Source organism: Gossypium raimondii, chromosome 9, assembly GCF_025698545.1.
Source record: "Gossypium raimondii isolate GPD5lz chromosome 9, ASM2569854v1, whole genome shotgun sequence".
NCBI classification, from domain to species: domain Eukaryota; kingdom Viridiplantae; phylum Streptophyta; class Magnoliopsida; order Malvales; family Malvaceae; genus Gossypium; species Gossypium raimondii.
The window spans coordinates 37,078,807-37,222,985 of NC_068573.1; the positions used below are offsets into that span (position 1 = coordinate 37,078,807).

At 33.0% G+C, this 144,179-nt stretch overlaps 11 protein-coding genes across 18 annotated transcripts in view; 8 read left to right on the plus strand and 3 right to left on the minus strand.

The window, feature by feature from the left end:
* The first annotated feature begins 17,919 nt into the window (after window positions 1–17,919).
* On the plus strand, window positions 17,920–34,726 carry LOC105799411 (xanthine dehydrogenase 1). Of its 6 annotated transcripts, none has more exons than XM_012629957.2 (15): window positions 17,920–17,986; window positions 18,089–18,263; window positions 24,531–24,630; window positions 24,744–24,852; window positions 25,372–26,877; window positions 27,325–27,567; window positions 27,872–28,186; window positions 29,531–29,770; window positions 30,082–30,366; window positions 30,455–30,676; window positions 31,258–31,419; window positions 32,122–32,256; window positions 32,855–33,091; window positions 33,578–33,751; window positions 34,406–34,726. In XM_012629957.2, exons 2-15 carry the CDS (start codon window positions 18,128–18,130, stop codon window positions 34,646–34,648), a joined length of 4,107 nt encoding a protein of 1,368 aa, XP_012485411.1. In that variant the 5' UTR covers window positions 17,920–17,986; window positions 18,089–18,127; the 3' UTR covers window positions 34,649–34,726. The 6 variants fall into 6 exon arrangements, with proteins under 6 accessions (XP_012485411.1, XP_052477481.1, XP_052477482.1 ...); XM_052621521.1 differs by having other exon boundaries at window positions 17,932–18,017; window positions 18,093–18,263; XM_052621522.1 differs by having other exon boundaries at window positions 17,941–17,986; window positions 18,093–18,263.
* Window positions 34,727–35,485: 759 nt separating this feature from the next.
* Window positions 35,486–37,316, plus strand: LOC105799414 (arogenate dehydrogenase 1, chloroplastic). The gene is made up of 7 exons (XM_012629963.2): window positions 35,486–35,848; window positions 35,935–36,103; window positions 36,182–36,337; window positions 36,417–36,499; window positions 36,606–36,675; window positions 36,771–36,845; window positions 36,938–37,316. The coding sequence occupies exons 1-7, from the start codon at window positions 35,676–35,678 to the stop codon at window positions 37,022–37,024; spliced, it is 813 nt and encodes a 270-aa protein (XP_012485417.1). The 5' UTR covers window positions 35,486–35,675; the 3' UTR covers window positions 37,025–37,316.
* Window positions 37,317–43,817: 6,501 nt separating this feature from the next.
* LOC105799413 (AP2-like ethylene-responsive transcription factor PLT2) lies at window positions 43,818–46,588 on the plus strand. Its single transcript, XM_012629962.2, has 9 exons — window positions 43,818–43,989; window positions 44,092–44,467; window positions 44,575–44,657; window positions 44,802–44,810; window positions 44,929–45,017; window positions 45,112–45,185; window positions 45,291–45,341; window positions 45,427–45,503; window positions 45,594–46,588. The coding sequence occupies exons 1-9, from the start codon at window positions 43,854–43,856 to the stop codon at window positions 46,268–46,270; spliced, it is 1,572 nt and encodes a 523-aa protein (XP_012485416.1). The 5' UTR covers window positions 43,818–43,853; the 3' UTR covers window positions 46,271–46,588.
* A 15,415-nt stretch (window positions 46,589–62,003) lies between these two features.
* LOC105799415 (uncharacterized) lies at window positions 62,004–66,379 on the minus strand. Its single transcript, XM_012629964.2, has 4 exons — window positions 65,693–66,379; window positions 63,434–63,717; window positions 62,955–63,182; window positions 62,004–62,879 (listed from the first exon to the last, which is right to left on the minus strand). Exons 1-4 carry the CDS (start codon window positions 66,102–66,104, stop codon window positions 62,370–62,372), a joined length of 1,434 nt encoding a protein of 477 aa, XP_012485418.1. The 5' UTR covers window positions 66,105–66,379; the 3' UTR covers window positions 62,004–62,369.
* A 1,308-nt stretch (window positions 66,380–67,687) lies between these two features.
* LOC105799416 (uncharacterized) lies at window positions 67,688–81,564 on the plus strand. 2 transcript variants are annotated; one of them, XM_012629965.2, is made up of 18 exons: window positions 67,688–67,839; window positions 67,927–68,026; window positions 68,126–68,179; window positions 68,294–68,346; window positions 69,229–69,262; window positions 70,099–70,189; window positions 71,610–71,701; window positions 71,847–71,921; window positions 73,140–73,231; window positions 74,554–74,683; window positions 74,962–75,051; window positions 77,466–77,531; window positions 77,932–78,023; window positions 78,804–78,869; window positions 78,995–79,061; window positions 79,456–79,544; window positions 80,065–80,191; window positions 81,061–81,564. In XM_012629965.2, the coding sequence occupies exons 1-18, from the start codon at window positions 67,781–67,783 to the stop codon at window positions 81,103–81,105; spliced, it is 1,422 nt and encodes a 473-aa protein (XP_012485419.1). In that variant the 5' UTR covers window positions 67,688–67,780; the 3' UTR covers window positions 81,106–81,564. The 2 variants fall into 2 exon arrangements, with proteins under 2 accessions (XP_012485419.1, XP_012485420.1); XM_012629966.2 differs by having other exon boundaries at window positions 68,303–68,346.
* Window positions 81,565–82,389: 825 nt separating this feature from the next.
* Window positions 82,390–87,409, plus strand: LOC105799417 (probable E3 ubiquitin-protein ligase RHC1A). Of its 2 annotated transcripts, XM_012629968.2 has the most exons (3): window positions 82,483–82,556; window positions 83,521–83,609; window positions 86,064–87,409. In XM_012629968.2, the coding sequence occupies exon 3, from the start codon at window positions 86,156–86,158 to the stop codon at window positions 87,089–87,091; it is 936 nt and encodes a 311-aa protein (XP_012485422.1). In that variant the 5' UTR covers window positions 82,483–82,556; window positions 83,521–83,609; window positions 86,064–86,155; the 3' UTR covers window positions 87,092–87,409. The 2 variants fall into 2 exon arrangements, with proteins under 2 accessions (XP_012485421.1, XP_012485422.1); XM_012629967.2 differs by lacking the exon at window positions 83,521–83,609 and having other exon boundaries at window positions 82,390–82,556.
* A 3,462-nt stretch (window positions 87,410–90,871) lies between these two features.
* On the plus strand, window positions 90,872–91,978 carry LOC105799419 (uncharacterized). Its single transcript, XM_012629970.2, has one exon. The coding sequence runs from the start codon at window positions 91,182–91,184 to the stop codon at window positions 91,869–91,871; it is 690 nt and encodes a 229-aa protein (XP_012485424.1). The 5' UTR covers window positions 90,872–91,181; the 3' UTR covers window positions 91,872–91,978.
* LOC128032471 (uncharacterized) lies at window positions 91,937–93,386 on the plus strand. Its single transcript, XM_052620671.1, has 2 exons — window positions 91,937–92,078; window positions 92,553–93,386. The coding sequence occupies exons 1-2, from the start codon at window positions 92,019–92,021 to the stop codon at window positions 92,880–92,882; spliced, it is 390 nt and encodes a 129-aa protein (XP_052476631.1). The 5' UTR covers window positions 91,937–92,018; the 3' UTR covers window positions 92,883–93,386.
* Window positions 93,387–111,399: 18,013 nt separating this feature from the next.
* LOC105799420 (CDPK-related kinase 7) lies at window positions 111,400–118,152 on the plus strand. Its single transcript, XM_012629972.2, has 11 exons — window positions 111,400–112,571; window positions 113,161–113,291; window positions 113,818–113,859; window positions 113,954–114,062; window positions 114,914–114,992; window positions 115,066–115,362; window positions 115,632–115,744; window positions 116,454–116,561; window positions 116,638–116,700; window positions 116,823–116,990; window positions 117,433–118,152. The coding sequence occupies exons 1-11, from the start codon at window positions 112,089–112,091 to the stop codon at window positions 117,568–117,570; spliced, it is 1,731 nt and encodes a 576-aa protein (XP_012485426.1). The 5' UTR covers window positions 111,400–112,088; the 3' UTR covers window positions 117,571–118,152.
* Window positions 118,153–134,995: 16,843 nt separating this feature from the next.
* Window positions 134,996–138,254, minus strand: LOC105799421 (uncharacterized). The gene is made up of 5 exons (XM_012629973.2): window positions 137,390–138,254; window positions 136,364–136,825; window positions 135,678–136,055; window positions 135,531–135,598; window positions 134,996–135,452 (listed from the first exon to the last, which is right to left on the minus strand). The coding sequence occupies exons 1-5, from the start codon at window positions 137,951–137,953 to the stop codon at window positions 135,233–135,235; spliced, it is 1,692 nt and encodes a 563-aa protein (XP_012485427.1). The 5' UTR covers window positions 137,954–138,254; the 3' UTR covers window positions 134,996–135,232.
* A 174-nt stretch (window positions 138,255–138,428) lies between these two features.
* The window catches only part of LOC105799422 (ran-binding protein M homolog), a 7,384-nt gene continuing 1,633 nt past the window's right edge, over window positions 138,429–144,179 (minus strand). The window contains exons 2-10 of the mRNA XM_012629974.2: window positions 143,961–144,107; window positions 143,767–143,859; window positions 142,495–142,540; window positions 142,234–142,310; window positions 141,026–141,188; window positions 140,410–140,478; window positions 139,555–139,614; window positions 139,254–139,340; window positions 138,429–138,911 (exon numbers count right to left, since the gene is read on the minus strand). Of these exons, the coding sequence (XP_012485428.1) occupies window positions 138,648–138,911; window positions 139,254–139,340; window positions 139,555–139,614; window positions 140,410–140,478; window positions 141,026–141,188; window positions 142,234–142,310; window positions 142,495–142,540; window positions 143,767–143,859; window positions 143,961–144,107 (1,006 nt within the window). The 3' untranslated portion in view covers window positions 138,429–138,647. The remainder of the gene's footprint in view (window positions 138,912–139,253; window positions 139,341–139,554; window positions 139,615–140,409; window positions 140,479–141,025; window positions 141,189–142,233; window positions 142,311–142,494; window positions 142,541–143,766; window positions 143,860–143,960; window positions 144,108–144,179) is intronic.

The following is a 144,179-nucleotide window of genomic DNA, read 5'->3' on the forward strand; positions in this document are numbered from 1 at the left end:
TAGCTTTTGTAATGGTATATAATGGAGAAAGCTTAGTAGTGGTACTTTAGTGTAATGACTACATGAATAAATAATATTGTAATTAATAGACGAAGAGCCGAAACTCAATTATAAATTATATGAGCCCTAATTATATATGTTCAATCAATCCCTCCGTTAGCTTGGTACAACCTTGATGGTTTGCATTAATCGATGATATGAAAATAAGAAAGGACAAACTAGAGAAATAGATCGCTTGTATCACTATCCGTAGTGAATGTGATTTCTCACTATAAACAAGAGATGACTCGAGAATTAAACTAATTTCTTCAAATTATTATTTAATTATTTTGTAATTAAATAATTGAAGCTCGAAGTGAAAATTAAATTAATGAAGTCATCATAGTTTCACAAGAGCAAGTTAATTAAATTGATTTACTCATAGAGTCTAGTACGATAAAGTCGACATGACTTTAATAAAATTAAAATTAGGTTGAAAATAATTTAATTAGTTTAATTTGATTAATTAAATGAAAAAAAATATTTTGGGCATAGGAAGTATATTTATTTGGTTGGATAAATTATATGAGTTGGTTTAAAGACTAAATAATACATATAATTGACCCAATAAGTACGAGGCCCAAATAGGCCTGGTGTAAGGGAAGGGGCAACAAACTCTAATCCTAGAAAAGGGTGTTTCCACCATCGCCCTACTAGTACTCTCCTACTGAGATTTGATTTTCCTATTAAAATAATATTATTTTGTTTACAACTTGTTTAACTGAAACTCTTGTTATTTTTTCTATATATAGATAACTAAGGGCTAAGTCAAATATACACTATATATATGTTGATATTCTGTCAAAATATAGTCAATTATTTACCCAAAATAGATTTTATATTTTGATAGAGGTCATCTTCAATTTCTAGCTCTTGAAAGGTTCATTAAAGTTTTCATCAATTTGCGGATAGAACCCTCTAGTAGTTGAGGCCAAGATTAGCAAACCGATTTTCCCAACACAATTTGTAACCCTAGAAAAGCCATGCAAAGACCTACAAATATCATATTTTAGGTTAGGTTAAATAAGTGTTATTAAGGATACAACTTTTATGTTATTTTTTTAGACATTTTCTTTTCAGTTTTATTTGTTTTCCCAGGAGTGGTCGCTTGGAGATTTCATTTTTTGATTTCAACCAACTCTTGAATCGGATAATTGAGGAGAGTGTTTCTTCAATTGAATAAGATTTCTTTACTTTTATTATGTTTTCGTTTATGTTTTGTGTTGATTTGAATTTCACAATGAACTAATCTTTTCAACTGTTTAAGAAATTGTAGGTTAATGGATTAATAATTGAAATAGGTTAAATATGGGTTTAGATCATGACTAGATTAATTATTTAATTTGCTTTTAATAGTTAACCTAAGTGTTAGATAGATTAATGAAAATCCTGGGGAATAGTGCAATGAGAGATGATGTGTTAAACTTAGTGAACTAATTGGATAGTTATTCAACTTACTAATATATACACCAACTTAGGTAGTGGTGATAATGATAGTCAATGGTTTAATTAATTCATACAAGATATAAATAAACTTAGGAACTCTCTAGACACTTTAAACTATACACAAAATCAAGATACTTGTGTCACGGGGCTAGACTTTTCGTCTCGCAATCCATGCGGACTTAGGCACTTTCTTCACTTCAAATACACCTAAGTTAGCCTAACTCTTGTAAAGTGAGAATTCTCGTAAAATTTCTCTAAGGACCAAAATCTATCAAAAGTAATCTTAAAGATAAAAAAGCTCGAAAGAGCAAAATAGCCACAGAAAAACAATGCACACAAGGTATTTAAGTAAATGCTCTCAATTTAGTATTCACTACTAAAGAATCGAACAGAATGGATGATTACAAATGAGGGGGAGGCTCTTTGTTTATAGTTGAGCTCCCCAAAAATCGACAATATAGTTTGAGTTATATCGACGGGTGAGATCGAAGCCTTTTTACAATAAAGGGATTTATATAATCCCCAAGATTACAAAACCAAATCTTATTAGATTACTTCTAAAATTACTTTTCTTGTTTACCAAGGTAGCCCTAATTTACCATAAGTGTTTCGTTGGGCCACAAAGGCTTCAAGTAGATAGACTTTTTCACTTGTTCTTCGAATCGAGCCAGTTCAAATTGGTCAAATGAGCCCCGTTTAATATGTAAACCTCCATGAGACACTCTTTGTACTTTGTTCAGGGGCTTTGAATCGCGGCCCGTGACATTTGCACCTTGATGACCATCTTAGTTATGAAACCTAGATCTATCAATAACTGAAATGAATCATTAAATTCCATCAACTAAAGTTTTCTTAACCAGAACACCTCTCTGAATTCTCTTAATAATTACTTAAGATTTTATTTTTATGTTCCTAGTTAGAGTCAATAGATTATATAAGTTAGACTTCATTTTAGTTGTTTAGTTGGTCTTAGTTAGTTCTTAGATATATTATTTAATTTAGTTTAATTAATTAAGTTGTGTCCATTTTCTCTAATTTATTTGGTTGGTTTTTTATCTCTTAGTAGGTTCAATCTTTAAAATACTTCTTTCAATAGAATTTTTTCGTCAGATATTTGTAAGCGATTAAGAAAAGTGGTACTATTTTAAGCTTTAAAATGATTTATCATACTTGTTACTATTTTCATCACCACTTTTACAACACCACGGTTGTTGCAAATGTGAAGTTATTTTAACATTACATATTTCTTTCTAAAATAATGTACTTAGAAATCTTAACCTAGTATTATCATGTAATCGCATTTATTGTGAAATACCTTAATTTTAATTATCATAATTGAATTAATTTACCTTGATTAAATTTAGAGTAAAAATAAACTTACAATATTATTTAACTAACTAATAAGTTCATTATTTATAAACTATGAGGAGTTATCCTTGTCCATTTATTAGATAAACTTAAAAGTTACATAAGAAATTGAAAACAATAATAGGATGTTGGCGAGTTTAAGAGAAAGAATAGTGCAACCCAACCTCTGCATTATCATTGTTTCATTTGTTCTTTGAAGAACTTTGAAAACTCATAAAACTCAATAAAAAGCAAGAAATATGAAGTTCTATACTTATTACTCAACTTAAAAGTTAGAAATTACCATGAACATTTTTCAAGATATAGTCATATTTACTAATTATATATTTCACATTATCTGCATTTTTCTTGACATTTTCTTCTAAAATGAATAAATAACTTTCCTTTTGAACTTATTGTCTTCATACATTATTTTTATAACAAATTTGAATATATATAATTCTAACTACAACATTTCATTGCAAATATGAAGAGAAATGGCATTACAACAACATTGCAATGTTATTTTTCACTATTGCGACTATTATGTTGTAGATTATGGCTGTTACAGATGTGATGCAGAATCATACTGATGATATAGGTGTTTTACAACATGGTATATCTAAAGTATGTAGTTTCAAATTCACATTTGATACGTTGTTTTTTGTTCTAAATATGCAAATCATGTCAATACTCGATCATGAAAATTGTATTGATGAATATGATTAATGTTACGCCCTACACCATACTCAAAAAACAATCATATATAGAATGCCACATTCTACATTGAACTGACTCAAAAAAATCAAACATTTAAAAGGTAAGCATTTAAATTGAGTTTGAAATATGATATATGAATGTTTGGGTGTTTATAGGTTAACATGAATGAAAATCGGGTTCAAATGATCCTTAGAACAATATTTGAGGCTTAAAATACACAAGTAGTGGACTAGGTACGAATACCTAGGTCCTATGTATAAGAACTTAGGACAATTTTTCAACAATTTAGTTCGATGTTTCCCTTTTTCGATACCCAACAAGGATGTATCGATAGTTGAGAGCATGTATTAATACTTTCAAGTCTATGTACCGATACAAGCCTCCATTGTTTCAAAATTTTGGCTATTGACTTAGAAAGTACCAGAACTTGAGCTCTGGGTATCGATACCCACTATGAGATTCCAATACCTTGGTATGAGATATCGATATCGATACCTGGGCATTTTCACCCATGGGCTGGCCACACGGGCTAAACACACGCCCATGTGCCAGCCCGTGTCAATTTCGTACCCTATTTCCCAAACACACAAAAAAAACCCAATTTTTAGGGTTTGTGAGCATTCTAAAGTCTATAAATATCAATTAGAAGAAGACCTAAGGGGACACACAGAGAAGATTGAAGAAAAGACTCGAAGAATGCCATTAGAATCATCTCAGAAGCGAATCTTCTTCAAGATTGAAGATCTCTATTTAATTTCTTTATATGCTTATTTGGGTTTCTTTATGTATTGTTGTTATCTTAACTTTGAGATGTTTCTATTTAGGATTATAAACTAAATTCCCTAGATACCTAGGGAAGATGAAACCTACGATGAATCTTATTATTTTGATTTATGAATTACATGATAAATACTTGATTCTTGTTCTCAATTATGTATGCTTATTTCATGTTTTAATAATCTAAGGATATTAGTTCATGTTTAATGTGCTTATATCAGTGGAGCAAAAGTCCCTATTTAAGAGTAGATCTAGCATAATTGAGTGGAGTTGCATGCAATCCTAGAAATAGGACGACATAAATTTGTCGGATTAGAGTTAAATCTAATAGGAGAATCCATAGATTGACTTAATGTGACAATAGGGGTTTTAATTAGAAAGAGATTTCAATTAATCAACCTAGAGTCAGTTATTCTTACTCTCGAAAGAGATATTAACATAATCTAGGGATTTCTACGGATCAAGGCACAAGTGAATAAATCATTTAATTCAGATTCATAATAATAAGTGAAGTCTAACTTTTTCCTGGGTATTGTCTCTTTCATTGGTATCTTCGGTTATTTTCCTATTTTATTCTCTGTTGCATTCTTAGTTAAATTAGCTTAGTAATTTTAGATTAAAAACAATTACTCCAATTTGTTGGCTAAATAATAGAAAAACAGTAATTACTAATGCTTCTAGTCCTCATGGATACGGTATTCCCTATTCACCGTAACTATACTATTGTTCGATAGGTGCGCTTGCCTTAGTCGTATTTATAGTTAGTTTAGTGACACTCACATGTTCCAAAACACATACCAAAACATACTAGCATAATTCCAAACTAATACCAATAAATTTGACATACCAATAAGATATAAACAATACCTAAACTAATCTCCTACGTGTAGGTACATGCTCAAAACTAATAAAAAGTTAAAAGTGTCATCATAAAGGTAAAATGTCAACTGAGAACTCTGAAATGCTGTTACCCAATTTCACGAAACACTCTCAATCTTCCTAAACTTGTACACAAAACACAAATCCACATGTTAAGCTTTTCCAATAAAGCTCAATGATGCATATCTAATAAACCTTATGAATAAGCTAAATTTGAAGAATAATAAACATATATCATTTCACAATGTCACATCATCATTAAACATAATAAAAAGGCCATTTAAAACATTATATCATCTAGCATATACATTAAAACCATAACATTTCCACTTTTCACAACAAGCACAATAGCATATTTAGTTACATTGCACCACTTAAACCAACATGAGCATTCACTAATAAATTTCACATATCAAATTCCATTATAATTTCTTATTAGAACATTATCCTTTTTAATAGAGCTTTGAATCGTAAATGGATACACGTATATCAAATCAAATCCTTGAAAAGTAGTGAATAAGTAAAATAGTAAGGTACATAATTTAACGAATCTCTAGTGCGTGTATAACATGACTTAACCAACTGTTCCTCAAGAATGGTGCAAAGCGCTAGAAAATGAATCTCTCATGCACATTAGGCTAACTCATAAATACAAAATTCTTAAAAGAGCTTTATGTATCCTGTGGCATGTCAACTATACCCAAGAACTATCCATTATCATTTAATAGGGCTAGTAACAATTAAAACATATAATTTCAAAATAGTCAACTTCCAAAACATATCAACAAGTCAATAGAAACATCATTTTTCATTTGGCATTTCAAGAAAACATATCAAATATCAAGCATTCACTTATTTAATATTAAATCAACTTGAACTTTACATACATATCATATCACTTGCCAATAAAAAATATGACACTAATACTGTAACATCCCATACTTGACTCGATCGCTAGATTCGGGTACCAGATGCTACAAGAACCCGTTTAATTTCACTATACACCCGTGATAAATTCAATTACATATAATAGCCACCTTAACACATTGGCCTAATTACCACTAACATCAAACACTAAAGAAATTCCATAATGTTTTCTTATTACCTTAGTTTCTATGCTTAGTTTCATTGTTTACATTTAATCCCACAACTATTATGTTTGCCTTAACCCCCAAAACGAAGCCTCTATAGGTGCCACTCTACATATACTTTCAACTTCTTCTATGCTACATTGATCAGACGATAGCTAGCTTGGTCCCTTCATTTACCTCTCTTGTTACGCTTTATCCTGCAATTCAGCAGTAAACTTATAAGTTCTGATGAACTTAGTGAGAATCTGCTAAACAATATTATATAGCCAATTTGCAAGAGAACGATAATAAACAAGTTTTGGGCAAAGATTTCAACTCCCTATTTCATCTTGGTATATTACAGAGCTTGCCCGAGATGTTGCCTCTCTATTTCTCTTATAGTCTCTAACTGTCCCAACTCAATATTTTTATAAGACACAAGTGCATTCCTTCATGATATTGATCACATGATGGGGCGACCTAATTCTGTCATACCCCGACTTTACCTTCTTACTCATTCTTGGTTATTTATGGCGAATTGCTATCTGCTAGGTAGTCAACGGGCTTATTTCACCTATTGCGGACCCTTATTTACGAATCCTTATTGTCCAGGATTCACTGGATCACCTGTTACCACTTGCTACTCTTATAATATATGTCGCCTTTCTGACGGATATGTACTGTTGGCCATAATTTGCATCGTCTTTGGCGAATTCCTTTATTAATCCATAGATCCACACCTTTCAGACGCACCTCGCTTATGCATACATGCAATTTATTATGTTATTCACGTTGTTCTTTAGATCTTAATCCATGACGTACCTCTGATATAGCAAGCTTCCCCATTGGGGTCCCACATCTTACATTCTTAGTAGATCTTCCCGCATTTGCTATTCCGACGGGCCTTCTCAATTTCTTGAATAAATGTCTTGCATTGCAACTCGAGAAAATATTTTTAGACATTTGGGTTTTGAAATTTCAAGGGATCTAAAACCAATAGTGCTTCTTGTTCAATAGTTCTTCTAGACTTTTTAGAAGGCATTTTCAATGATCTTTAAACTAGAAGACTTAATCGAAATCAAACAATATATTTAGATAAACAAAAGAATAATGCAATAAAATAGTTAAGATAGGAATCTTTAACCTCGGTTTGAAAGTTCTTGATTCCTCACGAAAGTGTGTTGTAACTACCTCGTTGGTGTGATACTTTTGTCCCTGCACAATATAAGAAAAAAAAGAAGAAAAAGAAGAGTTTGAGAGGTTTTAGAATTAGAGGGAATTTAGAAATAGGTTAAAAGTGTTTAAGTTTAAAAAATTAGTGTTTTTAAGTCAAAAATCGGGTAAAATAAGGGTTAAAACCACTGGGTTGTGCGATGGTTCGGGTTGACCTTGCAAAAAATTGCATCGATGTCGCAACATAAGGGTTCCATGTCACGACACCTCTAGCAAGATACTGATGTCGCGACACGCCTTGAATTTTTGAATTCTAAGGTAAATTGACTTCTTTGTCGAGACACGGAGGGGTTGTGTCACGTATCAAGCTGAATTGCTCAATTTTATGAACCTATGTTTGGTGTTGCAACACGGAGGTTCCATGTTTGACACCGACTTTGTTTCGGCCCCTCCTCTTAAATTTCAAAGTGCTTGGAATAAATGTTTAAACAATTGTAGTGCCAATATGCTTAGGCCCAACAACATTAAGAAGAAGATAGTCACTGTTGCATTCAACATTAGTCTCAATCTTTTGAGAAACAAAAACAATAAAAGGAAGAACATGCCTTCTAAGAATTCCTTTGTTGTCGTTTCCCAATTCACTGCTTCCCAAACCATCACCACTGTCGTGAACCATTGCCCCATCCATTGAAGTCCTTGTACCCATTATCATACCCCAACAATAGCAACATTGAGCCAATAACCAAAAAGCCGCAATAAAAAATAAATATATATATTCCCTTGTTTTTAAGAATCCTAAAAACTTAAAGAATGAGACTTGTGGCAGTGGTGAGTTGGGAAGTGACAGCCAGGGGTTTTAAAAACAAAAAATAAAAAAAGAGAAAGGGACAACAAAAGTGAGCGCGATCGGAGAAGGTAATTGGAGGCCGAGCAACGGTGCTGGAGCTTAGGCAGCGAAGATGTCGACAATACAAAGGGGAGACTAGAGTTTTCAGTTGACATAAGATTGCTGATAAACCTAATCCATTAGTGATTAACGAAATTTTAATGGCAGCAACTAATTCACGCAATTATTTTAATTAAAGTGACTAAATTGAAAAATAATTTTAGAGAGACTAAAATAGGAAAATCCCTCTTTTTCCTATTTTAGAGTGACATTGAATGTAGTTTACCCTACATTTTTTATAGTAATAGTAGGGATTATCTAAAAATTGAAATTAGGACTAATGTTAATCGGAAGCTTCAACACAACTTTTTTTAGTTTCCACGACTAACTCAATGGATCTTATATTTATATAAATTATCTAAAAATTAAAAACAACTATTTAATTACGTGGTTAATTATATAAAACAAGATCATTTAAAATCAATAAGAATTGTTATCCAATAGGTGATTGGGTGCAATGGTAAGGCACATTACACTCCTAAGGGGAGAATGTAGGTTTGAACTTTGAAGACGATATTATTGGGAGGGTCAGCCACTATCCTTGAACATGGACCGTAAAACGGATATGAAGAATACAAAAAAAAAATCAATAAGAATTACTATCAAAACTTGATTAGAACAATGGTTATAGTTTTTGTTTGGTATCTAGATTACATGTTTTTCTTTCCTAAATTTGTTGAAGGTTCTATTTATTACTTTTTGAATATAATTTTAAAATACATGTTGTTATGAGATAAAAAAAAAGTAAAAGAATAAAAATACAATAGCAAATGAGAATATTTATAACTTTCTTCAAAATTTATATTTATAGACACAAAAGTATACATGATATAAAATTTTACTATAATATATAAAATTTCTTATTCTAATAGACATGCACTTCAATAACAATAAAATAATTATAACCCATACTACTTGTACAGTTAAAAGTTCTACTGTGTACATCATATAATAATCATACATTGTGATATATGCAATTGCACGAACCTAGTGTATTAAGTAGGAACTGTGATTTAAAAATGAATTTCATTTGCCTAAGTAAGATTTTCACAAAACTGCACATAATTTATAAGATTAATCAAAATTAAGGTGGGTGAAAAGGATGAATAAGAAATGGATCAACAGATATCTTTGACCTTCTAGATGCACCTTTTTTAGACAAAGGGACAAACCCTTTTTTAGTTTTCTTTTTTCATTATAGTTTCTCAATGTATATTGGAGATAAAAGTCAGAACCAATGTGAAGGCAACAGGTTTTAGCTTCTAGAATGGAGGAGGTACTATGGAGGCAATCCACGGATGAGGGTTATGATTCCCCATCTACCAAACAGATATTTGGTAGCTAAAGTGCTTAATTATGGCTTTTGGGAGCAATATTCTCTTACATTGGCATAACCTACAACTAAATTTAAATGCATTGGATATATAATTTGCAGACACATTAAGGGTTTTTTTTTTTTCCAAATTCAGCCAAATATATAGGTAACTAAAAAGAGAGAGTTTGAATATTACCAATTATACAAGGAGTGCATGTTTTAGGTTTTGGTCTCACGGGTTTGATATTTATATTAAAGTTGTTTAGATATATACTAGTTTGTAATTGAATAGTTTAATTAAGTATTATGTGGATGTAATAAATAAAATATATGTATTTTAGTGAATTACAATAACATAGTAAAACTCGAACAACAAACGTGACTAGTATGATTCAAACTCAAGTCACACCTATCGTGCCATCACATAAGATTGAAGTGATAATATATATATATATATATATATATATATATTGCAAGGTTATTAAGCTTCTAATGTTTTCACCTATAAAAATTGAGTTATGACAAGAAACTAATCATTTTTGAAGGAAAAATTGTAGTATCAATCCTCAGTCTTTTTATATAATTTTTAATGGTGTTTTGCAAGTTATATTTTTATAATAAGTCCCTCTCAATTGGTTTGTATTCAATAATTCAACTTATAATTTTACATAATAAATCACCGTAAATTGTAAAACCTGTTTAAAAAGCCTTTTAAGTTTATCACTATTTTTACAAATTAAATACACTATTAAAATTAAAATAGATATTTAAAAATATAGATAATGTTACAATAAATTATTTAGCAATCACAATATTTAAATTTAATTAACAATCTACATTCACTAATTAATAATTAAAATTAAGTTAGAAACTACATATAAAAATAGAAATTCACACAACCTACTAGTATTTATATTTTTAAAATAATTTTAAAATATCATTTAATTAAATTCAGTCTAATATCAATTATTATGTTTTAAAAATTAAACTTATATTATTCTGTTTTAATTTCGTAACCAACAGAACGTTACAAAATCTGTAAAAACCCTACTTCTGCTTTTCGTTTCTTTTTCTGTTCCCCCTTCAGGTGTTTGATTATTTGCTTCTTAGAACTTGTGTTGTATTTTATTTTGGGCATTCGTTGATCTTTAAACCCTTAAGAAGAGATGTTACTAGAATCAGACCCCATCTCAATACTTACTGGGATCTTCTCTTTTTCCAGGTTTCCTTTGTTTTCTTGTTAATGTTGGATGACTGTTGATATGAAAATTCCAACATGAGATCTATTAACAATAATTGTAAAATCCTGCTAGTTTAAAAGGAATATAAGAAAGGTGGCAAGACAATGGTAAAGGAAAAGTAGCAATCACCGTGATAAATTGGAAGTCCCTGTATAGTAAATAGGGAAGAAATATGAGAAATCCAGATCAGGTGAGAAAAGGGAATAGACCCAAGGAGATTCCTTAAATATCTTGATGAATATCAAGGTTGGTGTCAATTTAGGATTCGTTTAGGATCTTTTAATATTTTTTAGGTCATTTCAAACTAAATACTAAGATAATATTTAACTATTAAATGCTTTTTTTAGTTGCTTCGTTAAAACACATGATGTTGCTTTTGACTTCAAATAATATGATGATAGCAATAGAAATTTAGTGAGAATTAGGCGGTGAACCTACTTTTCGACAGAAGCTGTGAGGAAATTAATCGTGTAATCAAAAGGTTAAAAAAGAAAGAAGGTGTATATGTTGGAACGAAATCGAAGTTATGCTTAGTGTACGTTTAACAAAATTCTGGGATTCAATTGGGAATATTGGTAACTAAAAGGTAAATGTATAAAGTTTCTTTATATGTCAATGTTCGGTGGTCCTGGTCACCTCCGGCCCCGAGGATAGTGGAAGAGTTACGAACAAGGTTCGACAACGAGATGGGGACCTAGTTGGTGGAGAGGATGTGGTTATAGATTCCGTCGATGTGAGAGAACCTATGTCTTTTAAAAACAAACTCCTTAGTCTAGGCAAACAGAAAAGGACAACGATGAGGGAGTTAAAAGATTAAGATATTAAATTTTTGAATGGTGAAGTACTAACCGGCTTTGTGGAAGGATCCACCAACTGATGGAGGAAAGTATGTCCCTATGGTTGTGATTAAACTCTTTGGGAGAAGAATTGGTTTCAACACACTATTAAATACAACATATGCTCTCTGGAAGTCATCTCAGCCATTTCATTTGACGGGCTAAGAGAATGACTCAAGAGTCAAGAAGATTGTACTAAAGTCTTTTCAACAGGGTCATAGGTAATTTTTGGGCAGTATTTTATGGTCCAACCATGACATATCTTTAAATATTATAGGGTGGATGAGATTGTATGAATTATCTAATGCGATGTACAATAAAAGCATTCTACGAACCATAAGGAACATTATTAAAAATAATTTGAATTGATTATAAAATCAATAGTAGCTCGAATGGCTATACATGTTTATCTGATCCAACAGTAATACAAAATTCATATTGATAATCAATTCCAAAGGATTAAACACAAATCTCATCCAATAATATACAATTAAACCCAAGTGCCTTTGCAAATCAAACTAAAAATAGTTTGTGCTTCTTTTCCATGGAAAGTTCAGTCATCTCTTTTTATTCCTTGCATTAAAAAAAGTAATAAATAAGGTATTAAGATTAAAACATGAAAAAAAGAACAAATAAAATCTCAAACACATTTTCTAAAAGATATATCATATTCATAAAATCATCACATTTTTACTTGAAAAAAAAAATATTCTTCAACCAATATACAAACAAAGTTAAATAAAAACATAATATAACCTACAATGCCAAGCTTTTTTCTTCTCCTCCTTTCTTTTCTCTTTCTCCACTGCTTCTGCTCCCTTGTGCCACTCTCCCCTCAATTCTCTCTCTCAAGGATGACCATGGCAGCATGGTGAGGGCCACGCCCCACCAATCACCTTTTTCCTTTTTTTACTTTTCCTATTCTGTTTTTTTAATTCATTTTATATTTTTATTTTTATTTTTATTATTACAAAATAAAACTAAAAGGCCATCCCTAACAAAAATAGAACATCAAAATGGTAACAACATTAAATTTTGTGTAATGCAAATCTGTTTAAGTATGAGACGATATTTGATTTGCAGAGTCCTTGTAAGAAGGGTGAAGATTTTCTATATTTTAACAAGCCTAAGGAACTGGAGTTCTGCGAGCATCAGCCAGCAAACGAGACGCATGCAATAGACCAGGCTGAAACAAAAATAACAAGAGCTGATAAAGAAACAGGAAAAATGGAGCCAGCAATAGCCAACAGACCAGGAGCCAGAATTGATAGCCATATCACAGAACCCAGCTCAAAGGGCAGCCATCACGAGTAGATCCTTAAAGCGACAAATGTCAGATTTAGCCAACCGATCAACAAATTATTGTCTTCTCTAGGGATGAGCTAGAAGTCAATGTTAATACATGAGCATTGTCTTAGGCAGGCTTAAATCATGCTTTGGATGCCAGCTGATTGCATTGTTGTAGTCGGATTCAATGATTAAGCTAAAATTGTGCTTGTTTGACAAAACACGTTAGCAAATAAGTATATATATATATATAAATAAATAAGTATTTATATAAAATAAAAAATTATATATAAAATATCAGATACGAAAAACCAATAAATAAGATAACGAAAATCATAAATCGAATAAAAGAATCGATTTTTACTATATGTGAGATCTGTTTTACACAGTTTCCTTAAGATATATAGATTCGGCTACTCCTATGGTACTTGGAGAAACATTGGTCAACTATCTCCCAGAATACAACAACAAAATGACCGAAGCAGTAGCACATCTACAATGATCAACGAACAAACATTGCATTCTTCTATCACCGAAACGTTAGAAAATATGGGGAGGAAAAAAGAGAAGAATTTTCCTGAGCAAAATAAACTTGGTGTGAGAGAGTCAAAAAATTTTGAGGACTTTAGACTTTTATAGGCATTCAATATGGATCAATTTTAAAATTTTCCATCAATAAAGATACAAAATCTTCAATGAAAGAGCCATTAAATCAAATTGATTGGAATCAAATAAAATCAAAATAAATATGCTTTTAAAACCAGATTCTATATGTTTGCTGAGAAAAAACAACTTTTGTATTGGGCTAAAAATATTCGCAAGCTACTTTGGGCCCGACCAGTGCGAGGCAAAGTTTCAAATTTAATCATTCATTTATTTTTTAAGTGGGTTCTCATATATATACAAATCTCACATTTGGTATTTAACCAATGTGTGATTTAAGTTTTTCTTTTCCTCACAAGTAACTTACTTTGAATATCAATTTCTCATTTATCACTCAACCATTTTGAGCATATATATGATATATCATTGTAAAGGTTTTATGGAGTAGAATATAAAACTATAATTTTATGATTCAACCCTCCACCTTTATCAATCGAGAATATGTCTAAAAGTTTCCAAAAAATTACAATTTTTCCAACCGATCAACAACTTATTGGCTTCTGAGCTAGAAGTCAATGTTAATACATGAGCATTGTCTTAGGCAGGCTTGAATCATGCTTTGGATGCCAGCTGATTGCATTGTTGTAGTCGGATTCAATGATTAAGCTAAAATTGGGCACCCAACTAGAAGCACAAAAAATCAAACATGCTTCCTTGTTTGCCAAGGATTCAGCTGAGGCAAAATATCCGATATCCCAATGCTCTTTGAAAAAGTAACAAGAGATACACCCTTGTACCTCCCTGATGATTCCTCTAATAACAGCGTCCCCAGACTGGCCACTAATAGCCCCCATCAACGTTAAATTTAAGGCAGCCAGAAGGAGTAGGGCGCCATTGACAATTTGAAATATTCATGTTCGGTTTACATGGAGGACTGAAAGAAGGTGAACACAGGAGGAACTCATAGGTGGAAGCCACGGAGCCTGGCCATTCAGCATAACACCACCCGATTCTTACAACAGTGAGGTCATAGAGCTGATCAAGATCACACAGTTTGCCGTTAAACACAACCTCATTAAGATGCAACCAGATTGTCCAAGCAATAGCAAAGAAAGACATATTCCACACAGGCTCAGACTGGCAATTATTACACGCATGGATCCACATACTAAACAACCAACGAGGATCCTTAGGCAAGACAAGATGGATACCCCGCGCAGCACACCAGTTTTGCCAAACTCTTCAAGTGATCCTACACGAAAAAGAGGTGGTGGACCGATTCCTCCTCATCGAGACAGAGAGCACAGATAGTAGAAGACAAGGAGGTGATGCCTTTTTTCAAAAGTTTAAGCTTAGTAGGAATTCTACCATGGAGCAGCTTCCAAATGAAAATTTCTACTTTTGGGGGGGAGCAACCCTCACCAAAGGTGTCTCCAATATCATCAGTGGGAGCCCCTCTCATAGCCAACATATCACAAAAATATTTGGGATTGTAAAAGCCATTGGCAATAGGTGACCACCTCAAAATGTCAAAGGGGGGCAAGTCCAATATTACAGCTGTTTAAAGTTTGCTGAAAGTCATCCCAGACTTGGAGTTCCCAGTCAAATAGAGGCCTTCGGAGGGGAATAGACCACTGCCAATGGTTGCCACTCGAGATCCAAATTCATGGATATTGCCTTCCTTTTTGCGAGCTAAAGCAAAAATTCTAGGGAAAGCAAGTTTTAGCAGAGTGCTCCCAATCCATATATCAAACCAGAATTCAATAAACTTGCCATCGCCAACATAAAAGTTAATATCCTTAGTAAACGAGTTAGAGGAAGAGGAGAGGGGTTTGATGGTGCTCCTCAAAATCCACGACTTATTAGCCGCATTAGTATTAACAGGAAGCAAAGGAGCCGATTAATTTTCGTATTTGGTTGTGATGACCCTAGTCCAAAGGTGACTCTTCTCAATACTAAATCTCCAAAGCCACTTGTTGAGGAGAGCGCCATTCTTAACCTTCAAGTCAATAATTCCTAGCCCGTCATATAGCTTAGGTAAACATAAGTGATCCTATTTTACCCAATGAATCACCCTTTTGTCCGTAGCCTCTCCAATGAACTCTGCAATAAGATTGTTGAGTTGAGAGTTGACTGAAGTAGGCATTTGAAAGAGAGAAAGATAGAAGATTGGAAGACTGGAAAGAACTGACTTTACGAGTGTCAATCTGCCCCCCGTGGAAAGGAATTTAGATTTCCAATAAGCCAATCTGTTCTGAAACTTTTCAATAATGGGACACCATAAGGAAGCCGAGTTATTCCTACAACCTAGTAGTAAGCTGAGATAATCAGTGGGAAAGGTACCAGGAGTGAAATTAAGATTCGAGGCCCACCTCTGTATGTGAGAATCATCAACGTTGACACCAAAAATTCTAGTCTTCTTTAAATCAAGCTTGAGGCCAGAAACCAACTCAAAGCATACAAGGATTCTTTTAATGCTAGTCACCAAGGATTCTTTTAATGCTAGTCACCTGCAGAACAGAGTCAAGTCATCTGCAAATTGCAGATGAGCGATCTGTAGCCCATCAGTGCCAATCGAGACTCCCTTAAACATCCAAAAGAGACAGCTTTGGAAATAACTACCCAAATATTGGAACATTTTTAAATATTTATTGTATTCTAGATATAATTAACCAAAAATTATATCTTGTGATTATTGATCAAGAATTCGACCACTCATGATAATTTAAGAGATGTTACTTGAATAATTGTAGCTCTTACTTTAATAGTTATATCTATTTAAAATATATTAGTTGAATAGAGATACGAAAGTTGTCTTTTATATTTTGAAGTTATTTAAAATGGTCAAATTTCAATTTATGTCCCTATACTATGCTCAAATTAGATATTTAATTTTTATATTTTAGTTTTAACATAATTTGGTATTCCAATATTTATAATGTAATCAGTTAGCCTAAATACTTTATTCTAATTAAAAACTAAGAATTTTTAACACCATTCTCTTTTAAATTTAGATCCATTACAATGACATTTTTGTCATATGATTAAATAGTGAGTTTTTTTTAATTTTAGAATGTCACATTAATAGATTTAACAAAAGAAATCTAATAATGTTAATATTTAAACTTAAATTTTAAAATTTTAAAATAGAATATAAATTCTTAAAAATAAAAGTATATGAACTAAATTTTAAATATACAAAAAGTATAAAACTTGGAGCATATTGTGTACTTGTATGAAGTCTCCCCGTTAGGGGGACATCATAGTTTTTGCAACTAGTTTAAAGTATATTTTCTTTTCACACAAAAAAAAAACATACAACGGTTTTCCACTCACCTAGTTCTTTTGAGGTTGCCTTCTGTTTTTTTTTTTTTATAAGATAATAGTCAAGTTTTAGTTTTAGCCCCAATATGATGCTACTATAATTTATTATTTATTTTGATTCTTTTACTTTTACAATGCCACTAGTTAGTATAAATAGTTAATATTGTCAATTATTTAAACGTCAATTTTTCTTAATAACACTATAATAAATATTTATTTTATCATAACGAGTTTAAATGAGTTTTTAAGAAAACTCTTAATTGATATTTTCAACATTATTTTATTGTAACATGACCAATCTATTTTTTTCAAAATGTCTTACCAATGAATCTATAGAAGGATTTTAATGACTAGTAAACTTAAATTTTAAATTTCAAAAATAAAGAGATAAAATTCTTGAAAATAAAAATAAAAATTAAATTTTAAATATATAAAATTTATAAATTTATAACATATTTTAACCTTCAAATTTTTATCCTATAAATTGATACAAATCATGAGCCCATCAAAAGAAGCATGGGAGGAAGAATATTTTAAATATAAATAAAGAAATAAAAATTAAGTTAAAAGTTTTTAAATTTTGTTTAGATATTTTTATATGATTTTTGTTAATGTTTGTTAATTGAAATATTTTAAATGTAAATAATAAATATTATATTTTAACACATCCATGGAAATATTTTATATTAAAATTATATTAAAGACAAAAGTTTTTTATATAAATTTATCCATCTTATACTTATATCCAAATAATATTTTTCAATTATTTTATTTAAATATTATATAAAAATAAAAAATATTTATAATAATATTAATCACTCAATCAATCATTTTTGTATATAATAAAAATTACTTTTATATTCTAATATAAGTCTGAAAATCTTACCAGAATAGAACATAAATTGTAAAATGGATGTTAATAATAAAATATACAGGGAGAATCTTCCTCCGATTAAGTTGACGTCAATACACATCTAAAAGGAGTACGTCTCTATCCGGTTAACCGAAGACGTTGTATGTTTTGACAATCAATCATTTCAATTGAACACTTGAACCCGATTAATATTTTTAACTTTCGATCTTAGGCAGGGCTGATTTATTTCTGGTTTCATATCCTTATCAAAATGGGGTCTTTGAAGAAGGAAGAAGAAATGGGGCAGATTGGGGAGGAATCCAAGGAGGCTATCGTATACGTTAATGGAGTCCGCAAAGTGTTGCCTGATGGATTGGCTCACTTGACTCTGCTGGAGTACCTCAGAGGTAATAATATTTTTGTTCCATTTTTTTTGGTTTTCCTTGAAAGTATTATCGGAGAAAAGAATCGGAAAGCTTTTTTTTTTTCCTCTCTTTTTCTTCCTCTCAATCTTGCAAGCTCAGCTCACTTCAAGTTTGGGTTAAAACTTACTTTCAGTTTTTTGTGTTTTTCGTTTGTTGAAGTCCCCCCCCCCCCCGGGGGTTATTTGAGAGTGGGTGGAGCTTATTCAAGCTTACTACTTCTATGTTAGCCTTACTGGAAGCATTATTTATTCTTCTAGTATCTGTAGTGGCGTTCGATTGCGTTATTGCAGTACTGAACTTTGTTTACCTTTTCTGGAGATACTGGAAATAGGAATTGAAGTTTAAAACTTTTGGGTCCAAACGGATAAGTTAGAGATATTGAACTTAGTTTCATTTCATGACGTGTTGTTAGTTTTCAAGAAATCAGAGAAAACTGAAAGAAAAGAAAAAAAAATTAGTTCAGAAAACTATAATTAATTCTATAGTTAGTCATAAGATAGGTAGGGCGTAGGGCTTAGTTCATCGGTCTGCTAGTTTCTTTTATAAGAACTAGATTTCTCTTGGAATCAAGTTCTGGTTTCCAAGTCCATGGATTGAACAAGAATCATAGAAACTTCGATTACATTTTTAGATTTTTCTAATTCGAGCATCTAGGGTAACTTGGATTCACCAGTTAATTAACTAATCAGTCTTTCTCATTACTTTTCAGTCGAAATCATGATTAGGGTCATGAAAATGTTTGAGTGCCTATAAACTGGAGTTAGAGAGAGGGATATTAAAATGAGAATATTCTTTGAATCTTTAGTTACCTGCAAGCTAAAAGAATCTGGTAGGACATTTTTCTTCTTTTTCTTCAACTGTACCTGTTACTCAAGTTGTCTATAAAGTGTTTCACTATGTATACTTTCAATTCATCACCTATTTTTTAGTGAAGATTGTGTCTTGTTCACCATGTTGATACTGTTGGGGTGCTGGAGGGATATTTCATTCTGGAATAACAAAATACATGGAAGACTTATTTATAGGATTAATTGCAAGATTCTTTTACTTATCGTATAAACTGACTTAATAGCTCAAGTTAATCCTACCTTTCCATTATGTTCTGCTTGCTGTGTCAGAAGCTTCTAATATTTTGCAAATTGCCTTCTAACAGATATTATGTTTTCTTTAGGCAGAGAGCGTAGTGTTCTGAATTTTAATGGTTATTTAATTTGAGATATATATGGTTCTCCATTTTTACATTTCAACTTTTACACTTTTTCTAATGGTTAAGTTTGGTTCTTTTGATGGTTATGGGTCTGTTAAAACAGTTTAGTTTAGAACCTTAAATTACTTTGCATAATTCCTTTTCATTGAGGAAGTATATCATCTGAGTTATATCTTTGGTTAGTGGTTACTGCTAAGTTTATGTGTCTTGTAGAGTAATATTTTTCTGAGTTTGTTGGTTCCTGTTGAGGTCTTCACTTTTTTCCCAACTTTGCATTATCCTTTGATTCAGTATGAAGCTGAAGCAGAATTATTTGGTGGAAAATGTATATATATCATTTCCTCTAGAACCTCATATATATATATTGCTAGATTACAGTTTCTTAATAAGGAATCTTGAGTGTATCAGATAGGATTATGTAAATATTTTATTAATTGCTATCCCTAACTTTAAGGCTGTTTTTAAGGGACAGCATCCCTAGAATTAGTTTGTTTCCTAGTATCGAGTTTCCTAAGTTAGGCTCACTATGTATATAAATATTAGTGTAATTCATTGTGAGAAAATATAATAGAAAAAGCCTATTTCTAACATGGTATCAGATTAGCCCGATTTTTGGGAATTTTTTCTTTTGTCTGGCATTTTTTTTAACTCCCGCTCAACCCTCAAGCCTGTATATTTTGTTCAAAAGAAATATGGCTGAAATTGTCCAAACCAATACCAATGGGAATATTTCAGAAGTCTCTATGAACAACTCCAACCCAACAAGTGAGTTGCAGAACATCCAAGTAGCCTACAGGTTAAATGGGAAGAATTACCTGAAGTGGTCTCAGCTGGTTCGCACGTTCTTGAAGGGAAGAGGAAAGCTAAGTCACTTACTTGAAACGGGACCTAAAGAAAGAGATCCTAAGTTTGATGCTTGGGATGAAGAAGACTTTATGGTAATGTCTTGCTTATGGAATTCTATGATGCCAGAAATCAGTGATACATGCATGTTTCTTAACATATCCAAAGATATATGGGAGGCTGTGAAGCAAACTTATTCTAAAGTTCGAGATGCTGCTCAAATCTATGAAATCCAGACTAAGATTTCATCTACCAAGTAAGGAAGTCGGTCAATCACGGAGTATTCCAATCTGTTGCAAAGCTTATGGCAAGAGATGGATCATTACCAGTGCATTCAGATGAAGTGCAGTGCAGATGCAGCCCTCCTGAAAAGGTTCGTTGAAAAGGATCGAATTTATGATTTTCTTGTTGGACTAAATGTTGAGTTTGATGCAGTAAGAGTCCAAATACTTGAAAAAGAGGAGCTATCGTCACTAAATGAGACAATCACGATTGTTCGTGCTGAAGAAGGAAGAAGAGGAGTTATGATTGAGAATAGTCAAGTGGATAGTTCTGTCTTAACTACAAAAGCTGTACATAAGAGGAGATTTGGCCTGGAGCAACCAACTAGCGAAGATAGTAGGCAGACAGAACTTACAAGGCCCATTAAAAGGAAGTCTGTATGGTTCACCTACTATAAAAAATCCCGTCACACTAAAGAAAAATGCTGGAAGCTCCATGGGAAGCCACAGACAATTAAAATTTTTTTTCAGAAACCGGTGGACAACCAAAGGAACAAGGGTGAGCACATATAGAAGGATAGCTGGACATGCTAAGGAACAAAATACGAGGAGGATGATTGGACATGCTACGGAAGTAAATGGCCTATACTATCTTGAAGAATCCAGTGGAGAAGTTAGTGCTCTGAATTCCTCACCATTATCTTTCATATCCAAATCTGTTAAAACCAATAAAGACCAAATTTGGCTCCATCACCTCCGCCTTGGTCATCCATCATTTAGAGTCCTTAAAATTATGTTTCCTTCATTGTTCAAAGAGATAACTGTTTAAAAATTCCATTCTAATGTCTGTGAACTTGCCAAACATAAACGTAACTCTTTTTCGGTAAGCAATAAAAGAACATCTGCTCCTTTTACTTTTATCCATAGTGGTATTTGGGGACCATCCACTATTTCAAACATCTATGGGGCTCGGTGGTTTGTATCCTTTATTGATGATTGTACTCGTGTGTCTTGGATATTTCTTTTAAAACAAAAATTTAATTTAAGGTCTGTCTTTTCAACCTTTTACAACATGATCAAAACACAATTTGGAGCTGAAATAAAAAAGTTTAGGTCAGACAATGCCAAGGACTATTTCAATCAATTTCTCTCCCCATACTTTCAAGAAAAAGGCATTATACATGAGTCATCTTGTGTTAGCACACCCCAACAAAATGGTGTTGCCGAAAGAAAGAATGGTCACATTTTAGCTATTACCAGAGCTTTCTTGTTTCAAAAAAATGTCTCTAAACAATACTGAGGGAGGCTGTTTTAACTGCTACTCGTATGATAAATAGATTGCCTACAAAAGTCCTTGAATCTCAAAGTCCTATGCAAGTTCTAGCAAAATTCTTTCCTGATTTCAATACCTCAAATCTTACTCCCAAAATATTTGGATGTGTTGCCTTTGTACATGTACATTCTCAAATTAGGGGAAAACTCGATCCACGAGTTGTCAAATGTGTCTTTCTCGGTTATTCTTCCACACAAAAAAGGTACAAATCTATCACCCTGCCACCAAAAAATTTTATGTTTCAGCGGATGTTACTTTTGCAGAACAAGAGAATTTCTTTACTCGTCCTTATCTTCAGGGGGAGATCTTATTCACAGAAGATAAGGACAGAGAATTCTTTCTTTTTGATTTTCCAGCTCCTGTCCAGCAGCCAAACACTCAGTCATTGCGTACCAACCAGCCTGCCCAACTTGAACCTATGCAACCCGAAAGAGAGCCTAATACACCCAAATCACAAAAAGGGATTCAGGACACTACTCGTCCTTTACTGGTTTACTCAAAGAAGAAGGCACCGGTGCAAGTTCAATCATCTTCTTTGGATATACAACCTGCTACTCTACAACCTGAGGTAATTGCTGAACCTACTTTGAATACTACTGAAAATTCAGATCAGAGAGACTATGATTTTCCCATTGCTATTAGAAAAGGAACTAGAGCCTGCACAAAACATCCCTTGTACTTAATCATGTCTTACAAAAATTTGTCCCATAACCACAAAGCCTTTCTTACTAGCCTAAATTCTATCTCCATTCCCAAAACTGTATCCGAGGCATTAGATGATGAAAATTGGAAAAATGCCATGAAAATTGAAATGGAAGCCCTTGAAAAAAATAAGACATGGGATTTGGTAAAATTACCGAGAGGAAAGAAACCAGTTGAATGTCGTTGGGTGTACACAGTGAAATATAAGTCAGATGGTTCTTTGGAGAGGTATAAAGCAAGATTGGTTACTAAAGGGTACACTCAAATGTATGGAATAGACTACCTCGAGACATTTGCCCCTGTTGCAAAGATGAACATTGTGAGAGTGTTGTTGTCACTTGCTGCTAACCGAGGCTGGAAATTACAGCAATTTGACATCAAAAATGCCTTTTTACATGGTGATCTTGAGGAGGAAGTCTATATGGATGTTCCACCAGGATTCGGTCCAAATACAGGACAGGTAGTTTGCAGACTAAAAAAGGCTTTGTACGGACTAAAACAGTCCCCGAGAGCTTGGTTTGAAAGATTTACCAAAGTAATGCTCAAGTTGGGGTATAAACAGAGTCAAGGAGATCACACTTTGTTTGTAAAGCACTCATCTTTAGGGGGAATGACCGCTTTATTAGTCTATGTAGATAACATTATAGTGACTGGTGATGATCTGGAAGGAATGGAAAATTTAAAGAAATGCCTAGTAAAAGAATTTGAAGTCAATGAGCTTGGTAAGTTAAAATATTTCCTTGGTATTGAAGTAGCACACTCTCGGGAAGGAATCTTCATATCTCAGCAAAAATACATAATTGATTTGTTGACAGAGACGGGCAAGTTGGGATGTAAACCAGCAGAGACACCCATAGAGGTGAACCACAGACTTGGAGATGCACTAGAAGATGTAGCAATTGATAAAGGTTCATAACAAAGACTTGTGGGGAAATTCATTTACTTGTCACATGCTAGACCGGATATTGCCTATGCAGTTGGTGTTGTAAGTCAGTTCATGCACAACCCCAAAGAATCACATCTTCGAGCTGTGTATCAGATTCTACAGTACTTAAAAGGCACTCCAGGCAAAGGAATCCTATTTAACAAGGGGAGAATTTAACCCTTGAAGCCTATACTGATGCAGATTATGCAGGGTCTATGGTTTATAGAAGATCAACCTCGGGCTATTGCACTTTTCTAGGAGGCAACCTTGTGACTTAGAGGAGGAAAAAACAGAATGTTGTGGCTAGATCTAGTGCAGAAGCTGAATTTAGGGCGATGGCTCTTGGAATTTGTGAATTATTATGGCTGAAAATTATTTTGGAAGATTTGAAGATCAAGTGGGAATGTCCAATGAAGTTGTATTATAATAATAAGTCTGCTATCAATATTGCACATAATCCAGTTCAACATTATCGTACAAAGCACGTTGAGGTTGACAGACATTTTATAAAGGAGAAACTTGACAGTGGCTTAATTTGCACTCCCCAGCTTGAGGGGAGTGTCAGATTACAGTTTCCTAATAAGGAATCTTGAGTGTATGAGATAGGATTTTGTAAATATTTTATTAATTGCTATCCCTAACTTTAAGGCTGTGGACAGCATCCCTAGAATTAATCTCTTTCCTAGTATAGAATTTCCTAAGTTAGGCTCATTATGTATATAAATATTAGTGTAATTCCTTGTGAGAAAATATAATAGAAAAAGCCTATTTCTAACATATATATATATATATATATATTCTGTTTAATTAAACATTTTAATACTTGTAAGGACTAGATTCTGGAGTAGGATGTTCCAGATATCCTTTCTCAATATAAGTTATTAGTTTCTGTTGTGGTTTCTCTTATTCATTTTATTCTCTCCATTCTCTCTTCCTCTTTTATGTGTTTTTACCTTTTAATGTTATAACCAGAAAGTAGAGTAGCAAATACCTAATCAGGTTCTTTTGGTCGGTAAAGACATTGGATTGACTGGAACGAAGCTTGGCTGCGGTGAAGGTGGTTGTGGGGCTTGTACTGTGATGATTTCTCATTACGACAGAAAGACAAAGAAATGCATGTGAGTCTTTCTATCTGCCTTCTTTCTTCCAAATTTTTATGATGATGTAACTAAATGCTTTCCTCCATTTCTCAGAATCTATATAAGATAAATGCTTTGAAAACTTATTTCAGGCATTATGCTGTCAATGCCTGCTTGGCTCCTCTTTATTCTGTAGAAGGAATGCATGTTATTACAGTGGAGGGACTTGGGAACCACAAACGTGGCTTGCACCCCATACAAGTAATATATGTTCCTTCTTCTGTTGGCATGCTCTTAATGGTGCTTACTTTTAATTCTATTTATAGAAATTGGCTTAAATCTTGTGTGGAACTCTATTTTATTTGTATGGCATGTAGATCATGGTTGAAGAGTGAAGGGGTATTTTGATTGCTTGTGGTATATGTGAGAGAATATCTTGTATTCTTCTGTTGTTTTGGGTACACTATACAAATTCTGCATCAAGTTTAACTTTTCTTTTGTAATCAAGATTGCTGATTGCATAACATGAGCTTATGTAATCAAGAAATGCATCTGGTTTCTAATTAGATGTAATATATGGCAATGATGCTTCTAAATTCCATTTTTTCCTAAAACTTAGCTCTATGAAAATATTGTTAATGTCATGGGAAAGATAAGAGGAATTAAAGTACGTCTGGTTCAAATTATTTGAACTTAAGAGATATGCTTCAAAAACCAACTAGAATCCTTAAAGGAAAGAATGTTCAGCTATTTCATTGTGACTTTCATGGATTTCTGCAGGAATCATTGGCACGTTCTCACGGCTCCCAATGTGGATTTTGCACTCCTGGATTTATCATGTCATTGTATGCATTATTGCGGTCTAGTGAAACACCTCCTACTGAAGAGCAAATTGAAGAATCTCTTGCTGGAAACTTGTGTCGTTGCACTGGTTACAGACCGATTGTTGATGCATTTCGGGTTTTTTCCAAAACCAATAATGCATTATATACTGATATATCTTCACTTAGCCTTCAGGAAGGTGAGTTTATTTGCCCTTCAACAGGTAAGCCATGTTCATGTGGGTCAAAAGCTGTACATGATATAGGCACCAATGAACAACCTATTTGTAGTACTAGATATAAACCTATCTCTTACAGTGAGGTAGATGGAAGCGCATATACAGACAAGGAATTTATTTTTCCTCCTGAGCTGTTACGAAGGAAATTAACTCCTTTAAATTTGAGTGGACTGGGAGGGCTTAAATGGTACCGTCCCTTCACGGTGAACGATGTGCTTGAGTTGAAGGAGAAATACCCAAATGCTAAATTGTTAGTAGGTAATACTGAAGTTGGTATTGAGATGAGGCTGAAGAGAATGCCATATCAAGTTTTGGTCTCTGTTGCACATGTTCCTGAACTCAATATTATAAATGTTAAGGATGATGGAATAGAGATAGGTTCTGCAGTAAGACTGACTGAACTCTTAAATTTATTTAGAGAGGTTATAACTCAACGTCCTGCTAATGAAACATCAGCATGCAAAGCCTTCATTGAGCAGTTGAAGTGGTTTGCTGGGACTCAAATAAGAAATGTTGCATCTGTTGGAGGAAATGTGTGTACAGCTAGTCCAATTTCAGACTTAAACCCACTTTGGATTGCCGCTAGAGCAAAATTTCGAATCATTGACTGCAATGGAAATATTAGAACCACTCTGGCAGAAAATTTCTTCCTTGGCTACCGTAAAGTGGATTTGACCAGTAACGAAATATTATTGTCAATATTCTTACCTTGGACTAGGCCCTTTGAATATGTCAAAGAATTTAAACAGGCACATAGAAGGGATGATGATATTGCTATTGTGAATGCTGGAATGCGTGTCTGTCTGCAGGAGAAAAGTGAAGAATGGGTTATTTCAGATGCATCAGTTGCTTATGGCGGGGTGGCACCACTCTCTTTATGTGCAATTAAAACAAAAGAATTTTTAATTGGAAAGAAATGGAACCAGGATGTGCTACAGGGTGCTTTGAATGTCTTACGAACTGATATTGTGCTCAAGGAAGATGCTCCTGGTGGGATGGTGGAGTTTCGAAAATCTTTGACCCTTAGCTTCTTCTTTAAATTTTTCCTTTGGGTTTCACATCAAATTGAGGGAAAGAAATCCATTAAGGAAAGTGTATTATTATCAGATTTGTCAGCTATAAAGTCATTTCACCGCCCACCACTAGTTGCAAGTCAGGACTATGAAATCAGGAAACATGGAACATCTGTAGGTTCACCTGAGGTTCATCTATCATCCAGGCTTCAGGTATGCAAATTCACAAGCTATACTTCTTACTACTGGGTTTGTAGTTTCACGGTTGTTTAAACCAATTTTAAGTGGAGAGTTCAAAATGAAGGGTTCTGTTTATATTTTCTTTTAGAATTATGCTAGTTTCTGATGTTTTGTTACTGATCACATGTGTGTACCCTGCTGTTGATGCTTGCATTCTTAAACCTATGCGTATGAAATTTTTTTCTTGTATTGGATGATGGCTGACAAAATCAAATTTTACTGTTCCAAGCTCTATTTCGTTCCTGTGCTCTCTTTATGTTTTTTGTATTAGGCCACCTGGACACATCATTAGCAACAGATTGCATAGTACTCTCTCCTGCTGTTAACAGATATTGACTAAGTGCTTTTGATTCTTACTTGTCACTGAGTTTTATCTCCAGCATTATCGTCATGACAGTGTTCATGGTATCATGTCATCAGGTTACTGGAGAGGCAGAATATGCTGATGACTCACCAATGCCTCCTAATGGTTTGCATGCAGCATTAGTTTTGAGCAAAAAGCCTCATGCTCGAATATTATCCATAGATGATTCAGGTGCCAAGGCTTCACCCGGATTTGCTGGCATCTTCTTTGCCAAGGATGTTCCTGGTAGTAATAAAATTGGACCAGTTGTCTTGGATGAGGAGCTATTTGCTTCAGAGTTTGTCACTTGTGTGGGGCAGGTAAAAGAGCTTATTGAATACAACTTATTTTGTTTAATAATTCTTCGTGGCAATCCTTCACAAACCTTGAGAGTATAGAGACAGGTTTCCTTGTGTGCTTGACAAAGCAACTGAAACCAACCTTTAGCCTTTCACTACTAAAGGTACATCAGATGTGACATCCACGCAGTACCGGTGGAAGCTTGAGATAACTCTTAGGCTAAACTTCAATAGTCAACTCATACTAATCTGAGGAGAGCCAACTGAATTGCTTGATTTGTTTTTTAAACACATCGCATTCAAACTGCTTTTATAATTTATACAGGTTATAGGAATTGTTGTGGCTGAAACCCATGAGAATGCTAAACTAGCAGCAAGAAAAGTTCATGTGGAGTATGAAGAGCTCCCAGCAATCTTGTCGATAGAGGATGCAGTCAGAGCAGAAAGTTTTCATCCCAACTCGCAGAAGTGTCTGAAAAAAGGGGATGTAGATCTCTGTTTCCAATCAGATCAATGTGAAATGATCATAGAGGGGAAGGTTCAAGTGGGTGGTCAAGAACACTTCTATTTGGAGCCACATAGCAGCTTAATTTGGACTCTGGACAGTGGCAATGAAGTTCATATGATTTCATCCACTCAAGTAAGAATACCAAAACTTATAATTTCATTGGTTATATTTCTTTATTCATCTGTCCTGCTTGGATTGAATTAGATAAAATTTGATAAAGCATAGAATCTCTTTCTTGACTCAAATTATTTATAAAATTCAGTATTCCACTTTTAACAGTTACCAATTAGATTATTAGAAATGTTCTGCTATTTCATTTTTCATGAAATAACTGGGAATTCTTATGTGCTAGAAATGTAGATGTAGGGAAATGTGGATAAATAATGGGTGAAAATTTCAAAAATGACATATTATATAGCATGTACCGTAGTTAGGGCATTTTAAATTATGAACCAGTTCTCCCATCTCTATGCAGGGATATTGTTGATTGATCACTACCTTTTATTTAGCACTCAGCATTTCTAAACTCAGTAATGTTGATTGCAACTGTTGTGCATATGAAGTGACTCATAAAACCAGTAATTATGTACCGAAACAAAACTAGTAATTCTCCTCAACATGTTTTTGAGCTAATTAATTCAAGATATAAAACTTGGTAGAATCTAGGACTGCTTATGAGTGACATCAGAGGCATTCCAGAGTTTTAAAACAGCAATGTTATTTCAGACCCATTCTTTAAGTAAAGGCCATACTGCTGTAGTAACTCTTTGGATAGAGGATCCAATACAGGGTTAATATTTTACACGTCCTAATTTCAGCTCGTGTATTTAGTGTTGTGTCTTTTACAGCTCCTAATTTGAGTCTATTTTGTTAGCTACCAGGCTTGTAATTTTTCTCTTTGATTTGCTTGTCTTATTTAGTTTCCCTTGTTTATTATTATTTTCTTTCCCCATTGTGTTCATTATGTGCATGTGGGTTCTGCTCATATTCTTTCCTAACCTAAAAGGTAAGTAGGATTGAAGTGGTTTGAGGGAAAAAAACCCAGCAGAGAACCAATGGAATTAGGCTGAACAAACAAGTAGGGAACAAGTTGAAACTCCAGAAAACTGAGGGTTATAGAAAACCTCTAGGTTTCTTTATTAATTCAAAGATAATAATCAGAAAAGTTGTTGCTGGAAATCTGTTACAGCATATATATATTAGACTTTCTTGCAAATAAAGATTTATTATTAATCCTAGACTTACCCCCTAGAAATAATAATCCTAGCTGTCCAAATATGATATCTAATACTTTAAACTAAATATTATGAAATATAGTGAAATAATAAAATAAAACATTATAAAATTAAGCTCCTGCGTTAAGGATGCTTTTTCAAGTGCTTTGTCTACTAAATGCTTTATATTATGGCTTCTCTTTACATCTTTTTTCATTATATTTTTGGGATATAGTGTGATTTTGTCATTATTTATGTGTAGGCCCCTCAGAAGCACCAGAAATATGTTTCTCATGTTCTTGGTCTTCCTATGTCTAAAGTAGTTTGTAAAACTAAAAGGATTGGTGGTGGATTTGGTGGAAAGGAGACTAGATCAGCTTTCCTTGCTGCTGCTGCGGCTGTGCCATCTTATCTGATGAATAGACCCGTGAAATTAACACTAGATAGAGATATAGACATGATTACAACGGGCCAACGCCATAGCTTTCTCGGAAAGTACAAGGTACTGACCACTTAGTGTAATAAAAGGATGGATCAATCTACTGAAACATTTCAATATTGTAATAGTTTGGTATATATATATATATATATATATTTTTTTTTTTTTTTTGGTGTGTGTTTAAATCTTTTAATTGTGAAAATAAGAGGAAGAGAAAAAGCCTTTTGGCCTTGAGCATCTTTGAATAGATTATAGTTGTTTATACAACCCAGGAGAATTCCACCAGTTGCACTCATTTTATTTGCAGGTTTCTGTACTTGACTTTATGTTTATGATCTCATAGCTTAACGGTAGAATAAAATTACTTCATCTAGGTTGGATTTACAAATAAGGGAAAGGTTCTGGCTTTGGATCTTGAAATCTACAATAACGCTGGAAATTCACTGGATCTGTCCCTTGCGGTACTTGAGCGTGCTATGTTTCACTCAGACAATGTCTATGAGATACCAAATGTCAGAATCTTTGGAAGTGTTTGCTTCACTAATTATCCAAGTAACACTGCATTCCGAGGATTTGGTGGTCCTCAAGGTATGCTTATAGCTGAGAATTGGATTCAAAGAATTGCTTTAGAACTTAAAAAGAGTCCAGAAGAGATTAGGGTAAGTTTTATATTTATGTTGCTTTATTACTCAATCATGGCGCATTTAAAAAAATGATATAATGACTCATTATTGGAAATTGTATCAGGAGATTAACTTTCAAGGTGAAGGATCAATATTGCATTATGGTCAACAATTAGAACACTGTACTCTGGCTCCGATCTGGAATGAGCTGAAAGTATCTTGCGACTTTCTGAAGGTTCGAGAAGAAGTTGATGGATTTAATCTTCATAATCGGTGGAAGAAGCGTGGTATTGCTATGATTCCAACGAAATTTGGCATATCCTTTACAACTAAGTTTATGAATCAGGTAACATTTGAAACTACCTATTTAGGGTTGTTTTTATGTACAGATTTTGTGTCTACAATTTTTTTGTGGGCTATATTTGTTTTATTGATATCTTCCTAGGAATAATATGCCTGTAGTTTCTCTACAGCTAATGCATATCAGGGAGCAGGCATACATGAGGTCAAGTAAAGCACATTTTGAGCCTCTTTCTAATAGATGTACAGCAGGCATACATGTAGCTAGGAATTTATGTGTACTGCAGCATCTCAAAATTTATTCTTATAATTTCTTTATTAGTTGCATAGTTTTTCTTGGAGTGGTATCAAATATGGTTGGGTCCTGAATTCCGATTTCAACTTTAGATATTCCAGGCATATGATAACATGCAAGTATTTCTGTTGCCTGTCAAGATGAATACAATTTTCTACTTAAAAGTAAACAATATATAAAATAAAGAAAAATTGTACATGTACATAAGATGAAAGAAACAATGTGTTTGCTATGTAAAGTATGGCCTATCACTATGTATTTCTTTCAGAATCATGTTGTTATCTCAATGATCATGAATTTTTATTGTGTAAATATGTTTCCAATCACTGTAGGCGGGAGCTCTTGTTAATGTCTACACTGATGGAACTGTTTTAGTTACACATGGAGGTGTTGAGATGGGGCAAGGTTTACATACAAAAGTTGCTCAAGTTGCTGCATCTGCCTTCAATATCCCTCTCAGCTCAGTCTTTATATCAGAGACAAGTACTGACAAGGTAGAAAGCTAAGTCTGCAACATTGCAGTTCTTTCTTTTTTATATTTACCTGAATTACCATTTGCTAACCCCAGGGGAAACATTGCAGTATTACCATTGGCTGTCTTCACAAATTTTTAATTTACGTTTATGTGGCGGCCTTTCATGGGTCCTTGGCCTCAGCAAGATGATAACAGTACCATGAAATAAGAAGTTACCAAGATTGAATCTAAACCAATTTATAAAGCATACCATTTCAGTGTTCGTGACACTCAAAATCACAGATATTTTTGGGAGGTCAATGATGTCACCTAAAATTTGATGATAGAAGTTTTAACTGAACCCTAACATGAAGAGAGATTTCTAATAGTTTCCCTGCTTCAAATATTTCAGGATACATTTCTGTTGATCCATTACATCTTTGCTTCGTTATCATCAACTGTAGATATATTTAATCTTCAATTTTATAGTTGAAACATGAAATGGTATATTGATGTGTGGGTTACAAATAAATGTGGCAAACTAGTCTGGCAGCCTAAAGCTTGCATTATCAGTAATTCCAGGAATACATAAAAGATTGGCTTAAGTCGAGAACTGTGTTCTCTTGTCATTAGATGGTATTAACTTCTGTTTATGTTAGTCACCTGTCTTGTGAACATTAATAACAATTTCCGTAGTATACTATTTTCTAATTTCTTGTTGCATCTGTCTTATGCTGGATAGGTTCCTAATGCTTCTCCAACAGCAGCTTCTGCTAGTTCTGATATGTATGCCGCTGCAGCTTTGGATGCATGTGAGCAGATAAAGGCACGTATGGAACCAATTGCTTCTCAGCATAATTTTGGTTCTTTTGCTGAGGTATTCTTTTGTCTGTATTTTTCATATAAATTACTGCATATTATTGTCTACGCTACTGTTTTAAAGAATAATTTATTTTTTAGAACTTCTTCCCAGCCTCCTCCCGTTGAATAGTGGTAAGCATTTATGAAGGTTGTGGCCAAAGTTGATAGGTTCCTTTCCTTTTGCTGTATTTTGTAAGCAAATTGTACTATCACAAAGTTAATAAAATGGGCTTTAGTATGATTGAGACTCGTTATCTTTGGTATAATTTAGTTGATTCCATAGTTTTTCAGACCAAAGGTTAAGCTGGAACTACTTATCCAGAGTGGTTTATTTTGTAGGGAAAGTTGAGATAACAAATTTTAGATTTTGGTCTTCTACTTTTCATTCCACAAATCACTTACTTTCTCATATTGATGCATATGTTTTCAAGTTGAGGGCATTGGCATTTAAAAGAAAAAAAATGAGTTAATTAAGGCTTATTTGACTGAGCTTTAGGGGAGTTATGATGCAGTTATTTGGTAAAGTGATGGTAGTCGATATTTGATGTCCATTTAGTAAAGAAACACAAGTTAATGTTTGTGACATGCTTTGGTATTCTTTTAATTTTGCCTAGCTGGTCACTGCATGTTACTTGGAGCGAATAGACCTTTCTGCCCATGGATTTTATATCACGCCTAATATTGGCTTTGATTGGAGCACCGGTAAAGGAAAGCCGTTCAGTTATTTTACCTATGGAGCTGCATTCGCTGAGGTTGAAATTGATACATTGACTGGAGATTTCCACACTAGAACCGCAAATATTTTCATGGATCTAGGATATTCTCTCAATCCAGCAATTGATGTTGGCCAGGTTTATTCCTTTGCTTCTTTATCATACTTTTCAAATTGAAATGTTTATTCACCGTGAAAAAGCTTAATATGACCGTCTCTTTGGCTTTTCTTTGATATGTAATTGTTCTGAGATTCTGAATGTTTTTATCATATTACAAATATAGTTTTCAAGAAGTAACTTAAACATGTATAAAGCGAAGAAATATTGGTTCAGAGATGGATGGAATGTAGAAGCAATGAGAATGGTGTTTTATGTGCTTCCTTTATTAGAAAAGTAGTCATACTGTGTCTCCCAAAGCAGGTTAATGTGAACATGGTGTTCTAGTAATAGCTAGTAGCATTGAGTCCCTGTTCAAAACAAGAAACAATAAAAGGAATATGTTAACTAAAACTCATATATGTTATATCCCCCATTATTTGTTTAATTACTGGTCATTGACTTCCAGCCTTTTAAGTTTTTCTTATTGACAAGCTAATGTTGTAACATGTTGATTTCTTGGTGCAGGTTGAAGGAGCATTTATCCAAGGTCTGGGTTGGGTTGCCTTGGAAGAACTTAAGTGGGGCGATGCAGCTCATAAATGGATTCCACCTGGCTGCTTGTATACATGTGGGCCTGGAAGTTACAAAATCCCTTCTCTTAACGATGTTCCGTTCAAGTTTAATGTTTCTCTATTGAAGGTAAATTTGCTGCTAACAGCTTCTAAAGTGGTGTATGTCCATACGAAATTGTTTTTGTTCATTTTTGTTCTCTTTCTGAACACCATATCAGTGTTTCATCTGAAAGCCAGATTGGGAACTAGGAATTAAAAGAAAATTGCTTCTCTTTTAAGGATGTTAGTCATCTGCAAAAATGTTTAAAGGGATGGTAGAACTAGTGAGAGTTGTCTTTGTTTAACTTTACACAGCCCATGACATAGCTGCTATCATGGTAATTTTCCTTTTTACATGAAAAAAGAAGATTGATGGAGCAATGTTGTTGATGCAAGTAGACATGTTTGTTTAAAAATTCTTTTTATATTTTCTCAGATACTAAAATAGATAAAAAAAGATTGCTTATTTGATTTATCATAGATAAATTGTAGAGTTTGATTGGAAGAGGAGGAATTGAAGGCTTTTCGGTGTGGGATGTGTCCCATGTAGAATATGAGTAGCTATGAGATATACATATATATATATATATATATATATATATTCTTTTTTTGGATAATTACTGAGAGACTAATCATTGTGGGATGTATCTGATTCCATTTGCAGCTGAACTTTGTGCTTTACCACCATGTATTATAGATAATCTGAAGTCTTTTATTTATGTGTTTATGTGCTGATGGGCAGGGTAATCCAAATGTAAAAGCCATTCACTCATCAAAAGCTGTTGGGGAGCCTCCGTTTTTTATGGCTTCATCTGTTTTCTTCGCCATCAAAGACGCGATTTTAGCTGCCAGAGCAGAAACAGGTCATACAGGGTGGTTTCCGCTTGATAATCCCGCAACACCGGAACGAATCAGAATGGCATGTCTAGATGAATTTACAGCACCATTTGTAAGCTCTGATTTCCACCCAAAGCTTAGTGTTTGAGAAATTATGTAACTCTACTCTAAAGTGGGTAGAGATTTCGTGAACGCATAATTTATGAAATTAAGGGATTTAAGATCAGATGTTGGTGTCAAATGTGCGTGAACCATGGAAACTGAAGAGAGAGAATCAAATTCTCTTTAAAATTGAAAGGAAGATAAATTATAGCATTGCTATTTACATGTCCAAAAGAAAATATGGCCTCTGATTACAGAATTTGAGGCCCAACATCATATTAAAATGGCAAATCAAACTAAAAAGTTGGATTTGAAGCTAATTATCATTCCAATTATGGATGGCTAATCAAATCATTTAAATCGTTGAATTCACAAACACAGCTTTATATTTATTTCTTGTAATATACGAATAAAGAGGAATGAGTGAAAAGTAGGTGCGTTTGAGTTTCTTGTTGGAACCTTTCCTTAATTAAACCAACATTATATATGCCAATCTACATTGATTCTATTTGGGGGGAAAGTAAAAAGAGAAGCATCTTTTTGAAAAGAAAGGGTAAAATCGTGAAATAATAATATATAAACAATAACCAACTAAAATGTTTTTTCTCTAAATATTTTCCCCCAAAACAAATAATGGAATTGAAAACCTAGAGAAATTCCCGCCAATTCTCCTCCTTTTTGCCCTTCAAGTTCATGATAATTAATTAAAATAAAAAAATTGTTTTAAAAGTAATATATATATATATATATATATATATGAAAAACTGTTTAAACCACAAATTTTTGAAGCAAACTGTAATATCCCGACTTTAGCTAGTGCCAAAAATGTGGTTTCAGAATTGAATTCAGTAAATTGAGTAATGAAATTTTGAATAGAAAATTTTATGTATTTAATTTAAAAATACATTTTTGTCAGAGAGACAGGTAAGATAGAATAGCGGGGAATCAACGTGCCGCCTCTGCCAAAGTTTCGATAAATATCCCTACTAAAGCACGGCTCTTGACTTAATAACACACCAACACATCCAAATCTGTATAACCCTCCACCTTTCTTTGCTGAGTTTTCGTCTGCCATGTCGTCGTCGTCTTCCTTGCCTCTGCAAACTCTAAAAATAGGCATCGTCGGTTTTGGTACATTTGGGCAGTTCCTGGCAAAGACAATGATCAAACAAGGCCATACTACTAGGGCAACTTCTCGGACAGATTATTCCCAGCTTTGTCATCAATTGGATGTTCCCTTCTTCAGGTAGATCCTACTCTCAACTTCAATTAAACGCAAAGCCAACACTACACATTGATTCTTTTGTGAAACCCTTGTTTCTGCGTTTTTAGGGACGTAATTCCATTTCTTGAAGCAGATAATGATGTGATATTGATATGCACGTCAATCCTATCTCTATCGGAGGTGCTCAACTCAATGCCATTACGTCGCCTCAAACGCCACACGTTGTTTGTCGATGTGCTCTCGGTCAAAGAACACCCAAGAAACGTTTTATTGCAAGTATGATATTATGATTTAGCTTCAACCCCCTTGATCATATTTCTTTTGTCCAGGTTGAAAATGGTGTTCTTTTTTCAGGTTTTGCCAGAGAATATGGACGTGCTCTGCACTCATCCAATGTTTGGACCTGAAAGTGGAAAAAATGGATGGAAAGATCTTCCTTTAGTGTATGAGAAAGTTCGGGTGAGGAATGAAACTAGGTGCTCCAGCTTCCTACACATCTTTGAATCTGAGGTAATCTAAATCAAACGCTCGGAATTAATGCAATTTACAGAGTGGATGCATTGGTTAATTAGAGAATATATTGGAAAAGGGTTGCAGAATGGTGGAAATGTCTTGTGAAGAACATGACAAAGTTGCCGCTAGAAGTCAATTTCTTTCCCATTCAATCGGCAGGTATGTTTTACTCATCTTTATCTTATTTCAATGGTGGTTCATCGGGTAAACCAACTACAATGGGGAGACTGCTTGTGATAAAAATTTATGCATCTTACTTTGATAGGATTTTGGCGGAAATGGGAATTGAATCCACATCCATGAACACCAAAAGCTTCGAAACACTTGTTAAATTGGTAAGCTCAATAAGATGTCTTAAACTAATGCAATTTTCATTTAGCTCCTCCAACATTCTCAAAAAGGAGATGCATTAATATGATAATGATTGCAGAAGGAGAGCGCCACCAATGATAGTTTCGATCTGTTCAGTGGGTTATTCATCCATAACAGGTTTGCTCAACAAGAGGTACGTAGGTAGCTATCCATGTAACCGAAAGCAAGCATCCAATCTTACTATCAATTAATTTAGGAACACTAATGCTGTCTACAATGATGCAGCTGATGAACCTAGAGCAGTCATTTGAAAAGGTCAAGCAGAGGCTGCTTAAGAAGATGAGCGAACAGCAAAGTCTTAGCTCGGTCTAATGATGGATTGGCATGGACTTTTTGCTAACAAAAACCTTCTAGTAATTATCAACTCAGTAGATTCATTATTTTTCTCCAATTCTATTCTTTAATGCATTGCTAGACTGTCATGATGAATGCAAAATATGTAAGTGACCCCACAAGGCAATGTTCTTGATGCCAAAACCTACCTTGAGAAAATTAATATGCAAGAGTTCTTAAGCCAACACAACTTGTTTTCGAGAAAAGGTCTCAAAATAAAGGATTAGGTTGTTCCTTCTCCATTTAGATAAATTCTATCAAGTTATGATGATCTTGCGATAACATGACATGATCTAAAGGATCTAAATATGATATTGAACATTAAGTTTAATAATCCTAAGGAAATGCAAACAAGAGGTGCCATGTTCAACTTGGACAATCTTTGGACAATTTCTCCGAAGAATTTTTTCTTTTTCAAATTGCATATGGCTTATCATCCGCACAAGAGGTGCAATTTTATGAAACTATGATAGACATTAATCTACAATAATAAAACATAATTGCAATAAATTTCATTTCTAGAAAGTAAATGTACCTGGAACCGATGGGTGAGCTATGAAATAAGAGGATATTGCTCCACATCAAAAAGGTTGTACAGTAACTCTGAAGGTCAAGCCCGATCTGAAGGTCCTATGACACATTATTCACAAATAATCCTTATGAGAAGAAGATATTTGTCCTTGGGAAATAGATAACTGATAATTATAATAATCAAGAAAATACAGAGATTCTGCGTTGAACAATTTCATGTAAATCAAAACCATAACAAAAGGTTAAGGAACTTTTAATTAAAAAAGCATCATCAAACAACTTATCCTTTTCATCATGAACATACAATAATTTCATGGAAATATTCTTCCAGCAACAAGAAATGAGAAAATTACTTGAGGTACTCTGGGGAACTGTTATACTCGGGGGGAAAAACGGTGTTTTCTACTTGTTAGCTGAGGCACTTTAGACTTGTAATAATTAAATAAAATCAACTTCTTACTTCTGAAAAACATGATAAATTAAACTCGATGTATAGTTGACTCATTAAATTTTGCAAAAATGCTGACTTTTCAAGTAACTTGCAGAAATACATAGGAAAGATTGTCATTTCAAAAACTCTATCTCCTGATATTTTTCAATAGTCTAGAAAGGATAGAAACCTTACTTTGCAGCTTAAAAATAGGCCAAGCATTGTCATTTTCCTATATAACGTATAAAAAATATTTCATCAAAAAAGTGTATAAACTAAACTTTCGTACATGTTTAAATAATCACAAATTGATTTATTAAATTAATACTGTGTGTCTTTGTGCATGTAGTTCTGTGTGTGTCTTCAGTATAAAAGTGTGACAACATCAAGATTTTCTTTTGAACCACAACTGTGAAAAAGAACTTGAGTTACAAGAGAAGTTCACAAACTGTATTTAGTGGTTGATATTGATGAAGCCTAGCACAAATTGCTTCTTAATTTTACAGTAAGAAAAAGGAAACAACCTTAAATCAATCCAACAATGCATCCAAAAATAGCTTAAATACCAATCAAGTTGATGAGATAAAAATATGCACTTCATGAAGACTGGAGCACAACTAACCTCGGGTAGAGCATCTCGCTGCCTGCCTGCCAGCTGCATTCATAACTCGAGCAATTTCAGTATGATCAAAACAACTTTCTACCGCATGGTCTGGCAGCGGAATACCACAATTAATTAGCAACAGCGACCTCTCCTCTTCTTATGTACTGCCTTTTAGGATTAAGGAGTATAACCACTTGACTTATCAAAAAAAAAAAAAAGGAGTGTAACCACTTGGTTCTTCTTCTGAATCTTCATTGAAATCCTGGCAGGCGCCCCTGTCCCTCTAGAACCAAATTGGACAAGGTTTGCACCTGTCACAACTATTAACAAAGAACCTCCCCTATCTATGGTAGAGCATGTTTATTTGTGCAAGCATGCAAAAACGAATAATTGGTTCATCTGAGACCTGCCTGCTGCCTCAGTCTGAACCTTTTGAAAACAAAAAGCTGCAAAAGCCTAAACAAATTATTCCTAAAAGTTAAAAATTGTCATACTGTTCACAATTTTAATATAATCTTTGTAGCTTTATTTTTAGAAATTTAGTATTTTATTTGTAAATTCTAAAATTTAATCTAACTATTACCATTGTTATTATTTTATTAAATTTATTAACGTAACATTTTAAAATAAAAATACAGTGGTACGTAATTAATTAAAGGATAATAATTTATTTAGCCCTCCAATTTTATAAAAAATTATTTTAATCTTCTACTTATTTTTTATTTTTTTAATTCTTAAACTTGTGTAATTTGTCAAATGAATAAAAAGTTAATATTTTAACTTTTTGACATGGCATCTGGCGTGGATTGCTATGTGGATGACACGTCAGCCTTTAATTAATTTTTAAAAATTCAAAAAACATATAAGAACTATTTTTTGAATTTAAAAATTATTAAAAATTAAAAAGTTAAAAAATATTTTTTAATTTTAAAAAATTAATTAAATATTTACATATTCATCCACATGACAACCACGTATATGACACATTATTAAAATTAACATTTGTTAACTATCTTTTCGTTAACATTTATTTTCATTTATTTTAAGTGATTTGATAAAATCTATAAACTGAAATATTAAAAGAGTTAAAAAATTAAATCCACAACTAAAATAATTTTTGGGTAAATAAGTAATTATGAGTTTAATTAGTGAGTGAATCAAAAAAAACTGGAACGTGTTGGTCAAATTCGACGCTAATATCTGAAACGACGTGACACTGTCTCCATTTAATTCATGTGGGCGGTGGCTGATCCCAATTCCAACAAATTAAATATCTTTTCGTTTTTTTTTTAATTACAGACTAAATTTAATATTTTATCATATTTAAAATATAAGAAAATTTTGATGTATTAATAATTTTAAAAAATATTTTTTGAGGATCTATATATATATTTTTGTACATGTAAATCTTGATGTATAAATAATTTCATTTATATAAGTTTTTTTGCTATAATCTCTTAAATAATCATGAATCATCATCTTAATTTTCGTGTTACATCATAATATTTACTATATTTTATTTTTTTATTATATTCAAATAATATCTAATGTTATCAGAGACTAGATGAATTGCTGGTCGGCTGTTGTGCGTTGGGTTGACCGTCTTAAAATATTTACAACATTTTGGCCTCTAGAATGGAATGACAGGTGATTCTTCTTATTTTATCAAGGGTGGAAATTAAATGTTTTTATTGTATTTCCTATTAATTATATATCATACCTTTTAAGTCTACAATAAAAATTATATATTTAGAATATAATCGCATGTTTAACGATAAATAATTAAGTATATAATTTAAAACTAGTTAATAACAACATATATAATATGTACGATATTAGAGTAATAAATATTAAATTGTGAGTAAAACGAAATTTAAACATGTAAATATGTCATATTAAGAGTATGAAATGTACTACAACTGCTTATTGTAGTGTTATCATCAATCTTGAATTGATGTCGAGTTAACTTGTGACACCAACTCAATTAATAACATTATAAATATATACAATTGATAGAGGTAATAAAGTATGCATGATAAAATTAAAATGTGCAAAATATTTTAAGATAAAGTATTGGTTGAGTGATAAAATTAAAGTTTTATTGATGCAAATGTTATGGATAAAACTACCATAGAGGTACAACATCGGCATGAGGTACATGTGGCCTACCACGTGTAACAATCTAGTTTTTTTGTTAACCACGTGAGTTTTTAATAGTAAAAATAGATGGAAATTGTTAATATAAAAGACCAATTTGCTCTTTGATCTAACATATAGGCACTAAATATTCATTTTTTAGTAGAGGGGGAAAACTCAATTTGACACCTAGTACAAGGGTCTACATGATAATTTTACCAATGTCAATGGTTCAAATTTCATCATATGCAACTTATTTATCGTTTCTTTAAATAAAAGACTAACGTACCTTAGAAGAATACAACTTATTTTATATACAAAACGATATTTTTTAATAATTTCTCTAATCGAGTTGGTACCCAATTGACTCATGACACTAACTCAATCAATGGTTTAAATAGTAGTATAGATGATTATTGTTATTGTTGTTAGGATTAATGTCACAATTTATCTTTGAATTTTCATTCAATGTGCAATATGGTACTTGTACAAAGAAAATATACAATTTAGCACTTGTACTCTTCTGCCATGTATAATATACCCTAAAGCTTTAACATCGTTTAATTTACATGCTAACTTACCAACAACGAATAAATGAATGCCACATGTTGTTATATATGACTGATTTTGGGTTTTGAATATGATTATTATAAGTTGATCAAATTATTTGATATTTATCTTTTATTTCTATTTTAAACAATAAATACAATAAAAAAACTAAAATTTTCTCGCTGATCATATTTAAAATCTAAAGCTAATCGTCTATTCATTTATTCATTGTTGTCAAGTTAGCGTGTAAATTAAATGATATTAAAGCTGTGGGGAGTATTGATATATGATAGAACTGTACTAGCACTAAATTAGACATTTTTTGTACAGTTATCACATTGCATATTGAATAAAAGTTGGCATTGAGTATTATTATTATTATTTGAGCAATGCATAATTAATTAATTTAAGAAGTTTCTCTCCTCTTGGACACACTCAACTTTGATAATTTTTGAGTTTCCAAATGGTAGGGGCATAGATTTACTGACAAATAATTGCTGAACCAACTGACTAAGACGTATCACTCTCATTTTCCATATCTAATCACTTAAAAAATGGATCAACCTTTTATAAAGTAATTCAACATGCAGATCATCCATGTGGCAATATTATAAATTTCTTTAATATCATCTTTTGCAACCTTAGAGTCACCAACCTGATCTCCATATATGTATAGAATGTAAGAACTATATTTTTAACAAATATATACATATGAAAATTATTTAATACATTTTCAAAAAGTTTAAATTTACACATCTAATTTAGTTATTAGTATAATAACACGAGGAAAAGACATATATTATAATAATTAGACATAAAATAAAATAAAAATAGTTAGTACAAATTTAAACTTAGAATTAGAAATATAAGTAAAAACTATTGTAAAATAAGTAAAAAAATCCTTCTAATCATGTGAGTGGCTAAAAGTATTAATTCATATATTAAAATATAGTGAAAGAATAATACTCATACCAAACATAACAAAAAAGCAGTGAAAATAAAATAAAATATTACTTTAAAAAGAAAATAAAATTAAGTATAACAAATGAAGTCCATTTTAACTTCATCAAAATGTATTTATATATAATAATATCTAACACACTTATTGGGGCAATGAATAAAATATTTAAGTCCATTGATATTTATAAGGAATTTGTCTGTACCTGGTGTGTGTAAAGCCATTTAAACTAAAATAATGAAATAGTTGATGGAAATGGGGAAATGGATTACAGAAGGCAACTATACTCTAATCCACGTTATCCTTTTACTTTTTCACGGGATGCAATAACCAATTACAACATACTTTGATTTGGGAATCTAAACCAAATCTTTTCATTAAATCCTTCTTTATTTATCTTTAATTAAGTTAAACCCATAATTACCTTTCGTTTATTTTTTAATCTTTTTAACCCTTCAATTTGCGTTTTTTTCTCTAATCATCTCAAAACATATGGAAAAGTTAACAGCTGACACGGACTACACGTGAATGACATATCAACATTTAATTAATTTTTTAAATTTTTTTAAAAAAATTATATTTTTTTATATTTTTTAATGATTTTTAATTTTTAAAAATACTTTTTGAATTTTTTAATTTTAAAAATTTTAAAATAAATGAATTAAACGTCGACGTGGCATCCATATGTATGTCAAGTTAGCAAAGTTAACAGACATTAAATTTCTATCAAAGACAACACAAGTTTAAGAGCTAAAAGAGGCGAAAAGCTAAATGAATGGTTAAATTATTTTTGTAAAGTTAGAAGGTCAAACAAGTCATTGTGCCTTAAATATAAATCTATGTAATACATATAACTTTTTTATACCAATTAACGTTATTATATATCCATATTTTACTGTCCACATGAAAATTAATCTTTTCAGGGGTAGTAACATAATTTTAATAATAAATATATAGATATTTTGGCATTGATACACATATCTGAGAAAAGATTGATGAGTTTGGATCTCATCTCTTCATATATTTAGTAGTGATCTTGTTATGAAAGCAAAGAGAAAGGAGTGGAGAGTAGTCAATGTATTGAAATTAGAGTAGGAGATGATTTGCAGAGTGTGGGAATGCTGGGTTTTCGGGAGTCATGCATTCCTTAGAACGAGGTCCCCGAGAGTTCCAATAAACCCAAGTGGGGGCAATTCAAAGATTTAAGTTTAAAGGGTAAGGGGATTTTCCCACTTGGAACTGTGGGTTTGTCTTGCTACACTACAAAGACTCAATTATTTTGAATTTCTTATAAAATACTATTAAACAATTATTATTTCATGCTCAAGTGTTGGAAACCATTGTTTCCACACTTGAAATGACCCTTGCATAACGGGTCTCTTTTAAAATGTGATGTATATAGCAAATACTACACTACATCTTCTATATGATTCTTTTTCTCCCCTTCACTCAATGCCACCAAGAAAGAGAGAGGGTCAAAGGCTAGTCAGTAATCACTTCGGAGCCCTTCAATACTCATTCTCTTTGGTGTCTTTACTTGCACTAGATTTTTGGAGGGGTGCAAAGCAAAGTCTTTGATTTGGAACATGATATTGGCTCCATGAATTCCAACAACTGGCTTTCTTTTCCTCTTTCTCCCTCTAATTCTTCATTACACTCCTCTCAACCTCATGATCATCATCAGTTCAATGTAGGGTTAGTGAATGCTAATATGGAGAATCCTTTCCAAACTCAAGGTATACATATCATATTCTATACCTCTATTTTTTTTATCTCCCTTGTTTTTCAATCTAATTCCTCCTCCTGAAATATATATATATATATATATATATTCACAGAATGGAACCTGATAAACACCCACGATAATACAAGTGAAGTTCCAAAGGTTGCAGACTTCCTTGGAGTTTCAAAATCCCAAACTCCATCCTTAGATCTTGTGGCCCTCAACGCAATTCATCAATCTAATCATCCTGCTGACTATTCATTTCAACACAACAATATCGTTCAAGTGCAAAACAGTACTACTGTAATAGCTTCCAACAACAACTATGAGTTGCTAGAGAATGCTACCAATTTGCAGTCACTGGCATTATCTATGGGTAGTGGCAAGGGTTCAACCAGCGCTGAAAACAGTGCTAATATCGTCGAGGCTCCCACTAGAAGAACCTGTGACACTTTTGGGCAAAGAACCTCCATATACCGTGGTGTCACAAGGCGAGTTTTGGATCATTCCATCAACCAAACAAAAAGAATACTTATATATATTATTAATTTAGATTTTGAAAGGGATATATGTATATGTATACTTGTTGCAAGTGCAGGCATAGATGGACTGGAAGATATGAAGCTCATCTATGGGATAATAGTTGTAGGAGAGAAGGGCAATCGAGGAAAGGAAGACAAGGTAGAGCCCGGACTTCTTCTAGGGTTTCATTGACATCTTCAGCTATACTATAAGCACTAAGTTTAATGTTTCCTAACCCATTTCTCTATTCTAATTTTTTCATGGTTTACCTTTGATTGATGATTTGCATCATTGATATACCAGTATACTTGGGTGAGTACAGTACTCCTCTCTCTCTCTCTCTCTCTCTCTCTCTCTCTATATATATATATATATATATATACTTCTTCAATTTTTGGTTTCAAAACTGGTTTAAATCCATGTTGAGCAGGTGGATATGACAAAGAAGAGAAAGCAGCTAGGGCTTATGATCTTGCTGCACTCAAGTATTGGGGAACATCCACCACCACTAATTTTCCTGTATATAAATACCGCTGCATATGTAATTAAGTTAAGTAGTGCACTTAAAGTTAAATCTCTAGTTTTAACAATGAAGTTTCTTGTGTTTTTCAAGATTAGTAATTATGAGAAGGAGATAGAAGAAATGAAGCACATGACTAGACAAGAATTTGTCGCTGCCATTAGAAGGTACATACATATGTTCAGTAAGAGATTTTGTTTCGAACTGAAGGTGAAATCGTTATTAGACAATATAAATACACATGTTTAATATGTTTGTAATGTTATGATCAGGAAGAGCAGTGGTTTTTCAAGGGGTGCATCCATGTACCGTGGAGTAACGAGGTATATTATATATATACTATCAAAATGAACAGGTAGCGCCTATGCATGGCTCTCCCTCTCTAACAAACTTGGTATCTTTATACAGACATCATCAGCATGGCAGATGGCAAGCCAGGATAGGCAGAGTTGCTGGAAACAAAGATCTTTACCTAGGAACTTTCAGTAAGTATCATTTGCACATCATTATATATAAGTTGATAGGATATATATATATCATTTGCACAGCATTTTGTTACTAATTAAAACAAACAGGTGCCGAAGAGGAAGCAGCGGAAGCTTATGACATTGCAGCGATTAAATTCAGAGGACTTAATGCAGTCACTAACTTCGACATGAATCGGTATGATGTAAAAGCCATTCTAGAGAGAAATACATTGCCAATAGGGGGAGGAGCTGCAAAACGGCTAAAGGAAGCTCAAGCACTTGAATCATCAAGGAAGCGTGAAGAAATGATAGCTTTGGGTTCAAGTTTCCAATATGGAAGCTCAAGCACCAGTAGGTTACCACAAGCTTACCCTCTAATGCAATTTGATCATCAACCGCAACAACAACCATTGCTAACATTACAAAACCACGACATTAACTCTCAATACACTCAAGAAGACACCTCCTCCTCCACCTTTCACCGTAATTACATTCAAACACAGCTGCAATTGCACCAGCAGTTTTACAACAATACCTACATTCAAAACAACCCAGATTTACTTCATGGTTTGATGAACCTGAGCTGTTCTTCACCATCTGTGGTGGATAATAATGGCGGCTCAGGCTCTAGTGGAAGTTACAGTGGAGGTTATGTGGGCAACTCGACGGAGGAGGTAGGATTGGTGAAGGTTGATTATGATATGCAGTCTGGGGGATATGGCGGGTGGTCTGTGGACTCAGTTCAGGGCTCAAATCCCGGAGTTTACCCAATGTGGAATGAGTGATAGTGACCATGTTTGGGAGGAAATGCGGCTGGAATTATATTATTACACAGATCCATCATTATTTCTGTTTCAACTAATAACACTTAGAAAATTTTCAATGCAAAACTTGGATAAAAAGGCTTTTAATTTTTGTTTCTGTATTGCTTCTTGTTCTGTGCGTCTTACTACAAATTTCTTATTCCAAATCCAATTTAATTGGATATATGTTTATGGGTTGAAGTTGGACCCAATGTTGTATTCGGATCTGGAAATATCAAATTAGTCAATATGGAGAAGACTCACTTCTATTCAATCTAATAACGTATGTTGGATCATGCATTATCTATTCAAACTTGTTGTCATTAGGTCATTTAACATCAATTTTATTATAAATCGTTTGATGGCAAAGTATTCAACAGCAACAATGGTTAGCGACCCTTCAACCGATTCCAGTCAGTGTGGCTTGCCGAGTTGAAGACTTTCCGTTACAGTTATGACATCCTACTGTGTTCCAATCTATTGTTGATGGATGAGGTGAAGTGATTAAAGTCGAAGATGACACACACAGTAAATCTTAATAGACTTGTTGGTTGATTGTTTGAGTGCATGGTATTAAACTGAAGGGAGATTAAAACCATGAGGTGGAATGGGAGGAAGGTGGCAAGTACCTCCCTCCTCATTGGTGGAAAATACTGAAGATGATAGGCAGGAAGAAGTGGGCTCATTTCTGAAAATGTTGCTGATTTTCAGCCCATTTCTTTCGGTTTTAACAACGATGAGGATAAGCAGTGCACTTTGGGTCCTTGTGTTTAGAAAGAAGAAGGGACGACACCTGGCAACTTTAAAGAAAGGCCCACGGTTTAGTAATTCGCTCAAACTCTCCCATTCTTTGTTGAATCCGTCTCCGATGTTAAGAAACAAATGAGATAACTTATTTTGAGTGGTATCAAAGGGGGCCGGAGTGAATTAGGAGTTTGAGAATTTTTTATCAACTTTTTTTAAATAAAAGAGGATTTGGGTACAGTACTATATCGGGTGAAATTTTGAGTGATAATTTAAGAAGTGATTAGAGCCTATAGAAATTAGAAAAATATTTCTTAGATATAAGAAAAAAATATTTGACACAATGATTAAATTGTAATATAATAGAAAATATTGAGACAAAAATAGGAAAATTAAAAGTTAGGAAATTTTATGGAATTAGTAGGAATCAAGGAAAGACCAAGAAGAAATTTTATCGGTTCATGCTTGGTATTGGAGGAAAGATGAAGGATAAAATGGTAAGTCATAATGATTAGGATCAAAATGTAAAGATGTATAGTTAGAGAACTTACTAGCATTTTGATCAATTCTTTTAAATGGTGAGATATTTTTGAGGAACTATGTAGAAATATGGAGAAAAAGATGAATAGCTCTCTTGAGATGCCAAACCGTCACTCCCATTTCAACTCACTTTTTTTCTAAATAAGTCCTTCCACCATTTTTTGAACCTTTTCAAACTTAAACCTTCAAGTTTCTTTAGAAGAATCAATAGAAAAGTCTAGTTGTCACCTTAACTTCATGAGAAGAGACTCCATAATTGCTATAGAGGAGAGAGAAAATAAGAACTAGATTTTAGTTTCAAGAGATTGAGATAAGCAATGGTGAAATCTCCATGACATGCATGCTTATTTCAATAAATAGCATAGAAACGTTATTTGATTGTGATTTTAACATGTGGGTTTTATATGTTTTGATATGGATTGAAGAACAAGAGAAGAAAGTTGAGGACCAAACTGAAGGAAAAGAAACACAATATGCCAAGGATTGAAAAGAGAATTAAATATATTATATCAAGTTTTTGTTGTAACTACTACAAGTACTTTACATTATTTTCTTAAGATGTTTAATATGATTGGATAATTAACTAGATTAATTATGAATTTATTATGTGAATAAAAAGGATTAAATTGTGAAAAATCATGGAATATGTTATGAACATACATGTAAAGAATTTTAAAGAGACATAAATGGTGTATGTCTTAATCTTTTGTATTTTGTGTGGGAAAACTATAGTAAAAATATGTTATTTATGTGTGTTTAATTTAAGGACTAAATTGTAAAGAGAAAAAAAGTGAGTATAATTCTTCACAAGTGTATTATTGCTCAAGTAGGCAAAGTTAGAACTATTAGAATATCAGTGGCATAACATTAGGGAACACTACACCAAATCTGGTTTTTAGCGGCGGTTGTAGCGGCGTTTATACAAAAAAACGCTGGTAAAAATCGAGCATTAGCGGCGCTTAAAGGAAATCTCCGCTAAAGACTGAGCATTAGTGGCGTTTTTTAAAAAACGCCGCCAAAAATAAGCATTAGCGGCATTTTCAGGAAAAACGCCGCAAAAAATAAAAAACAACGGCGTCGTTTAGTGGCCTTCGGTGGCCTTAGTAGCGTTTTTGGTCTAGCGCCTCTAATGGTCTGTGTTTTTAGCAAAATACAACGGCGTCGTTTAGTGGCCTTCGATGGCCTTAGTGGCGTTTTTTGTCTAGCGCCGCTAATGGTCTGTGTTTTTAGCAAAATAAAAACGGCGTCGTTTAGTGGCCTTCGGTGGCCTTAGTGGGGTTTTTTGTCTAGCGCCACTAATGATCTGTGTTTTTAGCGGCGTTTTAAAAAAAACGCCGCAAAAAATAAAATACAACGGCGTCATTTAGTGGCCTTCGGTGGCCGTAGTGACGTTTTTGGTCTAGCGCCGCTAATGGTCTATGTTTTTAGCAAAATACAATGGCGTCGTTTAGTGGCCTTCGGTGGCCTTAGTGGCGTTTTTTGTCTTGCGCCGCTAATGGTCTGTGTTTTTAGCGGCGTTTTCAGAAAAAACGCCGCAAAAAATAAAATACAACGGCATCGTTTAGTGGCCTTAGTGGCGTTTTTGGTCTAGCGCCGCTAATGGTCTGTGTTTTTAGTGGCGTTTTTAGGAAGAACGCCGTAAAAAATAAAATATAGCGACGTCGTTTAGTGGCTACGATGGCGTTAGTGGCTTTTTTGGTCTGACGCCGCTAATGGTCTGTGTTTTTAGTGGCGTTTTCAGGATAAACACAGCAAAAAATAAAATACAATGGCGTCGTTTAGTGGCCTTCGGTGGCCCTAGTGGCGTTTTTGGTATAGCGCCGCTAATGGTCTTTTTTTTAGCGGTGTTTTCTGGAAAAACGCCGTAAAAAATAAAATACGTCGTTTAGTGGCCTTCGATGGCCTTTTACCTTAATTGGGTTATTATTTATAATAATTATTTAAAATTGAACTTATTTCTAATTGATTATTTAAATTCTTCCAAAAAAATAACACGTACAAATAATTTGAAATAAAACACTTGGGAAAATGAAAAGACTATTATTTAAAATAATTTTAAAATTATTTGGGTACATGATTAGTAAGTGTTTTTTAATTTATATTTAAAAAATTTATTATATAATCGTAAAAGAGATATTCTTAATTTTAAAATGTTGAATTAATTATCACTATAATTTAGGGTTTTCAGTTTAGGGTATATGAGTTAGGGGTTATATATGAGTTAGGGATTTGGGGTCGGGTTTACGAATTCAGGGGTCGGGTTAGGGTAGTTTTGGGTTTAGATTATTAATTTTTATTTATATTTTAAATATATGTAGTTGTAAAAGATAATAATAAAATTGTTTACAGTTTTTAATTACTTTATGATATATGAGAAATTTAAGAATTAAGGCCGATTTAGGAGTTCATATAATTTTAAGGTTTAGGGAGTACTATATATATGGATTTATATATGGATTATAGATTAGGGGTTTTGCTTAATTAAGGGTTGGCCGGGATTTAAGGTTTAGGGGTTAGGGGTTAGATGTTAGTGGTTAAGACTTAGGGATTTTGTGTTTAGGGTTTCAAGGGTCGGGTTACAGTTTTGGTTTAGATTAATTTTTTTATTTATATTTTAAATATGTTCTTATGTAATTGTAAATTATGTATAATTTAGGGTTTAATTAATTATGCCTTGAGAGAGAGAGATATAATAGATAGAGTACTTAAATATTTTTATCCCTTCAATGGTTAATTTAGGCGGGTTTAATATTAAGGTTTAACTGAGATTTTGAATTTTATACAATTAATTAATGCTTTTTAATGTTTAGGGAATACTATGTTGGCCGGGATTTAAGGTTTAGGGGAGGGGTTTAGGGGTTAGATGTCAGTTGTTAAGACTTAGGGATTTAAGGTTTAGGGTTTCAAGGGTCTGGTTACAATTTTGGGTTTAGATTAATTTTTTTATTTATATTTTAAATATGTTCTTATGTAATTGTAAAAGATGTATAAATTAGGGTTTAAATTATGCCTTGAGAGAGAGATATATAATAGATAGAATACTTAAATATTTATATCCCTTCAATGGTTAATTTAGGCGGGTTTAATAAGATTAAGGTTTAACTGAGATTTTGAATTTTATACAATTAATTAATGCTTTTTAATGTTTAGGGAGTACTATATATATATGGATTTAGGGATTATAGATTACGGATTATGCTTAATTAAGGGTTGGCTGAGATTTAAGATTTAGGGGTTAGGGGTTTAGAGGTTAGATGTTAGTGTTAAGACTTAGGAATTTAGGGTTTAGGAGAGGACCAAATTAACAAAAGGAATTAAATTAAAATAAAAAAATAAAAATGAAATAAAAACGCTAAAATTTATAAATTTTAGTTAAAACACTAAAAATTATAATTTTTAGTACAATATTATAAGTATTACTTAACAAAACCATGGAATAGAAAAACGGAGTCGTTTCAGTAGAAAATTTGATGTAATAGTGGCGTTCTCACTAAAAACGCCGCAATAAATGAGTCATTGGCGGCGTTTTTGTTCCAAACGCCGGAAAAAATTCTTAAACTTTTTACAAAACGGCGTAACTTTGTGCGATTTTAATGGCTTTAGCGGCGCTAGATGAAAACGCCACTAAAGGTGGGTGCGCATTAGCAGCGCGTTGATAAAAACGCTGCAAATTTTGGCCTTTGGTTTAAACAAAACATACCGTTTTATCAGGGCATTCGTGGCGCAAGGCTGAAAACGCCGCAAAGTTTGAATCTGTTGTAATTAATACGCCGTCGTTTTTCAATCCCTCGCAATTAATTTTTATTTACCTTAAATACAAATAATAAAAAATTTAATCTAATTAATTAATAAATAAGATTAAATAGAAAAATAAAAATGAAATTAAAACACTAAAACTGTTAATTTTATCTAATTTATTATAAATATTACTTAAATGAAACTAATAAATAAGTTAAAAAAATTCATATATAACATTTGAGTTTTTAGGAGAGTACCAAATTAACAAATGGAATTAAATTAAAATAAAAAAATAAAAATGAAATAAAAACACTAAAATTTAAAAATATTAGTGAAAACACTAAAATTTATAATTATTAGTACTATATATTATAAATATTACTTAACAAAACTAAGAAATATCAAAACGGCGCCGTTTTTAAGAAAATTTGATTTGATAGTGGCGTTTTCATTAAAAACGCCGCAAAAAACGAGACATTGGCGGCGTTTCTGTTACAAACGCCGCACAACTTGTTAATGTTGTAGCCAAAACGGCGTAGCTGCAAATTATTGGCCTCTGGTTTATACAGAACGACACCGTTTTTTCAGGCCATTATTGGCGCTATTCTAAATCGCCGCAAATCTTCAATCTCTTGTAATTAAGACGCCGTCGTTTTTGTAACTTGCAAATTTATTTCTGCTTCCAAATTTCCTCATACCCTAAAACTTTGATTCAAATCCCATTCCCCTCCCTATTTTCCCCAAAATTCCCCCAAATCAATAACCCTAGCTTGCTGTCGTCGACGACCCGAACCTTTCCCAAATCTGTTGCATTGTCGTCGACCGTCTCTTCTGCCGGTGCTCGTCTACCGTCGCACTCGTGGACCGTCTACTGGCTCGTCTATTTTCCCCAAAAAGCTAGGTCTTTGTCTGCGTTGCTTTCTTTGCTTGCTGGGTTGGAGCTAGTTTCATTGCTGCAGAATTTGGATATTCTTTGGCGTGGAGGTAAATTTTGTAAAGGTAAATTTTATGTTGCAAATAAAAGGTTTTTTAGTTAATCATCTTTAGTTAATCATCTTGTTGTTCGAGGTAGTTATATACCCGTTGCATTTTGGCACTTCTGACATGTATTATGCAAATCCCGAAATGGTTTTAAGCAAGTGGACTTTGTTTATTTAGTTATGCACATAATACTTTTCTATTTTATTTGTTGTAGAATTTGGTATCTCACAGTTTCTGAATGAATTTATGCAAGTAGTATCGAATGCAAATTGTTTTAACAGCCATTTGATCAATTGTTCTGTTTTTTTGTAATATTTCTTTATAACATATTGGAAGATATGTTCTGTTTTAACTTAATATTTTGAAATATAATATCTTATTCCTCACAAAATCCTATTTTTGATGATTGTAATGTTTTTCAAAACTTAAATGGTTGCTATATAACCTTTTACTCAAATTATGGCAAAACTTTTAAAAATCACGAAATGTTTCATGAAAAAAAACGCAACCAATTGGGGACATAAATATTACAACTTATCTATTAAAATATATCTTGTACATATATATAACATGTATATATATGTATATATAACCTATACTTAAATTTTATTGATAATAAATTTTATAATTTTGCCAATAATTGTAAATGTTATTTTCAAAATACATAACATATATGCACAATTATTAAAACCCTATTTTTAATATATGCAAAATGGATATTTTTAGAAATATCAATTATATTTTTAATATAAGATATTTTAATATATGCAATCTATATTTTTAATATACGGCATGGATATGTAACATATATTTTTAATATATGCAATCTATATTTTAATATATGGTATGGATATGTAACATATATTTCAAATTTTATTGGTAATAAATTTCCATTGTTGTATATACCAAATTATAAATAAGATACATAAAACTGATATACTTACATAACTTATATAGAACTTATATAACAACTTGCATAACTTACATAATAACATAATAACGTACATACTATATAGCCTACGTAAATTGCATAACTCACATAATACACAACTTACATAACTAAAATAACTTACGTAATACATAACTTACATTAATATTATACATAACTTACATTAATATTATACATAACTTACATAACTTAATTAATTAATACTAAACATAACTTGTCGACTTGCATAACTTACATAATACACAACTTACATAACTTAATTAATTAATACTAAACATAACTTGTCGACTTACATAACTTACATAATACACAACTTACATAACTTACATAATACACAACTTATATAACTTAAAAACTTACATAATACACAACTTTTATATAACTTTCATAACTTACTTATAATAACTTACACAACTTACTTATAATAACTTACATAACTTATTAATATTTATATGGAGACTCCACTTTTAAATAAATTTATTAAACAAGAAATTAATTTCAACATGTATGGAAAAATGGAAAATTATTTGAGTAAAATTTGATTCGATTTAAAAAATTAAAAATTAAATTTTAAGTTAATCGAATCAAATTATTTAATTTTTCGAGTTAACTTGTAATTCAAATTTTAATTTCAAGTCCAAATTAAAATTTTACAATTCAAATAAGCGATATAAATATTTCTTTGGTCCAAGTTAAAACCCTAACTTCTGCAATTCATCAAAGCATTGATTCTACATTTTTAGTTTTATCTTCATGATATACTTACATAACTCATTTATACTTGCCACTAAACAACTTACCCTTGTAATTTCTGGTGAAAATCAGACGTCAAGAAATAAGAAATGGACCGGTCTTGGATGAATTTGTCAAGGGTAAGCGACGGTTATCGAAATGGAGTACAGACTTTTCTAAATTTTGCATTTCAATATGCAAGCCAGGAGAACATGATTCTTTGCCCGTGTAAGAAGTGTGTCAACATAAACTGGCATTATCGTGAAGTTGTATACGAGCATCTAATTGTTGATGGGTTTGTTCGGGGTTATAAACAATGGCTTTTTCATAGAGAATGCCCGCCTAGTACTTCCTCTTCAAGGATGGATGTATCTTATGATAGTACTACTTACCATCAGTCTGTTAGAGGGGATGACATGGAAGGGATGTTGCGGGAAGCATTTAATATTCACAATCATGGTTTACAGTCGTTCCCAGCCGACTTTGTGGCATCTGATGATTGTAATATCGGTGGAAATGCTTTTACCAAACTCCGAAGAAGTGTACATCATGAAGAGCCGAATGGAGAAGCGGCGAAGTTCTACGCGCTACTTAATGACATGAATGAAGAACTGTTTGAGGGATCAAAATTCTCAAAATTGTATTTCTGTATTCGTCTTTTCCAGCTAAAGTGTTTGGGAGGGTGGACCGGGAACTCTTTGACAATGCTGTTAGAGTTTTTGAGAGAGATGTTTCCGTTTGCAAAAATCCCTCAATCATGCAAAGATATGAAGAAAATGATAAAAGATTTAGGTCTTGGGTACACCAAAATCCATAGTTGCCCGAATGACTGCATGTTGTATTGGGGCGATCGGAGAAACCAACAGTGCTGTCACATATGCGGCCAATCACGTTGGATAAATAGAAACACAGAAGATGGGAACGACGATGAAAATGATGCATAGCCAAGAAAGAAGCCGGTCAAGATTTTGCGGTATTTTCCGCTGATACCAAGGCTTCAAAGGCTTTTCATGTCGTCGAAGACAGCGGAGTTTATGACGTGGCACCATGATGGACGAACTGATGATGGAAAGATGAGGCATCCGGCAGATTCTTTAGCTTGGAAATCATTTGACAATAAATTTCCAAGCTTTGCAAGCGATCCTAGAAGTGTAAGGCTTGGCTTAACATCTGATGGATTTAATCCGTACAAGATCATGAGTACTGCGTACAGTACTTGACCAGTAGTGCTTGTTCCTTATAATCTGCCTCTGTGGATTTGCATGAAGCAATCTTCCCTTATCTTATCTATGATTATCCCTGGAGAGAAAGGGCCCGAGAATGATATCGATATTTATTTACAACCACTTATTGAAGAGTTAAAACAATTATGGGCTGGTGTCGAGACATACAATGTGCTGAGAAATGGGAACTTTAATTTACGTGCAGCTTTGATGTGGACCATTAATGACTTCCCCGCTTATGCCAATTTATCCGGTTGGAGTACCAAGGGTCGTTATGCGTGTCCTTGTTGTGCTGCACAAACATGTTCGCAATGGTTATACAATGGGAAGAAGTTCTCTTACATGGGGCACCGTCAGTGGTTACCAGAAAATCATAGATTTAGATTTCAGAGTTTGGCATTTGACGGTACTGAAGAGTTCAGAGAAGCTCCCTCGCAGACAAGTGGATCTGAAATCTTGTTAATGTTAGAAGATATGAATTTTAGTTATGGGAAGATGAACCAACTGACAAACATGCAAAGAAATAAAAGATCAAATGATGAAACTGATGATGACTCCGATGAAGAGGATGATCCGTATGAGGCGGACTAGTGGAAAAAAAGAAGTATTTTTTTTGAGTTGCCTTATTGGGAGCACCACCTATTACGACACAATCTTGATGTTATGCATATTGAGAAAAATGTCTGCGAGAACATTGTCAGTACAATTTTGAATGTAGACAGAAAATCAAAAGACAATTTTCAGAGTCGACTTGATTTAGTTCGGATGGGAATTCGACCTGATCTTCATCCGAATCCACTTCCGAATGGGAATATCGGTTGCCGCCTTCTATTTTCTCAATGTCCAAGACGGAGAAAGAACTGTTTTGCATGGTGTTGAAGGATATAAAGGTTCCAGATGCGTATGCATCAAACATATCTCGATGTGTTAGTGTTAAAGATCGAAGATTATATTCGCTAAAATCACATGACTATCACATCTTGATGCAAGATTTACTGCCAGTCGTTCTACGATGTTGTATGTCCAAGAAGGTGACGTCTTGTATAATTGAACTATCCAATATAATGAAAGCCATTTGTGGCAAAGTTTTGGATGTTCAAGAACTTCAGAAGGTACAGGATCGAGCCGCTTTGACTTTATGCAACATGGAGAAAATCTTCCCACCTTCATTCTTCACCATTATGGTTCACTTGATAATCCATCTCCCGCACGAAGCAATTCTTGGCGGACCCATTTTCTATCGATGGATGTATCCCATAGAAAGGTGTTAATTAAAATTTTTAAAATTTTCCTTCATTCACCTCTATGCCCTTTAGTTACAACTTTTGATAATATTGTACAACGTATTTAGGTTCCTATCCAAATTAAAGTCTTACTGCCGCAACAAGCGATATCCAGAAGGATCGATTGCTGAAGGCTACTTGGCAGAGGAATGTATGACCTTCTGCTCAAGATATTTGGAAGATGTTGAAACAAGGTTGAACAGACCAAATAGGAATGCTGGACTCACGGACCATAACTTAGCTGATACTTATTTGTTCCAAAGTTTTGGAGAACCAATCGGCAAAGTTGAAATTGCAGAATTAGATAATTTATCGTGGGTACAAGCACATCGATATGTTCTGTTTCACCACGAATCAATGGAACCTTTACGGAAGTAAGTTCTACAAATTTGATAAATATTTATCAAACTAAAAATTGTTTATCTTCTAACAAAGTGAACATTTTTTTAACATAGTGAGTACAAACAAATATTGAGATCTCGTTCGCGCTCCCGAAGAACACAACATCAATATATCAATAAGTTGTTTACAGAATCTTTTTATGAATGGTTAAGCCAAACGGTATGCAGTTGGAGCTTCCGCTTACAAATAATAATGTTTTCTCATAACATTTTTAATTACTCAGTTTACTTTCCATTCAATAGGTTTGGGGTGGGAAGAACGTAAACGACGAAGTTAAATGGCTCTCCCAAGGTCCAAATCGAGTGGTTAAAAGATATAGTTTGTTCCTCATCAACGGATTCAGATTTCATACAAAATATCGCGAGAGGTTGAGGAGAACGCAAAATTGTGGAATAGTTGTTAATTCTGCAATTACAAGTTATGCTAGTGCTAGGGACAATAATCCTGTTGAGGGAAATGTGGAATATTTCGGACATCTTACTGACATAATTAAGTTGGATTACTACGGCAAATGGAAAGTTGTCTTATTTCGAGGTGATTGGGCCGATGTTAATACAGCTCGTGGAATTAAGCAAGATCAATTTGGTTTTACAATGGTGAACTTTGATCGATTTATTCACACAGGACAACAACTGATAGATGAGTCGCATGTATTCTCATCTCAAGTCAAACAAGTTTTTTACTCAAAAGATCCAACTGATGAGGGTTGGTACGTTGTACTTCGTAACATCCCTAGAGACTTGTTTGACATGAGCAGTGGAAGTAGAGATAACATCGACAACAGATCAGAAACTTTGCCCTTTCCAGAACAAAACTTAAACGATAATATCCCTAGTACTAGTGCACAATTTCAATGGGTTCGTCAGGATACGGATGAAGATATTTACGAATAATGATGTAGTAAGATTTTACGATTGTTTAATTATATGTAATATCATAATTTAAATCTTGGTCTTATTATATATTTCAACTATTTTATATGTGTTGTTGTTGTTGTAATTAGTTATTAAGTTTTCAACTATTTTATGTGATTGCAGATAAAATGCCTAGAAGAAAAATTCTAAGGGGAAGCATTGTTCAAAATGATCCAAACTCGACAGAAACAAATAGTACTGAACAACAGACAGCAATTGGATCTTCGAATGTTCTAATTACACCTGAGGATCCTACAGAAGTTCAAAGTAATTTTACATTTAATTTACATGTGTGTTGACTTATAATTGATTTATTTTTCAAATTCTTATATTATAATATACCATTTGTTGCTGAAAATGGTGGGACGCGCAGAGGTCGAGGACGTACGCTACTTAGAGAGTTATACGAGTTAGATCCAGTCGAGCGTGTCAAAGTTGGACGAAATAGTTTTGGTCAGCCTGTTGGAACAAAAGCTCGACTTTTAGCAGGATACATGGGCATTTTAGCACGAAATGCGAATATGTTGCCTATCAACTACAAGTCATGGCATCAAATGCCTGATAGCAACAAAAACGAAGCCCTCGATAATATTAAGGTAACACGCTACTTAATGTCATCTGTAATGCTTGGGAAATAGTTTCATTTATATTTACTTTATTAACTTGTGTTTTTTGTAGGCAAGGTTTGCTTTAGAGGTCTCGGATACTTATGTAAAGAAGGCATTGGAAAAAAGATGGAGAGACAATAAAAGTACTTTGAAGAAAAATTATTATAAGACAAAAACAACCCTCGATGAGAAATTACAAAATGTCCCACCGGGTATGTTGAGGTACCAATGGGAAGATGCGGTTAGATTTTGGCATTCAAAGAAAGGCGAGGCATGACGTACTTCCAAACTATTGTAATTATTTTGGTTTATAGTATTTACTATTTACGTACTAAAAATTTCATAACGTAGGATCGTGAACAAGTTGGAAAAAGCAGCAGGCAGAAACAAAAATTCACTCACACAGCCGGGTCGAGAAGTTTTGCATATGGCGCTGAGGCGGAGGTATTTTTAATTTTTTTAATATTGTCAAATATGTATAACTTTCCATTAAATAATATTTTTAGTACTATATTGTAGGAACTGTCGTCCGGTCAAAAAGTTGGACGCCTTCAACTTTTTGAAATTACACATAGGAAGAAAGATGAATCTCCCATGACTCCTGAAGTTGGTGAAATAATGGTACGTTTACTTAATACGATTTGACTTGTTTTAGTTATTTATAGTGTTTATTTCCTAATGATTTAATTCATTGCTTGTAATGCGACTATTGTTATGTTGCATATGTTTTTTAATATATATTGCGTTCCTAACTATGTGATTTATTTATTAGGAAAAACTAAAAGATGAAAAGGCGGAGTACGAAGCGATTGCTTCTAGTGATAGTTCTGTTCATCTTGAAGACATTGATAACCGGATTATTACTGAAGTTTTGGGTCCTGAAAGGTATGGTCGGGTTCGATTTCAAGGATCTTTTGTTAGCCCAACCCAATATTTTGGATTCAACTCGCAGCAATACATAGCTTCGGGGAGTCAGGCTCAAGCTGAAGTTCAGAGGTTAAAAGACCAGATAGCTCAGATGCAAGCGACCACAGTTGAAGTTCAAAGGAAATATGAAGAACTTCAGCTACAACTTAAAGCAGAGGCGGCAGCGAGGGAAGCAGCGGCTGCAGCGAGGGAAGCAGAGGTTACAGCGAGAGAAGCAGAGCAGAGCAAAAAGTACGACGAACTCCAGCAGTAGCTTCAGACTATGATGAAGATGTTTTAGTCGCAACTTCCGCCGTCATAGTGTATTGCATAAATATTTATATCATTTTAACATTTAACATTTTTGCAAAAACAATATGAATTCACTTTTATTTATTGATATTAATATTATTTTATTCATTTAATTTGAAATATTATATAAATTTATTGCTTTTGGCTGGTTTAGATCTGGTTGCTTTCGATTTGTTGCTACTGTGAGGGTGAAAAAATGAAAAATTTAATATAAAAAAATCCCAAAAATAGTGGCATTTTTGTATAAAAGCACCGCTAAAGAACAGAAAAAACGCCGCTAAAGACTGTTATTTAGCGGCGCTTAGAAAGAAACGCCGCTAAAGACCATGTTCTTTAGAGGGGCTTAGAAAAAAACGCCGCTAAAGACCATGTTCTTTAGTGGCGCTTAAGAAAAACGCCGCTAAAGAACATGATCTTTAGCGGCGTTTTTTTAAGCGCCTCTAAAGAACATGGTCTTTAGCGGCGTTTTAAGTTACCGCTAAAGAACATGGTCTTTAGCGGCATTTTTGTTTGTAAACGCTGCAAACGTTTGCGACGTTTTCGTTAGCGGCCTTTTTTGCAGCGCTTCCACAAGCGCCGCAAATACCTTTAGTGGCGTTAAAAAGCGCTGCTAAAGGCCTAAAAAAACGCCGCTAAAGACCTGTTTTGATGTAGTGGAACTTTAGCACGCTCTCTGATTTTAGCACGTCAATGTTCTCCGTTTAGCACATTTGTGCTCTTTGTTCCGTTAGTGTATATCAATGTACCTCTGTATTTGTTTCGTATATCCTGAATATTCTATATAGTCTGCTATGGGTGATGACAATAATGAGAGGAAGTAGTGTTAAACGTATCATGGTAAGTAATAATATCTTTAACAAAAGATTTAGATTTAATGGGATGAAAACTTATGTAAGGTTAAGTTCATAAGTGTAATTATATTATGGTTAAGTTATTTGGATTATTATTTATTGAGTTTTGATTACTTCTAGTGCTTATTAAGCCTTCACTGGCTTAATATGTTTCTTTTATCGCGTGGGTAAAGTTATATCGAAGGGTTAGAATTGAAGTCAAAGGTTACTCATCTCATCACATCACCAAGCCCGGGAAGAGTACAAACTAAATTTTGGACTTTAGTTATGACTTGTACAATACGATAATGTTAGACGTATTTTGGATGCATGTTTTGAAAACATAGATGTCATGGCTTAAATTGTAAACTTTGTATTTTGGATACCTTTGAAGTTGTTTATGCTGATTTGAGTAGGGTTTTATGTTGGTAATTGGTATATTTGAATGTGAAATTGTAGGTTTGATGTCGTGACAAGAAATTTTGTGTAGTCGCAGCGAGCACTAACGTTGTGACGATAGGATGTTGTAGTCACAACAAGCTCAAGACAGTAAATCACGTCGTAATGAGGGATATCTTGAACGTCATGACGAGGAGAAGCTGACGTCGTGACAAGCTCTCGAATGCTTGAGTATTCATCCTTTTGTTCTGATTTGAGTTTTGTTTTGCCTGAAAGTTTTCTAAAGCTTGTTTTAAGCTCAGCTAAGATAGAAATCATATTTTTAATCAATATTAATGTTTTATTGATAAGATGTTAACATAGTTGCTTCGACAATGAATGTGATATCCCGGTACCTTATCCCGACAATCGGGTCAAATAAAAGATGTTACAAATGTATAATATAGCTTAATCTAATTTTCGTCTTCTTTTTTTTTTTTTATCATAATTAAGGTATCAGCCACCTACAATGATTTCTTCAATTAACTATAAAAATTGTTACGGAAAGAAAAAAGAGTTAAAGTAACAATCAAAGATAATACCTATCTACGAGAACCTAACAAGTTCTAAAGCTAAATTCACATTTAAGCCATTTATTTTGATGATTTATACAAGTATTTGTTATATTATCAATAACATATCACTATATGATGGTATAATGATAATTTTAACTCTTAATATTTACATTTTTGTCAATTTAACTCTTTTTAACTAAATTTGACCATTAACCTCTTAAAAAAGTCAAAATTGGCCATCAATATTTAAAAAGTTGAATTGTTGTTTTTTAACCAAAGCACTAACTAAAACGTTAAAATTTTAAACATAACAATTTATGTATACTTCGTGCTTTTTTATTATGAACATTTTATAGCATTTTTGGATTTCGGACTTTTAATTTTTGAATATTTTATAAATTTAAAATCATTTGTTGACGTGTAGTATATAAGATAAATAACGTCTTGTCAACATAAAATACATGTAAAATTCATACAAGTTACCACGCCAACATTATTAAAAAATTAATGTGTAGTCAACATTTTCATTAAAGAAAAACAATTTTATTCATTTTTGAAAGGTTAATGGTCAAATTTAACTAAAAAAGAATAAAGGTCAAATTGACAAAAGATATGACCATTATATCATATATGATTCACCATCAACATATAAATCCATAGCGAGCTTCAAATATAAGAAAATGTTAACAAAAGGGGGGGAAAGGCACTTCAAAAGAACAAAGCATACAAAAGACAGGCCATTCAACGCCCCAAAGCTCCTGTATGATGTACACACCAACAGTATAAAAATGCGTCATATACATGTAAAACATGTATCTATTTCTAACTATGATGTGCGAACTATATCTACGAGTTTATTCGGGATTTTCTAGATCAAGCCTAACCGTATGGAACTAGCTTCAATCAATGGACTCCTCTACTCCTTAAACTTTTTGATATATACACACTGAAGTAGGAAATTTAAAATCATACCCAGTTGTTAGGAAGTGAAAAGTTATGAAATCTGAAGGAGACCTCACCAGCAGTATCTCGCTGTAATCGGCGGTCCGGCTGCTCACTTGTGGTTATGCTTTCATTTGGTTCACCAGGTGGCAGAGGCAGTACTTGATTATCATTAGGTTGGTGGGCTAATCTAACTTCCTGGGGCAATGGTAACACTAATGGAGAGGGATCCCAATTCCTGGCACTGCTAGAACCACGAGAAACCAACGACTGATCCCACGAGAAGACGTGCATTAGAATCGGAATGCTGGCATGTCGGTGTAGTGAGAGCTTCTGACTTAGGGAGACAGTATCAAAGCATCGAATAGCTCCGGTTGAAGAAACCATCCATGGAAGCACCTTCTGATTTGATAATCTTGAGACAACCAGCAGCCTAGATGCACTCACTGATTCTTTGTAGAGTGTGCTGAGTCCTGATCTTGTCGAAGGCACGTTTTCATCATCATCGATTACAGATGATATATAGATGAATCCCTGTTATAACAGAGAAAACAATATATAAGCAAATTCTGTAATAAAGTCACAATTATTGAGAATCAGATGGCAGACCTCTTCTGTGCGGCTAATGGCGAAACCGAGCTTTGTGTCATCCTCTTTTAGTTTGATCTCAATTGCAACTTCTTCCACAAGGGGGGAGTACCATAGCCGAACTGCTCGAACAACTCCAATGTCGACTCCATGGTAGTCCTCAAAACCATATAGGCTTGCATTGGCTAGGTTGGATAAATCAGATAATGAGCCAGCATTTACAGTAGCTGAGGCTGTTTCACCTGAGATCTGCTCAAAAAAATTAAAGAAAGATTAGTTCCCGATAATCAGATGAACATGAACCAGTTTGCCTAACTGATCAACCTGAGAATCTGCAGTCCTAAGAGTTCAGATAAGAGAATTGCATTGAAGGCTTGAACCTTAGCCCGTCCCTAAGGTCTAAAACCGTTGATTGCAAATGTCGGTGGTGAAACAATTCCAAAATACTTCAATTGAAGATATTTACTTGCTACTGAGGTTTTAAGTCTTTTGCATGGTACCTTAGTGAGCAAGGATTCAGTCTGGATATTCATGAAAACAATGGGGACCCCAGAGACCTGAGATGCAGAAAGCCAAGCATTTGCTCGAGCAAGGGTATCCTCCAAGTCGTTGTATCGAGAGGCCACTCGGTCTGAAGCCTTTGGAAGGAGGAGAATAGAAAGAAAGCTGCTTGAGTTGGGAACTGCTAGCACCTCCTGCATCCTCCTCTCCCAGGCATATGAGACATATCCATCCTGAAGCCTTGTCCTCGATAGTTCACTGACCATCCTGGAGCTCCTTGAAGCTGCAAAGTTATTTTGTTTAACATTGAATTAGAAACTAGAAAAAACTAAAGACAAAGATTCAAGCAACCGGTTTCAACAAGTTATGGCCCAGTGCATAACATTTATTGATGCTTATAGAGAACTTCTTTGCAGTAATTAAAGATTATCAATTACCATGGGCCAAATGGAGTTAAAAAGAAGGGATCATCAACACTCCGTTCATCTACTCAAACAGACTTGCTGAGTTAATTATTCTATTCAAAAGTATAAATCCAGCAACGCATATTATTGGATAATCTGAGAACAGTGACCTTTAAGTGGCAATAGGCAAGGACAATGCATGTCTGCTCATTTAAAACTTATAGAAGCAGATTTTGTAGATTAATTCATGTTAGTATACTAGAATTTCAAATATCTTTTTCGCCATTGATGCCGATAGAAATAAGGAATAGTAAAAAAATCAGTAAGGGGGCAAAATGTAGGCTGTTTTTACTGCATAAGTATTGCAGGATATTTAAATAGCCAGATGATTAAACTAAGTTGTACAATGGCATCCTGTCCCCTATATTTAAATAACCAGGAATAAGGACAAGAAAATGTTAAAAGGAGAGAAAAATATCTTGAAAATAATAACAAATCCTACTGGTGTCATCTAAACCACAACAGTTTGCAGCTTTGCATCAGGAAAAAGAACCATCTAGATGGAAAAGACAAAGGAGCTCTTTACCCTTACAAAAGCTGCTTTTAAATTAAGAATCATAGTATTTGTGGGCTATGTTGCTCTAACTCTTTATTTTTCTTGAATTACATAGATCTTCGGACATGATACAGGAACATAACCCTCCAAATACACAGATAAAGTTTAGAAAAAAAATTGAGCATACCCGAATTGAACACATATGCAACTGACACTCAAACCCAAGTCCAGTTAACATAGTTTGTGGATACCAATCGTCAGCTTGAGGACATAAGCCATCTTTCAGGTAACATGAACTAAAATGGTCGCCAAGGTTGTCCCTACTCACATCCAAAAGGATTTTTCTTTTCAGTTGCGAAGTTAGTCTTTCATTATTTCAAGTTACGAAATTCTATGCCAGAAAGAGACTAAAAAGATATTGATAAATTCCGTTTTCGAATAAGTCCCAAGAGAGAAAAGATCCAACTAATTATTTGGTGGTGGGAGCAAGCTTTTTCTCAAGTTGCTATGCTTTCTAGTCTGAGCTCTAGAGCCCACCAATCTAACTCGGATACGAATAAATAAAAGCTAGGTTTGTCAGTAGTTGAGCATTAACGGGTTGTAATCAAACAAAAACAAAGACTTTTGGTCAATTAACATATATATATATATATATATATATATATATATATCCTACTTGAGAGAAAACATATCTTTGGGATTGCATTATTGACAGATACACCACAGCAAAAATTTAGAATCTTTTACAATTCTAAAGTTGATTTCTAATATAAAACGGTTTTGTTATTTTCAGACATTTCAACTTATATAATTTTATGCATATTCTTTTTCACATTTTAATTTAAAATAGCATATGAAACTGCTTTCCCATTATCACCCACAACAAAGCATGGACTTTGAAATATTTCAATTTAACAAGTAGATTCCAAACCTTAAATCAAAGGTGTGTATTTTCTTTCAAATTTTATAATATATCAACTAATTTTCTTTAAAATAAAATAAAATAAACATTTTATTTGTAATATATAAATAATGAATATTCTAAAGATTTTGAAAGAAAAGAATTTACAATTACACGTGTCCTAAGACAGCATTTGTACGGAACAGGAATCTGAACAGCAAAATCGAAAAATCTAAAGTCTAAACAGAAATTTTCAGAATTTCTTTTTGATTCTTTTTTATTTTTGTAATATAATAAGGAAAGAATAAAGAAAAAAGGAAAACAGAAATCAAGAATCGAGTCGAGGGGCCAACTCGGTTGTCGAACAAAATAGTAGTAAAAAGAAAAAAGAACTCACCTTGCAACTCGAAGCACTCGGACTCGGTGCGATCCAAGAATCCAACAGCGTAATTGGGATCCGCTATAGACCTTAACATATATTGCTTTTTCCCGCCAGACTCGTTCGGCACGATACAGGCTTGCAGCTGAGCGAACTCGTCGTTGCCTCGCCTGACTCGGACGAGAATCGAGGTCTCTTTGTTCTTATAGGAGCTATGAAGAACCCTCTGGACCCCGCTCCTGCCGCCTTTAAAAGGTGCCTTATGGGCAAGTCCTGAACCGGATCCAATACGAATCTCTTCAACAATATCGCCAGTCTGGAGCATGTCTCCGGTCCATTCGTCAGCTTTTGAGCTCCCTTTTAGACATTCGATTGAGAGTACAGTCGGCGATCTCATGCTCTCCGATTGTAGGGTTCGGTCCATGGGCATTTTCCGGGTCGGGCAAAACGCTATATAATCCTTACAGAAATCCTGTGGAAGGTCAACACCTCATATTAAAGAGTCAAAGAGAGAGAATTTTGGGAGAGAGAAATGGGAATATGACGATGGAAGGGGATATTCAATTAGAATTGTTTTAATTTTAAAAGGGTAGATATGGTGCTCAAGAAGTTAAAACCAAAGACGAATAAAAGGGAAAAATGGAAGGGATGGGACAGAGGAAGGTAAAGTCAAGGAGGAGAAGAGGATTGAAAATGGAATCCATTCAATAATATTAAGCTATCGAGCATTGAATAATGCTAAGACACGGAATAGTAATTTCCACGAATTTGTGCAGTGGCTTTTCTATAATTAACCCATTCTTTTATTACTATAATTTTTTTAATTTGTTATTTTAAAAAGTTTTTGAGTCATAATTGAAGCTTTTATACCTTACTAACAATTGATATACCTTAGTAAGGTTTTAGGGTTAAAAAGAAATTAGTAAAACTAAAAATTAATTTAACCCTAAAAATTTGTATATCCTTAATGATAAAGAATATAATTAATTAAACTCTTTCAATCAAAGCAGTTAATTGATCGATTTGATCATTAAAAAGTTGATGTAACTAACAATTTGATCATTAAAGAAGTTGATGTGATTAACGATAATCATGACACGTGACATGTTATATAGAAAGAATTTAAAAATATTTTTAAAATTATAAAAACAATTAATAAATTTTATACATGTAATACAGTTGAATATAAAGTTGTCTATCTTCATTTGAATTTGGACCCATTTGTCCAGATTTATTTTAAATGAATTCAAAAGTATAAAAGTTTAAAATTATAAAATGTTATTAATAATTGCTTAAAGGATAAACTATTAAAACGGTCACTTTTGTTTGTCTTATATTATATTTTAGTCACTTATGTTATTGTGTTATAATATTTTAATCATCGAGCATTAATTGTTGTTAAGGTGTAACAGTAAGCTAAAGTGGCACTTTAAATCATCATTTCAAACGAAAAATTTAGGTCAAATTATACAATTGGTCAAAACGAAAATGGAAAATAAGAATAAAAAAGAAAGTTAAAAGAATATAAAAATAAAAATTAAATTACTCAAAACAAAAAAATATGGGGACTAATTGTATAATTTAACCTAAATTTTTATTTGAAATGATAATTTAACGTGCCATATTAGCTTACCGTTAACAACAATTAACGGCTCGGTGACTAAAATGTTACAAAACATTAATATAAGTGACTAAAATTTAACATTTCAAACATAAAAGACGAAAATGTAATTCAAGGTAAACAAAAGTGATCATTTTAATAAATTACCCTTTATATAGTAAATAGACGTATATTTAAAATTGTAATAATTATTTTTAACACAATATGATTTAAACCTACAAGTTGGGCTAACTTATTTTTATATATCAAAATTTATTCGGTTAAAAATATTAATATTTATAATTGTGTTAGTTTTATAGGAAGCATTGAGCATTGATATTAATATTAGTATTTATTCCATTTATTTAAATTGGATACTCAAAACCGACCATTTATTTATGAAAAAAAAAAGGTTTTGCTTTAAGCGGTAAACCCCAATGGCGGGAAAAAGGAAATGCAAACATAAGTAGCAAATCCTCATTGATTGCATTCATTTGTTCTTTGTAATGGATAGTTATTTGGTTACTTCCAAACCCTCAACGGAAAACCCTAAACTCAAACCAAGGTAACCAACTCTTTCTTATTTTCTCTTTTCTATTTCTCTGATTCTTTAATAGTGGGTGAATCTCAAAATGTTCTTTCCAATACATAGGCCGCGTCCATGGCGGAGAAGCAATCTCGAATTGAACGGAAAATTCGATCCCAAATACCGCCACAGTATCTCTGATCTCCTCATGCACTCTTATGCTGAGGTCTTTCAAGTCTTCTTCTTCTTCTGCATTTTTCTATTTTTACTTCTTCTTAACGGTTGGTTTTGTTGAATTACTGATCTTTGCTTTGCGATGACTTAGATTGGGGCGTTTTCGCATTTTTATCACATTGATGGAAAGCCATGTCAAACTCATGTATGCATCAAATTATTTTGGGTCATTAACAATTTGTTCTTTTGCAATTTATTTTGTTCTCTTTTCTTCCTTTGTTTAATCCGTTGGTTTATGACTCTAAACACCTGTTTTTAGATGAATCAGATTAACAATGCTGTGAATTCAGATCGCCAGCTTCCGTTCCGAATGTTTGTGCTTCTTACCTTTTTTTTTTTTTCGTATTTATCTAGTGAAGATGTACATATATTTATGATTTTTATATTTGGTATCAAATGTTTACAAAATTTTCATTTAAGATCAATTGTTTTGCTTTCATATTTTACTTTTGCTTTATGCTAATTCTTCAAGAAGCGAAATGCATAATGATTATTAATCTTTATTCAAAATCATAATTTCTTGTAGAATCACTCATGGAACATAACCCATCTGCTAGACAGAAGTACAACTAAGAAAAACATTCATCCGGGAAAAATCAGTAATAATGATGCCTATAAATTAAGTCTCAAGCTTTCTTTTTCACCTGATGTTGGTAGAGTTCTATTGTTATCCATTGTTAGAAAAAGCCAATGTTTCAAGTTGCATTAGGGATAGTTTGGCACAGTGCTGAAGTTTTGAGAAGATATCATTAAGATAGTTAGAAACTCATTTTTGAGAGAATAAAATTTTAGATATACGAACTTACAACATAGTATTTCAAGTCCCAATGTTTGCTTGGGCTGAGTTTTAAAGCGCAGTTTTTTTCTCTTTAGTTCAGAGGTGCTTGTTAGACATTTTAATTTAATTCCGAATTTATTTTGGTTTAGAATTAAGAACCACTGATAATTTGATTTGGCCTTTCTTTACTAGGTTTATTTCCATCTACAATTTTTAGTTACTACAAGTCATACTCTAGAGAATTCAATTTATATAATCAATTAATCATCCTTTTGTTTAACATTCAAAAGTGCATTTTCAAGTTCCTTTAAAAATGAAATATGTTAGTGAAACCTTTTGATATTCTCTCTCAGATTTTAATTTATTCATCCTTCTTGTTTCATTTCAAAAGATAGCTTACTAACCTTCTTTTTCAGGCAAGGAATATCTGCAATTGACTTAGACAATAAGGTGAAACCTACCGTTCTAATCATAGAATTACAGCTTCCAATGTGTATTCATGATAATTTTCCTGCTAATTGTGTTTCTTGATGGTCTTTTGGTTTATACACATTTCTCATGTTCTTGTATAGCTTGCATTTTAAGAATGACATATAAGTTGATTTAGATAGTTAAGAATATTTGGACATACAATAAAATTTGAAACAGCATATATAGACCTAGTTATATTGTTTAAAGTTTGGCTTGAATACATATTTAGAACTTATCAAGCCATGTTTTGAAGCAGAACTTTGAGTTTAAGGGAAGCCAACATTTCACGGTAATAATACCTCCCCTCCAAGATTCGAACTTGAGGTTTCCAATTTGGAAATTCAAGTTCTAACTATGGTGGTGTCCAATTGAGGACAAATAGGCATGACCAAATTATAACACGTTTTGAAATAATGTCAATCTGGATCCTGTTGTTTAGGGTCTTGGGGCATGTAGAATCATTGTTCGTTATGGATTGTTGTGTCCATTAGTTCAGGTGATATCTGTATCTGTATTATAAACTCTCTCTAAGGCTTTATACTGATTAAGGCTTGAAAACTTTGGTTGTGGCTTTTAGAGTCTTGTGTTATGCGTATGAAATGCCTATGTACCCCCTACTGAATAACTCATCTAATTTTACATGCTATGTTGCACTTTTTGTGACAAATAGTTAATCAAATTAACAAGAGATACTTCTATTTCTTAATTTTATTATCCTATCTACCCTTTTCCTTTTCACTGCATTTTTAGTGTTCCTTTTTTTCTCTTCTTTCTTTTCTGCTCTCTCTAATACTTTAATCAATAATTGTATACAGGGAATATACATAGTTTCTGTGACAAAATCAGGGTGCTTAACCGTTCATGACTTTGAGACTCTATATTGCCAGAGTACTGGTTCGTTGCCACGTAAGTTTAATAAACTTGCTTTCCACTTCCCCCTTCCCCTTCCCCTTCCCCTTCCCCTTCCCCTAACATGTTTGCATAAAAGTCTAATGTACATTATATCATGAGTTGTGTACATTAGTCTAATTGAAAATTGAAATCATTAAAATGATTTTGTGGCAATGTCCTTAAATTTGTGGGTACATGCAAGTCATGCATGTAGAAAATGTAAAAGAAATTCTGGTATTTAAAATTGTGGTTTTGCACAAGGAGAGAGACATCTCACTAAAATTGTTCATTTGGTATGCCTCTTTAAACATGGTGCCCATATTCCTAGGTAATTGATGCTGATGATTCAAATTATTTATCCAAAAACATAGTTTGAACTTTGACGTGTCCCTTTTTGCATATTGTTGTGTTAGGTACATAAAACATGCCTAGTCTGTAATGTTTAGTGGTTGTTTATTTGTAGTTACATGCCATCAATGGATTGGTTCATAAAAATCAGAAAAATTCAGAAAAGGAAAAAAATACTGAACACAAATAAATAATAATTACATAAACATTTATTTTATAATTTGTAATAACAAAATTAAATATTTAAACTAACATAAATTTGGTCAAACAGTCTTTTAACCGTTTTTTTTTTTTTTTTGCTAATTTGACCAGTTTTAATATTATGTTAAGCAGCCACCTAAAATCAATTTGTATGAAGGGATTCAACTTTAATACAAGCCCACAAGAAATTTAATAAAATCATGTTAAGCATTCAGTCTAAAATCAGTTGGTTATAGGTTGAAGCGTCCAACTTTAATATAAGATTATACAAAATCTAATATTTAACAGATGTGGGATGACACTGGTTAATACTCCCCTCACATGTAGCTCAAAGAGGCTACTCCTGGACAACCTCATTAGGGCTCACCAATCTCACTTGGATTAGGAAGAACAACATGACAAAATTTGAGCTCTGATATCATATTAAAAGTTCAACCTAAAACCAATTGGTAATAACCGGAAGGGGTTCAACTTCAATATAAGACCACCGGAAATTTAATGCTTAATAGGTGTGTGATAAAACCACTTAACAGTTTGCATAATATTCTCAACATCTACAACGGTCATGCGTAGTTGATTAATGGTTTTTGTTTTACAAGTATAACTTTCACTTCCTCTTATTATTCAATAACCTTGAACCAAGGATGACGATAAACTTGGTGGGATTGAAGAATTCTAATTAATTACTCCAAACTCCTTATTTCTTCAATTTCAAGTAAACTGTGCATCGTCTCAGTTCTTTTTGAAGCGTGTAAACATATTTTACATTTTTCTGCTTGTTTCAAATTTAATTACGATTTCCTATGTAAATTCATACTTATGTTTAGTTATGATAATTTATTATCCTTGCACCTTACTTTTGTTTTTAGTTATTTCTTTGGAATAGGCTTACTTGAAGATGAAAGTAAGCATTTAATGCACCTCAATTTGCAACGACAACTTGATGATGTTCGGTGGAATCATGCTAACCAAGATGAGGTTCTATTCACTTACATATCTTCAAACTTTTATGTCGTTAGATGTTGCATATGGTCATCAGACATTTTACTTTTTTTCTTTCTTTTTTGCACTTGCCATATGCAAAAGGTAGTGGCTAGCATAACGTTCTTGTTTACTTTGCTAGGTTGCATGTACTTCTGTGAAAAGTAATGAAGTGCTTATCTTTGATATTGGTTACATCTCTTCTAAACCAGTTGAGGTAAGTTTCTCTCTCATGTTTGATAACTCTCATTATTGGAAGTGATAATTATCAATGTACCATGTGGATTAGCTCCTTGTAGGTTCATCATGTCTATGTGATTGTTGGCATTTAAATGTAATGGTTGGGTTATTTCCGAAACTTTTTTTATTTTCCCCAGCAAATTGATAAACCAATTTAACATGCAATCAAAGCTTTCAAGTTTGAAGTCTGACAATCATTTCCCCCTTTTATACATTTTTACTTTGTGTCTCACCCATCAATCTATGCATTTCTGTTCTAGTTCTTCAGGTTGCAATTTCTCTTTCTATTTGGTTTCACATTTAAGCCCATTAATCATTCATCAAGTATGTGAGCGACAGATGCTTGGAACTTAAATAAACTAATTGTTTCTTTTTCTTTTTATCAACTTAAAGCTTTTGGAATAAATAATCATTCATGTAACATTGATATGGTTCAAGATAGAGTATGTCAATCTATTGTTGATGATCAGAATATTATGAAAATAAAAGAAATATATGTGAGAAAGAATTCACTTGTGCATTTAACTTAACATTTACATTGGTATTTATACAAGTTGTATAAACCTAACTAAGGAAATTGTAAAGATGTAAATCTGGAGAAATCCATAAAAATCAGTGATCTAATTCCTATGATTCAGACTATAATCATGTTAAACTTTAAATTTAGTTCGCTGTAATTTCCATCACAAGCTTTCAGTGTTAATTTGGTCAGTTGTAAATTAAGTTGTCAATCCCCCTCTAGTTGGTCTATGGATATCATAAATGCTCAACTTGCAAACCAAATTATGACAGGAAAAATAAAGCATGGAAAAAAAAACCATACAGCAAGTAAATATCCAGGAACAGAAACAAAGCCAATGGTATTTAGATAGAAAAATAGGAAGAAAAAGGAAAATTAAATCCTTAAACATAAGGTAATTGAATCAATTAAATCCCTAGAAATCAGCTATATACACTGTCAGTTATCAGCGGTCAATTAGTCAACATTTGATTATCTGCCCATCCAACAGTTTAGCTCTTACTTGATCCTGTTTTCCAATATGCAACTTAGGGAGTTTCAGGTCTTTAAATAAAATTACAGTTATTTGTTTTATTCTTGTCTTCAAAATTTATTTGTCAAGGGATTCTTACGGTTTGCTTATCTCTGATTATACCTTTCAATGTATCATGACAATTTTCTTCTTTGTTAACCCAGGTATTAAGAACAAGACGCACTCTGTCTGTTCTTGGTTCTGAAGTCTATAAGGGTCTATGTGAGATAGCTTTTACAGCAACTGATAATTCAAGGTTGGTGAAAGGCTTAGAAAACTATAGTAGTTGTTCAGGCTTATCTTTAATAAATATGAGCTTGGTTTTTGAAGTTATACTATTGAGTTAGTTAAATTGATCCTTTCATATTTGAGAAACCACCTTTGGTAGTGAAGTACAAAAAACATAAAAGCATTATCATTTTGGGAAGCAAATTTGAGTGCCCTGTTTTCAATTGATATTATGTTTTCTTTATATATACTTTTTCTGTGCCATAAATAGTTCATTAGAGGTTTACATGGAACATTCTTTATGCCTTTCTTTTGCAGGTTCCTTCGTATTAAACTTAAGCTTTAATCTTGGGCTAAAAAGAAAACTTGATGTTTTTGTTCTCTCCAAGAATAACTGAATTTCATCTTTAGGATAAGAACATGAAGGTCAAGACAGCATAGTCTAGTTTCCACTAGACTAGAAACATGGAGAGCTATTATTTTGAATCATCTTATTTAGGTTGTTTTAAAATTTTCATATTGTTTATATTTTTCTAACAAAAAATCAAAAAAAAAGTCATTGGCCTTCCTTTTCATATTTGAACTAGGACTTGAATTTTAGGTACAAATACATGTTGGTAACAAATTTCAGGAACTTGTTTAGCCAGCTTTGCCGTGGAAGAGAGTCAAGAGGCTTTGTTGGTGAGAAACAAGCTAGTTACTGCCCCCTTTGTTATTAACTTCTTCATCTTTTTGGTGACATGTACACTCATAAATATTTAGAGCTGTGTTGCTTGGGCTCTCCGATTTTCTTGAAATATCCATTTTCGAAACTCATGTTGGCCTTCAAGGATCCTCTAGATACATGGAAAACTTAGAAAAATCTAACCATATTCGTGTTAGATACATATGCATATCCAACACACACTCAAGTTTGAGCAACATAGCTTTAGATTGCTGAGATCTATAATTTCCTGGGATTCGGGATCCTAACTGACCTAGCAACAAACTAATTTATAATTCAGCTGCTTTGTGACTGAAGTTTTTAAGCAATTGAACTTTGGAATTAGTATCATCAAGGAGTTGAACCCACTTTTTGTGTTCTAAAGCCTAGTTAACTAATATATTATTGATTCAAGCAGCACTTATTTTACTTGACACAGTATTTGATTTTTCTGATGATTCATGGATCTGTAAATGAAATGTTTTATTTTCACTGCTGATTTTTTTTTCCCTTTTTTTTCTTTTAGTTTCCGAAAATGTTTATGAAACACATAATGGCTGTCATCTTTTCAATATGCCAATTTTTGTGTCGAATTGATTTAAATTTTTGTTTCCCTTGCTTTCTTTCCCAATGGCTGGTTACTATAGGTTAATTGCCTCAGACACGCATGGTGTAGTCAATGTATGGGATAAAAGAAAGAGCCCTCTTCCTTCTCTTGAACTCATTACTGGTTCTCGTAGCACACTCAATACTATCCAACTACATGTGGATAATCAGGTTAATTAAATGAAGAGCTCTCTTTTTGTTAATTATTAATTTTACTTATCTGAAATTGTAGAATACATATCTCAATCTAGTTTTGTTAAGAAATCTATGTTTGGTATTTGGTTTATTTAAGTTTTATACTATATTTTGTAAATTTCTTCCCTTAATGTAGTGCTGGCAATAAATAGTGTGGAATTAGCAGAATAGAATAATTTGTGAAGTTATTAAATTACTATACTTTATATTTTAGCTTTTAAATTATCCTTACGGTTATTAAATGATTTAAGCAGACCATTTTTGGGGCTAGTAAGGATGGAAATATCTATATGTGGGATCTTCGTGGAGGAAGAACATCTGCTGCTTTTCAGTGTCATAATGAGGTAAGACAATTGAAGTTCTAACTTTGTTGCATAAGGGAATAGTTTCTTTAGATATTTGAAATTCAGATGACCTAATTGGTAATGCCACAACATGATTGCACCATATCCTTATTGATACTAGATAATGAAGTCACACAAGCTAATAAGTCACACAAATAGTAATGAATTAAGGGTTATATCGTTGTAGATAATAACTGAACCTATATTAGCTACCTTAGTGACCCATCAAAAGTACATACCATTACATTATCATGATATGGACTATATTTATGAAACCTAGTAGCATCTCCTTTCATACGATTAGCTGCCCCTAAATCCACAATCCACATGCTGGTTTTCTTGTATCTAGCACTTTAGATTACTCGGATAATTACCTTTTCTTAAGTAGGATGTTACCTTCAAAATTGAGTTTTCTCTACCGCTTGCCATGGCTGATTTGGGAGGTTTCGTATCTCCTTTTTCTCTTTTAGAAATGGTTTAGAACCTGCTGCTTTGATGCCATGTTGGGAAAGAAATTCTAGGAGACAGAGTTCATTGAGAACGAGAATAAAACAAAATTTTTGAGAGATAAAATCTTTATGCTTTTCTATGCTTCTTGTTAGTTACAACAGCCTCTATTTATACATAATAAAATTCTAAAAATAGAAAAGTATCACAAAGCATGACATTAGGCCCCCAATAATGGGCATTATTACAGAATGCAAGAATTACACCTAAATTCTCTGTGCCAACCACTAGTCAATAAATTATTGCCAAAGACCTCAATCAACACTGTTACTCCTAAAATATTTGTACCAAATACTAAATCCAGCCCCTTTGATAAATATTCATTTAAATAAACCTAGATTTCAAACTTAGAGAAAAGGTTTGGGTTGTACTTTTAGGGTGCGTTTGTTTCATGGAAAATGACTTACAGAAAATATCTTTTGCATTTTTTTGTTTTTGTTTTGTGGAAAACAGTTTGGTCAACAGAAAATAACTTAGTCAACGGAAAGTAAACTCTTTTCCTGACTTATCATTTTGAAAAGTGTAAGTCATTTTCCGAAAAAGAGTTCCTTTATAAGTATTTTTATTTTTATATAAAAAATAACTTAAATAAAGCCTAGAATTATTATATTAATAATAAATTTTAATTTTAATTTTAAAATTTTAAATATTTAAACATATTAAAATATTATAATGTTTAATATTATTAAACATTCATATTTAATTATTTATATTTAATAATATAATGAATTATTAATATAATTTATTTTTAATAAATTATTTAATTTTACATTTTGATTTTAATAATAAATTTTAACAATAATAATCTTAAATTTTAAATAGTATTCTTAATGTATTATTGAAAATTAATTATATTAATATTTTAATGATAAATATATATTACAATTTATAAATTTTTATAATAAATTTTTATAGTATAAAATATGAATATTTTAATTATACAAATATGAGTATTTATTTAAATAATGCTTAGCTTTATTTACTTCTTTCAACTCTAACGTGTCACTATGCATTCTCATATATGTAATATATGTAATTTAAACTTACTAATTAGACATTATTTATTATTAGGTTTATATATGATATAGTTGGCCAAAAAGTTTATATATGATATTAATTATTGTAAAATATTATTTTATTATAAAATAAATTTTATTATCAAAAGGATATGTTACTATAATTTTTGTAGTAAATATATTTATGTTGTGTTTATTTCACTAGGAACAACTTTTAGAAATGATTACATGAAAATTTGTCGGAAAATATTTTATGCAAAATTATCCAGACACCAAAAATATCAGCTTTTCCAAAAAATTAGTCCATTTTCCAGAAATCATTTTCTGGAAGTTGTTTTTAGTGAAACAATCGCAGCTTTAAAGTTATCCAAATCAATGTTCCTACTTTTGTAAGTTGTCAGATCTTTTACCTTTTATATGATGTAGTTCAATATAAGTCTAAACCAAACGATGCTATTAGCATGGATGATTCAAATAATACTGAATATTGAACAATTTTAAAACTTAATTATAATAAAGCTGCACAATAGATATTAGTCAGCTTTTAATTTTGCATTTACCTTATGCTAGATCTCCATGATTTTATATATGGAGTAGCTGTTTGTACTTCATCAGCCACCGCTCTATGATGAAATCTTTGTTTGTCACCTGCTTTTAATATGTGGCATGTTGGAAAAAGTCTTCCAGACTGTTGCTGGCACTAAGACCCAATCTCAAGAAAAACTGCTCAAGCATACAAAAGCCATCCTAAGCCACCTTTTCTTCACTGCCAGGACCCAGTTATTGATGACATATCTTTATGCATATGGTTAATATAGCTTTGGAAGTTGACAAATTTGTAGTATCGTATTTATTCTTGTACTGACATTAACAATGTTTTCCATTGTTCAGGCTGGTCTCCCACCTCTAGTATCTTTCAAGTTGGCCTCAAAGCTGGCAAAGATTGGATCTTTAAAGGTATGCTGTGAAAAATTTCCAGGCCATGTTCTTTTTCTTCAGGAAACACGTTTGCTTCTGTTTGATTTTTCTTTCAAAGGCCCCTTAGATAATGCAATCGCCTATGAAGGACCATTTTATGAATGTCCAATAGCCTGACATGTACCTTGACGGAACACTGAACAGCATTTAACATCTCTAATGAATTGGGATTGCCCTTTTTGATCAGGAACTGCGAGAAATATCAGTAGTTATATGATGTGAAATAAGTTGTTCATGTAACAATTTGTTGACTGAAGAGTTAATAGGTTACATGGGAGCAAACTATCATGTTAAAGTAAAATCGGAATAAACCCCGCTCCTTGTTCCTTTTCATAATGTGAAACAAGTTTTTGAATGATATATTCCCTTCAATTTTCAGGCACAATCAGATATTGTCCCAAAAGAAATACACTCCATTGATCTTGATCCTTCTTGCCCGTATCAACTGGCATTCCATCTAGATGATGGTTGGTAAGTTGTGGAAAGAATGCATAATTAGTTTCCTTAATTAATAATTTAGTTTGTATTGTTGATTATGCTTATGACATTTATTCTTGTGATCTATCAGTTCTGAATAAGCAAATAAAACAAAGTTTTTAGGGTTAATTACATGTGGTACCCGAACTATATTGAAATTTCTGATTTGGTGTCTAAAGAAATAAAAACCACAACTAAGTACTCAAATTTTCATTCCTTGAACAAATTGCACCTCTTGCATCCTCTGTTGTCAAATGACAATGATCTGTCTCAGGCCAGCCTCCCCTGCTCTCTCCTTCCTTCTCTTTCCTTTCTCTCCTTGATTATTTCTTTATTTTTCTAATCCAGAAATAAAAAGTAAAAAAATGACATGGCATTCTTAGACTCATGGAAGATGATTTTGCATACCTATACATTGGTGTTGATCTTGAATCTACTGATTGTGCTCATAACTGGCCAAAGATTTTATTCTCGAGAAAGAAACATTTTCTAGGAGCGACTTCTGTTTTAGGTTGAAATACCAAGAAAGCATGGAGCGTTTCTTAAGGTCCTTGCTAGAGTTTCTGTAGGGAACTAAACATGTTCAGAATCCATTGCGTAAACAGCTAAATTAGAAAGTCATAATTAAATTACTGTTGACCTCAGGACACAACCTACTCTGTGTTTTTGCATAATTCAAATGTCCTTTTGCTTCTATCATGATGCATTGGAGACAAAGAAAATTCAAAGCCCAACTTTGACGTTTTCTTCTTTTCAATTCCTCATGTCATGCAGGTCAGGTGTTTTGGATATTTACAATTTAAGAGTTACGCATGTTCATTGCCCTCCTCCAGCTTGGTTGTAAGTAAAGCTGTATAAACTTACAACTTTGTCCTATTTTTGTGACATTGGGATGGGAACTTGTATATGCTTACTGGACGTTTATTTCTTGTTCTCTACTTTGCTTTTTTAATTTGATTTGTTAGGAATGGAGCCAGCATATCAACTGATCTACTGTACTTGAGAAAACCATCATGGCTACCAACATCTTCTGTAAGGATGTTTTATCACTGGTCCAGTTAGCTATTACCACTATGCATAACTGTTCACTGAACTCAAGATAATCATCAAGTTCCTTTAAGGGGAAATGAATTTCCTGGCACATTAAAGGAAACCCAACTTTTGAGCATTGTGCAATAATCAGCTAAATCATCTTCATATAAGCTTCAATTTTTTATTTTTTTTTGTAATAATAGTTTCGTACTTTTGGCGACTTATTATGATTGTTTCCTCACATACAGTTTTAAGTAATGCAGTACTATTTTGATTAACAGCATCCTTCAATACTTAGCATCATATGCATCAAATAGCCTTTTTCTGGATTTCTTAACAATAGGGACCCAAACGATTATATATATTATCTCACACCATTATTTGTTTACTGCAGATTTATGCGGTAGGATCATCATATGATTGTGGCATACATATTTTAGATTTCTATCCCGATACAAGCTCTCCTAGCCATGTGGACTACAGGTAAGGGGCTCCTTAAGGCTTTCTTGCTTGAGTCATCTGATTCTCTGGAGGATGGACAATTCATATTTGCTTGTTCGGTCAATGCATGTCAAATCTTTAGTATTGTTCTTGTATAAGATTGAATCAAAACAAGCTGTTCTGCCTGTAGTCATAAATTTTTTCTAATTTTTTGCGGGTGTACTCCCTGGTGTATTCAATGATGTTCTTGTTAGGCAATATGTTGTTTTCTCACCATGGTCCAGAGGAAAGGTGCGGGGTGCAATAGGCCTTGCTTTTTGATGCTACATTAGATATTTAATATTAACAGCGCTACTTTCATGTAGAAGGCACCACTCATGCAAGGGTGCATGTTCATGCTTGTTTTTATGTATGTACTAACATACACACACAAGTCCTTGTATGCCATATTATGTATGTAGTCAAAGAAATAATCTTATACGTATTATGTATGTTGTCCATGTTGCTTTCAGGAGTTGGTTTCTTTTTCAACATTTTTTTTGTTTATCTTTTCTCGTTCTAGGGAGGATGTGGAGAGTTTGTCTAAGATGAACCACCAAAGAAAGAAAAATATTTTTGTTCCATTGTCTGAAGGTGTTACCACATGTGCAAGTCATCCTCTTAATGGTACCATCATAGCTGGGACAAAGGTTAGTCTTTTATTTTGACCCCCATACCGTATTTATAAGGTGATTGATTTAGCTTCTTTTTAACTCTCAGCCTACCTCCTTTCTCTCGTATAAGTTACTGAAAGTAGAGCATGTATGCATGAGTTTGATGGACTAAAATTAGATATTCCCACAAGGACATGAACAAGGGCATCCGTTAAAAAAAAAAAAAGGAAAAGAAAACTTTCAGGAATTAAAACTTTAAGAGAGAATGGCCTTATGCTGAAATTCTAATCGGAGAGCAAGGTAGACCCTTTAACCGTATGGACTCTTGTTTTGTTATTGATCATGGTTGGTTGTTAGAAAATAAATTAACATTGCATCTTCTTTCTAGTAAGCAAAGCGCTATTCTTTCCATCACCGAGTATTGATTTATAAAAACCAAATCATTATGATCATTTATTTTGATTTAAGATCGTTTTGTGAAGCACTAGGTACAAAAAGTAGGGTGTCTGTCTATCGGTACCAGGTCAATTGATCATTTAAATGTTGCATGTAATAAAAACAAACCTTATAATTCTATGATACTAACGAGAGGGCAACCTTCAGTTGTTTGAGTTTGTTTCTGAAGCTGTTTTACTCCATGCTTGGGAATTGGGATGTAATATAGTTGGTAACACTTTGTGTGGCAAAAACAAAACATTCAATTTAAGGAAATGATTTGTATATGAAGTCCGCTCAAAGCGGTAACATAGTTTACGCCATTTATTATTTGTTGTATTGAAATCTTTGTAGGCTTATATCATCGACTTTAGAGTTTCAATTTCAAAATTCTTATTGAATGTTATCAGTCAACCTTCCTGATTTTATCGAAACACCCAAACTGATTTTGGTTGAATGATTGGTTTCAGCATTCATCTTTGCTCGTCGTATCTCAAACACGCTGGGCATTTTGAGGCAAAATTGTGTAAGTGACAAAGAATGCCCTTAAAGTTAGGTAACTGGTCCCTGTTAGATACAGATTTACAGCACATCAAAGGTGGTCAGAAAGCAGAAAAACATTAAAGCAGGTAACTTACAACTGTTAAATGGATAGATCTAAACTTGGATACACATCATCTACCTGCTTGATTGAAATGCATACTAGTTTCATAGACAGAAGTCTTGAGGTCGAAGTCCAAAGGAATAATTGGGCCGTGCACTAGTCTCTTCATAAACACTAGTTTTTCTTAAACACAAGCACTGCTGTATTATGTGTAAATACTAAATACTCTTTATCAACCATTTTATTCTTCTCTAGCATTTGATTGGTATAATTGTATGGAAACTAAATGAACTTGTTGATGCAAGTACCTATTGTACCTATTGCTTGGTTGTAGAATATGTTAGATTAACTAAACATTCCTTTATGCTCAGTAATTGTGCCAATATATTGTAAATTAGTTTTCGTGATTTTTAGTTTTTATACTTTTTGAGTTTTAAAATTTTAATCATTTTAATTTTTATACTTTTCTAATTTTAAAATTTTAATCTCAATCAAATGGTAACTATTAAATTCATAAAGTTAAAGTTCTATTATTTCTAAAATTTAGTACATCAAACATATTATTTTGTATGTAATCTTATATTGACTTGTTATTATCACATTTTATTTATATAAAAAAAGCTAGCTAAAGCATTTAACGATTGTAGTTTACATCAAGATTGAAATTTTGAAATTGAAAAATATAATGATTAAAAATAATTCAATTGGAGAACATGAATAATTTTACGTATATTATAAGATTAATAGTAGAATTTAATCAAATAGATCTAATTATTATTTGGTTTGAATTAAAATTTTAAAATTTAAAAGTATAGTTTAAAATGGATGAAATTAAAATATAGATGTTGAAAGGGTATAAGAAATAAAATTATGTTTTGAAGTGTATTAAATTGAACTAAATGTGGGGAAAGTTAAAAGAATTTAGGTAGGTATTCATACCACCACTTGAAATCCTTTGATTTATATCCATATAATATATTTTTAACTTTGTTTTAAAAATTAAAACAATATTTTGGGGAATTTTAGGTTATTGATTGGGTGTTTATTTATAAAAAATATATATTTTAAGTAAAATAAAGAATTTACCACCAAATATGCTCGGCTGGACTCTTTTCTCGTATGTCCGGAAACTGTTACATTTTCAACCTTTTTCTAAATAGAATATTAGAATGTAGAATCTAAGAAATAACAAGAGTTTTAAGTACCAATTTGAGAGAGATGTCAAGTTCAAGGGCTAAATATGCATTTGAGCCCAAATAAAAAATGCTATCTTTGTGGAAAAAAAGAAGTTAAAAGAACCTCAAATTCCATATCTCAATTTTTATTAATCTCTTGGAAAAATTCATCTCTGATCTCCTCGAGGTATCTGCATATTTCTCTAATGTCTCCTCTCTGATCGATTACTCTTATGTTTTCCTTCCTTTATTCTCTCTAATTTTTGCTTCATGTAATACAGATTTTTTTTAAAAATAATAAAAAAGAAAAATCGAAGCCCTTCGTTTTTCAACTTTGTCTTAACTGATCAATTTGAGCTACAGTTTTGTGTTATGATGTGGATATTGAGTGTTGGGTTTAAATGATTGCTTGATCTTAGCTTGGACTCACACTAACTTAGACTCAACTGTTCGTATTTAAGATGAATTTTTTCCTTAATTTTTCTTTCATTTGTTTTCTTGATCGTTGTTAACCCTTGAAGAAATTATTGCTGAATAAACAAGGTTGGTTTAATTCTAAAGCAAAAAAATAAAAGCAATCCTTTTCTTCGCCTTTATTTACTTTTGTTAGGATTGAGCTCTGATTAGAGATTTTGTTTTGGGTTTAATTGTTGATTCATCTTTTTTATATTATTTCTTCTTCGCCTTTTTTTACTTTGTTAGGATTGAGCTCTGATTAGAGATTTTTTTTTGGGTTTAATTGTTGATTCATCTTTTTTCTATTATTTCCTGGCAGCTCCTTTGTTAGTGAATCTTGTTTCCATGTCTAGTTTATTGTACGTTTTAGGAAGATCAGAAATCAGGGAGCTTGGGTTGTGTTATTTAATCAAGAATTGAGAAGAGAGGCTAGAAAATAAGAGGAGAAAGGAAGGGAATATGAGTTTGTTCATGTACAGTATCTGATAATAATTCCTTAGCTAACAGCTGAAAGTAATGGCCAATAAGACTTGGCCAATATATGATCTGTGTGGTTACAAAAAAGAATTTAAGCTAACTTCCATCTCAGCAGGTTGCTATGCCTGATTCTCTCTCCCTTTAGCTCCTTTTGTCAATTTCCTTCTTGTTTATCCAGCTCCTAACGGTTCTAATTTCTTTCTATGCTTGACCTCCAGCTATACATTTCTTGCTGTAGCTCCTTTCCTAGCCTCTACCTCAGCATTCTTACTCCTGTTAGTGGCCTTGGTTGATATTTTCATACGAGGTTAGTGTTGAGCGTCTTTGGAATGTCTTCTTTCTTGATTCTGGTCTGCCAATAGCTAGATCTTAAATCTATTTTTGCGAAAAATGTATTACCCTTTAGCTGATCTAGCAAGTACTCGACCTTGGGAATTGGGAATTTATCCTAAATGGTTTTGGGTTGTCTATAATTAATGCATAATCTTCATGTCTCATCTTTTTTCTTCCCCAGCAAGTAAAGATTAGCTAACGGAGCTCTTTTTGGTTTGTATTATTGAGGACGACATCATGTCTGCAACTTGTTTCTGCTCTTCGACCTTATGGTAGTAAGGAAATCTGTAAGGTCTGAGGTTTACAGGTTTAGGGGTTAGGTAAATAGTAAGGTCATGTAACCTTGCAGGTGGTAATTCTGAAGGTTCCTTGAACTCATCTAAGTAGGAAGGCAAGTACTGGCAGTAACTCTGCTGGTATTTCTGCTGCATTACATTTAGATGTTAACATATACAATCCTGCCGTTTATTGTGGCTGTTTTCCCATCAGCTTTTGTAATTTCTCCCCAAAAATCAATTTGAAGCAACTCTGACGCTTTTCTCCTCAAAGCTGTGTCTGTTTTCCCTCCTTGTGAAAAGCTATCGAAAGAGATAAAAGATTTATCTATACATTTAATCCTTACAAATCTACTCTTATTATGCTCCTATAAACATGCTAACATTTATGGAAATACAACTATACACAACAAATACTTTCAAGTAGGAGCATAGATATTGATCATACCCAGCATGTTACACAGATAGTCAACTTGATTTCCGTCCTATGCTTTTGTAAAAAAATTAACAAGTTCTTCTCTTTCTTCACATAGACAATGGAGATTAAATTTTCTAGAATCTTCTCACGAATGAAGTGACAATTAATCTTGATGTGTTTGGTTCCTTCATAACAGATTGGACTTGAGGTGATATGAAGAACAGTTTGATTTTCACACTATAGTTTTAATTATGATGTTTCCACATGATCTCACACGTAGAATGTGTCATAGTCTTGTACTCAGATTCTACATCATATCAAGATACAACATTTTTCTTTTACATTATACGAACTTTTCACCAGCAAAGACACAATAAACGGTAGTAGTCCTCATATCAATCTTGGATCCAGCCCAACCAACAGCCGCAGAACTCTCAATGCGATTGTGTCAATGATATAGTTTAATCTCCCAACTATACTCTCTTAAGATCGCTGAATGGCTCACCATTATCCCTTGTAAGATGTGCATCTGACTGAATCATGATATATTGGTCTCATTGTTCTATAAGCTGGTTTACTGGTTTCAGGTAAAGCATGGTTGTCTAGTAAACCAGAATGATGATGCTTATAGGTATATTTAACTTTTGCATCAGTGACTGTAACTTCTACAGATTTCTTGCCTTCACCTTGACTGAGTAGCTACAGTGGAATCTAAATCAGCATAGGTACTGTGCTCCCAGGATTCTGGTTTGCTAGTAGTCCTTTTTTATCCATTAACTCCAAAATTCTACTGATATGCTCTTGATTTTCCACAAAGTTAGCAACTTTCTGGTTGTTAGATGCCTTAACTGTGTCCAGTTGAATCTAGAATGGGTATTGAGTCTAGTTCCTTCTGCCATTTCTTTGTATTTCTTGTGCTTTTCCAGCTTCTATGGCTGAATCTTGACTAGCTCTGAAACCAAATTTTTACTTAATCAAGAATTGAGAAGAGAGGCCAGAGAAGAAAAAGGAAATTTGAGTCTGTTCAGTCATAATCTCTTAATACAGAAACTATGTATATATAATATCTAACAATAATTCCTTGCTAAGAGTTGAAAACAATAGACAATAAGAATTTAGTACTTGAACAGTATATGATTAGTGTGGTTTGAAAACAGAATTTAAGCTGACCATTAAGATCTTTCTGGCTCAGCAGGTTGTTGTACATGATTTTTGCTCCATCCATCTACTTTTGTCAACTTTCTCCTGAGTTCATCCATCTCTATCAGTTCTCCTTTCGTGCAATGCTTGACCTCCAGCTGTACATTTCTTGCTGTAGTTCCTTTCCTTACATCCATCTCATCACTCTTGCTTCTGCTACTAGCCTCAGCTGATACTTTCATAACAGTTTAGTACCGACTGCTGACACTGAAAACTTTTGTCAGAAATAAATAATCAATTTACTTTTTCTGCATCATTTTTTTGGTAAGAGTAATTATGTATTATTTAGGAAAGAGAAAGAAAGAATTTTTATTCCATTTTGCATCCAAATCAATCTCGTCTAATTTTGCCAGAATGCTTTATTTGTACCTGTTGTAGCATGAATCAGATGAAGGGTGTAATGCTAATTCTCTGGAATCTGTGTATCTTCATTTTTGTGGTGAAATAGAAGTAAAGCAAATGCTATTGTTCTTTTTATTCTTTGAAGTGGACATAAGTCAATATGATAATTTCATATTGGTACATCACTTTGCAGGTTGTAATAGGTTATGCTGAAGAAACAGATAAACTGAGTGTGTAAGGACATTTGAGGGATTTTCTCTTTCAGACTTTCTCAAAGAGAGGGAAATGTCAACTGGAAGAAATACCCATTGGTGTTATAGATGCAGGCGCCCAGTTATCCTTCAGGGGCATGATTCAGTTTGCTGCTATTGTGGTGGGGGGTTTGTTCAAGAACTGGATGAAATGGTGCCTATCAGTCCCATGGATTTTTTCGGAGTTCCTGGTGATGAAGATCGTGGTCAGAGATTTGGTCTCATGGATGCTTTTTCAGCCTTCATGAGGCAGAGATTGGCTGATAGAAGTTTTAACCATAATATCAGGGGAGGAACAGATTCAATTCTTGAGCATAATCCACCATTTGGTCCTTTGTTGGTGTTTGGTGGCCAAATTCCTTTTAGGTTGTCAGGGAATGGTGGGTTTGAAGCTCTGTTTAATGGGGCTCCTGGAATTGGCTTTACAAGAGGTAATGCTGGAAATTATTTCATAGGTCCAGGATTAGAAGAATTGTTTGAACAGCTGTCAGCTAATGATCGTAGGGGCCCTCCCCCGGCAACTCGATCTTCAATTGATGCAATGCCCACTGTTAAGATTACTCGGAGGCATCTTCATTCCGACTCTCACTGCCCTGTATGCAAAGATAAATTTGAATTGGGGTCTGAAGCAAGACAAATGCCATGTAACCATTTATATCATTCGGATTGCATTATCCCATGGCTGGTGCAGCACAACTCGTGCCCTGTTTGCCGTCAAGAATTGCCACCACAAGGATCAGGTAGCAGCCAGAGTTATAACCCCAGGGGTCAAAGTAGGAGCAGCAATTTTGGAAGTAGTTCCAGTGGAAGGGAGAGCCAAAGCAGCAGACGTAATCCATTTTCATATTTCTGGCCATTCCGTTCATCAAATTCAAGCTCTAGCCATAATGGAGCCGCAGGAAGTAGTTCCCCACGGCATGTGCATGAGAACAATCAGTCGATGGGGTATAATGGATGGCCTTTTGACTGAGGTCTGTAGTTGTGTGTACCTGTAGTGTTTGGGCAAAAATTAGTTGCACTGAATGTGGATTGAGGGATCTTAAAAGAGTCTGTCTCTGTAAAAGTGAATGAGGTCAATTTCGTCCTGCAAACTGTGTTTCACTCTTTAGCCAGTACTTGTGGGTTTTCAATCTACTATGAGGACTATAACTCAATAACTGCAGTCTTGATGGCATGCTATGCTATGCTATGCTATGCTTCCATGTTTCAATAAACTAAGCATCATGTATGATATGGGTTTACAAGTTTGGTTGAGTTAATACTAACCAAGATTACATTACGAGCTTTATACTATTTGCTTTAATCTATGAAAACACACTCTCTATCCCAACAATTTATTTAGGGTTTAAACTTGGAATTATAAATTTGAGGGAGTCTGTGGGTGATTGTTGTAATTGGATTGTTCTACTGAATTAAATTTCTTTATTTTTATAATTTTAATAATTTATTTAATTAAATTGTACTGAAAGGCTGTCCAAAAGAGTAATATAAGCCTCTAAAATATAATCCATCTAGAATTTGGGTTAAAAAGATCCATCTAGAATTTTGACAGGTGAACCATGTGGCATGCATTTAACTTTTAAAATATTTTATATAAAATTTTTACATATTTGTTTAATTTCACATTTTAATTGGTTTACTTTCTAAAATACAAGCATTCAACCCTTGATTTAATTACGATTTTAACCGATTCACCTTTAAGTTGGTAATAGTTTAAAATTATGGATGAATTAACGTAATTAGATTTTCAGAAAAAGTTATTTAGATAAATTGAAAAATTAAATGTTAAGAAAAATCAAGGGTTGAATTTAAGTTATAAATCTTGTTTAGTATATTAATTAAAACTACATACTGAATATAATTAAATTATTTGATAAGATAATATAATCTTAAATGAAATATAATAAAGAAATAGAATTTGCTCTCTATTAAATGATAAATAGGTCATTATCTACTTATTATTTTCCACATTTAAAAAAAATTATCCAACAGTTTTTATTGTAGATTATCAAACATATTTAAAAATTAAATTATGAAAATATTAATTTTAAAAATTTCCAAACACTCTATCATCAAACAAGGCTTTAGTAAAAGACATTACCTAAAAAGAATTTACAAAAAAAAAAAAAGACTTTAAAATAAAATAAAATAATATTACAATGTAGACTTAGAAGTTACAAATGGTGTGCGAGATTAAATAAAGGAAAGAAAGTAAGCAGTGGGAGGGAAATTGTAATATAAATCCTTCCCTTTTAAATTATTTCAATAGCATTTCAGCAAGTTATATTTTCACAATAAGTCATCCTGATTTTCTTATATTCAACAATTCATAAATTCAACTTACAATTTTATTTAATAAAGTAGTATAAATTATAAAACCGTTTAAAAAGGTGTTCCTAAATTTATCACTACTTTTAAAAGTTAATTACATTATTTAAATTGAAATAGAAATTAAAAAATATAAATAATGATACAATAAGTTAATTATTGGTCATATTATTTAAATTTAATTAACGATTCGTAAATTAGTGACTATATATAAAAATAGAATTTCACACAGTTTATTATTATAATTATTGTTTTTAAAATAATTTCTAAATATTTTTAATTCATTTTAATATCAATTATCATATTTTTAAAATTAAATTTATATATATTATTTTGTTTTAATTTCATAACCATATTATTAATGAAATGTTATACTTTTTTTAAAATTATAATATTATACATGCGTTTTTTTTAAACTTTGTGATGTTGAGGCTAGTGGCATCTTATATGAAATTCTTATTTTTCCTTTATAATTTGGGAGTATTCACTTTTGAATTACATAAATAAGCGTTTTGTTGTATGATATATTTTTATTTTTAGGTTATTGCTATTTAATTTCATTTTAAGCTTATTTTTATTATATATATCTTTTGTAATTCAATTCTAAAATATTAAATGATTTATTTAAATTTTAAGTCCTACATAGTTTTCATTTCTTTCAATTTTATCTCTAATTTTAAGTTTTAAATTTTGTGATTTAATACTGAAGTTTATAATTAGGTCATTATGATTTAGGTTTTAATTTCTACATGTTGCTTACTTTAATTTATTTATTATATAACTATTATTTATTAATATATTTTACATGTTTACTTTTTAAAATGTTTCATTCGTATTAAATTATAAAGTGTGAAACAATGCTAAAATAAAATGACTTAATTTTTAAACATATTATTTTTCAAATGTTACAATTTTTAAATATATTTTAATTGATAGATACAGTATGTATGCATCTCATCGGATTAAGGTTGCTATTGTTTTTGAAGAGTGCTTTAGAAAATATTATGAAAATGTTTTTAAAAGTTTTAATTTAAATACTTTTTAAAATTTTAGTATCACTGCTTGTTTTTATATAATGTCTAGATTAATCATTGAGCTCACTCTAATTGTTCTTTTTTGGGAAAACAAAAAAATATTTAAAAATAAAATAAAATTTCCATTTTAGACGTGATGTTGTAATGTAAAAAGCATGCATTTAAAAGATATTTAAATTCGTTGTTATTATGATATTTTAATAAAGATATAAAAATTTTGTAACTCATTATGAGTCAAATCTCAAAATTATACATTAATTTTGATTTAGTGTGCAATTTGTATGAACTTTGATTTGGTGCAATTATACACATAAAACTTTTATTTGAATCAAATATACACATTTAAAGGAATAAATACATCAAACTATATTTATATTGGATAAATATAATTATTTGTGCATGTAATAGATAAGCAAAAAATGATGCTATATTAATAATTGTGTTAATAATTTGTGAAAATTTGATCAAATCAAAATTCCATACATAAAATTGCACAAAACCAAAGTTCATATATAGAGTTACATATTAGACCAAAATTCATTTAAGTGTCACGGGCCTAAACTTCAATTTGCCTAAGTTAGCATAAACCCTCGAAGTTTGGGAGTTATATGAATTCTTTAAAGCACTAATGATAAAAGACAACTAAGTGAAACAAGCGAAAATCTCAAGGAAGGAAGCACAAGAAAGCTCTAAGTAAATGCTTTCAATTGTATTACTAAGTAATGAATGATACAGGATGCATAATCACAAATGAGGTGGGGAAGGCTTTATAATTTATAGTTGAGCTCCCTTACATCTAACAGTGCAAATTAAATTACATCAATGATTCAAATTCAAGTCTATCTCAAAAATAGTCCTAAGAAATTTAAACTCTCATTAATATTATTTTAAGATTACAAAATAACCTTGCAACTACAATTTATTGGAGTGTTTATGGAGTCTCACGTAGATGGATTTTTCACAATATTCCAAAAATTGAGGTAATCTTGGTGGAAAACAAGCCCAGTGTACTCAAATAATTGCATTGAGTAGTTGTGCGCACCATGGTCACGATCCTTTGTACATGGATTATGCCATTTTCCCCCACCTATTCTAGCAACTCCTTATCATCTAAGAATTACCACAATGCCTCTTTTGATTTCCAACTAGCTTTTATGTCAAATAATCCCTTCCATCATTTAATACAATCACATTGTACATCTTTGATCGTAGAACGTTTTCACTGCTTCAAGAGACTTAATAATTATAATAATGATGATCACATATTTATAATTACATCTAATGCAATTATTAGGTTGTTTTCGAAAGTCACATGTTAGGAAAGGTTGAAAATTAAAGGAATTAGGTGGGGTAATTATGATGGTAAAACGAAAGTTGAGAAGATCCTTTTCTTGGAGGGCCTTTCGGTGCTAATTGAAGAACCTTCATTGTTTTTTATTATTTTCGTATTTCTTTCCGTTAAACATTGAACACTGGAATCAATTGGTTCTCCGCCTTAATCTGAATAATTGATCTCCCAGTTTCCTACATCGACAGAAAAAGAAAAAGTTAAAGCCTGCAATTGCTGACTTTGTATGCCCCCTCCCTCTCTTTCTCTGTCTTTTCATTTTATTAGCACCGAAACCGCATTTACTCCATTTGATTTCATGACAAATAGTCAGGTGTTAGTCTAAGGTGCAGGTAACAGTGCTATTCACTATGGCAATTGAAGTAATCAGCCCAAGAATCTCGTTTTCTTACTATCTCAATGCAGAAGCCATTGAAGAACATCATCACCATCATCATCACCAGAGTTCCGATTTCGTTTTCAATTTTGGCGATAGTTTTGTCCAAGAATTGTCTTCAGCTGATGAGCTCTTCTCTAATGGCAAGATTCTACCCATGGAAATCAAGAAAAAGCCTGTTGTCGCAAAGCCTGTTCCTGTTCCTTCTCCTCCCAAGAAAAGATTGAAGGAATTTTTATCAATGAGTATTGATGATGCAGATGACAAGCCTGCATTCAAATCTTTGTGGCAGTTCAAGAGAAGCATTAGCCTCAACTCTGGAACCAAAACCCTAATCCGCTCTCTTCACTTTCTTTCCCGGAGCAATTCAACTGGTTCAGCTTCAAATCCAAAACCAACAATGCTTTCGAAAGAAACCGAGAAGCAGCATTTGCAGAAGCAACCATCTTTGTCAACAAAATCATCGCACTCACATTCTTCTGGTGCATTTTATGCTTACACTAATTCTACTACACACAAGTCTCCATTAAAGAGCAGCAATTGTGGATCATATGGAAATGGAGTTGGAGTCAATTCTGTTTCGATTTCCAATGTATCGGTGGTGAGTTTTTTTGGGTTTGGTTCACTCTTCTGTAACCCGAAGGGTAAAAAGAAGAAAAAATGAATACATTACTTCTTAGTTGAGTTTAGCTGTCCGTGAACTAGCATATCTGTAAATTGAAGAGAGCAAGAACCCTAATATTCAAGGTACCATGGATATCCATTTACTTTTCTGAGGGTGAAAACAACAGTAAAACAATTGATCAGATGGATGGTGTTTGTCATTTTTCATGCATACCATAATCATAATGGTTATGGACTTAGCAGACAGGTAAACATGGTATTTCTCTTTCATGGCTGTCAATTCTTTCTTTTCTTATTTATCTATTTATGTTTCGATGAATAAGTTATTAGTGGCTATCTTTAATTCTCATTGTTGTTTCCTTTGATTTAAAATACGTAAAAGTAAATAGATTAGGCAACTGGGTCGAGGAGGGACCATGTTTTTGTGTCTGTTATGTTGTATCTGGGTTAAAGACAAACGAGTTCCTAATTGATTGGCTTTAGAAAATAAAAGGTGATGATGACTCATGGTTTGGCTTTAGAAAATTAAGAAAAAAGTGATGATTAAGTGGTCCTCTCAGCTTCCAATCTGCTTATCTATAAAAGATTTGCTAATGAAGGACAACATCCTTGTTGCTGGCTAGTAGCAGAGTTCTGTTTCAACCCACTTAACTCGATCTATGTTATTTGGTTTAGTTGGTTTCCTCATATATATAGCCATTGGTTTTGTTGCCTACTGTAGTTGCTATTGGCTGTTATTTCCTCGTTCTCCTCCCGGTTGCCTCTTCTTATTATGATGCCGCCTACTACAGTCTGCTGCTGCTTCATTCTCCTCTTGGTTGCTTCATCCTCCTGCAATCTTGCTGGCTACAGTTGCCTCATTCTACTCTTCTTGTTGTGTTGGCTTATGCTAGTTGATGTTGTTGCCTTGTTCGCCTCTCTACTGTCTCCTCTTACTGCAGTACCACCTGGTACTCTGATAGTTGTCTCCATGCCTCTGTTGAAAAGGAAATGGCGAATACAGGAAACATGTACTTCAGAAGGCAGGGTGTTTTCGAGAAACTGTCCTTAAAATAGCTTATTTCCCGCTCTCTCTTGCGCATGACAACCAGGAAATGGTATTTCTAAAATACAATGCATTAATTTCGAGTTAGATAAATATCGGTTGCACTCAAATTATTTTAAAATATTAGAGTAAAATCCAACTATAGAGAGAGCAGAAAATTGATGTGAACCTTAACAATCATTAAGCTTTCATACTTGCAACAAAATGTTTTCGATATTGGACCAAGAAGATGTTAGCAGTGTATGAACAACTTAAATACACTTACTGCACTCCACCAATTCCCAAGGCATGTGGTTCCAAAACCCTAAAAGATCTCCACTTAGACTTGGGCTCAACTTCAACCCTAATTTGGTTCTAAGAAAATGACTGATTTTGGACCCAAAATAAACCAAGCCTTAAAATTGGGCCTTGACCCTTTGTTTTAGATTCGAACTTGATGCCTGATTCATTCTTGGACCAAATTCTTGACTTAGGCTTGGACTTGATTTTTTTAACATGGGCTTACATATTGAGCCACAATAATAATTAAATCAAAATTTAATTTTGTTTTAAAATTACATTAAAATTTCGATTTTACTCAAGAAATCCAAAGAAGTCCATTTCTAATAAACTTAAAGCCCAATTAGCTCAAGATTGAAATGCTCGGATAAAATTAGGTGTATACACTTGTCGCACAAGCAAGTAAGGTGGACATCGTAAGGAGTCATTGTTGGACTCGGTTTGTCGTCCATATGGTTGTTTCAGCCCAGAGCTCTTCATTTTATTTGTAGTTCTAAATAATAGGACTTCTAATCAACTCTCTATCAATATCTTATTCTGGTTGAAGAGAAAAGATTGATGAATATTAATGAATTGATGAGAATTACAAAATCTTAGTTGTCAATTCACTTATTTGGCTAAAAAAGAGATAGAGTCGGCTCAGAATCACTTTTCTTTAAGAAATTCCAATTTAGTACTTGTGTTTGTGTTTGGAACTAAGCCCATTCATCATACGATCTACGAGTCAGAGAATAGTGGAGAAAATCCAATCGGTTGAAAGTAGAGATTGAAGTTATGTGAGAATTTGAAATCAATCTCGTAAGATTTTGTAGGGTTGAATTCAATTGGACTTTTAAAAAATTTCCGACTAGATTTTGGGGTGATTTTAGTGTCTAATTGTTGATCTTTGAGTTATCTTCGAAATAGTTTTGAATCACCTGATTTTATGGATTGTAGCTTGAAATATGTTCATTTTTGCAAAGCAATGCAGTTCTCTGCAAAAAGTTTAAGACTAATTGTTGGGTTTCACAAGGTATCTTCGACTAGACTTTTTGAGACCTTCCGACCACCTTTTGGGAAAACTCTTGCTCCCAAATTATATATCTTCAAGTCCTTTTTGCAGTAGTTTTTGTATAATTAAATTTGTAATTTTGCAGCTCAAGATATGGTTGTTTCTGTAAAAAAGTGTAGTTCCCTGCAAATAATTTGAGTTTAATCATGAAACCACTTCTCCAACTTGTCAAAGTGGACAAAAGTGCATCTATGTGCTAGATTATCAATAATCAATTGTTCACTATTTGAGTTGGTTATGAATGTTTCAAAATTTCGATGAACACACCTTTCATGTTTTACCAACATTATTTACTCTAGAAGTTTACTTCCTTTCTTAGGGAATGGGCTATCTTCTCGAGTTCGATTTCTAAATTAAGGGTCTGTTTGATAGGGGGAAAATATTTTTCGGAATTGATTTTCCACATTTTCCGGTGTTTGTTTGTTGGAAAATATTTTCCTCATGTAAAACCAATTACAAACCGTTTCTAATTCGGTAAGACATTTTCAGGAAAATTTTCCTTTCCTTTCCTTTCCTTCCCTTCCCTTCCCTTCCCTATCCTTGACACCGATCGATCGCTTGCCATCACCAACACCGATTCTTAACACCAGACACCGGTGTTCATCAAGTCTGGGAATTCTGCCCTAAATCAGGAATCCCGGAAGAGCTTTCTAAGGTGGAAATGGCTCATTAAAGTTTTCGAGATAACCGTTTCCATAAAAAACATAGTTCTGATCTTCTCATGAGAATTGAGTTAATCTGGTCTTTGAAATTGGGATTTGGGGTTTTTGTTAATTAGTTGTTCATGTAATTTGTTTCCCAATTTTGGAAGAATTGGTTCTCTGCTGTTGGGATTTCCATGTAGTTCTCTCTCTGTCATCAACATGTATTTTTTCTGTTAATTTTCACTTATTTGATTTCTAAATCGAGTCTGGTTCTTGCTTTTTTCTTGCTAGATGGTAGATCGGGTCTGGTTCTATTTTTTCTTGATTTTTAGATCAGTTCATCTGTTTCTAAAACAGAACTTGAAGACATGAGATCGGGTCTGGTTCTATTTTGGACCACAGAGTTTTGGTTAGATTTAATATCACTTTTAGGCTATATAGGTGGCATAATTATTGGCAAATGAAAACTTTCGGCATAAATTTACAAGAAAGATAATGATATACCTTTTTTTCTCTTTAGTTTAAAGTTTCAGGGTTATGCAATTTGACTTCTCAGTTTGTGGATATCTTCTTATTTGACGTTTTAAACTTTACAGGTTTATAGCAGTGCATTGAAGCTTGTTCGTTCAATGGTCAATATTGATCTTTGAACTTTATATTTGAGGTTTATTCTCTTCTAAATTGATTGAACATTCCGTAAGCATTGTTGAGTCTGTTAGCAATGAGAACAATATCTTGCTCTGTTTCCTGGTTAATTAGCATTTTCCTGGATTTTTTAAGATTATTATTGGAGTAATATATTTTAGTGTAATCCATGCATTTCATATTTCTTTCTCGATTGCATCAAGATCTTGCTTTTAAAGCGCCAATTATCGGTTCACTATATTTTCTATTATTTTCGACAATATTTTTGATGACTACATTTACCCCATCTCAAAGAGGGAAATATGACGCACCACCAAGAGGAAACACAATTGCTCGCATCATGATTGGAAGAGAACGAGTTCTTTTGAATCATGAAGCACTTCAATAGGTAAAAAGTCGATTGGTTTTGGTTTTCGTTGTCTATTGCAAATAAATATCAAGTTCAATTTTCTCTTTTTCCGGAGCAAGGGATTCATTTCTTCAAGCAAATTTTGATATTTAATGTCCGAACTTAAATGGAATGAATCATAGAGTATGAACAAAAATATATTTGTTGTAGATCACTATCATAATAAATTCAGGATGTTATGCATGCAAGGCAAAATCAATGTAAACGCTATGCAGAGTCGGTTCAAGATACTCTTGGTTTATGTTGGTTTATCCTCGTGACTTTCATTTTCTTCCTCTATGTCCTCTTCTTTTCCAATTGAGCGGTCATCAAAGTCGGCGAAACAAGTTTCTCAAGCCTCTCGCTCAATTGCGAAACAATATCTGAATAGCAATCCAACTTTAGTAAGTATTGTCTGTTCTTCCTTTCAGATTGCTGACTCGTGGGAATCTCTAAACGGATGGCTTGATGCTATCCGCTTAGTTTACACAATTTATGCAAGAGGTAAGATCGATGTTCTCGCTAGTATCATTACAAGCTAATTATTGTGTTGCGCTTACATTTTGTCCAAGTCCTTTATATCATCTTCGATTTTGGTCTTGTATATCATCAAATATTTTGGAATAATGTAAGGTTGAGCTAACTTCTATGTCAAATTATTCATTTGGCATTTAGATGATAATATATTTCTTCCACGCTTATAAGGCATTTCCATTCTATCTTCACTAAGACTTGGGAGTTTATTTTTCTTAAAAAGTAAATATATCTAGGCATCTACCATGTTGTAATTGTTTGCGAGCTTTGTTTTGATCCTCCATTGTTTTTGCTTTTTTTAGGGGTTAATCATTGTGTTTCACTGTTGATGGAGTCTTTGCTATAAACTCATCATGGTTAATCAATTCGGATAATTGAAACAATTTCATCTATTGAAAGGTTTGGAAATTTACTTAATCAATCCGAATTCGAGATGAATAAGAAATCTATATCCAAGCCTACTTGCTTCTCTAAAATAAATTACAATTATTTGTACATACTAACTAATATTTTCTCAAAAGTAACATATATTTTTGGCTAAAATAAATTACAATTATTCAATACTTGTTTTTTAACACAATTACAAATAATTTATTTGATATTAGTTTTTTTTCAATTTATAATGATCAATATTGTAGCTTAATAATTGAGTATTATTATAAATAAATCATTGCAATATATGGAAAAACAATTTAAAATATAAAAATTTATTAATATATATTAATATATGTAAAAACAACTTTTCCGGAAAATATTTTCAGGAAATCTATCAAACAGCAGAAAATATTTTACACAGATTCAATCAAACACCAGAAAATATTTTCCAGTAAATCATTTTACAGAAAAGTAAAACATTTTCCAGAAATCATTTTACGGAAAACATTTTACTGCCAATCAAACAGACCCTAAAACTAATTACTACCAATCTCTAACAATGATGTTAAAATTTTATATGTGTCAAATCCATCAATTTTAATTTTCTATGCCTAAAATTAAACAATTTAGTAAATAGGGAAGTAGGGTTGAATCCCAGATATACTAAATAAAAAGCATTAAAGTCTGCTGTGATTAAGACTTAATCATGGGAACGACTAAGTGATTTGTGAGAAAAAAATAAAGAAAGGTTTTTTAAAATATTCCAAAAATAAAATAAAAGAAAACAAAATGTAAATAATAACAATTCAAAATAATAAATAATAAGTCAATATGTCGAAAATTCCAATCTCAGGTGTGATGATAGTCTTGGGTGTCGAATTAATCACAAGTTATAGATATTTTCGTATTGAATGAATAAGTTGGTTATAGTGATAAAAAAATAGCTTCAGACCACCAACCATTCATTGGATTGTAAATTAACTAGGAGAACATCTCTATAACTAACTCTTAAGATTTAGTTCCCCAATAACTTTACAAAATAGAAAGACTTGATTCAAATTAACAAACTCAACTATATAGTTCATAATCGATTGCTCGACTCAATTATTAAAATAAAAGACAATTACAGATCTAATTGCTCTAATTAAATGTTTATTATTTTAAATATTGAACAAAAGATCCTACTTGAAATGACACTAAAATAATCATAAGAGACAATACAACCTATTCTATAAAATAGAGAATGAGCAAATAGAAAATATATCTAGAAAATGAAAATGAGATGGGTATGAAAATAATTGGGAGAATAAAACAACATTTTAAAAGTAAAGAAAAGAAGAAAGTGGGAAACAACCGATAGTAAAATATCAAGTAATTAGATAAAATAATCAATGGTAAACAACATAATATTATTAAAATCATAAGACATTGATAAACAACATTTACATTATGTAATATTATTAAAATTAAATAATAGTCAAATCATCAAATATTAAATTATAATACTAATAACTAAGCATCTCAATTAATAATGAAAATCTTACCTTTTGGTGATGAAAATAAAACCTATTAAATAATGCTAAAATATTTTTTCAATAATTTTTAGATGTTATTTGAACGAAAATGCTTTGCTAATGTATTTATTTATAATGCTAAATATTAATTTTAATGGGTATATAATTGCAACACCAATTTAAGGATAATTAATCTAAAATAATAAGTGCAATTTAATATGGATCCAAAGTTTAACGAAGTAATAACAATCATCCCTTGATAATAAAAATATTGTTAATAAAATAATTATAATTATAATTTTTAAATTAGTAATTTGTTCTCAATGTAATTTTATATTGAAGATTTAATAGAATCATAGATTTATAATTTTATTATACAAAGTACTATGATTTTATGCATGAGAGAGGAGACTTAGGGTGTGCTTGAAAAACTGAAAATTTAAGTACTGGATTTGTAATGACCTAAATTCAAGGTTATCGGAACAGTGGTTTCGGGACCATAAATCCGATGAGGAAAAATTTATTTTTCTTATATTTTTATGGTCTACGATTTCACAAAATAATTTCGTGAAAATTTCGTTCGAAAATTTCGACGCTTGGGCACTCAATTTAGTCAAAAGGACTAAATTGTAAAAAGTGCAAAAGTTGAGTTCTACATGTTAGAGGTGTACAATTGTTATGAAACTTTAAATTGGAGGTCCTTATATGGTAATTAGACTATTGGTTAAGTCAGTAGACAAAAATGAACATGAGATAAGTGAAATAGGAAATTTTTAAGTTAGGAGCAATTTGGTAATCTAGTAATAAAAAGAATTAAAAAGGGAAAAAGATGGCCACAAATATCATCTTCTTCATGGTGAACGAAATCAGCAAAGGGGAAGCCATATTTAGGGTTTTTCAAGGTTCCAATCTTCATAATAAGTGATTTTAAGTCCCGTTTTTAATGTTCTTTACGTTTTTGAGATCTCAGTAGCTTAATTTAGCTTATTCTAGCAATAATTTAACCTAGGGTTTATATTTGAAAAAATACCCATAGGTTAAAATTTTTTATTTTGATGTTTTATGATAGAATATGAAGCTAAAAATTATGTTAAACAACTTTTGCTAGTCGATTTTTTAAAGCAGTAAAACCCATAATCGGTAAAATACCTAATGTTCATAAATACATGTTAGAGTGGGAATTTGATGTTTTCATAGAAGAGAAAAATGTTCAGCATGTTATAAAACATAAGAATAAGAGATGAAGTTTAATTTCCGAGCCTTGGGGCAAAAATGTAATTATGTAAAAGTTTAGGGGTAAAATTGTAATTTTGAAAAAGTTAGAGTTAAGGGATGTTTTGATGAATGTGAGTATTAAATAAGTTAAATTTGATATTTTAGATCAAGAAGAACGAAACTCGAGGTTAGACAAAGGGAAGAATAAAGTTGAAGACTAAGTTGGTGAATTGAGCTATATTTGGTACCGAGGTAAGTTTACGATAAATAAATACAATATTTGAATAATTATTATTAATGATGTTAATTTCCAGCAATTATATATTTATTTTATGAAATTATTTAATGCTAACTCAAGTATGAGATGAAAGAGAATCAGTGTTAAAAGGCCTCGTTGAATCAAGTATGACCAAAATCATTTTGAGTTAGCATTAAATAATTTCATAAAATAAATATATAATTGCTGGAAATTAACAGCATTAGTAATAATTATTCAAATATTGCATTTATTTACCGTAAACTTGCATCGGTACCAAATATAGCCCAATTCACCAACTTAGTCTTCAACTTTATTCTTCCCTTTGTCTAACCTCGAATTTCGTTCTTCTTGATCTAAAATATCAAATTTAACTTATTTAATACTCACATTCATCAAAACAGCCCTTGACTCTAACTTTTTCAAAATTACAATTTTACCCCTAAACTTTTACATAATTACATTTTTGCCCCAAGGCTCGGAAATTAAACTTCATCTCTTATTCTTATGTTTTATAACATGCTGAACATTTTTCTCTATGAAAACATCAAATTCTACTCTAACATGTATTTATGAACATTAGGTATTTTACCGATTATGGGTTTTACTGCTTTGCTTAAAATCGACTAGCAAAAGTTGTTTAACATAATTTTAGCTTCATATTCTATCATAAACATCAAATAAACAAATTTAACCTATAGGTATTTTTCCAAATATAAACCCTAGGTTAAATTATTGCTAGAATAAGCTAAATTGCTTATCTGGATCTCAAAACGTAAAGAACATTAAAACGGACTTAGAATCACTTACTATGAAGATTGGAACCTTGAAAAACCCTAAATATGGCTTCCCCTTTTCTGATTTCGTTCACCATGAAGAAGATGATATTTTTGGCCATCTTTTTCCCTTTTTAATTCTTTTTATTACTAGATTACCAAATTGCCCCTAACTTAAAAATTTCCTATTTCACTTATCTCATATCCATTTTTGTCTACCGACTTAAACAATGGTCTAATTACCATAAAAGGACCTCCAATTTAAAGTTTCATAACAATTGTACACCTCTAACATGTAGAACTCAACTTTTGACTTTTACAATTTAGTCCTTTGACTAAATTGAGTGCCCAAACGTCAAATTTTCGAACGAAATTTTCATTTAAATCATTTTGTGAAATCGAGACCATAAAAATATAAGAAAATAAATTTTCCTCATCGGATTTGTGGTCCCAAACCACCGTTCGATAACATTAAATTTAGGCTATTACAGGATTTTTGCTGTTAAATTTTATAAGTGCTAAATTTATATTAAAAAATTGTTTGATAATTTAGTAAATATAAGTGTTTGATAAAAGTAAATATTGATTTTTAAAAGATTATTTATTTTTAATTTTAATCTTATTAATATAACATTTTATAGGGTAAACTACAAAAATAGTCACTTTTTTTGCCTTAGATTATAATTTAGTCACTTATGTTTGAAATGTTTCATTTTAGTCACTTACGTTATCGTTTTATTATGAAGTGATCATTCTACCGTTAACTTCGTTACCTCCCTCATCAGTCTTACGTGGCAGTCCAAATGAGTTTTAAATGCCAACTTGGATGTCCTATATAGCAGTCCAAATTAAATGTATTTGATTAAAAACCTATTTTCATCCCAGCAATTAGGCATCCAAGTTAGTATTTAAAACCCATTTGGACTACCATTTAGGACTGTCGTTAGGGAGGTAATGGAGTTTAACGATAAAATGACCACTTCATAACAAAACGATAACGTAAATGACTAAAACGTGATATTTCAAACATAAGTGACCAAAATGTAATCTGAGGCAAACAAAAATGACTTTTTTGTAGTTTACCCTATTTTATATTATTTTGGGTAGTTTTAAATGAAAGATAAATATGGTAATTTATTTTAATTTTAATAAAATAAAATAAACTTAATATTTTCTACATTAACGAATATGTAGCTACCTACCTTTTATCTTATTCAACACTTTTTGTTGAAAATTTTATATTAAGTAAAAATTAAAATAATTATCAAAGAAATTTAAAGAATTAAATATTAAAATTTTCATTTTTAATAATTTATCAAATGCACCCGTAGTTAACTTGTCCTAGACCCTCCCATTAAAGAGGCGACTTTAATTCAAGCTTTAAACCTATTTATATCACACCCAATAATATTTTAGTTATACAATATCTAAACAATAACAACAAAATAGTAAAAATATAATAATGAAATAGTAGCAAAACAACAACAAAGCAACAATAGAATAGTTGATTAGGGCTTGGGCCAAAAAAATCCTACCCAAGACTTGACCCGTTTAGAAAGCTATCCTTGTTTTTGTCAAAGTCTATTTTTCGGGCTTATATTTTTTTTATCAAACCTCTCACTTTTTTGAGTGAGCCTTTACTCCTAAGCGAGTAGCCCAGCCCATGATCACGTCTAATAGGTATCTAACACTTGGATTTTTAATATTTAGGGTCAACATTTAACTTGGGACTATATCCAATAATGGCAACATTTTAAGTTGTGTGAATAGGTTAAAATATGTTGTTAGTTTTCAGATTTTGAGAAATTTGAGATCGTTGTTGCATTTAATAGTTAAAAATTAAATCTTTTTATTTTTTATTTAAAAAATCAATAAAATTTTGAACTTAAAATTTCGATTAGTTTGTCCTCATATGACATGACATATGATTGATGAAAAAAACATGTTAAATTGACAAATTTGATGAAATGACCAATGATGATAATGGTGGGACTAGAATTTTTAAATTGAAAAATAAAAGATTGAATCAAATTTTACACAGTACACATTTTAATGGTAAGAATAATATGGAATCTAGATTAATATATTAAAAATAATATTCCATAAGTTTGAATTTTAAATTTTCTTTATCAGTTGGCAAATTACAATCTATGTTATAGTGATAAAAAAAAAGTTGTAGGGTTGAAGAAAAATAAAATAAAAATTGATTCCATAACTTGAGGCTCAACCAAAACTAAAATTAAAAGCAAAGGAGGGTGATTATCCATAGCATTGCAACCTCACTCTTATTATGAAATGGGTTTTAACAAACATTTGACCAAATTGCTTCTATTTAAACATCTGTCCCCCATGTTCTTCCATGTTAACTTATGATTCAGCCTAGTGTTTTTTTTATTTATTTATTAAAATAAAAACAAAAGGAATTTCATTGCCTTAACATTACAAATATATATAATATCTCTAACAAAGCATCAACTTTATTCTATCACAAAAGATGGGGTGGAGAAGAGGGTATCAAAGAATAAGAATAATTTCTCTCTTTTTTATCTACCACACTGCTTAAAGTAGAAGCATCCATTCTCTAACTTGCCCTCTGTTTTCGGTGTTACGTGGACCTCTACTATAATAAAACTCTTCACCACTATCATACAACAAGTATTGATAATAAACCCCAAGGGGCTAATATGTATTGTTTTTCATATAATTTATATATTTCAAAAAATAGTTTCGCTCCGATTGTTGTTAGAACAAAAACGAATAGAAAAGTTAAATACAGAGTAACACAAGGAGTAAAGTTGTAAGGACATAATTAACATATAATATTTGTCAATTGTTCTACATCTATAAAGCCTCGCCAGTAGACGATTTTATTCAACAATTGCCTGAATCACATATCGGCTTAAGCCCAATCTATCATTTTATAAAGAAGTAATTGCAACTCCAATACAAACCCCACTTATCACAAATCGCTCACTCAAATACATCACAATACAATAGTAAACCTCTCCTAATAATACCTAAAGGAGTGTCGCACAAAATAGCAAAAACTAGAGCCATCCAATAGAATTTTGATAAGCTTTAAACTTCAATTTAAAAGTTGAAATAAGAATAAAGATAAATATTGTCTTTCCTTTAAACTTTTCATGACTAATTAAAGAGTTGAATGCTAATTGAACACCAATTGTTGTTTTGTCAAATATGTCTCCTTAATATACAAACAAAAAAGTCAAACACCCACGAGTGGAAACTACCTATTGCCCAAGTATAAAATTGGTTCTTGTTTTAACATAACATGAAAGAGTAGGTCAAAACCTTAACACTACATTTTATTTATGGAATAATAAATATATCTTCTTAATATATTTTCCATGTAATAATTTAATTCTTAAAAACTGAAATTTAAAAGTAAATCACTAAAATAAATTAGACAAAATATAGGATTGATTGCAACACGTCACAAATATAACAGGACAAATTAATTTATACATAACATAAAAACAATGAAAATGCATTCTAAATACACAAATGTGTTAGTATTTACATAAAACAAATTATTGATGTGTAAAATTTATATAAATTTATAATAATTTGAACATATACTAAATTATGTAAAATTTGTAATGAATTAAGACGCAAAGTTTCTTTTAAGTTGAATCATAATGACAATACAGAATAAATTAACATATGACAGAAACATAATGTAAAAACATAACATAAATAAACAAAAACATATTAAAGAATACACAAAATAGATTGCTGATGCATACACATTTATACGGCATGAAAAGATACCATCTACATGAATACACTTTTTTTTAATCTTTTAACTATGGTTTAAATGGTAAAAAAAAAGTCATATAAATGAATAATCAATTGAACCAACTTATGACTAGAGATAAAAAAATATTTCTTTTTATTTATGAGAGATAAAAATAACAAATAAAATAAAGGTAGATTCATTCTTAGCTCAATTGGCATGAAATTTGTTACCAATACAAGAGAACGTAGATTCGAGTGTGATGAAGCACACTATGTTCTTATTTATGGATTGAGAGAGGTTACAGATAAAGTTAAGAATTTGAATATCACATTTTATTTGAATACAATTATTTTCAGACAATAAAATGATTAAAACCATATCAAAACAATTTCTTGGTCATTATTCAATGGTGGCTTTTTTAACAATGTATCCCTCAAATTTTAGTTAATTAAAATTTTGACGGTGTATCAATCCATGTGTATTTAATAAAAATTCAAAGAATAATAAAAAATATTTAAAGAAATCATTAAATTTTTTTAAAAATTATCCGTGTCAACAATGAAGTACACTTAAATGGTCATACATATATTGCCATGCCAATGTCAACAAATAGACTACAATTTGAAAGTTGAATGCCAAAGCGATCCAAGAAAAAGGGAAAAGAAAATAGGGTCAAATTGACAAAACAGATAAACATTAAGGATTAATTTTGCCTTAAACTTGAATTTGAGTTTTACCATGGTAAATTCCAAAATTTGATGAGTGTTTTCTTTTCTGTATTGGAGACGCAGTTTTGAATAAATTCAGCAATTATGCTGCAGTTTTCATGTTGAATGAGAAGTGGTGTTTCTAGTTTGGTTTTATACTTTGTGTTCCGCTACTGGTGTGAAGTATCAACCTGTCTTTAATTTATATATTTTTCACTAATATGTATCTAATTCACTAATGGAATTTCTCTTGTGGTCTAATCTAGTTTATCATTTTTCAGAAAGCAACAAGAGGAGGGAGTTGAATATTTTTGGTCTATCTTCTTCTTCTTCTTCTTTCTTACATGGCAAAGAGATGAAAAGTAAGGTCATAAAAAAGTATTTGACGCGCATTATGCCCAACTAGTGGCGTTCCTCCTTAGGTGAGGGTTATCGTTCCTGCCTTTGATGAGATTGACTGTTCTGATAAGCTCTTGTACATTATACATTGCCATCCTTCCATATCTTTTGACATGAACCTAGAAAAGGGTTGAGTAGCTTGGGTGGAGTTTGGAGGTGGTAGAAAAGCTGAGTTGACTGTCATTATCGTTTTGGATGATTGGAATGCCCCTCGTGATAGTACGCTTAGGATTCCAGCGAGCCTTCAGGGAATGTGTGAGAACACCTTCTTCAAGCGTTATTTGGGGTTGATAACGAAGGAGGCCAGGATTGAGTTGCATAATAGCTTCAATTCTATCACTAGTTCAAATTTATTGAAAAACTGCTACTAAATTCAAAAAAGAAATTCCACTAAATTTGTAGTAATAGTGGCGTTTCACTCACAAAAAAGCATAATATCGCCATTTTAGCTAATGGCATCTTTCTATTGATCTAGCAGAACAGACTTTTAACGTTTGGACTAAAAACGCCGCAAAAGGTATACATTAGTGACGCTAGTAAACAAACGCCGCAAAAGGTTAGAATTATAGTGGCGTTTGTGTAAAAAACACCGCAAAAGGTTAGAGCCATTTTAGCACTAGTGCTTGACCGAAGCTCAAGGATGGGGTTAGTTGGAGGTTGATCATTAGGAGGTAAATAAGGATTATTATTGATTGAAGGATCTCAATATCCTAACTAAACTACCAATTTACAAGATAAAATCTTTCTCTATATATGGAGATAGAGGTGAATTTAAGGGGGAGGCAGGGTCTTTGAACCTATAAGTTCATATATAGTGAAATTGTATTTTGGCCTTCCTTAAAATAAAAAGTTTTCAATTCAATCCTCTTATAAATAAAGAAATTATAAATTAATATGACAAAATTGTACTTTAGCCCTTTAAAATGATTAAATTATAAATTAATAAATAATAAACTTATATTTTAATCTATAAAATTTATAATTAAATTCCGACCCCTGCTAAAATATTTTTGGATTCACCCCGTATAGGGAGAGATCCAATTACACTGGTGTAAAACTAATTATATCTCTTTGTATAATTAATATTTTAACGCTCCAACCGTTGAATTTATTGATGTACTTATACTTGTCATGCATGTAGATCTTTAAACCAATTCAACATCTCTATCATATTGAGCTAAAATACTATATATATATATATATATATTAATATTTATTGAACAATTAATTTTTTTATCTAAAACAAATAATTATAAATTTTAATTTACATAAAATTTGACATGTATAATTTATATGAACGGAATAATAAATTCAATAGTTAAATTGTTAAAATATTAATTGTACAAAGAGATACAAAAAGGTGATGTAGGTAAAAGTTATAATAAAAATGATAGGTTGCTTACTTGGATCAAATAGAAATAAGAATGGGAGTAAATAGACATTTGAAATAACCAAATTAATTACTTTATATGATATTCAAATTTATTTATAGTAAACATGAATTCAAATATAATTTAGATAATAATACTAATCAAATATTCAAATTTTTAATAAGGGCTTGTGTGTAGAGGTGATCATGGGTTGGGCTGCTCGGTCTGGCCCGATGGCCCGCCCAAAAAATGGGAGGGTTCGGGTAAAAATATGGGCTTGAAATATGGGTTTGGGCAAAAAACGAGGCCCGTTTAGAAAATGGGCCGGGCCTCGGGTAAAACTTTTTTGGCCTGGGCCCGAATTATATATTAAATATATATTTTTTATTTTTAATCAAATATACTTTTTAATCAAATATATATTAAATATATATTTTTTTGGTGTTGTAAAATTTAATATGGGCTGGGCCGAGCTGGGCTTGGGCTTGGACAAATTTTTAGGCCCATATTTCGAGCAGGGTGGGGCTCGGGCTTGGACAAATATATATATTAAATATATACTTTTTTGGTGTTGTAAAATTTAATATGGGCCTGGCCGAGCTGGGCTCGGGTTTGGACAAATTTTTAGGCCCATATTTCGAGCAGGGTCGAGATCGAGCCTAGAAAATGGGCCTAAAATTTTGTCTGGAGCCCGGTCTGGCCCAAACCCGGCTCGGCCCAACCCATGATCACCTCTATTTGTGTGCCAAAGGTACAATATCTGAAGACATTAAAAGTTAATTTATATTAGTAGTAATATATTTTAAAATTAAGTTTAAATAAACTATTTTTGTTAATTAATAATAATTTGTCTTAGATTAGAATAGCTTGAAAAAAAAAAACTCTCTTAAGTCCAATATAATTAACCAAAACCTATTAAATGGGACAAATTTGAACATGTCAATATTAATTTTACTAACATTATCTAATTCTAGTAACAAAAGAAGAAGAAGAAGAAGAAGAAAATTTAGGTGAATTTGAGAATTATGAGGTGGTTTTAAAGGAGTTTCTCGAATTCAAATTCTTAAATGTCTTATAATTGTACTCAATACTTATTAATATTAGAAATATTCACTTCTTTTCAATTTTAAAATGAGAAATATTTTTGTTAAATTCTACTATCGGCCTTGTGCTTTACATAAGTTGTGAATTTTAGTCCATGTACTTTATTTTTGGTCAATTTTAATTCATATACTTTTAGCATTTGGTCAAATTTAGTGTATATTTTTCTGAATTCTAAAATTTTAATCTTAACCAAACAATAGTAGTTAAATCTATGTGGTTAAGTTCTACTTTAGTCTGGTGCTATTAGAAAAGTTGTAAATTGTATCCATATTCTTTAATTGGATCATTCTTCGTCTCTATAATTCTCGATATTTAAGATTTTAGTCTCGACGCAAATGAAAGTCATTAAATCCATATACTGCATTTTTAAAGTAATATGTGAAAATAGCACATTGACATGATGCTACACATATGATAATATGTTTTAGCATTATATTTTGAAAATAACATAACTTACTGAATTTAACAACTATTATTTGGCAAGAACTGAAATTTCAAAGTTCAAAAAGTATTAAGGATTGAAAATTACAAAATTAAAGTATATGAAGTAACGACTAGTTTCTCATTGCTTTTGGAAAGCGAGTGAAAAACGCTTATAAAAACTTTGTTTAAAATTTAAGTGTTTAGTATTATAGTCAAAAGTCTTTTGAAAAATAAAATATTCATTTTACACACGAGGTTGTAAAGTAAAAACATGCATTTAAATAAAGCTCAAATTCATTGATATTTTAATAAAAAATAAAGAATATTGTAACTCATTAATAATTTTTAATATATAAAATATAATTTTAAATATTTGTAATTAATTAATATTACTTATTTATAAAATTTAATTTGAATGTATAATCTATATTTTAATAATAATTAAAATATAGTGCTTATAAATTTAAATATATAATTTTATATTATTTTTATTTTTGGGTTCAAAACAGTAATAAAAATCCACAAGTTATGTATGAATAATAATAAAATTTAACGAGAGCCAAACTATGAAACTAAAGCTAAACATGATTGCATCCCTCTTTGTTTTTAGTTTTTTCTTTGAAAATGGAGTAAAATTAAATTTGCAAGTTAAAAGTTGGAATGAAATGTGAAAAGGAGTTCTGTTTTGGCAAACGCCACCTTCCATGATCAGAACTCATAAAAAAGTGGCATTTATCTTGGAATTTCAATGTCAGTGATTTCTTCCTCTAACTCAAACACCGCCATGATTATTCAACAAATTGGAGCTAAGCCTTCTTTTCAAACAATTACCACACCAAACACAATGAAAAGGGAGAGAGCAAAAATTTGACAAATTCTGCTGAGGATGAATCTGCTTTGACATTGCTTGTGAAGCTGGTAATACATTTTCATTCAAATCAACACCAATATTATATATGAACGGTTTTTTCAACATGATTAGGTTGGCAAAAAGTCTATCCGCAAATTCAACCATCTTGGGAGTTTGACAAACTGTTCATGCAACAATACTCATTAAATAATTGCGTCCTAATTATGCTCTCAACATTTTGATTTCTTCATAAACTTTTCATGTATTACAAAGGGAGGGAAATAGCAAATGAACAAAAAAAGTAGGTCAAAGCTGAGATGAATAAAAAAAAGGGGTGCCGCATTCCTTCAAATCAAAACTCCCTGCACTTTTCACATCTGTATTTTACCGATATCGAATATCTTAAGTATTTCAGGATGGTATAGGAGTTAGTTATGAAATGTAAATGGGAAGCAAAAAGGACAGGCTGGATATATCCAAAGACCCCAACCCTACCATCCAATTAATTGAGGGAAACCAATGAAAAGAAAAACATCCCCATTAACAAAAATAAAGCTTACCAAAAGCACTACACAAACAACCCTCCGTTTCTTCCTTTTTCTTTTTTTTCCTCTGCTTTTCTTGCTGCCTCTGCTAAGCATCTTTACCTTACTTTCCTTTTCCTTTTTATTTCTTTCTCTCATCTTTTCCCTCTTCCTTATTCTTTCCTTGTTCGTGGAGTAATATTTATTTAAGATTTTAGTCTCGACGCAAATGAAAGTCATTAAATCCATATACTGCATTTTTAAAGTAATATGTGAAAATAGCACATTGACATGATGCTACACATATGATAATATGTTTTTAGCATTATATTTTGAAAATAACATAACTTACTGAATTTAACAACTATTATTTGGCAAGAACTGAAATTTCAAAGTTCAAAAAGTATTAAGGATTGAAAATTACAAAATTAAAGTATATGAAGTAACGACTAGTTTCTCATTGCTTTTGGAAAGCGCAGTGAAAAAACGCTTATAAAAAACTTTGTTTAAAATTTAAGTGTTTAGTATTATAGTCAAAAGTGCTTTTGAAAAATAAAATATTCATTTTACACACGAGGTTGTAAAGTAAAAACATGCATTTAAATAAAGCTCAAATTCATTGATATTTTAATAAAAAATAAAGAATATTGTAACTCATTAATAATTTTTAATATATAAAATATAATTTTTAAATATTTGTAATTAATTAATATTACTTATTTATAAAATTTAATTTGAATGTATAATCTATATTTTAATAATAATTAAAATATAGTGCTTATAAATTTAAATATATAATTTTATATTATTTTTATTTTTGGGTTCAAAACAGTAATAAAAATCCACAAGTTATGTATGAATAATAATAAAATTTAACGAGAGCCAAACTATGAAACTAAAGCTAAACATGATTGCATCCCTCTTTGTTTTTAGTTTTTTCTTTGAAAATGGAGTAAAATTAAATTTGCAAGTTAAAAGTTGGAATGAAATGTGAAAAGGAGTTCTGTTTTGGCAAACGCCACCTTCCATGATCAGAACTCATAAAAAAGTGGCATTTATCTTGGAATTTCAATGTCAGTGATTTCTTCCTCTAACTCAAACACCGCCATGATTATTCAACAAATTGAGCTAAGCCTTCTTTTCAAACAATTACCACACCAAACACAATGAAAAGGGAGAGAGCAAAATTTGACAAATTCTGCTGAGGATGAATCTGCTTTGACATTGCTTGTGAAGCTGGTAATACATTTTCATTCAAATCAACACCAATATTATATATGAACGGTTTTTCAACATGATTAGGTTGGCAAAAGTCTATCCGCAAATTCAACCATCTTGGGAGTTTGACAAACTGTTCATGCAACAATACTCATTAAATAATTGCGTCCTAATTATGCTCTCAACATTTTGATTTCTTCATAAACTTTTCATGTATTACAAAGGAGGAAATAGCAAATGAACAAAAAAAGTAGGTCAAAGCTGAGATGAATAAAAAAAAGGGGTGCCGCATTCCTTCAAATCAAAACTCCCTGCACTTTTCACATCTGTATTTTACCGATATCGAATATCTTAAGTATTTCAGGATGGTATAGGAGTTAGTTATGAAATGTAAATGGGAAGCAAAAAGGACAGGCTGGATATATCCAAAGACCCCAACCCTACCATCCAATTAATTGAGGGAAACCAATGAAAAAGAAAAACATCCCCCATTAACAAAAAATAAAGCTTACCAAAAGCACTACACAAACAACCCTCCGTTTCTTCCTTTTTTCTTTTTTTTTCCTCTGCTTTTCTTGCTGCCTCTGCTAAGCATCTTTACCTTACTTTCCCTTTTCCTTTTTTATTTCTTTCTCTCATCTTTTCCCTCTTCCTTATTCTTTCCTTGTTCGTGGAGTAATATTTTTTCTCTCTCTCTCTCTCTCTCTCTCTCTCTCTTTTTTTACTCTTTCATTCTCTTCTTCTTCTTCTTCTTCCATCAAACCAAAATTCTGCTCCTCCTTCACTACCTTCTGGCATTGTTTTTGTATGATCAGTAAAGTTGAATTGCTTTTTTTTACTTACCAGTTTTTTTTTTCCCTAAAGTAAATTCTCCTTCTTGGGTACTCTTTTTTTTTTTTTTGCTTTGGAATTTTCTTGGGTTTTTTTTTCTGAAATATTTTACTGTGCTTGATCTTTCCCGCTTATACATATTTTTTTTTCCTTTCCTTGGATCGAACAGTGAAGCTGAAGTGTGTTTTCACCTCAAGAACACACCAGATTAAATCCTTTTCTCTCTCTTCATTTTTTGTACTTTCCGTTTGATTTCTTGCCCTTTTCCTAGTGTTTTTTTTTCTTGATCAAAGAGTTGAACTTATTATTATTATTATTATTATTTGGTTCTGGGGGACTAATTCCTATAATGGGACTCTGCCATGGAAAACCCATTGAAAACCAACAAAAGCAATCAAGGGACATCTCAATCCCAGCTGAAAAGGATGCAGCACCAAATTCCAACTCCTCAAAGTCATCAAATTTCCCATTTTACAGTCCAAGTCCATTGCCCAGCCTCTTCAAGACATCCCCAGCTGTACCCAGTGTGAATTCTACTCCTCTTCGCTTCTTCAAACGGCCATTCCCTCCCCCCTCTCCTGCAAAGCATATCAAGTCATTGCTGGCAAGAAGGCATGGCTCAATTAAGCCTAACGAGGCCTCAATCCCTGAAGGAAGTGAGTGTGAGGTTGGTTTGAATAAGAGTTTTGGGTTTTCGAAGCATTTTACGTCTCATTATGAGCTTGGTGAGGAAGTGGGGCGTGGACATTTTGGATATACTTGCTCCGCTAAGGCCAAGAAAGGAAGCCTCAAAGGCAATGACGCCGCTGTCAAAGTTATTCCTAAGTCCAAGGTCTAATTTTCATCTTGACTTTACTCTCTCCTTTTTTGGTCAATTTTCCATTTGCATTGATAAGTAATTTTCAGGGATTAAGGATCTTTTGATCTAAATATAATCTTACCACTCTATTAACTCTTCAGCTGTATCTCAGATATCCATTTTGTTGCTTTGATATCACCCGTTTAGCTGTTGATTGTTGGCAAGTATTTGGATTTGATGGATTTTGTTTATAGTTCCATTTATCATATGATCCTATTATCTTCAATCAGTTATATTCAGCTCGGTTCCTGATATTGGTAATTATATCCAATTCATGCTAAAGCAGTTTTTGTTTGCTAATATTGTATTTGTCTGTTAAATCAAGGGGTTCTCAGCATTCTTTTTGTATAGTTATTATTACATTTCAAATTAGATTATAGTGAACTATGGTCCTAGACGTGTTATGTTTTTTTATTTCCTCCTCCAGTCTTAGGACTTCGCAGGACCTATATATGCCCTCCAGATAATTTAGCATGACTTGAGAGGTGACAGTTTGTAATAGAGACAGTTGTCTTGGCTACTTATTCTAAAAACTAACGAGCTCTATTCTGACACAATGCAGATGACCACTGCAATTGCCATAGAGGATGTAAGACGAGAGGTGAAGATACTACGAGCTTTAACTGGTCATAAGAACTTGGTTCAGTTCTATGATGCCTATGAAGATGATGAAAATGTTTACATAGTAATGGAGTAAGTTTGAGCCGATAGGATTTTCTTAATGTAGCTTTCATTGTCTTACATTTGTGCTTTTTTCTTATAATTTTGTAATCGTGTGATGGACTGTTCTATTTTAGACTCCATGGGAAGTAAGGCACGCAAATCATATTGATAGATGCAACCAATTTTCTCCAAAATGATTTTCACTGTGCGCTTCAGTGATCAGCAATAGCTTTGGAGTTTAACAGCTATACAGTCAATTTGTATGAGACTGTAAACCTTAAACGATATTAAAGCTTTTAAGTAACTGCTTTAGATATTATTCATGAAATTAGTTAACCAAATGGTTCACATCTGGTCAAAGCATATCCTTCTACCTGGAAACATTCATTATAGCAAATCTCAAATTATGAAAGAGGTTGTTTTGTTTCCATTACATGATGTCTTGTTGTTCTTAATGTCTTCTTTTCTCCTGTTTCTCTTTCTTCTTCTTTCGGCTGAAAAAATCTACTCGTTACACTTCTGGAGCTTATTCCCTATTACTTTTAATGGTTTTCAGATTGTGCAAGGGTGGCGAACTTCTAGATAGAATACTTTCAAGGTACATGTGCTCCTCTTAGTTTTTTCTTTTATTGTAAAATGTTTGACCTGTTTTACAACTTTCTGAGAGTGTGGATTTTGCTTGTGCTCTCTAGGGGTGGAAAATACCCTGAAGAAGATGCTAAGGCTGTCATGGTTCAGATTTTAAGTGTTGTGGCCTTTTGTCATCTTCAAGGTGTAGTTCACCGTGACCTTAAGCCTGAGGTAATTGACTCACTCGTGTCAGGCATTATGACCATGCTCTTTGTCACCCTGAACATCAAGTTTCATGATCTCCATCCTAGGACTAATTGAACTATTAAAGAAAAGTAAATAGTGTGGAAGCCTGATTCACCTTATTTATATCTCTAAATTTGCATTGCAACAATGTGGTTGACCTTTGTGAGAGTGGTTATAATATGCTTAACGGCTATTCTCTTCTACACCCTCTATTTAATAATAATGGAGTTTAATATTTGAATGCTTTAATCCTTTTCAGGATGAGTTGCTACTTCGATTTTCTGAAGAATTACTCTAGCGAACTGCTACAGATATATTTTTCTTGGTTGACTTTCATTTTAATCTCTTCCCACCGTGTCAGTCTTGGGTTTTAAGTGCACTTGCTTTAAAATCCTGCCTGAAGTTCTCATAAAGCATCTCTTTATTCATTTGGCTGTATTATGTTTTGAACTTCTGCAGCCTTTGAACTCCTACACATGAATGACGATGGTTGGTGTATTTGAATGTGATGGACAAAAAAATAAGGGACAGGATCTCAACCTTTTCTTTGTCAGATGCTTATTAGTCACCAAATTAGAAACCACATGTTTACTTTTTCATCATCACTATTAGTGTTCAATTATCATCAACCAAATCTCTCACATAAATTGTTACAGTATATTGTTTGATTTGAAAATTCCCATCTAGAATACAATGAGTGAATGGAGTTTCAGAACTGGATTGTGAAGTTATTTAATTAGATGTGTAATGATAAAATGTTCATTTTGGCGTGATAATTCTCACATTATGGTTGCCATATATGATGGTGACACTAATGTGCTATTTTTTGGTTTCAGAATTTTCTGTTCACTACTAAAGATGAGGGTTCTCCTCTAAAGGCAATTGATTTTGGACTTTCAGACTATGTGAAGCCAGGTTAGAACTACTTGTTGGTGTTTCTCTGTTTCTGTTCAAAGGGTGGGTTTTGACCTATTGTAGGATTTTCCAGATGAAAGATTGAATGATATCGTAGGAAGTGCATATTATGTTGCTCCTGAAGTACTACATAGATCGTATGGGACTGAGGCTGACATGTGGAGTATCGGAGTAATTGCTTATATACTTCTTTGTGGAAGTCGACCATTTTGGGCACGAACAGAATCTGGCATCTTTCGAGCTGTCCTTAAAGCTGATCCAAGCTTTGATGAAGCCCCTTGGCCATCTTTATCCCCTGACTCGATAGATTTTGTAAAGAGATTGTTGAACAAGGACTACCGTAAGAGACTAACTGCTGCTCAGGCTCTGAGTAAGTTGCTCAAACTATTTATATCGCTAATCCCAATTTGTTCACCTTGTATAGAGTAACAACAATTATCTGAGGGGCACTCGAAGTTCCAGTTGTTTTACTAGTTTCCCATCTTTCAAGGAAATGATATGAATATAGAAAGTACCGTTACAATTTTTCTTCCATAAGTAGACCCCACCTGAAAGTATGATTATTTATAATGATGATCAACTTGAGGGGTTTATTTTATTTTTTATCTTAAATATACCATTGTTCATGTTTATGCTTAGGTCATCCATGGTTGGCAAACTTTCATGACATAAAGATACCATCAGATATGATAATATGCAGGCTCGTTAAAGCTTATATAGGCTCCTCTACACTACGAAGAGCAGCATTGGGGGTAAGTATACCCTAAAAGGTTCATCTTTTGCTGACACAAACTTTCTAGATCATCTAACTCTGCAAGAACTGTAGAAATGCCCTTCATCAAAATTAAATAGATATTGCGGTGTTGTATCTTCAATTATAAGAACCTGACAATATCCATATTAATAGTTTCTCTCTCTCTCTCTCTCTATATATATATATGCATATATATCTTACAAGGGCGAACTTTAGCACCAATTTAGGGAGTAAGGAAATTATCCTGAAAATTGACGCATTAAAAAGATATTATTGTGCTCTTCAATACTTCCGGTACATCATTCTTGCTAGGGGCAAAGCCAGAAAATTTTCTTGTGAGTCATAATTAAATTATAATTTTTTTTGGAGGCCAAAAATGCATCTGGTTTGCTGTTGGGTTTCCTAAGATCCAACGAAACCACTTGAAGCACTTCAGTGCTTCTGTTGTGCTCCTTCCAAACACTCGGCACTCACTAACACAGCTACAGGGCAAAGTAAAATAAAATAGAACTTGGTTGAGCTTATAATATAAGGTATACTAGTTGAGAGATGCTGAATTATTGACATTTTGTACACTAAATGATTCTATTATATTTCAGTTTAACTTATTAAATTTCTTAAGATTAGCCTCACTTCTTGATATAAAGATGTAAAGACTAGCCTTGGTGACTATGGGTATGTTGGATGAAATTTCCCTATTATGGCAGGCTCTTGCAAAGACGTTGACTATCCCACAGCTTGCTTATCTCCGGGAACAATTCTCATTGTTAGGGCCTAACAAAAGTGGATTTATTCTGATGCAGAATTTTAAGACGGTCTGGTTCTTTCTGTAATCGTTTCCTTTAATTGTTTATCCATTTTAAGTCATTCTAAATAGATTGGAACTTGCAGGTGATGTTGAAGAACTCTACTGATGCTATGAAGGATTCGCGGGTCCTTGATTATGTCAACATGGTAAAGCTTCCAAGTTCATCTACTTCATCCTTTTCCCTGAGGAGAGCCTTTGATAAAATATGCTCCCAACATGTTCAAACTGATAATACTAACAACTTGTTTTACTCTTGTGTATTGTGCAGATTAGTTCTATTCAGTATAGAAAATTGGACTTCGAAGAATTTTGTGCTTCTGCAGTAAGTGTGCATCAGCTAGAAGGAATGGAAACATGGGAACAGCATGCAAGGCGTGCATATGATTTGTTTGATAAGGACGGAAACAGGCCCATTATGATAGAGGAACTTGCCTCGGTAAGTCTTCCCTGCTTGTCTCTCTCTGTTTCTTTGTCATAGTATTCCTGGCTTAGGTGTTGTAAAATTGAAGGCAATTACCTATAACATGGCTTAGGATGTGGGGAACATAGGGATTTATATGCCCAATAATTTAGGGCAGTATATAAAAAAGAAATGGTTGAACCCTAAACTGGATTTCAGTATTTGAGAAAATTTTGTTGCAGCGAAACATTAAGATGAGAGACATATAGAGCATAGTTTGCTGATAAGTTGAGATTCTTCCATTTGTCCTATATTTTGATTGCCAAGAGCATAGTTTGCTGATAAGTGCTATTGAGCTTAGTAATTTTTCCAGATATTTGAAGAGTCTTATTTTACAAATTTTTGAGGGACAGAACCAAGGCTTGCCGAATCTCATGTCCTGTAGTGCTAAAGGGTATATTATTTGGGTATGTTCCAGGAACTTGGACTTAGCTCATCAGTGCCGGTTCACGTTGTTCTTCAAGATTGGATTAGACACTCAGATGGGAAGCTTAGTTTCTTGGGATTTGTTAGACTTCTACATGGAGTATCTTCACGCACATTTCAGAAATCTTGATGTTGAATTGGACGACGTTTTATCTCTTCTCCTCACTATTGAGAAAACAAATGCGTGCTCAAATCTGAAGCAAAGCTAATGCGACATCTGAATTCAATCGCGGAAGAAAAGAAAATAGAGCTTAAAGGCCAATCTGACATGCCCTTTATGTTTCTGCAGCAAGCAGTTTGCACCATCTTTTCTCACCGTCTCTCTTTTTGGGGGGTGTAGGTCTAGGATTGTTTTTCTTCCCACTCTTGCATATCTTCTCTCAGTTGCCAAAATAGTAAAACAATTATTATTATATATAATAAATATGATCATTGTTGTTTAGTCTTTCTCCCAACCCTTAGATGTTTCATCCTATCCCTTAGTTCAATTTATGTCCTTGAAGCTTGAGACTCAAATTCAAATGGATGGAGACTCCATTGATTTAACTATTTTTTCTGTGTTTAGGCTTGGGCTTGCTTTGTACCTGAAACAAATTGTAGTGGATGGATGGATGGATGGAGTGTCATTTATGTATAAAATTCACCCCATTTTAAAGGTGTTTTGGGACGTGTGATTTTGAGGCTAATTAATATTACACATCTTAATTTGTCATGTGTATTAAGTATTGATAATTTTTTTATCAATAGGTAGCGAAAGGAGGATTAAATTCGGAATATGAACGTTGACATACATAATGACAAATGATAAAGCATATTTGACATGCATAATGACAAATAAATTTAGTTTTTAATGCCGGTCACTTTTTGTTTTCCTGTTTTTTCATTTTTTAAGCAAATGAACAGTTATTTTTAAAAAAATTTTCAAATTATTCGTAATCGAACAGAGAAGCTTATGTTGTTAATGACTAACGGCAAAAAGGATTGGTCTTTTTTTTTTTTTTTAATTTAGGGAAATAGGTTGATTTTAGAGAGAGAATAAGCGTGCTCAGTTGGATGTATTTTCCTCTTGGCAGGAAAGCGCGTTTAGCTGTACGTGATTTCCTTCAACGGTCAAATTTCAAATCCGACCAACGGTAAAATTATAAATGGCCCAACGGTAACTTTTTTTTCTTATATGTACCCAAACTATTTTTCACTCAAATCTAATTCTCTTGATTCTCTTCGTTCTCTCAAAATTAGTTCCAAATTTTACAATAAATTTGTATAAAAGTATTCTAGTTTTATATTATTATTTCATAAATTATTCATTTTGATTAATTTTTCACGAGTAAGTTCTCTTATTTGTTTCGACGACAAACACATTTCCGCCGCGCAATCAATAATGGTAAGGAAATTTTTTATTTTTATTAATTTTAATTAAGTTAATTTTAAAATATTTTGTTGATATAAATAGGCGGATGATCAGTTTTGGAGGTGTTCATACCAATTTATCAAAGAGCGCACCTAATGAAATTCGTTGTCATTTGCAAGATGCGGGATTCTTACATGCTTTTCGTATGCTCAGGGGTTGTAAATTGGATCCCACACTTATCAACGTGTTGGTGGAAAGATGGAGACCTGAGACACATACATTTCATCTTCCATGTGGTGAGTGTATAATCACACTCGAGGACGTAGCTTTACAACTCGGTTTACCGGTGGATGGGCGAGTTTTTACGGGGGCAATGGTTGCTCCCGATGAGGAAGACCTTTGCGAGACATTTTTAGGGAAGGTGCTGAACAAGTTTCAAGGTAACCGACTAAAGATGAAATGGTTGAAAGATAATTTCGATGAACTTGATAAGCACGTGACTGCCATAAAAAAAGAATAATACGCCCTAGTATTCATCCTACGGATAATCGGGGGCATTCTAATGCTCGATAATCTTAAACTTTGATACACATAAGGTGGCTACTACATCCGGTCAACTTCAAAGAATGCAGTCAACTGAGTTGGGGATTAACCGTGTTGCCCACGTTGTATCGGGAGTTGTGCTGGACGACAGAACCAGATAAGATGTCATCGGTAATTGTCTGCTCTTGCTGTAGTTATAGGCATGATGGCGACTACCATTTTTACGTCCCCAAGTGGACACCCCTTGTACATTACCATTGGTGACAAGGTAAAACTCATTTGATTATCATTAGTTACAATAGTAAATGCATCCCACCCGAATATTTGGCCAATTGGAGTATGTGAGACGCGAAAGTGCCATTGATAGTTTACACGACGATAGAGATGTATGAATTTGATCAAGTGATGCGACAGTTTGGCTGAAAACAAAATATTCTACCGCCATTGCAAGACACCGAAGCACTGCAAAAGCTTGATTTGCGGGGGGAAATCGACGAAAATTGGTGGGAATTCCACAAGGAATAAAATTACATTGGGATCATAGGAATGATCTCATACCCATGTGTGAACCTTTTTTTGCACCAGAGACGACTACCTCTGTGGAGTACATGCCATGGTTTCAACACACCGAGAAGCCATATCTATTGTCGATGGAGGAGAGGAGTAAACAAATTCGTCCAAGGGGCCACGACGACCGCCTCAGAATCATAGGTCCGATGCACATGGCACGATGAGTTCATCATCAGCTCCAACCCAACAAGGGGTACCGATGTCTGCACCACATCCCGATCAGTTCACTCTATATTTTCTTGTTATTTTCCCTAACCCCATTTATTTTACACAAGCACCACATTATGCACCATTGCAACATCTTGCATTTACACCTCCTCCAGGTGTATTTTTCGTAACACCTCCATCCCCAGTATATTACGCCCCAATGACGATATCGATGCCAACACAAATGCCGACGTATCCACCAACAACAACTATTTCTGGATATTATGTGTAACTGGGTTATGCGACACCATACATTTATCCATTGATAGTGTTGCAAACACCCCCCCGCGTTATTGTTTTATCAATGTGGCTTATCTTCGCAACTACCTTATTGTAGAATGGAGGAGACACGACGAGAGGCAAGGATGGAACCACACTCAACCACAGAGGAAGGAGATGAAGTTGAAGACGAAGGTCGAAGTGAAGATGAAGACAATGAATACGATGAAGAGGAGGAGCCGACACCCCAACTTGTACTAAAAAATCCTACCCGCAACCGTCAACCACCGTTCTGTTGCACACATTTGGGCTGACGACGCTAATGATTTTTTTTCCTTTACTTTTGTGATGTAAATATAATTGGTATCAATAAAATATGGTCATTTTTTTTATATTTGTGTTGCAACTCATAATTTACTTTGTTAAATTGTAATGTATATTGTATAGAAATTTTTCATCCATAATATTTGATATCAAACATTCAATGATAATTTTATAAAATTTTAGAGGTAAATTATTACAATGTAAATCAACTCATAATTTAATAATATTAAATAAACTATACCCCAAAATTAAATTCGATACCTTGAGAGAGAGCTTCAACCTACCCATTACACCTGGTTTATCATTATTCGTTATTTCACCATAGCAAGCAAAAATATTTGATGCGGTAGAAATTATCTATCACTTAATTTCTATGAAAAATTAAAAGTAAAACATTTAATGCGACTAAACAATCTGTGAGGTATACAAAAGAATGAACATATTTTGTACAAAAAAAAGATGAGGAATAAATTTGTGTACAATAAAAATCAACAAAATTGTGAAAAAAATGAATAAAATATGTTAACGAGGTGTTGTCCTCAATGTATCCCCAACTGTGGACATGTTGTCGTGGGTTCCTACAATCTCGAACATCCATTGTTGCTAGATTAATCAATCAATTTTCATAAGCAAGTATAAGATAGAGTGAATTAAATATATTCCTATATTATAATCACAACAATCTTATAAGTTATGCAAGGTGATTACATTGTTTAATAATTGAGATCAAATTAATTATATAGTAATTGTACAAGCCCAAATTTGCCCGGGCCCAAAACCACAAATTACCAGCCCAAATCAGAAACCCAAAACCCAATTCAGCCCAAAATCACCTTGGCCCAACAGAAGTCAAACTAGGGTTTCAGCTTTTCTGAAACCCTAGCACCGCAGCTCTCTGTCTTCTGCCACCGCCATTCGTCACGTCCCATCCGCCCATACCCTCTGCCTTTGTAGCCCGCCACCAAACGCCTACAAAGAAGAAAGAAGGGACAACCACAGCAATAGAAAATAATGACACAATCAGCTATAAAAGCCGAAGCAAAATGTAACCTTTTTTGGCTCTGAACACATGAACATTTGAAATAACAAAAAAGAACAAGTCAAAAGGTGATCTTTGGTTCGTTTGTTTTCCCTGGATTCATTTCTTCTTTATTTTTTTTACGTGTATAAAATAAATAGATTAAAAAAGGGGAAAAGAAAGTACCTGATCGCCTGTGGCTCCGTCGACGGAGGACCCTTCGCCGTCGTCGGAATCAGACCTTAGAAGGGGTCTAAAGCCCTCGGTCTCTCGGTTTGAAGGCCAGGTCTCTGTGCGCTGAGAAACAAGGGCCGAAGAGCCCGTTTCTTTCACCGTCAGCCTTTGGCTACGACGACGGTGCGTCGGAAGTCGGAGAGACCTTAATGGCCGGAGAAAGGGCCCTTTTTTTTTTAGAGAGAGAACCTAACTCTCTGTTTTTTTTCTTTAAAATGAAAGATGAATGCTTTGTTTTCTGTTTTTTTTTTTGTATTTATATGGGGCATTATACGACACCGTTTTGAGCGTTGGCATCAGTGGCCAAAACGGTGCCGTTTTGGCATGACCCGTACCCGACCCGATCGGTAAGCCTAGGATCCGCGTGTTTCTGGATAAAAGGGGTTATTTATGCCTCTAGTCCTTCCGCTTTTGAGGCTGTTTGTAATCAGGTCTTATCCTTTTTTTTTATCTTTTCAATTTTGCCACAAAATTTTATCTCTCTCTATTTGGCCCTTAATGAAACTGTGCGTTTCGGAGGAGAGGAGGAAATTGCTCGATCGGTCCCTCGTCCTTCCAGCGCGCTTCATTTCAGTCCCGGGCCCTTCTATTATTTATTTACCTATTTAAGCCTCAAATGCTTTTAAATTTTAATTTAGTCCTTACGTATTTTGTTTATTTTCTCATTAATTAATAAACTTGATTTTATATTGTTATTATTAATTATTATTGCTGCTATTTGCTCATTTATACCTTTAAAAGTTCAAATTTATCATGTATATATATATATATATATATATATATATGCATATACTTGTATTTTACATTTTATACTTTATAACTTATATCTATATATCTATATACATATTTTATTCCTGCAAACACATACACATACCTATATGTTTTATATTTTCATATAGTTTTATATACATACATATTGTTATATACACATACTTATGTTTTTCTTATACTTTATATATATATATATATATATATATATATATATATATATATATACTTATATATTCTTTAGATTTTAAAATATAACCTCTTTACATATGTTTCATAATTAACACACGTACATATATTCTTTTATACTTTATAATTCTAACATACGCATATATATATATATTTTTTAATTTTATTCATTATTACTGTTTTATTTGGTGTTCATTTATTTATTTATTTCCATGTTCCTTATTATTATTATTCACTTAAGTGCTTTAGTTTTTATTTGTTTATTTACTTTTATTTGTGTATATATTATTGATTTCTCCTTATTATATATTTGCCATCTTATTTATTTATCCTGGCTTATTTTCTTGCATTATTTTATTAGCATTATCATTATTATTATTATTTTACATGTATTTTTTACTCGGATTCATCAAAAACAAAAAATTTCAAAACAAAAAATACTCGATATTTAGAATTTTCAAGAGAATCGAACCCTAACGCATTGGGTTTCGATTTCCTTCGTTGAATCTAAAGAATCGAAACTATTTTTATAATGCATTGGATTTTTGTAATATAACTAAAAGCTCGTTATTGGGAATTTAACACGTTGTGTCCTAACGCATTAGATATGACATGTTGTTTTCTCGAGACGAGGATTTTTCTTATAAATGCAATATTCAATGTTTAATATTATGAGAAATTGTATCCTAACGTATTGGGTAGTAATTTTTTCACATGACTTAAACAATTTAATACCCTTTTAAATTTTATCGTGCAAGTTTTTAGACAAGCTCATTTCTGAAGAGGCAAAATATCATGTCCTAACGCGTTGGGTGTGACGTTTACTTTTTCTGAAACGAGAGGGTCTTAACACGCAATTTGATTTATAAGAGTTTGTTTTAATACAATGATCGTATTTTTTAACTCTTCGAAGTTTTCAATCTTTGACATTAAGACATTAAATAATCGACTAGGTACCAATTTTGGGCGTTATGAGGGTGCTAACCTTTCCTCGTACGTAACTGACTCCCGAACCCGTTTTTCTAAATTTCATGGACCAAAATCGTTGTTTTAATAAAATCAAATCGTTTATTAAAAACAACCACTTTTCGATGTGATCCAATCATACCTCATTAAAAATGATTGGTGGTGACTCTCGTTTTTTATTTTCATTTTTAAAATTCAAGTCGACCCCGTTTTTATCAAAAAATGGTGTCAACAGTAATAAAAGTATAAAATTCGACAAAAATTACTTAGAACTTGCATGAATTAGTGCTCAAAAGGTGCTGAAAAATTCTATATAATTTTGTGTTTCCACACCCCAAACTTAATTCATTACTCGTCCCAAGTAATGCACAAATTGTAAAATAATTTTAAAGAAATAACCTTTGAAAAATTTCTTCAAAAATCATTTCCCACAATTCACAATTATGAGTTTAGTGTAATTATACTCAAGAACAAAAATTTTGAAACTATGTAACTTAAGTATACATATTGCTCAAAATTATTCTCAATTATTACCATGACAACAAGAATAACTAAATGTTTTCTTAATAAATATATACTAAATTCATACCATTTAACTCTTATTTCCTTATTTAAGACTAAGTTGTAATCCCTAAGTTTAATTATGCCTTCATAAGTTGAGTTTTGCAATTTCTCTCCACTAATGTAGTCACCATAGAAATTTGAATCAATAAGTATTTTAAATAGGTTGTAATGTAGCTTGGCTAGGGGTAGGTGAGTTTTGCAATTTCTCTCCACTAATGTAGTCATCATAGAAATTTGAATCAATAGGTATTTTAAATAGGTTGTAACGTAGCTTGGCTAAGGGTAGGTAAAAGATAGATAATTTTAAGCTAAAAACCCTAGACTTAGTTTCCATCAGACCTTCGGAATAAATACCTCCAACTTCACCAACTAATTTTGCACTTGAGTACAATGCTCCTTGTACATCTATTTTTATTACTACATATGCTCTCTCTTTTTTTCACACATTTGAGCATATTACCGCATATACCACAATTTTTTTGAGCATTTGATACTTCTTCTCAACTCCCCCAAACTTATTTTTAGAGAATAGTCTGGATAAACTGAGTCTAGTGTTTGGGACAAATTTGAAGATAATTATGAGATAATGGATGGCTTATTATTGCAAGGTTCGAATAAAATCAGGCCATATAGTCTCAAAGTTGGGTTTTAAGGGATAAATATTCATTAAGGTTGACTTGAAAGGCTTAAACGGTTCAAAAAAAGTCTGCCTAAATAATTTTCAAAATTCCATGCCTCCTAAGATTTCGCCTCAAGAAATTACTAAGTCAATTATAGAGACCTAAACTTTCATGCATGCTTAGATTTTCTAAGGAATTAAAAATTTCATGGTCTGATTTGCGTACTTTATTAAGAGTAACATTTATGTCATAATTCAGCTAACATAGCAAATATTGAGATAATATAACTTTATTTATACTAAAGTTTAGCATAATTAACAAAAATTTAAATTTTTGAGTAAAATATAACTTGAACATAATTGGATAGGAAAAATGAAATCTGAAAAAAAAAAAACAATTTCAATTTTTGGTCCCCTACTTAAGATGATCAATGTCTTCATTATTAAAAACAATATATAGAAGGAACGCAAATATAGAAGTGAATTAATATTGTACGCTAGGTAGGATCCCAAGAAAAAGGGGTGAGTCAAGTTTGACCACTTAAATACCAAGCTTCTCCTAGATAGATTCAATCCTAGACATGTACATATACATTGCCACATTTTTATTTTGCAAATTGTTCAATTTTATTAATGATTTCAACCTCTTCTTTTATTATGCGAGAAATAAGAATATCCTAAAAGCTTAAAACTAAAAACTTAAAATATCCTAAAAAGTAAAATAAAGTAAAGACAAGATCCCCCTTTTTATTTATTTGCAGATCCCTCAGAATCCGACCCATCTTTTGCTTCATCGTCCTTATTTTTACTTGAATTGCCTTGTTCCTTCCTCGACATTGGAGTCCATGGATCGAATATAAAGTCTAGAAATTAAGGCGCAAAAACAAACGGGTTGTGAAATATTTTCTTAAAAGCATATCTAATTGAGTCATCCTGTATTTTTTAGTATCTCCAATAAGCTTGTTGTTGCCACTGCATATACTGTAATAAGTCCATCAACTTTGACAACTCATCTTGAAGATTTGGGCTAAGCGAATGAGTTCTAAACATTGGGGTAGTCATGTTAGGTTCAAGAGTTGGTTCAGTCTATTCTGCCAAGTCAGGAATTTATCTCGCTCTTTTTTTCCTTCAGGTTGTTGGGTTTCCCCTTCCTATTTTGTGGTTTCTCATTACCACCATTACCGTTGTTATACCTATTTTGTCCTTCTTCATCGTCCCTCCCTTCTCCTTGGGCTTAGAAGACTCGAACTTGTCTTTCCTCAGGACAAGCTCGATTAAGGACTCTACCACGATCATGGCTTTGGATAGTTCTAGGACCCCTCGACGTTCCAATTCCTACTTCACCCACGGTTTCAACCCATCCATGAAATAGAAGAATGTTTTTTCCCTCAGATCAGTGATTTGGAGCATCAACTCACTAAACTCCTTCACATACTCCCTAACTAGGGGTGAGCGTTTGATCGAATCAAATCAAATGAAAAAATTTCGAGTTAATCAAGTTGACGAATCATATTTTATCATCCTAACTCGATTTAAAATTTTCTTGAATCGAGTCGAGTGAGATAGAATTCAAATCGAATATATTTGTTCGAGTTAAATTAAAAAATATATATTTTAGGTCCTTGTAATCAATGTCATCCACCGTAATCAAATTTGTTATTAGCTTTCATCCCCTTATAATTTATTTGTTAATATTTTCTTTACGGTTTAACTTATTTGCTTGCTTAGTTGCTTAAATTATCTTTTGATTCTTGTCACTATGTATTTTGAAATTAAAAATATATTAAATGTAAAAATATGATTTTTTTAATAAAACTATCTTAAAGATAAAATGTGAAATTGATACCAATATAAAATTTTAACACGAATATTTTATGGCATCATCAATAATTCAATTTTAGCAAAAAATTATAAAAAGTCAATATGATAAAACAATTCAATATAAATAGTACAAAATGAAAATTTTAATTTAATAATATAAATAGTAGATATAAATAAAATTATTATTTAGATTTAGGAATTTTTTTGGATGATTTTAATTTTTTATTTGGGGTAAAGGGTGAGAAGTAAAAGTTTAGGGGGAAAATAAAAAGTTTTGGAGGTTGAGAGAGTAAAATTTTAGGGGAAATAAATGGGAGGAGTGAAATTTTGGGAGGGGAATATTCAAAAAAAAATGGGAGGGGGATGGGTTTGAGGTAGAAAGAGGGTGAGATGAGATGGGAGCAAAAGTTATGGAGGGAAAGTAGGAGGGAGTAAAAGTTTTGGGAGGAAAGTGAAGAGGTTTAGGAGTTTGGGGTAATAATGTAAATTATTATAGTTTGATATTCGGTTTATTCGAATTCGAAGACCAAACTCGATTCGAACTCAAAATTCAAAAAAAAATTCGAGTTGACTCAAATAACTCGATTCATTTAACTCGAAATTCAAAATTTTTTTTATTTTTTTGAGTCGAATCGAGTTTTGCTCACCCCTATCCCTAACTATGTGTTGTTGTGTAAGCCAGCGCAACTTAACTAGAGCCTTATCCTCGACATACTCTAGGTAAAACTTCCCCTTGAATTCACTATGGAACTCCTCCCAAGTCCCAATCGCAGCCTAACCACATTTTTTATCTGTGGACCTATGCCTCTACCAAAGAAGAGCAAAATCAGTAAAATATCTAGCAATAATATTTACCTTAGTATCATCATACTTGATGCCCACAACACGAAAGTATTGATCCATCTCCTATAAGAAGTTGTCTACTTCCCTTATGGACCTTGCCCCTTTGAACTTATCCAGTTTGGAGACATCTATCTCTCGGTTTAGTGTTGCACCCAGCATTCCTCTACCCACGATGACTCGACATACAACAAGCTCTCCTTCAAGCTCTTCAATTCTTGTGCTGAAAGCCATCACCATGACCTTGAGAGTATTGTCCCTTACTGTTAGCTTATTCATAGTAGAATTAAGCACTCTTTGCATCTCTTCCACATTAGAACCGAGAGACTCCAACATCGTTTCCCTAAGTTGCTCTTTCATCGGGTCCAACTTTGTAGTGCGTCCCTTTACTACCTCGAGTGTCTCCCTCATATCCCTCATGACCTCTTCGAGATTAACCACTCGTTTTTTCATAGCCAACAGTATGCCATTCGGTCGACTAGTTTTCTTGGCCCTCTCAAAAGATTCTATTGGCTCATTTTGCTCGTCTACTCCTTTCGTCTTCTCAATCAACGCCTTCAAAACCTTAGCTTTGATACCAATTGTCACGAGGCTAAAACTTTAGTCTCGTAATCGTACGACCTTAGGCGATTTCTTGGGTTCAAATCCGCCTAAGTCAGCCTAACTCTCACAAAATGAGAATCCTCAATGGAAATTCTCCAAGGCATCGAATATAAAGCGGAAACGAAGTAAAAAAAATAGTAACAAAAGAACAGAAAATGCCACAGAAAAGTAAAAGCAAGCCAAGTGTTTGAGTAAATGCTCTTAATAATAATTACTATGAAAGATTACAACTGCGTATCTTGGGATGATTACAAATAGGGGGAGGAAGACCTTTATTTATAGTTGAGCTCCTCCAAAACCAACGGTACATATTGAGTTACATCGGCAGTCAAGATTAAAGCCTATCTACAATTGCGATTCTTAAGGGATTGACTCAATCCTTTAAGATTACAAAATCAATCATTATCGAATTATATATCTTCTAAGACTAGTTTCCTTATTTGCCATGGTAGCCCTAAGTGCTTCACTTGGTCACTAAGACTTCAAGTAGATGGGCTTCTCCACATGTTCCATGAATTAGACCAGTTTAAGTGGATCAAATGAGCCCTATTTCATCAATTGATTTCCATGAGACGCTCTTTGCATGTTCGTCACAGGATTTGATCTGTGACCCTTGACATAATATGGTACCTCGACATATAAGGTATTGTATCTGCTATCTCGGTTTTAGCATCTTTTGTGATAGTGGCTATCAAACTGTCCTTGGCAACCAAAGCAAAACTTGCATATTCTAACTTTTTCTTTAAAGACGATTTCTTGGGCGAGGCTTGCCAGCATCTTATCAAACTCCTGCTTGATTGCTACTACTTCCGACATGTAAGACTCTTGTACTCTCACTAACTCAGCAGCATGATCTCGCCCCATTGACTCCACCTTTGGCACATGTTTGTCTATCTTTTCTTTGTACATGGCCTCAATTTGTAACCCAAGTTTCTCCTTTTTCAAGGCTTCATTCTCAACCTGTAAATGTTCACACTCAAATTTAAACCTTCCTCTCTCGTAGTTGCTGCCCTTCTCAACTTCTTGTACAATTCAACATCTGCAACAAACTTCTTGAATCTCATTTTTAGCTTTAACCTCTCTTGGTTCAACTCAACTAACTACTTATTAATGAATGTTCACATCTTTATCAGTTGCAAAAAGTAAAAGTTTATTCTGCTATAAGATTCCTTCACGCCTCCATAACTTCTATTGCAGTAATAGAACCAACATCTCATATCTCTTTAGGAATCAATGTTATTGCTCACATCATCACCTTATCAGAATTCAATAGAAAGTACATCTCTCTAAGGGAGAAGATGTAACATTTGGGTTATTCTTACTAGGAATACAACCTAACATGTTTTTCCTCTTTTCAACTCCCCCAACTATATCTGGAACACTAACACAGGTGGCGTAGGTAGCTTGAGCTAATGTGCTTGCATTATCATTACAACAAAGGTATAATTATTGCACATGTTGTAAATATTCATCAATTTAATAAATAAAAATACGAGTTGAATAGCTTGAAGTATGTTGAATATTGTTCGTAAGGATATTTTTTGTAATTATTTTTAGCTTAGCTAAACATAGATATCACAAGTTAAGTTCACTTTTTTTAAGTCCAAAAAAATTCAATAAAAAATAATTCCAAAAACAAAAACATAAAAACTCTTTTGAACCCAATGCACGAGTGTACTTTCTCAACTTAATTTTACTAGTCCAAGGCTTATAAACAAATGCCTGTCTTTTTAAGAAAGTGGAATTTGAGTCTTGAAATATCTCAAATTTTGCAGCAGTGCATTTTTCATTGAGATAATATCCACATTAGATAGACTAACCTATTGCAGAGGTAAAGGCTGATGAAGAGCTGATAGGAGCAGCCCCATGCACAACTGGTTGTGAGGCCACAATTGTTAATGGAGGAATACTTCGCAGAGGGTCAACAATAATTGGATCCAATGTAGAATGAGAGTAAAAGAAAATTGCTCAAGTATATTTGATTCAATCGTACTGTTATATGCAAGTAGAAAATGCAATAACAGAAAATAACAGAAAAATAACTACTAACTGACTAACAAGAAATAAATTTAAACTATATGACTAACAGCCCCCCTCAAGCTGGAGAGTGAATGGAAAACAATCCCAGCTTGGACAAAATAAGCTGAAAAGGAGCAGCAGCTAGAGCTTTAGTAAAGATGTCAGCAAGTTGATCCTTTGAAGAACAAGGAAGCAATTTAACAACACCGGACAACTCCTTCTTACGAACAAGATGACAGTTGATTTCAATGTGTTTAGTACGTTCATGAAACGTAGGGTTTGCAGCAATTTGAAGAGCAGAATCGTTGTCACAAAACAAAGCAGTAGGCCCAGAAATAGACAAATGCAAGTCAGACAAAAGAGATCGAAGCCACTGAATTTCACAAACAGCAGATGCAAGGGCTCGATATTCTGCTTCTGAGGAGGAGCGGGACACAGTGCTTTGCTTCTTGGCTTTCCAAGTAACAAGAGAATCGCCATAAAATAGGCAATATTCGGTCACAAAACGACGTGTGAGGGGACAACTAGCCCAATCAGAGTCACTAAGGGCCTTCAGTATAGGCGAGAAAGAAGCAGAAAAGAAAATACCAAAGTCAATACAGCCTTTCAGGTAGCTAAGAATACGATGAGCAGCTTGAAGATGAGTGACTGTAGGTCGGTCCAAGAACTGACTCAACTGTTGAACAGCGAAAGCAAGGTCAGGTCTAGTAGAAACCAAATATAATAGTCGTCCAATAAGTTTCCTGAAAATAGTGTTATCAGGAAGCAATTAGGCAGAAGCATCGCGAGGGATTTTGGTGGCCATAGAAGTCATAACAGGCTTGCAATCTGAGAAATCAAAATCAGACAGTAGGTCGAGAACATATTTCTGCTGACAAAGATGAATACCAGCAGAACTGCAAGCAACTTCAAAGCCAAGAAAATACTTGAGATCACCCAAGTCTTTGATGCTAAAAACAAAATTCAAGAAGGCTTTTACGCTTGTTATTTCATCTAAATGATCACCAGCCAGAATAACATCATCAACATAGACCAATAATGCAGTAAAAGAAATGTCATCCTTTTTAACAAACAAGGAGAAATCGAAACTAGATTGAACATAACCAATAGAAGTAAGAGCTGCTGTGAGTTTAGCAAACCACTGTCGACTTGCCTGCTTTAGACCATATAATGATTTTTGCAACTTACAGACCTTATGTGAATTGAAGGAAGCAAAACCAGGAGGCAAAAGCATATAAACCTCTTCAGTCAAATCTTCATGCAAAAACGCATTGTTAACATCAAGCTGGTGCAAAAACCAGTTTTTGGAAGCAGCAATGGCAAGCAATAATCGGACAGTAGTAATCTTGGCCACAGGGGAAAAAGTATCAAAATAATCAACACCCTCAGTTTGTGTGAACCCCTTTTGCAACCAAACGAGCCTTGTAACGCTCAATAGAACCATCGGCTCGATATTTCACTCAATAGACCCATTTACAACCAATTGCAATCTTGCCTGGAGGTAGGTCCATAATGATCCAGGTGTTATTTTGTTCAAGAGCAGAAATTTCAGCTTGCATTGCTTCTTGCCAATGGGGAATTTTACTAGCTTGCAAATAGGTTGTAGGTGTAGAAGAAGCATTGATAGCAAGAGTAAAAGGTGTGGAGCATCAAAGATGATTGGTTGCAGCTTTGCTTAAAAAGCAATGATACTAGTCTAGATATGAAGGTGGCTTCTTAAGACGAGGTGGCCTAGAGGGTTGTGAGAGAACGGGAGGTGAAACTTGTGATTGAAATGGCAAATCATAGGTAATGGTGAGGTCAAAGGTTAAGTGTGGGGTGGAAGAAGAAGAAGATGGTTGATGAGAAAAAGGAAAAACAGACTCATGGAAATGAACATTTCTTGAGACAAAAATGGCATAGGTTGATAGGTCAAAAAGAATATAACCTTTGACATGTGGTGGAAATCCAAGGAAAACACAGTCACGTGCTCGAGGATCAAACTTATGATGATGAGCAGTGAGAGTGGTTGCAAAGCAAAGACAACCAAAGACACGTAGGTGCTGAAAAGATGGCTGAGTTTGGTATAATTTGTCAAAAGGAGTAAGGTTAGCCAAAAGAGGAGTTGGGGTGCGATTAATGAGAAAAATAAAATGAAGAACAGCATGTCCCCAAAAATGTTTAGGCAGATTAGAATGAAATAAGAGAGCCCGTAAAACATTGAGAATATGTTGGTGTTTACGTTCAACAAGACCATTTTGTTGTGGAGTTTCAACACATGAAGTTTGATGAATAATGCCTTTGGAAGCATAAAAAGCTGGAATATCAAACTCACAGCCATTGTCAGTTCGAATGACTTTAATATTTGATGAAAATTGAGTTTCAACAAGTGTGAAAAAATTCTGAATGTGAGTTCGAACTTCAGATTTTGCTTTCAATAAAATAATCCAAGTAAAACGACTAAAGTCATCAACAATGGTTAGAAAATAACGATGACCAGTGATAGAAACAACATCAGTTGGGCCCCAAATATCAATATGAACAAGGTCAAATATTTTATTGGAAACGGAAGTGCTTACAGGAAAAGGAATTTTCTTTTGTTTTGCCAAATGACAGGCTTTACAAGTTTCATTATTTTGTATGGACAAAGAAGGAATGTAAGGGGAAAGTAGTTTCAATCTAGAATCGGAAAAATGACCTAGACGATGATGCCAAAGGGAACATGAAGTTGTGGTAGCTAACAAGGCAATGGGAGCAGGAATAGAAAAGGTTTGAGCTGGTGAGTCCAAAATATAAAGACTATTGAGCACTTTAGTTGTACTAATCATCTTCGAAGAGGGAAAAGCCTGTAAAGTACAGTAAGTTTTGTGAAAAGTAAAAGAACAAGGTAAAGTAGCACTGAGTTTAGTTACAGATAAAAGATTAAAAGTGAATTGAGGAACATAAAGAACATTAGTAATGTAAAGGCTATTACTAAAAATGACTGTACCAGAAATTCGAGCACAAACTTTGGTGCCATTTGGAAGATTTATATATACAGGTTTAATGGAATGAAAAGAAGCAAAAAAATGATAAAGAGTGAGTAATGTGATCAGTCGCACCAGTGTCGATGATCCAATAATGGGATTGAAAAGAAAAGAGGTTACCTGAGGATGTGGAAGGTTTTGGTTGTAAGGAAGAGGTAGTATTGGTAACATGGGGTGGGGAGGTAGATGTTGGAAGCAATGCAAGTAGCTGTTGTAACTGATCTTGTGTCAAAGTAACAGAAGAATTAGATGGCAAGATATCAACAGGCTGCGAAGAGTCCAAAGGTTGTGCAGCACAATCATTAAGTACTGTGTGTGCACGAGAAGCCCGACTACGAGACTTATAACCAGGTGGATAACCATGCTTCTAATAGCAGGTATCAACAGTATGCCTGGATTTGCCACAAAAGGTACATTGCCCTGAATCAGTAGACGATTTGGCCTGAGATTTCTTTGAAGAAGTGTGCTGGCACAATGTGTTACTAACAAACAGAGAAGAGCCAGTAGGAAGGTGACGTTCTTTTTGAATAACCAAGGAAAATGCTTTGTCGATCGTAGGCAACGGATCGATGAGCATGATTTGAGAACGAACAGCAGCAAACCGATCATGGAGACCTTTAAGAAACCGAATAACGTAATCATTATCATGATATTTCTGAAGAGTGGCAAATGCGCCACAAGAACAAGATGTTGGACAAGAACAAACTGGAATTGGTCAAAAATTCATCAACTCATCCCAGAGAATCTTCAACTTAGTAAAATAATCAGTGACTGAGAGGTCATCTTGCTTGAAAGCATTGATCTCTTCTTGGAGATCAAAAATGCGAAAAACATCTCCATGAGAAAAACGTTCACGGAGATCGCGCCAAACATCATATGCAAAATCGAGCCAAAGAACACTGTTCATGATTGAAGGCAAGATGGAATGGTGCAACCAAGAAAGCACTATAGTATTGCATCGTTCCCAGGCTGAATAAAGAGGATCTGTTCGAAACGGAGCTATGATGGTGCCATCAACAAACTGGAGCTTGTTCTTGGACAAAAGTGCCATTGTCATTGCTCGAGACCAAGAGTGATAGTTCGAGCTTGATAAGACGGGAGAAACAAGAACTCAAGCTGGATTTTCATTTGGATGCAGGTAGTATGGGCTAGAAGGTAGGGTAGGATCATGGAGTGCCATCGTGGGAAAAGAAAATTAAGGAAACAGATTGTGTAGAAAGCAAGAAAGTTACAAGAAAATTATAACAGAGAGAAAAATCACATCTAATACCATGTAGAATGAGAGTAAAAGAAAATTGCTCAAGTATATTTGATGCAATCGTACTGTTATATACAAGTAGAAAATGCAGTAACAGAAAATAATAGAAAAATAACTACTAACTGACTAACAAGAAATAAATTTAAACCATATGACTAACATCCAAAGTGTTGGGAATTAAAGAACTTAATGAACCAACGGTAAAACTGGGAATCAAAGCAGGCAACAACCCAATAAAGGAGGTAGAAGATAATGTAGAAGAGACAGCCCTAGAAGAACTTTTTACCTCCACAAATAAAGAATTTGTACTTTTTTTTTCTTTCGCTAAGGACAAAAAATTGAAACAAAATTGTGTTTTCTTCGCTTGGAAACGGAGAGATCCCAATTCCTTGCGCCTATCCTCTTTTTTTTTTTTTTTATCTATTTTTCAATAGAACTTTTGGGTATATCATATCCGTAGGATCTCGATTCCATTTCATGATTCATTAGAATGGTTACTACCACAGGAAAGCAAAGCACCATTACACCAACGACCAATGCATTTAAAGAAAACTGTCCAAGCATTTCAACATCTCTACATTCCTAAAGGTTAATAATGGTCAAACATTTTTACACGAGACATCCTGCATCCACCAGTAACAGACACCTCTAGATCTGAAAAAAAAAAAAGCTGACTAGCCTGATCCAGACATGTAGGACATGGCTCGCCGGAATTCTAGAGATTTTAGAGCGGCATCTGGGAAATGTTTTCCATCTGGTACCCATAATCCACCTGCATGAGGCAGTATAATCTGAGGTTGACTGCCCCCTTGGCCTTCTTCCCCAGCTTTAGTAGTTGAGATTTCTTTCTTTTTCTTCACAAATTCAAAGAATTCTGCAACTTGGCGAGCATACCTTCACCAGAGCCAGTTCAGGAATCAGTTAATATCTAAAGGCTAATATGACGAAAAACTAAAGGTCATGTTATCTTACTGTCTCTTTGCTTCAATATCTCTGCTGAAATCTATGTTGGGTTCACAGTCAAGCACCAAAGCAGGAACCTGTTCATAGAAAAAGATAACAATTCAAATGAGGAAAGCAATCTAATCTAAATTCCACACAGAAAGGAAACCATCATACCTTCTGAATGCTAGAATGCATATGATTACCCTCTAAAAAGAACACTCGATCTCTGATATCAGGGTGCAAAGAGCTATCCACATGAATGGGTAACTTACTAACAGACAGTACTCCATGATTTCCACTTTCAAAAGGTAAAAGCCAGCTCTCGTGCTTTTCATGCAAGTCACGCAGATAATCTAGGCTCACCCCACCCTCTTCTGCTCTTTTTCGCAGCATCATCCTCTTATGGCATGTATCAGGACTTGCCCTTAGATAGATAAAACCATCAGGAATAAGCCCCGGCAAGCATGATACAACTGGATCAAACCATGAGTCATAAATGCTGATCTCCATCTCATTCATCCAATTTGCTTCATGAACAGCTCGTACAAACACCTTAATAAGTAAAAATGAGATAAAGTTATCAGCCTTGAAACTCTTAGGTCAGCTTTCTTCCTCTTGATTGGAATAAACCAAAGGAGAAAAGAGAAAACTGCAAGGATTAAAATCCAATGACTTTGGTCATTGTTGAACAGAAAATTCATAAAAAAGAACTTCTAATATTTCGCTTTCCTACATCAAGATAAAAACATAGACTAAAGAAAACTTCTTGACAAGCAGAACATGACAACACAGAGAAACTCTATCATCACATCATAATAACACAGGAAAAAAATAAGAAGAAGAAACTACTCTATGCTTACCATTCTGTCACTGAAAACACTCCTTTCCATTAACCTGAGCGGCTTAAGACCCCCAGATGACTCTCTCTCCTGCATAACCCTTGTAACAAAGACATAATTTTGAAAGGTATAGGCATACCTCTGTGGTTCAGCATAAAACGCATCTAATATATTGAAATGGTCAGGTCCAACATTCTGCCACTTATCAATGGGTTCTGGAACAATCTCAACAAGATCGCGCAGCTCCAGTGTTTCATTAGCTATTCTTTGAAGGAACGTTGTCTTTCCAACACTGATATTCCCTTCAACACAGAATGTTAACCGTTTCTTTGAAGCTGGCTTTGTATCTGAGTTCGAATCCTTCAGTTCTTCATCCACACTCTCCTTAATAAAAGTTGTTATACTCTCGGCATGATTTCTGTGGATAATCCCAACAGAACTTTGTAAATACTCAACCATCTTCTGACTAGCCTTTCCAAAAAACTGCCAAGGAAAAGGTAAAGTTCAATTCGACAAACAATCTAACCAAATAATCATACAAAAAATGGTTTCTTCCATGCCAATAAAAAAACACAAGTTTTTACAATCAATTAAATAAAAAATTCCGGTCCTCGCGTTTAGGGAGTCAACAACCATTTGAACCATTTTAGATACAGATTGAGCTTCATTTAGTTCTCTATCCCTTGCTTTCCAATACACCCATAACTACCATTCACATAAGTAGAAACCAACGATGAATTGTGGAAGCCATGCCTGTGTATTATGATGAAAAAGGAACTGGAAAGTAACGGAAAGGAGTTGGACTCTCATGAAAAAAAATGGGGAAAAACTCACATCTTAAACACTAAAAACTTCAACCAAATGGACTCTAATGAATCCAAAACCACTGTTTAAATCAATTTTGGACATCATCAGCATGAAAAACTAACCAAAACATACACATTAAAACCAGTATAAAATAAAAACAAAAACCCCAACTCCAATTAAACAGTTCGGTACCAAATAAACTTCCCATAGATAATAGCAGGAAAGAAAGAAAGAGAAAACCTTGTCCTTGTACAACTGCTTGAGCTCAGCAACACCTTGAATCCCATTCTCAACAAGCTTCCTCAAATTCCTAGGTCCAACGCCCGGAATCGTCAACAAATCCGGACTTCCCACCAAAACTCCAGAACCCTTTTGCCTTCTATTCAACCTTATCGGCTTATCTTCCTCTTCAATTTCATTCAAATCCTTGGAAGTTTCAATTGGACTCAACTGCTCCTCTATCCCACTGGAATGGCACCAAGCCGGCCGGATACCAACTCTCCCAGGCCAAGCCCGTAGAGAGGTTCTTGTATTTAAACGGGGCTGATAGAGATAACTAGCAGTGGTGTAGAAGCGCCGGGAAAGAGAGGAAGTTTTGTTTGTAAGAGCGGCGGCGGCGGCGAGAGAAGAGCCACAACCTGGGAGAGTGGCAGTGGGCATTGAAAAAGAAATAGTAGAAGAAGCAGGGGTGGAGAAAGGGAGAGGAAGAGAAAGAGAGAGAGAGAGAGAAGGGAGAGAGGGTTTAAGGGAAGAAGTGGAAAGCAGGGGAGGAGCAGAAGGGGTTCTTCTTATCAGTTTCTGCATCCCTCAAACGCATTTCACTATCTTTTTGTCTGATGTTAGGGTATCTAGTCAATTCAAAAAATGTAAAACTGAAGAAGATAAGACGAGAGAAAATAGAAAGGAAACCCTCAGAGAGAAGAGGCGGGAAGGAGAGGGAAAGAAAAACCAAGGGCTTTGCTGTTGGTAATGATGGTGCCAGCCAGCTCCTTTTTCCTTTTTGTTAAGAATAGGGTTTTGGATTTATTTATTATTATTTCACAACATTTTGTCTTGAGAACCGGGAATGGTTGTTTTAGGGTTTTCTTTCTCTTTTTGCTCTTACCTACATACAAACAACATAGGTAGAGATACTCGTTAGTCGTTAACCAGCTTAATTATTAAATTATAAAATAAAAAATTCATTTTTTACAAAGTAAGCCATTCATTTAAATTATCCACACATTCATTTCATGTGAGTAAGATCCTTAGAATACAAATATTCACATTGGCATCCGCATCCAGCAAATTAGAAATTTATCATTTCAAAGACTAAAAAAAAAATTCAAAAGAAAATAAATAAATCTTACAAGCACAAGGAGAAACAGCACCATGTTGAGAGAGAATAAGGGATGCTCTCTACTCTGTATATAACAAGGTCTTGTAAATTGGGATGGAATTAGTCAAACATCTATTGAAGATATGGACTGAGTACGAGAATTCAATTTACATTATCACATCAGCTGTTAAGAACACGACGTAAAAGAAATGCTTCCCCCTGTTCCCCATTTGCCGACCTTCTCTCCAAACAGCAAGCTGTTAGCTGCCTCAGTAATCTCTCAAGATACGACTGTAAGCACCCTTCCATATCTTGCGTGTTCGGATTTGTTGACAATATCATTGCATTAACTGTGTCTGCCACAAGATCACGTTGCGACTCTTCTAGAAGGTATCCCACACAGGACTCCTGTGGATGTTCATATGCCAGCAATGCAGCACAGTCCTAATTGAAAAACCAACTCATATATTAGCTTTGGGAAGCCTTTTGATTCTACATTCCTTCTTCTTCACATGCACTACGTGGAAATAGATGTTAACCATGTCTAAAAGTACATACGAGAAATGACAAGCTTTTGTAAATTTTAATTTTCTTAAAATATACACAGAAAGGGAAAACAAAATTATATCAGCTCATATGCACGTCAAAATGAATTAATATAAACTAAAAATAAAAGGAAATTCACAAGCTAGGCCCATCCCTAACATAATGTTTGTCATCTCACATATTCAAAATGCAACTCTCAATATAGACCAAAGGGAAAGTATAAGAAAAAGAATTATCTACCTGCACTAAATCATCAAATCCAGCCAACCGAAAAAAATTTGCCAATTCAATTCTTCCATACTTAACAGCCTCTTCAAGTGCTCCTACCTACACACAGGAAGTATCTCCCAGTATATCAGAACTGAGAATTTAGGTTAGAAGTCTCAAGAAGTGAAAAAGACAACAAGGTATATCCAGCAAGATATTTTCCATCAGATTTCAAAACATGACGGATAATAATTTCTGTAATTAGTGTCGTTTTCATAAAAAAACTAAAGATGCTAATCACTAGATAAGCTAATATATAGGAAAGAAAATGTACCCGAACCAATTCGATAAATTTTTGGCAGTGCAGCAGAAAGCAAGTAGCAGATTTGTCATCCTGCATGTAGCATGACATAACAGAAAGGTTTGTGTATAAATCCAAAACACTAAAGCTATTTCAAGTATACATGGAATAATGAACAAGGGGACTGCCACAACACTTTCTTCACCACTTACAATTTATGTTCGGCAGAAATTTGTAGCTAATTGAACATACATTAGTAGCAAACAATCAGAAGACAAGGAAAATCATAAATGTTGTGACTAATATCCAAGTCAAACCCTAAGGTTCGAGGAGAGCAATCATGAGTTTTAATGTAATTGCTTGCTTTGAAAGTAGAATAATATACAATTCCTCCCTCTTTCTCTTCCAAGGATGAAATGACAAGAATATTAGCAAATTCTGTTGTATCACTGGCTAACCTGACCCAGTTTAAACATCTCTATCCTAGCCTTAATATAGGGACAGAGGAAAAGGGAAAGAAGGAATGACAAGAATTATTGAAGTAAAAGGCAAGAATGCAAGTTAAATTTGATATTTATAAATGCAGGGCACTCCTGGAGTTCCCAATGGCCAAAACAACAATAATGGAACCGGAAAAGAAAGAATCAAGAGACAAAAAAGGTTAAAATATGTCATTAATCCTTGTAAAGTACAAGGACTAACTGCATATTTTAACTGCCAAAAAATATATATAAATGCTTTAACAGAACAAAGAAACAAAGTTCTAGAATGACATTAAAGGAGCCACATACAAGTCCCATTCACATGCATTGACAACATAACTTAATCCTCTTATGACAGTCGATATATGTTTTCACAACAGTAGACAAAATCGAATAGTGTACAGACCTGAACAATTTGGGGATACCAATCACGAAGTTTGCTAATTGCTGCATCAATCTCACCATTCCTGATGAGCTTCATTGCAACGAAAACACAATAATCACTAATTTAACCAGAACAGCAGAAGAAAGTGATCAAAGGAAGCATAGTAGATTACAGGTAACAAATATTCAAAAAAGAAAAGATAGTCTTATATATATAACATTGAAGGTGCTAACAGAAGAATAAATATTCATTAGTTGACTCTTGCTACTTCTTTTTCTTTTTTTTTGGTGGGGCTTGGAGCAACAAAAAAAGTTTGAGCCCATGAATATGGTATTTACACAATGGGAACACCCATCCTTACAAAACAGTTAGCTTACACCCAAGTTACTGGAGATTTAAAACTAACAGCAAAATGAGACTCTCGTAACCTAGGAAAAAATGAGTGAAGGATGTGACTACACAAAAGGCAAACTTAACTATTAATGCTCAAAATAACTGGCTTTAGCCAACTTCATTGGCCACATGTCTAAATTTTCTGTTCAATTATTAGAAAAGTTAAGGGAACAACTCCAACAGAAAACACATAACTAAATTACAACTATAATACAGCACTGTGAATTGTCAAACAATTACAAACCTGTCGTAGAATCTTTCTCTGATTTAGTGCATATCCGATATCCTGCTCGTCAAAGCCATTTTCTTGAGCTATATAGACAGGGGGGATAGTGCTTTTACTAGCCAAATCAAATGAACTGAGTGTATCTTCATAGCCATAATGTAGCAAGTAAGAGCGAACAAGCCTGTTCAATAATAATAGAAAGGTATATATTAAAATATACACTACGCCATACTAATAATTCAGCTTAATATGATAAAGAGTAATAAGTTTTCTCAAGTTGACTTTTACACCCACTCAAAGAGAGGCAAATAGCCCCAACTTAAGGCTCTACAACTAAAAAGCTATTTTTTAAGAACTTTAAGCTATGGCCAAAGAGTAAATCCAATTACATATAACTTCTATGCATCTACTTTTATTTTTCTGATTTAACAGTATGACACTTTATCCTCCAAGTGCTAAAAATTTAACTTGTACTCAATATTTTTGGTGCTTCGAACCTTTTTAGATTCCTCTAAGCTGCTCTTAACTCATGAGGTAGCACAAGGATGAAGACAAACAGAACTATTTTCAGCAAGCAACACTGTGTAATTAGTATTTTTGTGGCAGACGCATTTGTCGGAAAAACATTTGTGTCGTAAGATGCACAAAAGTAGAACAGCAGCAGATAGTGTTGGTAATTTTATTTATTAGGAATCAATTTTATGATTATCTTATTAGGGAAGTATTAAAGATTGTAATTATGAGTACTTCTTGCTTTCTTTAGGTCTTTCCTTAGTAGGATTACTTCCTTAGTAAGTCTTTAAATTGAAGTATGTAACCGTTATTTAAGAGGTGATTTGACAAGTGAATGATATATATATATCGAATTAAACAATTAGAAGATTTAAGATTCTCTCTAACGAGTCTAAGGTCTAAAACTCCCTTCAACAAGTTCCACTTGTTCATCATTGGTCATTTGCGATATAGAAATAGAAATTAGGGAAAGAGCCCTGCTAAGATTGACGGTTTGCCTGTGAATCCTGTGACAAGATCCACCAGTCGGGACCGTAACAATTTTCATCATCGTGTAGCCCACAAGCTTCTATTTTATAGAATTATTACATTATAAAACCAGTACCTCAAATTTAAAGATGTCACACTTCTTTAACCACAAACATCAAAGCATCCAATAGTAATCAGACAAGCATGAGGCAGAAAATACTTTTAGCAGCAAAAGAAAAACTTACCCATAACTAATATTTGGTGGAAGAGATATCTTTTCAATAGTCATCTGCCGCTTCAACCTCTCTTGAGCTTCATATTCCTGATGCAAGGCATCAAGCATAAAAATTTGAAGATAAAAAATAAATAAAATAAAATAACAAACAAACCAACCTTAAGAAATCCCTTAAGGTGACAGGCGGAGAGGACCAAGATATACTAAAATCCAAGTTACCATACATTCATAAAAAATAAAGCATGCTGCAAAATAAGGAAGCATAACTTGCCTTCAAATCAAAAGCAAATTTCTTTTGCCCAAAGTTGACATGAACCCTGCACATTTTGAAATAAGAATGTCATACGAATAATCAAGGTTAAAAACACTATGACAATATCTATTTGCATTGTGATGAACTGTGAAATGATATTAGCCAATGGACAAGGAAAATTAAACAAGTAGATAAGATGCATCATAACTGCATTTTAGGAGTTCATAACAATCAAGGAACCGGTAGCCCATGATCAAAATGGACAATCTACTAGCAGACATTGAACAAGAAGAGTGCATTTAATTTTTAGAACTAACATAATTATGACAGATTATTTTCAACATTTAAAGATAAAAATCATAAACATGTACTTCTAGCACAATACCATGAAATTGCTCCTTCATGATATTCCTAATTATAACATTCCCCGCCCTCAAAATATATATATCTAACATTCCCCAAGTTCTGAAAATATACATGTCTCTCACGGACATCACATCTGGTAGCAATCAACTTCTTAATATTTAGTAGGTATCAAGGGGAGTCCTCATTATAGAAAACTTCAAATGGAATTATCTGTATGCAGGGCTTGTAGCAATTTACACTATCAATTCATATTCCAACCATCTTTTTTGGGGCTTCATACAAATCCAATAACCAACTAGGAATTAGTAAATCCAACCCAATGGCTACCAGATCAAGGAAATATCTGGTATATTGATGTATCAAAAGAAAATGCACTACTGATCCAAGGATACAGCTTCAAACAAGATGAGCAAACAAGTATCAAGCAATTGCTCAATTTCAGTTTGACAATTTATTTTCAGGCTCAAGCAACATTCAAGCTCAATTTGAGGTCTGGAATTTTTATTTCCACTTAATGCCATTTAGTTTGTAACTCACTATTGTACCCCCACTATCAAGAAAAAAGCTTGTACAATCTCCAGCAATAAACTAGCTACATTCGTGTATCTAAAAAGAATCAATTATCTACTCCCAACCTAAGAGGAAGTTTAAGCCAAATTTAACCTCAAAATAGCTTTACTAGACCATGGACAATGCCAGAAATAGAAGTGTAATCACTAGCACATTACCACTCATTTATTGAAAGAAACCTCAATGTGTCAAGAAGCAAAATAGCAACACGGTCAATTAACTAAATGAGAGGAAAGAAGAGAGTAAAATGATATCTCCATTATTCTTATTCCACACTCAAAACAAATATGGGTGTCTTATCACAACATATAAAAGAGAATTCATATAAGTAAACTAAACAGAAGGTATGCATACTCCTCATTTTGGCTGTGAACTGCAATTGTAGGAAATAAGCGACCCTTCATTTCCTTTTCCTTGCAAACTGTTCCAACTAACACCCCATTTTTACTGGCATCAACATAATGAGCTTAGAAAATCGTGAGGATCTTCAGGAATGAATATACCTTAAAAGTCAAGCAAATAGAAGCCCAATGACAATTGTATCTTACGTGAAAAAGAATTCCTGTGAAGCATAGTTAATGCCACCACCAACAGTATCTCCTGTTGTATATGTCGGACCGAAAGCATCTCCCTTTCCTTGTCCACGATATAGCAATCCATCATCCCCATGATACCCACAACTGTTTACTTCCCATCTGCCATAGTCAAGAAGAATACTTTCATATTACATATAAGAAGTGAAGACAAATATTTTTTTCCTTAGTTTC

Coding starts and splice junctions, on each gene's coding strand:
- LOC105799411 (XM_012629957.2), top strand. CDS start 18,128: ATGGGGTCTTTGAAGAAGGAAGAAGAAATGGGGCAGATTGGGGAGGAA. Junction 27,568..27,871: donor TTGTCACTTGTGTGGGGCAG/GTAAAAGAGCTT, acceptor TAATTTATACAG/GTTATAGGAATTGTTGTGGC. Junction 32,257..32,854: donor ATTTTGGTTCTTTTGCTGAG/GTATTCTTTTGT, acceptor AATTTTGCCTAG/CTGGTCACTGCATGTTACTT.
- LOC105799417 (XM_012629967.2), top strand. CDS start 86,156: ATGTCAACTGGAAGAAATACCCATTGGTGTTATAGATGCAGGCGCCCA.
- LOC105799414 (XM_012629963.2), top strand. CDS start 35,676: ATGTCGTCGTCGTCTTCCTTGCCTCTGCAAACTCTAAAAATAGGCATC. Junction 35,849..35,934: donor TTGGATGTTCCCTTCTTCAG/GTAGATCCTACT, acceptor CTGCGTTTTTAG/GGACGTAATTCCATTTCTTG. Junction 36,500..36,605: donor CTTTCCCATTCAATCGGCAG/GTATGTTTTACT, acceptor TTACTTTGATAG/GATTTTGGCGGAAATGGGAA.
- LOC105799421 (XM_012629973.2), bottom strand. CDS start 137,953: ATGCAGAAACTGATAAGAAGAACCCCTTCTGCTCCTCCCCTGCTTTCC. Junction 136,056..136,363: donor GTGTTTTCAGTGACAGAATG/GTAAGCATAGAG, acceptor TTACTTATTAAG/GTGTTTGTACGAGCTGTTCA. Junction 135,599..135,677: donor TGCATTCTAGCATTCAGAAG/GTATGATGGTTT, acceptor TTCTATGAACAG/GTTCCTGCTTTGGTGCTTGA.
- LOC128032471 (XM_052620671.1), top strand. CDS start 92,019: ATGGTGTTTGTCATTTTTCATGCATACCATAATCATAATGGTTATGGA. Junction 92,079..92,552: donor GTTATGGACTTAGCAGACAG/GTAAACATGGTA, acceptor TGCCTACTGTAG/TTGCTATTGGCTGTTATTTC.
- LOC105799420 (XM_012629972.2), top strand. CDS start 112,089: ATGGGACTCTGCCATGGAAAACCCATTGAAAACCAACAAAAGCAATCA. Junction 113,860..113,953: donor CTAGATAGAATACTTTCAAG/GTACATGTGCTC, acceptor TGTGCTCTCTAG/GGGTGGAAAATACCCTGAAG. Junction 116,991..117,432: donor TGATAGAGGAACTTGCCTCG/GTAAGTCTTCCC, acceptor GGTATGTTCCAG/GAACTTGGACTTAGCTCATC.
- LOC105799416 (XM_012629965.2), top strand. CDS start 67,781: ATGGATAGTTATTTGGTTACTTCCAAACCCTCAACGGAAAACCCTAAA. Junction 74,684..74,961: donor AACTACATGTGGATAATCAG/GTTAATTAAATG, acceptor TGATTTAAGCAG/ACCATTTTTGGGGCTAGTAA. Junction 80,192..81,060: donor CCATCATAGCTGGGACAAAG/GTTAGTCTTTTA, acceptor GATTGGTTTCAG/CATTCATCTTTGCTCGTCGT.
- LOC105799413 (XM_012629962.2), top strand. CDS start 43,854: ATGAATTCCAACAACTGGCTTTCTTTTCCTCTTTCTCCCTCTAATTCT. Junction 44,468..44,574: donor ATATACCGTGGTGTCACAAG/GCGAGTTTTGGA, acceptor TTGCAAGTGCAG/GCATAGATGGACTGGAAGAT. Junction 45,186..45,290: donor TTTGTCGCTGCCATTAGAAG/GTACATACATAT, acceptor TGTTATGATCAG/GAAGAGCAGTGGTTTTTCAA.
- LOC105799415 (XM_012629964.2), bottom strand. CDS start 66,104: ATGCCCATGGACCGAACCCTACAATCGGAGAGCATGAGATCGCCGACT. Junction 63,718..65,692: donor CGAGTGCTTCGAGTTGCAAG/GTGAGTTCTTTT, acceptor ATAACTTTGCAG/CTTCAAGGAGCTCCAGGATG. Junction 62,880..62,954: donor CCATTAGCCGCACAGAAGAG/GTCTGCCATCTG, acceptor CTGTTATAACAG/GGATTCATCTATATATCATC.
- LOC105799419 (XM_012629970.2), top strand. CDS start 91,182: ATGGCAATTGAAGTAATCAGCCCAAGAATCTCGTTTTCTTACTATCTC.